A 106,948-nucleotide genomic window follows, 5' to 3' on the forward strand; every position below is an offset into this window, starting at 1 on the left:
TGTGTGTGTGTTGGAGGAGCATGAGGGCCTGGCTCAGCAGGACAATGTAAGGAAGCCCAGACTGGTGGAACAGGCAGACTCAGTGGTACCCCAGTACATCAGGTGGCACACGGGGAGGGGGAAATGGGTAAACCCATCAGAAGCTCAATACCCATCTTAACCATACTAACACACAAGTGAAACAGACTGGTTTCCAGAAATGAATTTGTCAGTGCTCTGCTGAGGCCTAAAGCCTTGGAAAGAGTTGGCACCTGGTCTGCCAGTGTCACAGGGATTTTCAAATCTGGCCCTAAAGTCCCATCTGCTATCCTAGAATTTGCTCATGAGGGCCCACAGAGATCCAGTTGTAAGCTCTAAAGGCTACTGTGACAATTTGGGGAGTCTATGTACAGTTTATGAATTGATATTGGGGACACTCCCTGTATCTAGGTCAGAGTGCAAACTTCATTTTTCTTGTCTTTGCTCCCTCCCCCGTTTCCTCCATATTGAGCTATAACTCACAAGAAGCAATAGAATACATTCATGCACCAGGCTAATAATAAAGAATTGTTAAACTTTGATCATTCATTTAAACTAAGCACCTTTGGACCAAGAAATGGCAGCTGCCCAGGCCAAATCTTTTTCAAGTCTAAACTCTAGGGTGGTAGTAACTTATTAAGCAATGAATCACCTGGCAAGGGATTTTCCCTACCTGATGAGGCTGATAATGAAGGCACCTGACACCAGGTGTTGAAGGTTATAAAATAAAGGGGTTCAACCCTTTCCCCCCATTGGGGGGGGGGTTGAGGAGGATGAGATTTGATGTGATATTTTGGATGAGAAGCCACATACAGTAAGAAAGGAGAGGAAGGATACCATCCTCCATAGAAGACTCTGACTATGCCTGAAAAATGCTCCAGAACCATGAGAAAATTGAGGCAAGGAAATACATACACCCATTTGCTTTGTATTGAACTGTACGTGTCTCTCATGGAATCTAAGTGTTGTAGGAACACCAGTAATCTGTATGCTATGTATAACCTCTTGGATCAAAAGGTCTGTTACACTTTCCTTCCCACTTGTGTCTCCTCTCCCGCTCTGAATACCTGTGGAGTGGCTTTCCCCCTCCCTCCTGGAATGCTTGTGAAATGGGCTGCTTGAACAGCTGGAAGATCGGAGGAACTCCCAGGTAGATAAGGTGTCTGGGACTCTAATTAGGCAGCACTCACACACCCAATGCATGGACACTGCATGGACACTGTCCGAGGTGGGGTGTGACCAACCAGATGCGCCCAAGTCATCTCTAGTCACAGGCCATGAGGAGCAGGTCCTTAAAAGGGGAAGGGGCCATGTGCTCAGGAGTGCACTCACAAGCTTGTACCTCCCGTAAAGGCCCTTCGCCGGGACCGCCTGCCTCGGGAAGACTTACCTTCATTGCACCGCCCATCGCTGCGCTGTGGGATACTTACCTTGAAGGATCCTGACATCTCCAATGCCGTGCCTGTCCTGGGAGAGTGAGTATGCGAGTGTGATACCCCCTCCCTTCTTTTGAGCTTAGCTATCAGTATAATAAATGTGCTGCTTTCTGCCAAACTCTGGTGGGTCATTAATCCTCCCTAAGCTTACTAGCTGGCCCAATTTGGGGTAACACTAAGTAAAGAGTAACTGTATTTAGAATCCTGAACAAAGTCTGTCTGTTGGCTTTACTATCCTGTGTTGATGACAGGGGAACTGTTACCTCAAGGGTTAGAGCTTTGGGAAAAGTTGTGCTTAAGCTACTAGGGAGTCTGAGGAGGGGTCAGCATTGGTCCTGGGGGCCAAAGGCAGCTGTGTTGTATGGTGCCTTTATAACAAAGGGGTAACAGAGAGAGAGAGTCTGTACCTAGGAAATATGCCAGACCGGCCTAGGGGCGAAACCGTGTTAGAGCCTACTTAAGCCCAGGGAAACTTAAAACACATTAGTCCAGTTTACCTGGTCCCAGCACCACAACATGGGGAGTGTCCAGCAGAGGGAGCTGTATGTGTGGTTGTAAGGTGGGGGTTGAGGGTGAGAGAGAGACTGACTGCTATCACAAGAAGAAAACCTTGAAATGTCTTTTGGTTTTTTAATGAGATTTCTTCCCCCCCCCCCCCCTTAGGGGGTTCCAAAGAAGATGGATTTATACTGTTCTCAGTGGTACCAGATGACAGAACAAGGACTAATGGTCTCAAGTTGCAGTGAGGGAGGTTTAGGTTGGATATTAGGAAAAACTTTTTCACTAAGAGGGTGGTAAAGCACTGGAATGGGTTACCTAGAGAGGTGGTGGAATCTCCTTCCTTAGAGGTTTTTAAGGTCAGGCTTGACAAAGCCCTGGCTGGGATGATTTAGTTGGGAATTGGTCCTGCTTTGAGCAGGGGGTTGGACTAGATGACCTCCTGAGGTCCCTTCCAACCCTGATATTCTATGATTTCATTTGTCCAGCCAAACAACAAGGGCTATTATACCTTGAATGATTTCTCATATGTTACTGGACTGAGCCATCAAGATTACACTATACTCCCCCAGCATCCACTTAAGTAGCTTCCTACAAAATGGCAACCTTTAAAAGCCATTATCTGAGACTACTTTGTTTTGTTTGTTTTGTTTTTCACTTGGATCAGTAATGTCTACCTTTGCACCTTAGGTCAGCAGATAACTGATCCTTTGCTATGTGGATCTGTATTTCATTTTATTTAAGTGTGAACTCATCTAAAGTCCAAAGGGTATATGCCAAAACAAAATGCCCAACAAATTAAGATAAATGTGCAAAGAAGGAAATAATCTATCCACCTGGATTTATTACTTCCCATCAACCCAAAGAACACACCCAGACAAAAATTTGTTGAGCATAGTCCACGTTTAAGCCCAAGGGAAGCAATGAAGCACTGAAAATGCCCTGCCTCCAGCTCCCTGCCAATTAAACCAGAGGGCTGTAAGTTTGAGCAGTGAGCACAAGCCTAATGAACAAAGCACTAAGTGGCTTAAAAGCAACACTTTAAATTGCACCTCAGTACAAATTGGGAGCCAGAGCAGATCATGGAACACAGGTTGAAAATGTGCTTTCTGTGAGACATTCCTCTCTACAAGCAAGCAGAGGCATTTTGCATTAGTTGTAGTTTCTGGGTGTGGATCTATATAGAGTGTATTGCAGTATTTCAACCTGTAGGCTCCAAAGGTATTGCATTACTATGTCAAAGTCTGCATCCAGGAGAAATCTTTACTTAGTGAGGTTGTGAAGTTGAGTTAAAACACTCCTAGCTACTGCTGCTCTGTGAGCTCCAGAAGCAGCTGACCTTCTAGATTAGTATTCTCACCTTTTATTACTCAGGTGCACAGAAGGAGGCAAGCTCATCTCTGCCATTTCTGTTAGTTGATTGTGGTGTATGGAAAATGGTCTTAAAATGATCTCTTGTCATTTTAAGTTGTAAGGGGCTTCCTGGTCATGCTTGCATGCTATTGGGCTCAGTAAGGAAATATGCAATCTGGGTCTTCAGCAGACACTTTGTAAAAGTAGGCAGTGTTGTTGTAGTGTTGGTCCCAGGATTTTAGAGACGAGGTGGATGAGAATATTTTTTATAGAACCAGCTTCTGTTGGTGAGAGAGACTAGCTTTTGAGCTTACACAGAGTTCTTCTTCAGGTCTGGGAAACTAACTCAAAGTATTACTGCTAAATACAATATTTGAACAGACTGTTTAGCATAAAGAGGTTGATTCCTTGAAATGTGTTACTCAAGATGAAGTGGCTCATTAACACCCCTCCAGTCATAAGGGGAAAGGAAAGGGTGGAGCAGGTGGGGGGCATTGTTTGTAATAAGCCATAAATCCAGTGTCTGTATTCAGTTCATGATTTTTAGTGTTTAGTAAAGTTATTAATTTAAGCTCCCAGCTCTTCTTTTGACAGTGTTGTGCAGGTTTGGTTTGAGGATGGGGACTGAGAGGTTGGATGTAGAGTGACTGCTTTGTGAAAAGTGTTCACCCACAGGTAATTTATTTTTTCATCATTTTCCTGTCTGAGCTCATTTAAGAGTGTTGTGATTGTCTGGTTTCACCCAACTAGTTGTTGGGGCATATAGTGCACTGAATGAGATATCACATGTTGTGATAGGCATGTGTAGGATCCATGATGGGGAGGGGGAAGGTGTCAATTACTGTAGCAGTGGAAATGTATCTGCAAGTTTTGCATCTGTCAAAGGTCTGCTTTAGACTTAACTACCTTGAGGAATTTTGTTTGTCTGCAAACATCACTATTTACACCCCCTTTCCCAGATCATTCATGAATATATTGAACAGCATAGGTCCTGGTAGAGATTCTTGGGGAGGAGGGGAGCCCTGCTATTTACCTCACTCTATTCTGAAAACTGACCATTTATTCCTACCCTTTGTTTCCTATGTTTTAACCAGTTACTGATGTATGAGAGGCCTTTTCTTCTCATCTCATAACTGCTTTCTTTGCTTAGGACCCTTTGGTGAGGGACCTTAGTAAGTCTTTCTGAAAGTCCAAGTATACTATATACACTGGATAACCCTTGTTCATGTGTTTGTTGACCCCCTCAAAGAATTCTAATAGACTGGTGAGGCATGCTTCACCACTTACAAAAGCTGTGTTGACTCTTCCCCAACTTTGTGTTTCATCGTTGCCTTCTGCTGGACTCTCTCCAATTTGTCCATGTCCCTTCTGTAGACAAATTAGAGAGAGTCCAGCGGAGGGCAACGAAAATGATTAGGGGGCTGAAGCACATGACTTATGAGGAGAGGTTGAGGGAACTGGGCTTATTTAGTCTGCAGAAGAGAAGAGTGAGGGGGGGATTTGATAGCAGCCTTCAACTACCTGAAAGGGGGTTCCAAAGAGGATGGAGCTAGGCTGTTCTCAGTGGTGGCAGATGGTAGAACAAGAAGCAATAGTCTCAAGTTGCAGTGGGCGAGGTCTAGGTTGGATATTAGGAAACACTATTTCACTAGGAGGGTGGTGAAGCACTGAAATGGGTTACTTAGGGAGGTGGTGGAATCTCCATCCTTAGAGGTTTTTAAAGCCCAGCTTTACAAAGCCCTGGCTGGGATGATTTAGTTGGTGTTGGTCCTGCTTTGAGCAGGGGATTGGACTAGATGATCTCCTGAGGTCTCTTCCAACCCTATGATTCTGTATGTCTGATAATTCTGTTCTTTACTATAGTTGCAACCAATTTACCTGGTACTGAAGTTAGTCTTACAGGCCTGTAATTGCCAGGATCACCTCTTGAGCCTTTTGAAAAACAAACAAACCAGCACTACATTATCTATCCTCCAGTCATCTCGTATACAGGCTAATTTAAGCAATTACATATCACAGTTGGTAGTTCTGCAATTTCCTATTTGAGTTCCTTCAGAACTGCTGGGTAAATACCGTCTGGTCCTGATGACTTCTTATTGTTTTATCAATTTGTTCCAAAACCTATTGTCATCTCAATCAGGGACAGTTTCTCAGATTTGTCATCTATAAAGAATGACTCAGGTGTGGGATTTTCCCTCACATCCTCTGCCGTGGAGACCAACACAAAGAATTCATTTAGCTTCTCTGCAATGGTCTTATTTTCCCTGAGTGCTCCTTTAGCATCTGTCATCCATGGCCCCACTGACTGTTTGGTAGGCTTCAGATGCACTTACAGTTTTTTGCTGTTTAGTTTGTTTTTTGCTAGTTGGTCTTCAAATTATTTTTGACCTGCCTGCCAGCTGTATGGAAACTACTTAAAAACACCATAATAGAGGCTCAAACTAAATGTATACCCCCAAATAAAAAAGTCATCATGGCTAAACAATAAAGTAAAAGGGATGGCTAGAGGCAAAAAGGCATTTCCAGCTCTGCCACTAGCCTGCTGGTTGACCTTTGGTAAGTTACTTAACCTCTTTGTGCCTGTTTCCCTATCTGTAAAATGGATAGAATGATCCTTAATTCCTTTTGTCAAGTGCTTTATGCAAGACTCTACATAAGAGCTATGGGTTATCATTATTCTCTCAAATCAAAGGTATTACAGACCAGGTGCTGATTTTCACAATGTTTCCAAGCAGGGACTATCACTACTTTGAGAGGATGGTATCCTTCCCTCTCAACATGAGGTAGATGAGCAGGATCTTGGCTAAGCTTTCACCCCATCCTTTTTGCTTTTTGCCTGCTATCCATACCTACCTGTCCCTCCATCTTTGAGTGCAAAGGAGAACAGTCATATAATTCACTATACCAATCCATTCCTTTACCCTCAGAGCTCTTATATTGCATTTTCCTTTAGAGGATCTCAAAGCACTTCACAAATTGTGCACTGCAAGTTTTCCTCTTATTACTATATAGCAGATTTTATAAGAATGTGAAAAACCCAGACCCCTGACTGATGTAGCTACGCCAACAAATCCCCTATTGTAGATGCAGCTATGCTGATGGAAGAGAGCTTCTATTAACATGGCTAACTTTGTTTGGGGAGGTTGTCCTACAGAGAGTAAAAACCCTTTCTGTCAGTGTATGTTGTCTATGTTATGGGGTTATGCCAGTATCGTCTCCATAGTACAGACATACCGTGTGTCCTAGGCTCCACTGCAATTCACAAAACTCCCACTCAGCTGCTGCACAACCCTGTAGGCTCTTAAACTCACTTGGCATTTAAATTTTAGAACCTAAGTTTTTGCCTCTCTGGGTATATGTCCTGCTGCCTCACTATAAGCATCTGGATGCATATCTCCTTCCTAAGCCCCAGTGAAATCCATGTACTGAGAGAAGGTAGGTGGAGGAGCAGCTATCTTCCCTGTGGTGTCTGATCCAGTAAGCCTACTGGATCAGATCCCGTTATAATCTGGCTGCTGGAGGAGGTGGTACCACCCACCTTCTAACTTTTAGCTCTGTGATTAGACCACTCACCCAGGACATGAGACCCAAGTTCAATTCTCCCCACTGCTTAATGGGGAAACATGAGAGACTGCTGTTAAGATCCTTTCTCAGGAGAGTGCCCTAACCACTGGGCTATGGGATATTCTGATGTGGGGCTCCCTCAGTCTCTCCTCTTGAATCTGTTCCATTGTGGATAAATAATGAAAGAATGATTGATTGATTGGAGCATGGGAACTAGACCCTGGGTATCCCATCTTCCCGCTGAGTGCCCTGACCACTGGACTGCGGAATCATTCTCACCTTTTCTCTGGCCCATTCACTTTCGTTATGTCTCCACAGTGGAACAGCTTCTTTAGGAGAGACTGAGGGACCCCCTACATCATAATATCCCATAGCTCAGTGGAACTCTGCTGAGAGGTGGGAGACCCAGTTCAAATCCTTTCTCACCATCAGGCAGATGAGGGAAACTGAACCTGGGTCTCCCATGTCCTGGATGAGTGCACTAAAAGTTATAGGATGGGTAGCCCCTTCCTCCCACTTAGCATGTAAGCCCCCTGACTCCAGGAGAGGGGTTCCCAGCTATGGATCACTGTCAGAGATAGGAACCTCCATGCAGTTCAGAGTTAGGTGCCCAACCCTGTGAGAGAGGTGGGGCTTAGGACACACTCCTCTCATCGTCTCCCATTGGCTAGTTTAGGCAGCTTCCTGCCTAGAGTGCTGGCTTTTATGGATCACATTAAGCTCCCTATACAACAAACAGGGGGAGAGAGGCACCTAATTCATGCTTTGTGGATCCCAGTGTTCTTCCTGGAATTTTTTTTCTTTTTTCTAGATACCTTAAAGTTACATGTTGCAACCCCTATGTCCTTTCATGGATCCAGGCCGAAATCATAGGCCGTGACTCCGTGGGTGAGAATAGTGGGTGTTGAGCACCCACTGGCAGCCAGCTCCTCCTTCTACCCACTGGTAGTCCCGCCAATCAGCGCCTCCCTCCTCCCTCCCAGGGCCTCCCGCTCGCCACGGATCAGCAGGATCAGCTGTTCTGTGGTGTGCAGGAAGCACTGGGGGAGAAGGGGAGGAGCAATGGCAGGGTGCCCTTGGGGGAGGAGGTGGAACGTGGCATGAAGAGGTGGAGCTGGGGTGGGAAGAGGCAGGGCGGGAGCTTGGGGGGGGGGGGGGGAGAGGTGGACTGGGGCAGGAAGAGGCGGAGTGGGGGCAGGGCCTAGAAGTCAGGATTCTTGGGTCACTGAGTTTTTATTAAATCACTTTGGGCCAGGTTTTCAAAGGTATTTATGTGCTTAAAGATGCAGATATGAATCTAGTGGTGAAAATCTGGCCTTTGCTCTTTCTATGCTTGTTTCTCCATCTATCAAATGTGGATAATACATGCCTAATTGGAAATTGTAAAGATTCTTTGAGAGCCTCAGAAGAAAAACACTAGCAGTGCAAAGTATTAGTTTCTTACTGTAACTTATTAATAAGTTCTTATGTTTTGTACAATGCCTGTTCTTAAAGCAATTCATGCTAAATGAATATATAAAGAACCATAATGTGTTCCTCTGAGCATCTAATAACCAGGATAATTGCAAAACCTGCACTTTGTTTTCACAGGATGTATTTGTTAATGGGCTCTGCTGTAATATGGCAAGGTTTGTCTTTCATATCCACCTTTCCCAGTGTATAAAATTATCCTATGTTGCCAAAATGTTAGACCTTTTCTTATTAGATTTACACTTCCCTCCTTATTACTAATCTATCCCAAATGTCCATTTATTGATTATATTATCTGTATGATCGTAGTGCTTAGATCTAGTCATGTACCAGGACTCCATTTCCATTCTAAATTATTTTATCATATGTGGTCTTTGGCTACATGACCTTGGGTTATGATCTCCTGAGATATTATAAACAAAATAGATTCAGAACAAGTCAGTAACACCCCAAATGCTGCAGGAAGTTGTGATGGGGGGATAGGCAACACTTTTCCCGCAATCAATAGTGAACCGTGGCACTATTCCTACATGTTGCTGGGAGCCCTTGATGAAATGTAGAACTGTGGTCTCCAAGCCCTGACCTCTCTTTTTGGGTCACTAAAACCCGTATGATGCTTTTTGTAAAAGTGAGTTAGTTTTGGTTTCCTGGATAAAATCCAGTTTGAGTAATTACATTCTGTTCTGTCTACTTGGCAGGATACTCTCTGACCACTAAAATATTACAAAATAAATCAGACTGGAATATTAACATGACAGAAGACATACTAAAACTGAGATCTTATTCAACCCTTATGCAGGCAAACTCCCATTGAATTTCATGAGTACAACATAGGTAAGGGTCTCTGGTTTTGACTCAATATAAATAGTACATACTTATTCAGCTGAGACTGTGCATTGATTAGTATCTTGAAGTAATTGGATCACAGCTTCATCAGGCTTAAGTTTCCAACTCCTCATAGATAATGAAGATTAGTGATTACTTTAGTCAAAAAGAGTAAGCCTGGATTCAGCCAGGTTCTACCAGAGCCATAAGACTGTTCATTTTAAGTCTTTGTTACATAAAGGACCTGATTCAGTAATGTTAAATCTTCCTTTTCATATTTCTTATGTCTTTTAAAATATTTTAATCTGGACCCAAACAGCCTGCCATATGAAACAATGACTCCCATTGAACTCTTGCTATACTCTGAATGAAAAACATATTTAGGCTGGCTATTGCTGCAGTTTTGTTTCCAGGATGAAGAGTGCACAGTGATCTGTGTCCTCATTTGACATATGAGCCCAAATTTGCAAAGATGCCCACTTTCATACCCTGGGAAGATGTATTTGGGAAAAGTATGAGATCCCCTGGGATTGATGAGGTTTGGGGAAATATTTTCTGGGATAACTTTTGTATTCTGCCTTTGCCTCAATGTTGGAATAATTATTAAATTATACAGCAATGTAAGCATGCAAGATCAAGTATACAGTTCTTGCCTCAACTTACAGTCTAAGACCCTGTTCCTACAATCCATACTCATGTGATCAATCCTATTGATTCCCCCTGTAAATGGGTTGCAGGCCTGATCCCCAAATATACACATGAATGCTGACAACAAAGGAAGGGCATGTGCTTGTGAGACTAGATGACCAGGATTTATAGTGGTTGTTCAGTTTAGCTATTCATCTCTCACTGGTTCATGTCAAACATATAAACTAAAGGCGTCATCCACTTATACCCTACTAAATTCAATTTTGATCAATTTCATGATCATAGGATTTTAAAAATAGTAAATTTCATGATTTCAGCTATTTAAATGTGACATTTCATGGTGTGGTAATATTAGGGGTCCTGACCCAAAAAAAGGAGTTGTGGGAGGGTCGCAAGGTTATTGTAGTGGGGGTTGCGGTGCAGTTACCTTTACTTCTGCGCTGCTGCTGGTGGCGGGCCTGCCTTCAGAACTGGGCAGCTGGAGAGCAGCAGCTGCTGGCCGGGAGCTACCACCAGCAGCAGCAGCGCAGAAATAAGAATGGCATGGTATGGTATTGCCACCCTTACTTCCGTGCTGCTGCTGGTGGGGCACTGCCTTCAGAGCTAGGTGCCTGGCTAAGAGCCACCGCTCTCCAGCCGCCCAGATCTGAAGACCGCACAGAAGAAAGGCAGTACTGTGATCCTCAACCCTCTTTTGGGTCAGGACCTCCAATTTGAGAAACACTGGTCTCCCCCTGTGAAATCTGTATAGTATAGGGTAAAAGCACACAAAATACCAGATTTCATGGACTGAAATCTGGTCTCCCCCCGGACTCATTTTTCATGGCCGTGAATTTGGTAGGGCCCTACTCATGGTTATAGGAACTATGCTTGGTAGTAACTATCACCCCCCTCAAGCATCATCCAATCAGGAGCTCCTCCTGGGTTGGGGTGGTTCTGTACTCAGGACTATCCTTAGAGGCATAAACTAACCCTAACCTCTGAGGAAAATGAGCAGGCAGATGGGAAAACCAAAATGATTCTCCTCTACAGTTTGATCCAAGACCTGTCTATTCACTTTCTTTCCTCAAGAAATATAACAAAAAAGACCCCAAGTATTAAACACCTTTCTCTGATATAAATACCATTGATACAAATATTACCTTTTCTCCCTGCTTGTCTGAATTAATTTGTGGTGAAAGTCTGTCATTCTTCAGTGATATTTGTAAAAGGTTTTCTTATTGTTTTAATCTCAGATCCACAATCAAGTAATTAAGAACATCCTAACTCTCTTCTGCTTAGTGATGATATAAAAAGGAATATATCCAGTACAAAGGCATGTACTGGATCCCTAGAGAGAGAGACTACACAAAATATTGTTCACATAAAATTGCTAGAGAATTGATCTTAAAAACTAACCATTTATACACTTAAAACTGTTGAGCACTAATGTGCACTGTACAAAGGTAGGAATGGTCAGGGCTGAGGGGTCTGTCTGGGTGGAAGGCAGGGAGTTTTCAATGCAGGAGGACAGTGGTGGGAGTGGGGTCTCAGAAGGAAGAGGGAGATAAGGAATGAGTAGATGTCTGTGTGGGGGGGAGCAGGAAGTGAGTGGTTGGGAGCGCTGCAGTGGGGGGAATAAGTGGCAGGGGGTGGGTTTTGGAAAGAATGAGGGGTGGGTTAGGAGGGGGGTCCCTGGGGTCAGGGAGCAGATAGCTCTGTCTCTAGGTGTGTGGGATGGACCAGGGTGAGAGGGAAGCACGGAGTGAGGTAGGGTGACCAGATATCCCAGTTTTATAGGGACAGGCTTTTTCTTATATAGGTGCCTATTATCCCCCCAGCCCTCCCTCCTGATTTTTCACATTTCTATCTGGTCCCCCTAGAGCGAGGGGTTGGGGGTTGGGGGGGGGGAACAGGTGCATGGGTAGCTGGGGGTGGAGAAGAGGCGGATGGGTCTCTTGGAGGTGTGAGGGGAGGGGTGTTCAGGGGCGGTGGCTGCAGCGAGGGCAGGGTGGAAAGACGGAGGCGCCCCAGCACCAGCAGAAGGCTGCGGGGCGGGGGGAGCCGGGGTGAAACGGAAGGAGAGACGCCTGCACGAGGCGGACAAGTCGGAGCGGGACGTTCGGGAGCGCGCACAGGGTCACTGCGCTGCAGTCACCTCGCCCCGCCCCAGAGTCCATCGGGGGCAGCGCAGGACAGCGAGCGCGTGCTCACGCCCTGGCTGTTACCTCCGACGGGTTGGGGGGCGGGCTACTATTTGCATATCCCCGCTGATTGGCTGGGGCTCCTGGTGCCATCCCAGCTGCTCCCCGCGGCTGTCGCCAGGGCCCTTTAAGTAACCGGCCGGCGAGCGCTGCCGGCTCCATCGTTTCTGTCGCCTCATCCGCCGCCGCGCGGCCACGAAAGCGGCCCCTCATTGTGACCGGGCAGCTGGGCCGCTGTCGAGTCCGCGCTCCAACCGCCCCCCCACCCCCTTCCTCGCGCGCAGGGATGTTTGACCGCGAGCGCGGCTGGAGCGTCTCCTTCGCCGGCTGCGGCTTCCTGGGCGTCTATCACATCGGGGCGGCCACCTGCCTGCAGGAGCGCGCCCCGCACCTCATCCGCGACGCCCGCAAGATCTTCGGCGCCTCGGCCGGGGCCCTCGCCGGCGCCGTCCTGGTCGGAGGCGGCTCTCTGGGTGCGTCACCCCGCCCCTCACCGTCCCCGGGATGGGGGGGGAGGGTGACGGGCTGGAGCGGGGGGCGGCGGATGCTGGGTCTGAGGATGGAGGCGGTGCTCTGCATCTGGGGCTCGGCGAGGGGGGGGGCGTGTGTGCAGGGGCTGGGGGGTCCGTGGCACTGTGGGGCTGAAGGGGGGTCTGTATCCGCGGGGGGGGGTCCCCAGGTGTTCGGGGCAGGCAGGAAGGTCTGAGCAGAGTCTGTCTGTGTCACTGACAGAACCACCATATCGTGTCAAAAGCGGTGTGTGTGTGTGTGTGTCTCTGTGTGTAAACTCTTGTGCCAAATTCGGCTGGTCAGCAAATTGTTTCAGAAAAAGTGGCCTGTCTGGACTAGATCTAGTACCTGTGTAAGGATCTGTCTGCGCAGGGAAAACTCTCCGGCATCATCCTCTGTAGATCAAGACTCCAGGAGTGTTGCTCTGAAGTTGTCTGTAGCATCGGTTGGAAGGGATGGAAACAGCTACAGGAGCTGCAGCTGTTCTTGTTCAGAATATCGCCAGGCTCAGTCATCGCTGAGGTTCCTGGTCTGTTATTGCTTTTCTCCGCCATTCTGAATTTATGAATGACAAAGCTTATATCCGTGTTATGCTGGGAGTCCGAGACAAATCAGCCAATCACCACCTTTACTCCACAGCACTTGCATCCAAAAATTTCACAGGTTGTATGCGGGAGACTGCACTGATGATAGATTACTTGATCCAACTGCCACCGGTACAAATAAACACAAATCTCCCAGCATAATGCTCCAGATGCAAATCAACACAAGCACAGCCACCCACACAATATAAGACACAGTAACCACAAACACATACACACCCTCAGGGCAGCACACATCCCTTATTCAGAGTCTTCACAAATCTAGGCAGATCTCCTCCCAGTTTAACTCAACCCATGTACAATAACCCCAAATTACACACATTTCAGCTTCAGAGTGATGAGTCCGTGTGAAGCGATGGAAACAGCTACAGGCATTGTTGAGAGTTGTTTTTGTTTAGAATATCACCATGTTGAATCATCACTGGGGTTTGTGGTCTGTCATCGTTCTGTTTTAAAGTTTTCAGCCATTTTTGCTTTTTTTAAAATTTTTTTTACTTATGACATTACAAATTACACCCTTGTGGGACAGCACTTGTTCTGGAGTAAGAGTGGGCATTTTTACAGTTTGTCACTTTGGAAGCAGTGTAACATAACTAAACTTGGAAAAGACACTCTTATTCCAGAATAAAAGCTATATGTTGTCATACTAGTATAACTAGATGTATAGTTATATCAGTATAATTATGCTGGTAAAATTTCCCATGTAGTTATCTCCTAAATATGTGTGTGTATGAATATAATACACACATATATATCTCCATTGGGAGAAACTTCTAAAAACCTGCTTTAAAATTAATCCTAAAGGAGAGGACTCTCCTTCTTGAATGAATGAGACCTGCAAGGATTTTAAAGTCTTCTAATATTTTTTCTCTTTAGGCGTTAGAGGAATTTAAAAAGTTTGAGTCCATATATGGTGCAGAGAGGAAAGTCAGCTGAAAAATAGGATATTTGTCAGAACCTAAAAGCCTCAGGGAATGTGCTCATATACTACTCTATATACACCATTCTGCAGTTGGGTATTTTCAATTGCTAAATATATTGTGACACAATAAGATGTGCTGTGAGTAGCACCTAAATACTGCAGTAACTGGTACCAAAAAAAGTGTGTGTGTGTGACTGACTTTCATGCATGTCTCCTTTCTAAGAGTTACTCTTGTTCCTCTTTGTGGCTTAATCCTATAGTTGTCATTGACTTCAATGACAAGACTGTCTTAGTGACTTCAGGGAGAACATATCTGGGCCAAAGGCTTTTACTCCTTAACCCCAAAATAATAAAAATAATAAAAAATAGAAAAACTGAATACTGTAGGAAGAGAAGGAGGTAGCTGAAACTCTAGTTCTGTTCCCTCCACCTTCCTCCCACCCACCCAGCTGTCAACCAAAGCAGAAATATTGAGCGTTTGAATTAATTCTCATTTGTTCCTTCTGTCTTAGGTAGAGGTGACTCTCACTTTTTCTATAATTCTCTTTGACTCTATGTAAGGGTTCAGTTAGCTTTAACGTGCTTTCTCTAAAGCTTCTCCATTCTTGGGGTAGGGTTTAGAGAGTTAAGATCAGAGCTTAGGCTAGCTTTAACGTGCTTTTCTGCCTTAGTCAGCTCTCAATGCTCAAATAGCGTTAGGCGCACGTGATTAGAAATCCTTTTTTTGTTGTTGTGTGTTTTTTAGTACCCCTCTACCCCGATATAACACTGTCCTCGGGAGCCAAAAAATCTTACCGCTTTATAGGTGAAACCGCGTTATATCGAACTTGCTTTGATCCGCCAGTTTGCACATCTCCGCCCCTCCCCCCCGAGCACTGCTTTACCGTGTTATATCCGAATTCGTGTTCTATCGGATCGCGTTATATTGGGGTAGAGGTGTATATGTCCAGTTCTAGGTTGAACATATCCACCGTGGCTTTAAGTATAACAATCAATTTTCTGAAAAAAATAAAGAATAAATAGATTTTTTAAATTTAAATTAAATACAGATTTGTCTTTAAGAACAAACCTATTTAAAGTTAAATTTGAAATTACAGCCTATGTTAAGGCCTTAACTTAATATAATCTATTAAATCATTTACTTTAATAAAAAATAGTAAGCAATACATGTTTGCTGAAATTTTAAAGAAAGTCAGGGCACTGAACTGATGGAAGTCACAGTCTAAGGCCTTGTCTACACTACGAGAGTAGTTCGATTTTACTTGCATCGAATTTTTGTAATCGATATTGCAAAGTCGAACGTGTGTGTCCACACTAAGGACAGTAATTCGACTTTGTGCGTCCACACTAACGGTGATAGCGTCGACATTCGAAGCGGTGCACTGTGGTCAGCTATCCCACAGTTCCCGCAGTCCCCTCTGCCCATTGGAATTCTGGGTGTAGCCGGCAATGCCTTCTGGGTAACAAAATGAGTCGAGGGTGCTTTTGGGAAACTGTCGTCATCCGTCCATCACTCCCGCCCTCCCTCCCTGAAAGCGCCGGCGGGAAAACAGTTCGCGCGCTTTTCCAGTCATTGACAGCGCGGACGCCACTGTACTCCGAGCATGGAGCCCGCTGCGACCATCGCTGCAGTTGTGGCCGCTCTCAACGTCTCGCAGCTTATCATAAAGGTTTCCCTGAGGCAGATGCAGAAAAGTCAGGCAAGGAGGCTACGGCACCGCGGTGATGTCCTGAAGTCTGAGAGTAGCACAGACCTGTCAGAAAGCAGGCGACCCAGCGCCGAGGACATCACAGTGGCAATGGGTCATGTTGATGCCGTGGAACGGCGATTCTGGGCACGGGAGACAAGCACTGAGTGGTGGGACCGCATAGTGCTGCAGGTCTGGGATGAATCCCAGTGGCTGCGAAACTTTCGCATGCGGAAGGGAACTTTCCTGGAACTTTGTGAGTTGCTGTCCCCTGCCCTGAAGCGCAGTGACACCCGGTTGCGAGCTGCACTGAGTGTACAGAAGCGAGTGGCCATAGCCCTGTGGAAGCTTGCAACGCCAGACAGCTACCGGTCAGTCGCGAACCAGTTTGGGGTGGGCAAATCTACCGTGGGGGTTGTTGTGATGCAAGTAGCGAAGGCAATCGTTGATGTACTGCTGCCAAAGGTAGTGACCCTGGGAAACGTGGAGGCGATCATAGATGGCTTCGCAGCGATGGGATTCCCAAACTGCGGTGGGGCCATAGATGGAACTCACATCCCTATCCTGGCACCGGACCACCAGGCCACCCAGTACATTAACCGAAAGGGATACTTTTCCATGGTGCTGCAAGCACTGGTGGACCACAGGGGACGTTTTACCAACATCTACGTGGGATGGCCGGGCAAGGTTCATGACGCTCGTGTTTTCAGGAACTCTGGTCTGTTTAGACGGCTGCAACAAGGTATTTACTTCCCGGACCACAAAATAACTGTTGGGGATGTGGAGATGCCTATAGTCATCCTCGGGGACCCAGCCTACCCGCTAATGCCCTGGCTCATGAAGCCCTATACTGGCGCCCTGGACACTGAAAAAGAACTCTTCAACTACCGGCTGAGCAAGTGCAGAATGGTGGTGGAGTGTGCTTTTGGCCGTCTCAAGGGGAGATGGAGAAGCTTACTGACTCGCTGTGATCTCAGCGAAACCAATATCCCCATTGTTATAGCAGCTTGCTGTGTGCTCCACAATCTCTGTGAGAGCAAGGGGGAGACCTTTATGGCGGGGTGGGAGGTTGACGAAAATAGCCTGGCTGGTGATTACTCACAGCCAGACAGCCGGGCGATTAGAAGAGACCAGCGGGAAGCGCTGTGCATCCGGGAGGCTTTGAAAGCAAAGTTCCTGAGTGAGCAGGGTAACCTGTGATTTTATAGTTTGTGTACTGAGAAGCTAAACCTGCCCCCGTTTCTTTACCCAGGTAATGTTGACTATCCTATCCAGTTACATACCCCCTTCACCCCCCCTCCAACACACGTGTCGAAATAAAAATAGTTCTACTTTGTTAAAGCACACCGTTTTCTTTAATACTGTTTTAGCGGGAATTTTTTAAAACTGGGACGCAGACTGTGGTGCGGGGCGGGTCTAGTGTTGTGATGCGAATGCAGCTTCTAAACTCAAGGATTGACAGGCTCCGCTGCGGTGGGATGCTTGTTTCAACGGAGCCTGTCACCCCTCCTGATCGGGACTGTGTGTATGGGAGGTCTATTTGACTTTGTGGCAGGGGGAGGACGGTTACAGATCCCATGCTGTGTGGCTCTGTGATCCTGTCTAAGGACCGGCGCTTAAGATCTGTAACTGCCCTCCCCCGCCACAAAGTCACAGAGCAACCCACCCCCCCCAACATTACATCAAAACAACCTCCCAGACTAACCGGGGCAACTAGTCACTGCATCACTGCACTGTGTATGTGCCCTGCTGCTGTGCCTGCCCCCGACTATGTACCCTGCCAAAGGAGACTGTCCTGTCCAATTTCCAACCCCCTTTCCCCTCCTCCTCCAAAAGAACATGATTGAAACAGTAGTTAACAGAAACGAATTTTTTATTATCAACTACACATGGCATTGGGAGGTGAAACTTGGACGTGGGCTTGTGTCAGGCGGGAAGGAAAGAACTTTTCAAATTTTGGGAAATGAGAGCCTTCTGCTACTAGAGCTCTCTGCAGGGGTGGAGTGAGAGTTAGCAGGGACTCTGCCGCCTCTCCTTCTTTGCACTTTGGGTGAGGTGGGTATGGGACTTGGTGGCGGGGGAGGGCGGTTAGAGATGGACTGCAGCGGGGCTCTGTCCTCCTGCCTCCGTTCCTGCAGAACATCCACAAGGCGCCGGAGCGTGTCCGTTTGCTCCCTCAGTAGTCCAAGCAGCGTTTGAGTCGCCTGCTGGTCTTCCTGCCGCCACCTCTCCTCCCGATCCATGTTGGCTTGGTGCATTCGGGTCAAGTTCTCCCGCCACTGGGTCTGCTGTGCTGCCTGGGCTTGGGAAGAGGCCATAAGCTCAGAGAACATGTCCTCCCGTGTCCTCTTCTTCCTACGCCTAATCCGCGCTAGCCTCTGGGAGTGTGATTCCAGGCTAGGTTGTGAGACAGTCGCAGACGGGGCTGTGGAAATGGGAAAAAGGGAGTGAATTCCTCTGAAAGATAAATGTAGTTGTGAACAAAGAACATAGTCTTTCTCTGTGAACAAGACCATGCACAGCACCTTTCACATGCGCACTCAGCACAAGGTCGAATTCTCGGCCTTCGCATTCTGTGCCTGGGGTCTTGAACAGCACATTTGAGAAGCGAGGCAGCACAACGGAATTTCTGTTGCAGGCAGACATGGTAAGCCGTACACTTGTGGCAGTTTAAAACTTTTATATTACCACTGGCCTCATTTCACATTTAAATCAATGTCAGTCCCTGCTGCCAGCAATCCGGCAAGCGGGAACTCTGCCCCTGTCCCACCCCCTCGCGGCTGTCCCCGGGAATGATCCCTTTCGGCTGCCCCTCTCCCGCCTCCACCGCGTGGCTGCAAACCAGCGGTGACAGTTCTGTAAAGGAACGGGAAAGCAGTCCCAACACTAACATTCCCCTACCTAATTAAAAGCAGGTCACCATGGCCGACATCACCCTGATGAGGATCTCCGAGAGCGACAAAGAGAGAATGCTCCGGGAAAGCCTCCAAAGACCAGGGCCGTATGCCGCCCTGCTGTGCAGAGCAATGATCCCCGAGTACCTGATAATCTCGTGGCGCGGCAACGTGTCGTACTTCGGAGGACCCAATAAGGCCGCTCTCCCCAAGAACCTCATGCAACGGCTTTCAAGTTACCTCCAGGAGAGCTTCATCGAGATGTCCCAGGAGGATTACTGCTCTATCCCCGCACATATAGACCGCATTTTACTGTAGCTGCAGTAGCAGGGAATACACAGTAGAGCGGCTTGTGCAGGACAATCACTGAAAACCGGACATTGCTAGATTTCTTTTCAAAACTTGCACTGCCCCTTACTAAACCGTTAAGCGCCTAGGGCACACTAATCATGAACAACCCATTCTTTTAATTGTTAATATTCCTGTTTTGTTAAAAATAAATGTTTAGATGTTTACAACACTTACTGGCTGATCCTTCACCAGATTCTGTGTCCGGGGTAATGGCTGGGGACGCTTCGTAGGGGATCTCTGTAAGGGTGATGAAGAGATCCTGGCTGTCGGGGAAATCAGCGTTGTGAGAGCTGCCAACTGCCTCGCCCTCCTCATCTCCTTCCTCATCTTCCCCGTCCCCTAACATGTCTGAGGAACCGGCCGTGGACAGTATCCCATCCTCAGAGTCCACGGTCACTGGTGGGGTAGTGGTGGCGGCAGCACCGAGGATGGAATGCAGTGCCTCGTAGAAACGGGATGTCTGGGGATGGGATCCGGAGCGTCCGTTTGCCTCTTTGGTCTTCTGGTAGCCTTGTCTCAGCTCCTTGATTTTCACGCGGCACTGCGTTGCATCCCGGCTGTATCCTCTCTCTGCCATGTCTTTAGAGATCTTCTCGTAGATCTTTGCATTCCTTCTTTTGGATCGCAGCTCGGAAAGCACGGACTCATCGCCCCACACAGCGATGAGATCCAAGACTTCACGATCAGTCCATGCTGGGGCTCTCTTTCTATTCCCAGACTGCACGGCCATCACTGCTGGAGAGCTCTGCATCGTTGCCAGTGCTGCTGTGCTCGCCACGATGTCCAGACAGGAAATGAGATTCAAACTGGCCAGACAGGAAAAGGAATTCAAATTCAAATTTTCCCGGGGCTTTTCCTGTGTGGCTGGTCAGAGCATCCGAGCTCGCACTGCTGTCCAGAGCGTCAACAGAGTGGTGCACTGTGGGATAGCTCCCGGAGCTATTAGCGTCGATTTCCATCCACACCTAGCCTAATTCGACATGGCCATGTCGAATTTAGCGCTACTCCCCTCGTCGGGGAGGAGTACAGAAGTCGAATTAAAGAGACCTCTATGTCGAACTAAATAGCATCGCAGTGTGGACGGGTGCAGGGTTAATTCGATTTAACGGCGCTAACTTCGACATAAACGCCTAGTGTAGACCAGGCCTAAGTGCCTGGACCCAGGGCTTGTTGAAGTGCTAAATCAACTTTTGGAGATCAGTAGCCTGTTCTGCAGTTGCAGAGAGACTAGTGTCTTCATTTCAGTTTATTCAACAACTTCAGTTCAATGATTAGCTCATTCAAAGTTGAGAACCAAATGGGAGTTGAAAAGCAGGAATGCTTGTTTTCCTCTTGTGGTCGGTGTGTAAAAGCTAGGTCTCTGATGATATCTTTTACTCCTAAAAATCTTGAAGGGGACTAGAAACAATCAATCCAATTAATTAATAAATTTAGTTTTATATGCAAAACATGCTTTGATAAACTTTTTATACTGTTTATGTATCCAGCACATTTAAGATAGTTTTAACTAATAAAAAAATGTAAATGTTGGTTTTGTTCATTTTTAATTGACTTCAAATTTCCATCCAAATATAGCTTGACACAAACCACAAGTGTGGGGGTGGGGGGGAAACCTTCTAGTGTATAAGAGAGGCATCAGTTGCCATTTTCCAACATAATAAAATCTGTAAAAATTAAGAATTGAATAATTGTAAACTAAGATATATAATTATTTAAATAAATAACATATTCTCCTGGATAGCAAAAAGAAGCACTAAATTTAGTGTAAAGGCTATATTTAGTTGCAAAGCAGCATTTTAATGGTTACCAACCAATGAGAATCATCCTTTCTTTAGGACAATAACTAAAAGTATAAATACAAAACAAGATTAAAATTGACTTAAATAATCAAGGTTTCCTGCTTGTGATTTAAATTGTTTGATTTAAATCAATCCATCCTGCTTAAAGCAGTCTAGGGAAATGGGTTGACTTTAGAAAAGGCTGTTGGCGTAGTTTATATAAAAAAGAAACTTGTACATTTTTTTTCCGTGTGTCAAAGTTCTGTCTTTCCCTGTGAAATAGAGTGCCAATTTCAGAATCCATTAGCTTTAACATGGTATATGCTATGATCACTTACTAAAATATTAGTTCTTGTATACAAATGCTTTTGATTATTCTGTTTGAAAAGTATGTTCTACACCTAGAAATGTTACTCATCATGAGCAGGGCTGACAAGGAGGGTGAGGGGGGGGGGGGGGAGAAAGCCGGTACAAATTACCAGGGACTGGTGGTCTGGAAGGGGGTCCGGGGCCCGACTATGTTGCATATGTTTTTGTCTACAAATCCCATGTAAAGATTTTTAGCTGATCCGCCCTTGCTGGGGGTCCTGAAAATTTTTTTCACTGGGGCCCAAACCTGTTCTTGGCGGCCCTGATCATGAGTAGGTGATAGATTTTTTTTTTTTTTTTTTTTTTTAGTCCCTTGTAGAACAATTAATAATTATTAGTCATTAAGATGAGGAGACACTTCTCTTATAAGCCCATATATTCAGGTGTCTATTTCTTTTTTGAAGCAGGAGGAAAATTATATTTCTCTGTGATTCTGCTTATTTTATTTTGCATTGTGTGTCCTTGTCCTTGTAAGACAAATGGTGTAATAATGGGACATCATCAGTCTTTTTGAAAAGAGAAAATAAGGGTCTTTAAAAATTGTACAGTTCATGGGCAATACTTGATTTCACACATTTAGTACAGTGAGGTGCTCCAAGGAAGTGCTTGCACAATTGTATATCAGTAGTACCACATAGATGCATTTCACTAAGTGGGGATTTACCTCACTAGTCCTTTTTGTGCCCACCATTTGGGAACCTTCCCATCTAGTTTCTCCCTTAATGGCAAAATATTTATTTATAGGTTTCCCAATGTTTACTATGTTTAAGTAGTGTGAACTTCTCATATATAAGTTGAGTAAACTTTTATTTGATTTAAATTTCTAGGTAAAATTGCATTCTGATGGGTAGTTTAACTTCCTTTCTGGAAGTGAAGCCAGGGAGAAGTGCAAATGTCTATCTGATATTGATGAATAGCAGCCCTAGTAAACTGTTGGTTTTCAGCCCTGTGATTGGATAAGAAGGATGAGTTGAGCCTCAGGTGACTTGTGGTATGACTGATTACTTGACACTAGAGACAAGGTTACTGCAGGTCATTGACCTGCTCAAATTTCTGCTCTACAGGGGCAAGGTGGGAGAGGAAACCCAGACCAAAGATGTTCGCAAAATATTTAAGAAGTGTGAGAATTTAAACAAAAAATTTAATGATGCTTTGGTTTTAGAATACTCCAGTAAGAGCAGAAATCCAAGTTTATATGTCTGTTTAGAAACTTTTAGTTTGTAAAGAAGTATTTATTTTTCCGATGTTGTTTTTCTCCCTGAAAGTGGAACTTTTTTGACAGCTATTTTTTGTGTGTATGGTGGGTTGTTAGTTTTTTGTACAACAGACTACAATGTTTAGTTAATATTAAGAATAATATTATTAGCAAACTGGTAATTAATTTGAGTCGCTCTACACTTAGGACAAAATTTTCAAAAGTGAGTAATGATTTTGGATCCTGGATCAATATCTTAAATGGGCCAGATTTTCAAAAAGTGCAAAAGACTCCAGGAAAACTCAGATATCTAATATTGGGTACACACAAATTGAGTTGCTTAAAATCACTAATTGCTTCTGATCATCGTGGTCATAGTGTGAATCTTACAGCTTGTCACTTTAAACAATTATGTTAAGTTCAACTTTTACTAATACTCAACATAAGCATTTGTGTGGGGTGATGTACATCTGCCCTTGAGTACAAGGCTGAAAGTCTGGAGATTTATGTTCTGCCATTTCTGTTGTGGGCTAGGCATGGTGGATTTGATCAGGAAGACTTGATTTAATCATGGATTTCTACATAAAAGTGCATTCTTGTTGGTTGTTATAACCTTAATACATATTCTTCACAACTCTGATATAGATGAAACCCAAACTGCTCTCTTTTACGGCCTGCTGCCATTACAGGTTTTTCCCTTCTAGTGAGAGAATGGTATGGTACATCTCAAATCAATGAAGGCTACACTCAGAAAGACCTCAAGACCAGGGCGGCTCTGGCTTTTTTGCCGCCCCAAGCAAAAAAGCCTCCCACCGCCGCCGCCCCCCCCCCCCCACCCCCCGTGCGGCAGGGGAGGGCGCCGAGCCTAGCCTCGGGCCCGCTCTCCCCGACCGGCCAGAGCGCTGGAGGGAGGGCGGCAAGCCCACCGTGGCTCTGCTGGCGGCCGGAGCCCCGGGAGGAGGGCGGCGAGCCCTGCCGGGGCTCCGCACTCCCCGGCGGCGAGCCCTGCCGGGGCTCCGCTCTCCCCGGCAGCCAGAGCGCCGGGGGGAGGGCGGCGAGCCCTGCCGGGGCTCCGTTCTCCCCGGTGGCCGGAGTCGGAGCGCCGCGCCGCCCCCCTCCAGGTGCCGCCCCAAGCACAAGCTTGGTGGGCTGGTGCCTGGAGCCAGCCCGGCTCAAGACTTCTGGAATATGCTTCTCTGTTTCACTTTTGTTTCAACTGCCTGTCCCTCCCTTCTCACATTTATCTCCAGACTTCTTCTCCTTGTCCAGATCTATTCTGCCCCCAACAATCTTCTATTCATTGAACTTTCTGAAACTTTGCATTTTTAGAGAGAGGTAAGGGACTAACTATGTGTACACAAATTTGCAGAGGGACAATAGGGTTGAAGTCTTATTTCTCACCTCTATATATTTTATTTATTTATTTAAAAACATTTTTCTGTTAACAAGTATGTTATCTCTGGAGACACAAATCCATAGTTTGAGAACTGCAAAACTAAGCATCTCTGATGGTATCTTCTAGACTGAGCACTGAGTCCCATTGGGTAGATAGAAAGATTAACCTAAATACTGGTAATCTATACAGAAGCCCCTGGAACCTCATAAGATTGGGTCCCTAATCCATGAACTATTGGAACTCATTTACAAAACTTTTCTTAAACATTACATGAATATATTGTCTCATACTATAGAATTTATAATCCCTATTCCATGATGAGATATATTTGAGCTATAATGTATCTTAATTAAAACTATCTTTAGATACGCTTTTTGAGGGAAAAAGCTTTTTATCAAAAAAATCCGATTTAAATAAAAACATCAGATTTTTTTTTTTTATTATTGATTTTTATGACCCCGGGGCTAGGTCACTTAGGACCTAATTTTCAGAGGTACTGAACACTACAAACTTCACAATTAAAAGTTTGAGTGCTCAGGACCTCTGAAAAATCAGACCTTAACCTTATTCTGTCTGCTGCCAGACTTGCAAAATAGTGTTTGCTTAGGTTGGATCCTGTAACTATATCTCTGTAGTTGGATCCCTGTGCACATAGGAAGCCCTGATAACTGCAGCACTTCTGAACACACATAATAAAATGTGCGCCCACACCTATTCAAGATGAATAGCATGCCATTAATGTGCTTTGAATTGACTGTGGTTTTGCTGTCTTTGTGATATGAAACTTCAGTCAAATATTTCATTACATTGTAGTATGAAATCCTCATGTTTTTAATGGACAAAACTGAGAATTATTTTATTTGCCAGGTTGTGAAATTTGTGTGTAGTGTAACAAGGAATATTTTTGTTCAATACATAAGCAGCCAGGAAATTTTCTAATTTGCTTAGAAGCCTGCAGTCTACAATTCTGAAGTAGCACACTATTTGACACATAATATACTTTCCACACTGGATAAAATAATTGTTGTTGGGCACACTTATATGCATGCGATATTTGAAAACTAAATCACTGAGCTACATAGATGCAACAAAAAATAGCATATCCTTCCTTAAAGCATGAAAAAGCACTTGTTTTTTTCCTCTTGCTTAGACAACGTCATAATTTTTATCTTTTTAAGAATAAATACATAAAGATGGAAACTTTAACTCTTCTGAAAAAGTGTTTTAAAATGAGTATCTCTGAAACATAGACTGCTACTGTATTGTCTAGCATCACTGACATGCTGTAATGATCAAAAAGGAATAATCTCTATTTTAGAATTTCTTTATGACTTTGTCATGAGAGAGTATTTACCTCCATAAGCAGTTCCTGGAAGCAATTGCAGTTGTGCTAAAAATCTTGAGTTTAAAAGACCACTAAACCATGTACTTCTAAGCACATCCAAGATTTATGTTTAGAGAGAAGAATAAAACAGGCTTAACTCATGAGTAGAAATTGGATTAATCAAGAACACTCAATCTGTAGGAGTGAGTGTTTCCAAAATGACTTGTTAGTATCAGGGTTGGCTTCATTGAGCCAGGAGTAAGTAAATTTCAAACTGCTGCACATCAGGTGCAAGAAGTGTAAGCAAAAAGTGGCTACTTTAGTAAATCAGCTGAGTCATCTGGGTAGAAGAGTAAATCTTGTTGAGAATTGAGGGCAGTCTGCACACACTCTTATTTCAGTAGGTCAATCCTTATATACTTTTGTTCCATAACTCACTTCTAAAATAGATAAGTTCTGAAAAACATTTTCAGATAACCTTGCAGCATGTCAATTTGGGGATAATAACCTGTTATTTGTGAACTTGTCATTACTTTTTTTTTTAAACCAAGCAAATCTGCCTGATAAGTACTGGGAAGCTCTTTAAACTATTTGTAAAGTACAGACAAAATACTTGGTATAAGAATTTAAATAAATATTTACACTGTTCTCTTATTTTAGTATCTGAATGAGCTGCTATCCTGGGTAACTTCTGACCAGTTTTGAAACTGTTGGGATGGTTTAAGTGTTTGAATATAGTCTTCCCTGACATGGTTTGATCTTCCTGGTGCAGCTAAATGTATTCCTATTTAGCTGTGGTATAAATGATTGGGTGCAGTGGCTGAAACTTCTGTGGAGGTGAAATGTATCATTTGGGGAGACAAACTAAAGTGAAAATTCAGGGAGTGGAAGTAACTGAATCTTTCTCTAAAACATTTGTCAAGCAGATCTACCATTGGCATGAAGATTCTAGAGAGAGGTAGTTCCCAAATAGGTCTGTGTACTGGCGGTTCTCCTATATAGATGCTGAACAAAACCGGTGGGAATTTTCCCCTAAAATTCCCTAAATATAGACAAGTCCTTAGTTAATGCATCTCTGAATGGTTCTAAGATGGTGTAAGACAAAGTTCAGGTACCAGTCTTGTGGATATGGTATAAGAGGAGTACTACTGCTTTGTGCTCTGATTGGGTACGGAAACAACATCATTGTCAGCAGGTTGTCTTTTGCTGGAGATGGGTTAAAAGTAAGGCTACGATTTAATTGTGGGTCTTTTTAGTAAAAGTCATGGACGGGTCACAGGCAAAAAATAAAAAATGACAGCCTGTGACCCGTCCATGACTTATACCATAAATACCCCTGATTGAATCTTGTACTGTAAGGGGGGGTGCTGTGGGTGGAGGGAGCCTGTGGCACCAGCTGTGCGGGGGAGCCCTACGGTCCTGCTGCCACTCCAGCTGCAGTGGGGGGAGGAGGGGGTGTGAAGCCCTGGTTGGCCAGTGGCAGCTCCAGCTGCTGCCAGCAGGGGGAGCCCCAGGAGGTCAGCCGCTGCTCTGGCCGCCCCAGGATCGCTGGCGGGAGCCCTTGAGCTGCGACTGCTGCTCCTGCTGTCCCCATGGCCAGCCCCATTGGCCGCTATCTTGAATCACAGATATTAACACAGCCCTCTACTCACTAAATGCAATATTCCAGAACTGGAGTGGGATGCAGCAATATGATTGCTTTGTGGTGGTAATTGCAGGGAGCATGTTGCACTTGTGTTTTGACTTAGTTAATTATTTCTGGGTATTGTTCAAGATATTGACTTTTTTATAAAACCATATGTGATTTAGGGCTTCTTAAGTAGCTACAAAAGGACCTCCTATCCCATGTGCTCTGGTTACAGTATTAGCTCGTTGGTGAACCCTAGGTTTTCTGGTATCTTAATTTACGTTGTGGAATAATCACTTTAAAATTTGTGTGCCATGTACATTATAAACTTTCATTGTCGTTTCTATAGTAGTATGCTTATGGAAAACTCTTATGTAGCAACCAGGAAAACAACAATAAAGTGCAGACTTCTGGAGCATAAACTCTACAATAGACTTGATAATGAAGCACATATGCTCTTGATGAAATTTTTTTGAAAAAAATGTGATTGATCTCTTGTATTACAATAAACAACATGCTTAAGTAATCTAGTGGCAGTGTTCAAAATACAAGTTTAGCAACTTGAACTTGAAAGTTTAGACTTGAACTAGATGAGTCATAAATAGTAATATCACTGTACTTTAAACAAAGTTTTTGTTTTAGTGCTGTGAGCTGGCATGAGAAAATCTAGAAGCTTGAGACTGTGTTACTGGGGAAATAATCTTAATACTTTTATCCTCTGTAGAAATTGCCTCCAGTCTCAAAGGAAACATATTCTGTTTTTCAGCTGAAGCTTGTGCAGATGTTCTGGGGTTAGCCAAAGAAGCCAGAAAGCGAAGTCTTGGTCCACTTCATCCTTCTTTTAATGTGATTAAGATAATAAGAGATGGACTATTCAAAAACCTACCAGAAAATACTCACCAGTTGTCAGCAGGCAAGCTGTGTATTTCCCTGACCAGAGTGTCAGATGGCAAAAATGTGTTAGTATCTAATTTTAACTCTAAAGAAGAAATTGTTCAGGTATGTGTTACTGGTCACCATTATGACAACTTTAAAAGTTGCCACAATTTAGCTTTCTAAGTTTTAAATCCAAGTGTAGATTGATCCTTGGAATTTCATTTTGCTTAATCCTTGAATAATCATGGAATAACCCCCTCAATAATGGAATGGTCACCTCAGATTTGTCATGATGTGTGTTCTTGAGGCAATGTTTATTGGGGAAACTAAACGTCAAAAATGATGCCATACATGTTCTATTATGAAAGTTTAAAATTGTAGAATGAACATTTGCTTGAAAATTCTGCATATCCAATTAAGGTGCAAACTGTTTTATTTGTAAAAGCTGAAAGGCAATTATTTGATGAGCAAAAATGACTGAGAACTAACTAAGAATACTGCTGCTGACTGTTTTGAGCTCTTTATCTTATCCATAATGAAAGAACAAGCATGCAAGGACTGTAGTCTTTTGGATTTGTATCTAATATTATACCTATTATACTCAGAGTATCTCTGTGGAGATGGAATGGTTAATTTTTTTGGCTTCTGATTTGTAAAGACCCCTTTAGATAAAACCCTTGTATCCCAATATTTATTAAGAGACCTACATTCATTTTACTTAGAGGGACACTGTAAAAAAAACAAAAAACAAAAAAAACACTTCTGTCTGGAAACTTTTCACCTCCTATTGTTAAAATAATACCTTTTCTCCCTAATTTCAATTATTTTCTTTTTTTAGTTTACTTTATGCATTTGACAACACTTCCTCTGTATAATCAGTCATTTCCTGTGGTGTTGTGGAATTTTCACAGAACAATAGGAGAGAAACCTTTTTTTAAAAAAGGAAAATGATTGATTGGAAAACTACAAATTGGCATAGGTACTCTGGAGAGTGGGAAGGGGCAGCCGTATATATTTAAACTAATTCAAAAAGTGAGTTTTTCAACTTTATTTCAAATAGATTTCTGTCCCTTTAATATTATCATAAACTTTAACATTAAATCGAGACACTAGTGTATCGTCATTTATATAGTAGTTTTCAGTACTAGAGAAATTGTTGTTTAACTTACTTATGTAATCTCATTTCTCCATAGGCTTTAATTTGTAGCTCGTTTGTCCCTATTTATTGTGGCCTAATTCCACCATCATTCAGAGGTGTGGTAAGTCTGCATTGTTTCCTGCTAAGTGCTAAATTTAGCTTGATAACCATGTAGGAAATTTTGAAAGATAATATATGAACATATTTTTGGTTACTCTACTGCAGGGGTCGGCAATGTTTGGCAGGCAGCTTGCCAGGGTAAGCACCCTGGCGGGCAGGGCTAGTTTATTTACCTGCTGACGCGGCAGGTTCAGCCGATTGCAGCCCCCACTGGCCACAGTTCGCCATCCTGGGCCAATGGGGGCGGCAGGAAGCCGCGGCCAGCACATCCCTCGCCCACGCTGCTTCCTGCTGCCCCCATTAGCCCAGGACGGAGAACCACGGCCAGTGGGGGCCGCGATCAGCCGAACCTGCTGCGTCAGCAGGTAAATAAACTGGCCCGGTCCGCCAGGGTGCTTACCCTGTTGAGCCGCGTGCCAAATGTTGCCGACCCCTGCTCTACTCTGTGCAAAAGTTAAAGCCAGATATAGCTTCAATACCATGAACTCTGAGTCAAGTACTCATTTTTAGTAAAGTAACATTACATATGTAAGAAGATACAAAAGGGAAGCTAATGGCCTTGTTTACAGCAGGTTTTTTTCCCCCCTTAAATTTCCATCTAAACAGAGTTAGGTGACACACTTGCTAAAAGACTGGCTTATTTAAATGAGCACTTAGCAACTGTAGGAAGGCTTAAGAAAAATGTGTAGTGTAGGCACAGCCAGTGAGATCATCCAGGTGAGTAAGGGTGCAGGGCTGGTCTCTTAAACGCTTGTCAGGAAAGAAGTATCCTAGTAACAGACCACATTGCACTTCTATATGTTTCGCGGCAGATCCACTTAATACACAGTAACATGAATGCAAATAAGCTATTTAGTGCAAATTTAAAGTTGCATTTTTAAACAGGATATAACTTAGTTTGAGTTTTCAATTTAACTTCAGTATGGGGAGATTGTTTTAAAGGTGAAGTGTTAATTGTTCTCTTTCAGCACAGCCCAAGAAATAATGGTTAAAAGGCCTCTTTTTTTTTTTTTAACGCAACATATTTCAAAGCCATCCTTAGAATTTTGAAATCTCCCATTAATGACTGTCTACACCAAATCATTGCAAGGTGCCAATGCTTGGAATGGCTCAAGTTTTCTTGCAACACACATACAACACCTACTCCCTGCTACACCTCAACTCCCCTCTTTTTTACTAAAAATGAGGGAAGTTAAAAGTCAAACAAGTTATTGCAACATTATGATTTAACACAAACAAGTCAGAGATGCATGTGCATTGTGGGAAAGTTAATCTTACTACCTTAACCTGTTTTGTGTTAAACCATAATGTTGCATCAACTTAATTGTTTTGCTTTCATCAGCCTTTTTTAGTAAAAACAGGAAGAAGGAAGAGGGTCAAGCGTTGAAAGAAAACTGAAGGCATTCCAAATAATGGTGAGGGTTGTAACATGGTCTTCATCCCTATGCACTGCAGAGGCAAGGACTTAATAATGGTTCATTGCAACATTTGGTTCAGATAGCCTTTATTGGGATATCTCTCATTTCTAAGAATGGCCTTGAAATATGTTGCTTTACAAACATTGTTTCTTGGGACTTGCTGAAAGATAACAACCATTAAAACTTCGCCCCCCCCCCTTCATATTTAAGTAACATCGGAGAGCAGCAATGTTCAAGTTGACTCAGAAGCATTTTCAAAAGCTGCCTTATGCATGTTTCTAAAGCTTTTCTATATCCCTACCTCTTTAAGCTGGGGCAAAGTGTTATGAAATAGGACATTGGACTGGATCCAAGGTTTAGGTGGATCCAGGCTAATCTGGCTATTCAGTTCTCGTTGGTTGGACAATAACGTTATCTAAAAGGGCTTAGTTCAAACTACAAAAACATACAAGTGTTGATTCTCTGAATATCCTCCCTGTATAAAAAGGTGACTGCCTTCTTTTGACCTATCCTGCCCAATAAAGATTCCATAACAGGCTCTTGAATTCTTGTTTGCAGGGAAATGGAAGTGAAAAATTAAATGTGTCTGTGTCAAGGTGGAAACTTTCTTGAGGACTCCAAATGTTTTGGAAATTGACTTTCCCATTCCATACATAGAGAAGAGAAATAGGAGCTCTGTTTCGGCCTTGAAGAGGAGACTTAGCTTGCTAATTTAGAGAGTCAGAGATTTTATAATTAAGGCCCCAATTCTGCAGCCACTTATGCATATACCTAAGTGTTTCCCAGTAGGGGGGGCCTGAGGTTGTAAGACTTGCTATTATAAGCCTCATTTAACACACCACCACCATACTGAAATTCCTCTCTGCTTGAAACTTTATGAATGTGCTCTCTTGTGGGAAGGTGATTGGTAATCAAGCAAGACCTCTTTCAGATATGAGAATTCTGGATAGATGTGGAGAGACTTTTCACATCTTGAAAAGCTGGATTTTTCTGGTAACATCCTATCAAATATGGGATATTGTAGAAATTCCAAAATTATACATTTTAGGAGTTCGTGCATAGAAGCCTTTTGAGAAGGCTTGGTGCTGAAATTTATAGCCATTTGCCTTGAATATTTTAACCTTGGAGTTGGGTGGTCTTGGTAGAGCTTTTAAACTTAATTCTTGTGGAGCTTAAACACAGCAGGCTGCCAGATCTGTAAAGTCCATAGACGTAGTCTGGCTCAGAAGAATTTAGCAGCATCACATACACCTGACATTCCAAACCAATAAACCGCATCTCTTAAAAATGTTCTCAGAATTTTTGTTTAATATTACAAAACTATTCACTAATCTGCAACAACATTAGTTATGTCTTCTAAAAATGTACACCCGGAAATATGAAGTTAAGGTTTTTATAGCAATGTTAGCTTGAATGTGTTTCATCCTTAGTAATATTAAGCTCTAAGATTAGAAAACATTACATATGTGGAACAGGGCTAAGTTAGAGGTGCAAGACAGTGATTTGTCAAAATACCAAAATTGGCTGTTGGACTTGGTGGGATGAGGTGTAGAACCTGAAACCACTTCTAAACTCACATTTTGAAAATGAATAGATGGTAAGATAGTATCATTTTTTAAAGGTTTCAAGAGTGTTAAGGTTTACTTGCAATTTTTTTCTTTCTAGTTGTTTGTGGAGCTTTTTTATAATAATAATCTGAAATAGTTTCTTCTGAAAGTCTTACATCTTTTATAGTTATTAAAGCAGTTACTTTATTGCCAAGGAACTCAACTTTAGCTTCCAATACTTAGAACTTCTTTTAAAGAGTTGATTTCATCTTGTGTTTTTCTTTTGTGGGAGAGCACTGTGGGCAATTCTGGGATTGTGTCCCGTTCTGGTGAAGGGGAGGCAGCTCCAACCTTGCCTGCTCTGTGCAGAGCAGAATTATGACCCAAAGAGTGAAGCAATTTCTTCTCTATTACAAAACTTCAAGCACATTTATTAACAATATTCTAGTTTTTCAGAGAATTAGGAAATATGTTGGCTTTAAAACTGCAATAAGGAAATATATTTTTATACAAAATCAAAAAAATTGGCCTCTGTGCATATGCAGAGACAAACTTCTGATTTTAAGTTCTATTTTAAAATTTTAGGTGCTATTTAACTAATACGGGAAGTTTGGTTTTATAGAAATTGTTTGTCTGGCATTAAACTCTCCCTTTTTTATTATTCTTTACAGCGTTATGTTGATGGTGGAATCAGTGACAACTTACCTCAGTATGAATCTAAGAATACCATCACGATTTCTCCTTTCTCTGGGGAGTGCGATATTTGCCCAAAGGGGAACTCTGCAAACTTCCATGAAATGAATGTTACTAATACCAGCATTCAGTTCAGCTTAGGGAACATTTACCGTCTAACACAAGCACTCTTTCCACCAGAACCCAAGGTAATACATGTCCTCTTACATGGTTCATAATAGAATGTTTTGCATTTAAAGGCCAAAATTGTTGCAGAAGCAATTTGAGCAGCAAGGATCTTAGTTTAACATCTAGCCAAATAAACTTTTCTGATGACATCTGGTGTTGCTGCTTTTCTTTCATCACTTCCATGAATACTTAATTCTTTTTATGTTTGTTTTGCTTTTCAAGACTAAAATAAAATATTTTTCTCTTGGATTCATAGATTCTAGGACTGGAAGGGACCTCGAGAGGTCATCGAGTCCAGTCCCCTGCCTGCATGGCAGGACCAAATACTGTCTAGACCATCCCTGATAGACATTTATCTAACCTACTCTTAAATATCTCCAGAGATGGAGATTCCACAACCTCCCTAGGCAATTTATTCCAGTGTTTAACCACCCTGACAGTTGGGAACTTTTTCCAAATGTCCAACCTAGACCTCCCTTGTTGCAGTTTAAGCCTATTGCTTCTTGTTCTATCCTTAGAGGCTAAGGTGAACAAGTTTTCTCCCTCCTCCTTATGACACCCTTTTAGATACCTGAAAACTGCTATCATGTCCCCTCTCAGTCTTCTCTTTTCCAAACTAAACAAACCCAATTCTTTCAGCCTTCCTTCATAGGTCATGTTCTCAAGACCTTTAATCATTCTTGTTGCTCTTCTCTAGACCCTTTCCAATTTCTCCACATCTTTCTTGAAATGCGGTGCTCAGAACTGGACACAATACTCCAGCTGAGGCCTAACCAGAGTAGAGCGGAAGAATGACTTCTCGTGTCTTGCTCACAACACACCTGTTAATACATCCCAGAATCATGTTTGCTTTTTTTGCAACAGCATCACACTGTTGACTCATATTTAGCTTGTGGTCCACTATAACCCTAGATCCCTTTCTGCCGTACTCCTTCCTAGACAGTCTCTTCCCATTCTGTATGTGTGAAACTGATTTTTTTCTTCCTAAGTGGAGCACTTTGCATTTGTCTTTGTTAAACTTCATCCTGTTTAACTCAGACCATTTCTCCAGTTTGTCCAGATCATTTTGAATTATGACCCTGTCCTCCAAAGCAGTTGCAATCCCTCCGAGTTTGGTATCATCCACAAACTTAATAAGCGTACTTTCTATGCCAATATCTAAGTCGTTAATGAAGATATTGAACAGAGCCAGTCCCAAAACAGACCCCTGCGGAACCCCACTCGTTATGCCTTTCCAGCAGGATTGGGAACCATTAATAACAACTCTCTGAGTACGGTTATCCAGCCAGTTATGCACCCACCTTATAGTAGCCCCATCTAAATTGTATTTGCCTAGTTTATCGATAAGAATATAATGCGAGACCGTATCAAATGCCTTACTAAAGTCTAGGTATACCACATCCACAGCTTCTCCCTTGTCCACAAGTCTCGTTATCCTATCAAAGAAAGCTATCAGATTGGTTTGACATGATTTGTTCTTTACAAATCCATGCTGGCTGTTCCCTATCACCTTACCACCTTCCAAGTGTTTGCAGATGATTTCCTTAATTACTTGCTCCATTATCTTCCCTGGCACAGAAACCTTGTTCCTGTGTTTACATTTCTAGCACTGCAAATTACTCTGTATAAGCAGTAGTGTACAAATCTAAAGTAGAGTGTGCAAGGTTATAGCCTGTTCATGTCCAGCCACCAACCAGCACAGGCTTTGAAACTGGTACAATTAAAGCTAAAGGTCTTCAAAAATCTGTTTGATACGTGCATGATGCAGCCAGAACAGCTCAAAAGTGGTTATTGACCACCACAGAACTTGTCCTCTTTCTGAATGGGGACTGCTGAAGGTGTCTGCGGATGGGAGGTACTAGAGCAAAAATACGGTGTTTTAATAATCAAATGCCTGATAACTTTGGATGCTTTAAAATCAATTTTTTTTTCTTTCTGGCTAGTTGCAAGCCAACACTCTTGTAGGTGATGAGTTTATCTATACTTTGTTCTTAAACTTTTCTGCTTACCTGGGCTTTAAACATTCTGTGTTTTTGTTTGTTTGTTTGTCTAGGACTTTGAAAATGTGCAATACCAGGTGAACCATCAGGCCACCTAGTAACACCGGTTATCGGGGAGACCCAAGTTTGGGATTAATCATGAAATTCAGCCTCCCTGGGAGAATTGCACAGTTGGCTGTCTTAGGTTTCAGAAGTGGCAAGGAGAGAAAGTTAAGGGGGGGGGGGTGATCTGTGTGTCTGATCAAAAAAAGCAACTTAGGGAGACAGTAAGGAAAGAAATTTTTTACAAGCTTAATATGTTAATTTGATGCTTTGGTACAACTGGAAAAGCACTATTAGAAGTTTAGCAATATCTTGATCAATGGCATATGTTTACAAGTTGAAAGATGACTTAATTTATGTATCGTCACAGCAGATGTGAATACGTCACTTTAAAACTTTTATTATAGTTTGACAGTCATGGAAATTGTCTTCCACATATGACTAGTGTAAGTGAATAAAGCAGCCATTCGCTCTGTGAACTGGTGGTTTTCACTTTGAATCTTCCTTCTGATGGCTGACTGACGTGCTGTGCCCTGTGTCTGCAGGTACTAGGAGAGATCTGTGAACAAGGATATTCAGATGCACTTAGATTTTTGAAAGAAAATGGTATGTTAAATTTGTTTGTCATTATCAATACTTAATGTGACTCTCTACTTATCTTTTTTTTGGGGGGGGATGGACAAGTTAAAACCTCCTTTGAGACAAAGTGAATGTCATCATGAAAAGATAACCAGTTTAGTTCAGCCATTCAGTAGGCAATAATCTTTTAATAGTAATAATTTACTTGAGCAATTTTATTAAGTTGGTGAAATTGCTGTCCTTATGCTGTTGTGTGAGGTCCTACCTTAAGTTTGATTTCCTACAGTCTGGTTCTCTACTGTTTTTCATGCCTGTGCAAAGAGGGGGGTGTTAAATGACACCAGTTAAGAGTGATAGACTGTTATACCCACTTTGCACAGATGTAAATGACTATTCAAAGACACAAATATTGTAGAAGTGGAGCAAAGGAATGGGCATACTATAGAGAAATATGAGAGCATGAAATTGGGAGGCGTTCATAATAAAGAGACTGATTGTCTTATAATTTCCCACTGAAGTTCAGATCTGTCTGCAAAGTCAGAGAAATAGAGCCTATAGTCCTGTTCATGGAATAAGAAAGCGTATCGACTGTAACATTCTTAAACCTATTTGTTGGGACTCACATTTCTCAGAGACAGACTAATATTTAACCTGAAAAAGTTTTTTGGGTTCTAGATAAAATACTCGGGGTTATGGTTGAACAGAAATAAGATAAGATACCAGTACCACTCAAAATCTTAACACAGAGTCAATAAGCCTCTGAAGTTTGTATAATTAATGTATTTCTAAATGTAGAGGTTGAGTGTTAAGATATGTTGATACAAGCAACACGTTCAGAATCTGACATTCTGTGTTCATAAAAAGATGGAAAATCTAGATTCTGGTAGGAGAGTTCCAAGATAAGTGGTGAATGAAGAGCTTCGGTCTGCGATGAGCTTTGACAACATCATTTCTGTAATATGTCTGATAAGAGAACTTATTAATTCACACTATTGCTCTTATAACTGTCTTCTGTAATGGCAAGTGATTGTCCCCCTTCCTTATGTAAGGCCTTCTCTGGACTAGCAAAACAGATGTGCCAGCCACTGTTTTGGCCACCATTGCTTCCCTGTAACATACCATGCATCCACAAACACAGTAGGTCCCAACAGTGCATAGTCAGTCATGCTACCACTTGGCTTACACTTGCAAATCACCAGCACATCATCTACTGTCATGTCAGTCTCCGTTGGTGCACTGTTGACGTATATATCAAATGCTAGTACAGCAACTGTATTTATGCAGTTGGCCCTCCCAGTGTATTCCCAGAATGCTTCTGCACACATGCAAAAATAGAAGAAATGTGAAATAGGATGCCTCATATGGATGCATTGCACTATGGCAACTTGCATCAATACAGCTGTGTAGTATAGGCATAGCCAAATACATTCATTCCCTTACTGTAACTGCTTTGTTATATGTAACAGTTCAAATTCCATGAAGAATTTTCTGCTTATGATCTTGGTGTTTTTGAAGTAAGTTAATTGGATCTTTAAGAAACAAACAAACAAAAAAAGGTTGGTTAACAATGGTCTGATACCATTAACAATTGATCAAAATAATAAGTATATATGGAACCAGAAGTCTTCCCATGAATTATCACAATAACTACTCTTCTTCTCCTCCCCCAAATCATTCCTCAATCATGATCTTCCTCCTGAAAATCTGCCTATAGTTGAAATTACTGAATGTTATCAAAATTGAATACCTTTTAGTAAACACTTTTCTATATATTTAGTTTCACTTCAGCTGAGAATTTGCACAAATCTACATTATATACTGTTGCTTTTGATTTTCCAGCAATACCTGTAAGTGCAATATGCATTATATTGTCACCTAATTAAGTTTTGCTGCTCTTGTATGCAGATAGAAATACTGCATGAACAGTGGCTTACTTTTGCTGCTGTTTTTTAGAAATTGAGAACTCAAAGAACATTTTTGGATACGTAATTTTGCACTCAATAGCTAGCACTATTTTCAGAAAGAACTTTGCTAGAGGTTTTGGCAGTAAGATATGGAAAGTATGCGTCTGTATGCACCTTATGTTGGGCACCCATCAGTTTCTCCGGATAAACAGTTGGGCTCAATCAATACTTGGATACACCTTGAAGGTGTTGTAGATACAATAGGTGGCACTAGTTCCTTGAGCTAATGTCCCAAAATATAATGTGCAGTGGCATTGACCTTCAGATGAGATGTAAAAGTGCTGGGTCACTTAAAAAACGTATGGCACATTTTGTACGCATAGACGGAAATAGTGTGCAGCAGACACCACCGATTTTGTTGACTTAATGTACCCCCTCTACACACATGCACATCATACATCATTTGAAAGCTTATTATGTCTACCTTTAAAATGAAAGATGATCTAGAGCTGATGTATACTGTGGTTTCTTTTTTGCATGCTCTTAACTCATGGATTCTTTCAGCTTGAGCTTCAAGTTGATGCCCTAGTCTAGCGTTGTCTGTCTGTCTCATTATTCTATCAGCATGGAAGGGGGACATAGGCACAGGTCCTGGTGGGTGACCTAAGAACACTTTGCCATTGATATATCATCACTGCATCTTGCTAAAGAAAGAGCTCTGTAGAAAATAATTTCTGTACTCCTAGCTGCTCTGATTGTTCCTACCTTGCCAGACTTAAATTTGGTCTTCTTGGCCATGTCAGCAAATGTTTTGATGCCAGATTTCTTGACTGGACTGATGAAGCTATGTGTACCATTGGAATCAAGTGCACTTCTTACAGATCTCTCCATTTGTACTTCACCAAGATCTGCTATTTTCGGTAGAGACTCTTGCACAACTGATGTTACATGCAGTCCAGTAACTATGTTGATGATCACCTCTTGATGTGATTCAGGTCAAATGGGTTTGTCATATTGTTGATGACATGGTTGGTGAGAGTTGTAACATGGTCTTCATCCCTTTGCACTGAAGAGGCAATGACTTATTTGCAGACTTTGTCTTCACTACTTCTTCTTAGCCCACTTCTTTCTCTCCTAGCTTTTGCAAAATCATAATATGAAACTTTGTATTGTCACCTCTAATGTGAACACTGACCTGTGCATAAGTGTCACAGAATTAAAAAGCTAGCTTCTAGAACATTTCAAAGGGTAATACTGCATGCATAGACAATTATATATTAAACCTTCTACCAGGCAGACTAATACTACATTAGGAATTCACATAAATTTATTATCTACCCACTATGCAGTACAAACAGTGGTCGCACAATTGATTGCTACTGCTGTACAACTTTCAGTGTGAGACTGATCTGGTCAGCAAATTTTACTTAAATATAGAGAAGAGTTATCACTTGTGACACTTTGACAGTTAAGAATACGCGATGTCAAAACATTTCATGTTTGTATACCGCACAGTGTTGTATTTGCCATTTTTGCACATGCTAAACAGCTCCATCATTCCTGGGGGGAGGGGGAAAAATTATCCAGGCAAAACCAATAAATACCCTTTAGTACATTGTTTGGTAGCTTTTACCAATAAACACCACACAAAGGAGTTGAACTTAACTGAAACCGTAAAAACTTTAGTCACAATGCAGTGTTTCTGGATTGCAAAAAATGGCATTTTCTCATTTTGGGTACCATTGTTTCACCTTGCCTGCCGGCTTATACTTGACAGCTCCACATCATGCCTCATTTAAATGGACATAAAATAAACTTGCAAATGATTTATGATGTGGGAGTGTGTTCTGTAGGTAGATTAAACTCCAAAAATAAGGCCCTTTTTTGCAGAATTGCCACATGCCTAAGGTGATCCCATGCCGTTGCCAGGTTATGACTTCAGTGATTGTATATATTCCTTATGTAGATTCAGTTGACAGCTTTCATTTTTTCTTCAGCTCCTATCCTAAAATGATACCTGGTCCTGCAAATGGTCTAAGGGTCTCACGTGAATAAGGATTTGCAAGATCAGGCCCATGCTTACTATCTTCTTTTAAAGTCCTGCTTTTCACCTCTGGTAGATGAAGTCTTGCCTGTTTGTAAAACAGTGGTTATCAACCAGGGGTCTGAGGCCCCCTGGGGGGCTGTGAGCAGGTTTCAGGGGAGCCGCCAAAATAAACCAGAGAGCAGGGTTGGCGTTAGTCAGTGGGCCCCAGGGAAGAAAGCCAAAGCCCGAGCTCCACTGCCTGGGGCTGAAGTTGAAGCCTGAACCCTGCCGCATGGGAATGAAACCAACTTAGCTTCACGGAGCTCCCCGTGGCATGGGGCCTCAGGCAGTTGCTCTGCATGCTATCCCTGAACACTGGCCCTGGCTTTTAATCTACTGGATATGCAGGAAAAGCACTTTTTGTGGCACAGGTAGGCCGTGGAGTTTTTATAGCATGTTGGGGGTGGGGCTCAGAAAGAAAAAGGTTGAGAACACCTGTTGTAAAGGATTCTGGGATCTTTTGAATGACAGCTGTCATAAATGTGAGTTCGTTCTTTCTCATTTCCCCAGATATTCTTAACGATTCAGTTTATGTCGACTTGTCCTTAAAGAAAAACCCTCAGGAACTCATAGAGGACACTGACTTTACAAACAAGAAAACTATTCCACAGAGGAAGGGCACAGAGGAGATGTTGAAGACAAAAATGCTTAATAACCAGCTAAAGCTAAACACATGGCCATTGGATGAAAGAATTTTTGAGCATCTACCTCCTAGACTTCGTAAAGGTATAGGCTTGAGAATATCTTCCAATAACTTTGAATGCCAGTACTGTTTTATAAATGACTTGAACTAGTTCTCATCTTGACAATATCTTCTGATAATAGAAAATACAAAACTATCTTGCATAAGATGATAATGTAAAATCTACTGTAGTTTTTAATTGATTAAAGTAACCCAGAGCAGTTCTTTAAATAGTTATAAGGTATGATCACATAAGAAAAATAAAGTTGTATTTGGCTTCAGAAATTGGCAAGATGGAAGCTAGTTTCACAAGTCACTTAACTGTAGTTTAGTAGAGCATAACTGAGGTGTAGTGCCATAAACTGGGTACTGATTAATTTTGTGGATATATTTATAATAACTTGGGCTGTCAAGTGATTAAAAAAATTGATTGCACAATTAAACAGTAATAGAATACCATTTATTTTTTGTTTTCTACATTTTCAAATATATTGATTTCAGTTATAACACAGAATATAAAGTGTACAGTGCTCACTTTATATTTATTTTTATTACAAATATTTGCACTGTAAAAATCAAAAGAAATAGTATTTTTCAATTCACTTAATACAAGTTCTGTAGTACAATCTCTTTATCATGAAAGTTGAACTTACAAATGTAGAATTATGTACAAAAAAAAATTAAAAATGTAAACCTTTAGAGTTGAAAAGTCCAATCAGTCTTACTGCTTATTCATCCAATCGCTAAAAGTTGGTTTACATTTGCAGGAGATAATGCTGCCCACTTCTTTTTTTACCGTGTCACCTGAAAATGAGAACAGGCGTTCAGATGGCACTGTTGTAGTCAGCGTCACAAGATATTTACGTGCCAAATGCCCTAAAAATTCATATGTTCCCTTCATGCTTCAACGACCATTCCAGAGGACATGCATCCATGCTGATGACCGGTTCTGCTCGATAACGATCCAAAGCAGTGCGGACTGATGCATGTTCATTTTCATCATCATGAGTCAGATGCCACCAGCAGAAGGTTGATTTTCTTTTTTGGTGGTTCACGTTCTGTAGTTTCCACATTGGAGTGTTGCTTGTTTAAGACTTCTGAAAGCATGTTCCCTTGTCCCTTTCAGATTCTGGAAGGCACTTCAGATTCTTAAACCTTGGATCAAGTGCTGTAGCTATCTTTAGAAATCTCACATTGATACTTTCTTTGTGTTTTGTCAAATCTGCTGTGAAAGTGTTCTTAAAACAAACATGTGCTGGGTCATCATCCGAGACTGCTATAACATGAAATATATGGCAGAATGCAGTTAAAACAGAGCAGGAGACATACAATTCTCCCCCAAGGAGTTCAGTCACAAATTTATTAAACACATTATTTTTTAATGAGTGTCATCAGCATGGAAGCATGTCCTCTGGAATGGTGGCTGTAGCATGAAGGGACATACGAATGTTTAGCATATCTGGCACGTAAATATCTTGTAGTGCTGGCTACAAAAGTGCCATGCGAACATGCCTGTTCTCACTTTCCAGGTGACATTGTAAATAATAAGCAGGCTGCATTATCTCCTGTAAATGCAAACAAACTTGTTTGTCTTTGATTGGCTGAACAAGAAGTAGGACTGAGTGGACCTGTAGGCTCTAAAGTTTTACATGGTTTTGTTTTAAAGTGCAGTTATGTAACAAAAAAAATCTACATTTGCACTTTCATGATAAAGAGATTGCACTACAGTACTTGTATGAGGTGAATTGAAAAATACTATTTCTTTTGTTTATCATTTTTAGAGTGCAAATATTAGTAATCAAAAATAATATAAAGTGAGCACTGTACAGTTTGTATTTTGTATTGTAATTGAAATCAATATATTTGAAAATGTAGAAAAAAATCCAAAAATATTTAATAAATTTCACTTGGTATTCTGTTGCTTAACAGTGTGATTAAAACTGTGATTAATCACGATTAATTTTTTTAAATTGCAATTATTTTGAGTTCATCGCATGAGTTAACTGCAATTAATCGATAGCCCAAATAATAACCACAATAACATGGTATGAACAATCCTATGTGAGAAGTATTTCAAATGCCTTACAAATTAAATCTTTAATCACTAATATTTTAATTATAATTCATTAACTAAAATTGGATAAATAAGAACTTGAAGTCATCATCAAAACTAATGACTAAATAAATTACTTTTCTTATGACTAAATAAAACCCTTATGTTTCAGAGAACAAAACTTAACAGGTATATACTAAACATTTCTGGATTACTGTCCCTAAATTTACCTTAGATTAGGTAGGTGCCTGTAGACCATGACCAGCAATTTAAAGCCTGAAATATGTGACTTATGATTTAGGAAAACAAGTACATTACATAAAGAAATATGAAAATTATGAAAGCAGAGTTGTTTGATGGACAAAACACAAAACTGGAATTTGGGGAAACCTGGGTGCTATTGCCAGCCTTATTATGAATGTTAGGTGACTTGTTATGTGAACATGGACCAATGTCCTTGATTTTTATCAGCCAGTAAAATAGGATGCTGACATTTACCCATCTTTGTAATGTTGTCTGAGGTCTATAGCTTAAAAGCAAATAGAAGCACTAAGTACTATTTTAACTTTCCTCTGTAGTGTGATGCATTTTAAATAGAAAAAGTTTGTTTTAGCACTAATATTTTGTGACATAGGGCTTGTCTAAATGAACATGTTAGTTCACAGTAAGCTGGGGTGTAAATGTATCCTGCACTAGTGTGCTGTGCTGCCCGCTAAATGTCTTTGTAGACCTTGTTGCCATGCTCTAAAAGCTCCCTAAAACAGGAGTAGATCAAAGCACATTAGAAAACTTTGTGTGTGGCAGCCAGGTCTACATAGACACTTCGTGCACAGCATGCAAGTGGGGGGTAGATTTACATCCTAGCTTGCCACAAACTAAGTGCTCATTTACTTAATGTTGCTTGTCAATTGTGCTTCAATATTAATCACCCTTCTAGAACACTAAAAGACATCACTACACCTAAAATAACTTGTTTGAACAGTAAATTTAAAACCAAAAATGTATTCTAAAAGCTGTTTTTTAAAAAATCCTTATTTTCCAGCATTACAAGAAGCTTGTAAAGAGAAGAGCGGGTTCTATGCCCAGCTCTCTAAACTCTTACCAATGCGAGTGATGTCTTATCTGATATTGCCATATACCCTGCCAGTGGAGTCTGCCTATTCTGTTGCTTTAAGGTGAGGTTCTATTTAAGAACTATTATAGAACCCATACTTCTGGCTCATTAAGATTTCTTTTATTCTTTTTCATTTATTATTTTTATAGTCATGACTAACAAGCTAACAGTGTATTAAGTGTTCTGAAACGCACTGAAGACTCGACTTTGAGTTCTAGAACTGTTTCTAGCATGTATGTAAATTGTAGCTTATGTTCCCTTCCCCATATTCAGGGCTGGCTCCAGGCACCAGCGAAGCACGTGCCTGGGGCGGCACATGCTGAAGGGCGGCATTCTGTCCATTCTTGGGGCGGCTCAGTCCGAGCGGCTTTTTTTTGCTTCGGCAGTTCGGGCGGCTTTTTTTTTTTTTTTCGTTTGGGGCGGCAAAAATGGTAGAGCCGGCCCTGCTCATATTGCTTCATCTTTCAGATGTTTTCTGTGCAGAGCGAACAGCCTTTAATAAAAGCTTGCTAACTGAAAGATGGCTAGAAAAGGGGAGATTTCTAGAATTCCATATGTATTTCGTCTTTTTAATATATGAAGTATCTTTTAATTGACTGATTTTAAAAAAAATTATAATAGCTAAGCCACGTCTAAAAAAGAGTTCTATATCTAAAAACTGTTTGTTTGAAAAATTAAGGATTTCTTTTGCCCACAAGTGTCTCCTCAACGGGGGGGGGAAACTGATTATATACAAAATAAATCAGAAAGGGTCAGGTTTCTTTGTTTGTTTTTTGTTTTGTTCATTTGCTAACTTTTTTCAGTTATAGTAATCCGCTATAGCAGGTACAATGCCTTCAGATGGATTCCCTTTTAATGTGCTGCTCATAGCAAAATATAACAATTTAATTTACACTGCTTCATTCTTTGGTGATAGTTAACCTGTATCCAGGTCTCACTTATGTTGTAATCACTTAAAAATCACATCAAAAATCTTTATAGTAATGCAGTCAGAGTTTCACTAAGGGTTTGTTTACATGATGCATGCCAGCTGGAGTGTAAATTCTAGTGGGCACACTAGCATGTCATGCACTAAAAGTTGTCTAGTGGACGTAGTCCTGTTTCAAAGAGTATTATGTCAATGCTCGCTAGGGAGTTTTCAGTGTGTACCAGCAGGTTCCTCCCTGACAGTTTCTTGTGCAACACACTGGTGTGCATTAGAATTTACACCCTGATCAGAGCATACTGTGTGGGCAAGCCCTTACATTTCATACAAACTTACTTATTGGGGCAGAATTCTGCCCTTGGAGTCAAAACATGTTCTACAACCCATAGCTTGTGTGTACCTCTGACATACAACAAAGAAATTAAGTTGTCCTGAGGTCCTAAACTCTGTACTAGGATGGAGGGCATCCCAGTGCAGAAACAGCATCACAATAACTCACTCTACAGAAAATACTGGAAGATTAGGATGAAAATTTACAGCCAAAAGTTCTTCTTTGAGTAATGGTCCCTATATGTATTCCACACATGGGTACGCATGCACACAGTGTGCCTGAGTCTGGAAATTCTTCAAAGCAGTCTCCATTGGCTTGCACATGCACAGTAGCTCTCCTAGTGCTCCTGGCTGTGAGTACAGGAGGCAGTGCAAGTAGACGCTTCCCCAGATCCTCCTTACTGCTGCATAGCCTGAGCCAGAATTGTGTCCTCCTTCATGTCGTTGCATTACCTATAAAGAAAAAAATTGTAAATAGTTATGTTCTTAGATTAATAGTTAGTCGTTAAAAAGTTCATAGTATAGAGTAGTTTGTTTTCCTGGTTGGGGAACCTCTCCCCAACTCCAGGACTATTTCAAGAAATGTGTCCCCTGCCCTCGATCCTTCTCTATCAGTGATGAACTTCAATGCTGCCTGTAGTGTCTAGGTGAGGCACATATCTCTGCAAAGTGTAGCATCTGTCACTCCTTCCCACCCAGAACTCAAGAAGCCCAGGAGTTTTGCTTATGGAAGTACTGGATGGAGAAGGCTGAGGCTGCTTTGTGACCTGGGGCAGGGAGATCCCTATGTATATCAGCCTCCGCTGCCTACCAGTGCCCCTCCAAGCACATGACTTGCAGCAGAGCCATCAACATGTAAGCCCAAGAACTCCTCTTTCAGGGCTCCCCATGAGTAAAGGGCACTGTCATGACAGACAGATCACCATTTAGGACTGTCCATAAGAAACATGTTTTTTCCCTGAGCCGGTCCAGATCAGATGAGACATCATGAATGGTACCTAAGGAGCCGGCTCCAATGAATGAATTCTGTTCAGTCAGTTTTCAATCTAAGACTTCTACATTAGGGGTCCGCGGCCATAGGTTGAATTTCCAAAGACATCTGCATCTCCATTCAAAAATGTTTAGGGGTCCACAAATGAAAAAAGATAGTATAGAGCAGTAGTTTTCATTCTCCTATCCATACAGACTTCAGATCTCTATTTGTTTGCTCTGAGTACACCTAACTGCAATTAATGCCTTTCTTCCTCTTGTGAAAGGACACTCTGTCTTTACTCACCCAACTACAGTACAATTCATGAAAGGCCTGATCAGGACCTTCCCAGCAGTGCTTAAACCAGGAGTGGGCAAACTACGGCCTGGGGGCCGCATCCGGCCCTCTAGACGTTTTAATCCGGCCCTTGAGCTCCCCTTGGGGAGCGGGGTCTGGGGCTTGCCCCACTCCGCATGGCTCCCAGAAGCAGCAGCATGTCCCCTTTCCAGTTCCTACACATAGGGGCAGCCAGGGGACTCTGCACACTGCCCCCACCCTAAGTGCTTCCCCTGCAGTGCTTCCTGGCTGGGAACTGCGGCCAATGGGAGCTGCAGAAGTGGCGCCTGCGGACAGGGCAGTGTGCAGAGCCGCCTGGCTGTGCCTCCGCGTAGGAGCTGGAGGGGGGACATGCCGCCGCTTCTGGGAGCTGCTTGAGGTAAGCAATGCCCGTATCCTGCACCCTTGACCCCTTCCTGCCCTCCGAACCCCTCCGTCCCAGCCCGGAGCAACCTCCTGCACCCCCCCCACCCCTCATTCCCAGCCCCACCCCTGAGCCCGCAACCCCATCTGGAGCCCTCCCCCTCCCCCCTGCACCTCAACCCCCTGTCTCAGCCCAGAGCCCCCTCCCACTCCCTGAACTCCTCATTTCTGGCCCCACCCCAGAGCCCACACCCCCAGCCAGAGCTCTCACCCCCTTCCACACCCCAACCCCCAATTTGTGAGCATTCATGGCCTGCCATACAATTTCCATACCCAGATGTGGCCCTCAGGCCAAAAAGTTTACCCACCCCTAGCCCTTAATGGGAGCTTAACGTTGTCCTGTCCAGACTCTGTAGTCTGCCTTTTGAATCCATGGCAACTTGTACCATGGCCCACCTGTCCAGGAAAGTGGTACTCTTAGTAGCTATTACCTCGGTTCTGAGCTCCCTGACCCTCTTAGCTATCACGGTTGACTCTCCTTGTATGGTGTTTCACAAAGAAAAGGTTTCTCTTTGATTATACCCCAAGTTTCTCCCCGAGATTGTTTGAGTTCCACATCTACGAAATGATAGTTACCTGTATTGTTCCTGAAATCCCACGCTTCCTCTGAAGGTAAGAGACTCCAATCTTTTGATGTCTGGCCTGCCCTGGCATTTTACCTGCAAAGAGCCAAACCATTTAGGAAATCACTGAGACTCTTTATCACCATACCAGAGAAGTCACGTGGGCAAGCCATATCATCCCAGAAGATTTTGAAATAGGTCTCGGGATATATCTTAGAATACTACAAGATAGCAAACATTCCTCCCCCTCGAGGTATCACACTTCACTCCACGCAAGCACAGGCTGCCTCCATGGCATCCCTATCATACATTCCACTGCAGGACATCTGCAGAGCAGGCACCTGTTCACAACACATTATGCCCTAGTTCATGCTTTGGCAGCAGTAGGATCGGCAATATTACATGCATCTTTGCTACCAATTTCCTTGCACCCACCTCCATGCTGAACACTGCTTCCCAATTACCCATGTGTGGAATACACCATAGGGGCCATCACAGTTACTTACTATAACTGGAGGCTTCTTCAAGATGTGTGGTCCCTATCTGCATTCCTTCATCCCCTCTGCTTCAGAGCCTGTTGGATTCGTGGTTAGAAAAGGAAGTGGAAAGGTGTTGAGCCCCCACTGCCTCTTAATACCTTCGGCTGGGAGCACTAGGAGAGCTACTCTGCATGTGCGGGTCAATGGACGCTGCTTTGAAGAATTTCCAGACTTGGGTGCATGGCACACATGTGGAATACAGATAGGGACCACACATTTCTAAGAGTCTCCAGTTACAGTAAGTAACCTCCACATTAGCAGGGTGTGTGCGCATGTGTGTTAAAGTTTGCATTCCAAACCTTCTATGAAACTTTCAACATAAATTCAGGTTTGCTGAAACATTTTATTTTTTGATGACTGCAGGTTAGTAGACTGGTTTCCCGATATCCCTGATGATTTTCAATGGATGCAGGGACAACTACGTCGGATTGTTAGTACAGTTTATTCTCGGGCAAGAAATAAGCTACTCAGTACATCCAGGTAAATCATTGTGCTGCTATGTGCAAACTTCTGCATCTGTCTTGCATTTATTTTGCCAGTCAAAACAAAACTTAGTGCAATTATTAATATTCTGTTGCAAACATTAGTTGATTATTTCAAGGATAAGTAGAAATTTTGTTTCACTTCTACCAAAGCCCTGTTCTCTCTATTACAGTATACTAAGGGGTTGTTTTCCTGCTCTCTTCATTAGACTTGAAGAGGTTTCTTCAGTAAATGGCTTCATGCTCTTTCCTCAGGACTGATAATAGCTGAGACAATTGATAGCTCATGGATAGCTTGCCTGTTGGTACTACCTCTCCAGTTTTTTTGTTTGTTTGTTTGTAGCAGACCACTGGATTTCCCACTCTGATGCACCTCAAATTTAGCCTTGTTATCTGAGGCTTATCTGATCATCCTACTGACTTTCTTCACACAACCCTTCCATACTTGAGTTGCATCACACTTCAAAACTATGCGGGCACCCCCAGTAAGATGTGCTCCATTGAAGTTCAGACCTTTGATGCCTTATTTTCTATTACCCCATTAAAAATAATATACTTAGAATCCACATTTATTTTCCCTGCGAGATGCTGTCATGTCATCTATGTTCCCCTTGTCTGTAGGAAGAACCCCTGTTCCATTATCCCTTGAGCTGAAACAGAAACCTTTTAAAATATTTCTAATAGATATTTGTTTTTGTTTCTCCCCTTCCCTCTCCCCCACCCCCCCACAGTAAAGAGAGCTATGCATCACTAAGAAAATGTCAGACTGTTCCACCTAATGTAGAGTTCCATTCTCCCTACTGCCATTCTAAAGTGCCACACTCGGCTGCGGACCTTGAAGGTTGGCTCTGGGATTTTCCATACTGCAGAGACTCAGCAGGGAAGGAAATTTCTGTTGGTATAAAGGGGCTCTCAGACTCTGATTCTCATCATATTTTCTTCATGAATTCTGAAGAATCTGGCTTGGAAACGGATTTTGACTCCTCCTCAGACAAGAGTTTCCAAACTACCTCAGAAGATTAATTTTGAAAGCTCTGAAATCTGTCTGACAGAGAAGCTTAAACCTTGTGAACCGAACTCATTCTTCCATCTTGCCAATAAGTATTGGAAGACTGTTTTGTTTACAGCTCAATGACAAATTGCCTTTGGGGCCTTTACAGTGCTAAGGATTATACAAAACAGTTGTCACTGTACTACGTAACAGTCACATTCTTGTTAATCTATTAAATCACCGGCTTCATTTCAGAATTACAATAGCACAATATCTGGAAAAAGATTTCACTCTAAGCTACCTGTAATTAAAAAGCTACATAAAATCAAACCCTATAAATTACTTGTTCTAGACTGAAACAAGCATTTATAGAAAAGTTGCATTTTAAAAGGCATGCTTTTAAATAATAAATGTGTATGGTGGTGTTAGATTAATTTTTAGCACTTGCATGAAATCAGGCAACTTGTACTTTATAAAGGGAAATGTACATAAGGAACTTTTTGAGGGCCTCCAATATCTGTGTATTTGCCTTTTGTTTAAATGTACTGTTTTGTGGAAAAAAGGCACCAACTTTGATTACATACTGTAACATACAATTCATAATGTAATCCAAGTTCACCATTCCCAATAAGTTTTACAATGTGCCTCTTTTCCTTAAGTATTGAGAAGGAAAAAAGTCACAAGAACTGGGCCACATTTAGCCGTAAGTGTTAAGGGGCACAACTCTATTGACTTCAGTGGAGTTGTGCATGCTTAGCAAGGCTTAATTTGAACTAATGTTTTTAAAGATATTTTAAAAAGAAAAATCTCTAGACCAGTGGTCTTTTGAAAAGACAGTATCATTGAGTGGAACTGTATAGAGCAACAATTAAGTTGTCAAAATACAACCATTGCAAAACATCTTTGTGACATTACATTATGACTGAACAGTGTCAGGCTTCCGCTCTGATTTGTGGATTATATACATCTTCTGTAAAATGGAAAAGGAGGCCGCCTTCTTTTTTTATTCCTTGGAGGAGCAGAAAGGGGATCCCAGTGATTCCATTCGGTTTGTTTAGCACTTCTTGTGCTAACTTATCTCAAGCAGTGTAGGAAAATTTACTAACATTTGTGCCCTTCTTGAGATCAGAATGAATAAGCGAAGTTCAAAACAAATGTGGTGATATTGTTACCCTTGTATTATACCATAAAGAGCTGCATGCAGGTCTAAATCAACTGTTTAAAAATAAAAAATAAAAAAATCCCTGTCCTCTTTCCCCAAAACATCAAGTCCTATCCATGCTGAAATTTGTAACAGTTTATAAAAATTATTCTCTATAAAGGTGCCATTGTGGTTTAAAATCTCAGTATAGACAGGCTTAAATTAAGTATTTATGAGCTCATCTGACAAAACTCTGATAGTTATGAAGATAATTATTAAACCACTGTTTTAATGATAAAATAAGTATATATGTTTTTTAGCAACATGTTTTGGGCTAATGGTGGTTTTGAAAAAAACCATAGGTGGAAGTAACCTCTTGTGGCTTGCTTGAAAAAGACTTGGCATTTAGGGGCCAAATGTTATTTCTAGTACAGTGGTGTAAACTTGGAGTAAATCAGCTGTACTCCAGGGAGAAGAGAGAACTCTCTCAAGCATTTATTGGGAGTGGCCTGTAAAGAAAACTGGCTGGAGATGGGAGGGACAAGAGAAGAAAAAATATTTTTTTTATAATATTATAGTGTAAATTTTGAATATCTCCAGGTCTTTAAGTTGTCAAAACCTTAACGTTCCCAACTTGGACTAAATGTTAAGCAGTTCTTTAGGTTTTCAAAGAAAATTCACAACTCAAAGTACTACATCTTAAGAATAAACTCTAATTAAAATGCTTTAAAAATATTGTTAAAATGTTGTAAAACTATAATGTATGTTCCCCCATAAAGTATTGAAGCATTTTTATATTCTACATAATTTTTATATCTTTGGTGCTATCTCACTTGAAAAAATGGTACTTGATTTTTGTTATTGGACTCTTTTATGTCTTTGATTCTGCATGGTGACTTGTTAAAAGAAAAATATTGGTATAACCACTAATTTTTATTTAAAAAAAAATAAAACACAAGCTGTGGTTCTATATAATCTCACTTGTAATGGTAAATTGATGTTATGGAGGCTTTTTTTTTTTTCTTGCCATGTTTTAGAAAATACTGTTTTGGTAAATTATTTTAATGTCCTCCTTATGAGATAATATTTAGGCCACAACTCTACTGACTTACAAACATACTTAATTTTACATCTATAAGAAGCCCCATTGCCTTCAATGGGACTAATATACATTCACAAGTCCTTTGCAGGATTGTGGCCTGCGTTTCCTGTAACACAATTCTCTTCCCCCCCCCACCCTTTGCTGCCATTTAATTTTTTTTTACAATTTTTCTGTTCAAAATCATAGTGGAATCTTCAAAATAGCAAGGAAATACATGGAAATCTACTGATATTCTTGGAAAGTATGGTTAACTACACAATTGTATCAAGTATTGTAGACCGCTTCATTTTTTGCAATCACGATAAGGCAAAGTGGCTAATAAGCAGGCTTGTTTCACACATTACAGGAAGATGCACTTTACTAGGGTTGATACTGTAAGTTTTCTAAGATAATTTTTAAAATCCTTGCTGTTCCTTTGCTATAGTCTTTTTCATTTCTTATAACTCTCTGTTGTTGAGATCTCTGAAATGCTGTTTTGCTAATCATGTATTGGACTGATTTTCCTATCACTACATGCACTTTTACACCTCTGTAAGCTTCATCATCCTTTTTAAAAATAAATAAATCATAAATTGGTTTTTAATTTGTAAGTGGAATTTGTGGTAGTGAAGAATGTTGGAATAACAAAACTTGACTCCATTTTTTAGCTTTGTAACAGATACAGCAAGGGTATCAACTGTGCAAGCTTCCTACCAGTAGCCTCTCTATATGCTTCCTGTCGGAGCTAAAGGATCTATTTGCTTTCAAGGAAATTAGTGCATTAATTAGCCTTGCTTCATACACTGTCTTAGGCTTCTCTGCTGAGACTACCAACTAAAGTGCCACATGTGATGTTTGTAACTTTGCATTTTAATATTTTTAAATTACCCTAGTGCTTTTCAAACCCTTTGTTGCTCTTTTTTCTCCATCCTATTTTTTTCTTCTTCCTAGTCTCTCTCTTCTTTCCTCTGCATTTCCTGTCCTGAAACTTGCAGTTCTCAACCCAGTGTCTGTTGCTTCCTCTCTGTCCCTCCGTTAAAATGATCAGTGCTTAAATAGATAAGGTTGACTCTGAAGAATCCTCATTTGACTTTAGAGCTGGCACCCTGTCAGAGGGGGCAAGGTGTTCACAGCTGAGTCTTGGTTCAAACTGCCTTAAGACTTGGACAGATGACACTGAATTACTCATAGTCTGTTCACATTATCTCTGCATCAGTGCAGGCTAGAAACTTTTTTTTTTTCTAATGATACCTTAGCTTCTGAATCAGAACATGTAAGGCAGGCCCCACAAGTACAGCATTGGGGCTATACTTTGGACACCATTGTGATAAAGGTTCATGAACACGACTGGGTACCTTTCTCCTTCCTATTTGAATGTATTGTTATTTGAGAGATATCTTATCCATCAGTTTACAAGGCTGAGACACTCCATGTTTTGAATTCACTTTCAAAAAGCACTTAAATATGCCAAGCTAACAAAGTGATCAATTAATGGATTGGGGTTTGGGGGAGAGGGAGGAGGAGGAGGGAGTGAAATGCTTTCTTACAGTCTTGGCAGGAGAATTGCATAAGGGTAAGATGGTTACTTTGATAAATACAAGAACACTCAGAATAAGACACACAAGGAAGTTGTATATAAACATTGATTCTCTAGGGTATTTATTTATCTCGGGAGAGGAAAACTAAATGAAGAATGTGTTTTTTATTTTGAACTGAAAAGAGAGCTCTGACCCACAGCCTCCAGAGCCAAACCCCCTGCCTTCCATAAGGACCAGTGTTGACCCATGCTTTGGGCTATTTCTATACTACAGAGCCTATGCCCGCATAGCCTCCTAGTAGAGATGCAGCCATCCACCAACATTTATTTATTTATTTATTTTTGCCAGAATAGGAACAAGAGAGCGGAAGTGGGTGAAGTAATATTATTTTATTAGACCAAATTCTGCTGGTGAGAGACAACTTGGAGTTTACACAGAGCTCTCTTCCACGAACGACATCACCAGAAACATGCTTCTGATGGCATAGCTGTGTTCTACACTGGGGTTTTTTACACCACCCTGCTGCCATAAATCTTAAGTGGAGAACCAGGCCTTGTGCTTCCTTCTTCCGTATATCAACTTAGTTGCCTTATATGTGGCCTGTAAACTTTTTGTTACATGTTTGTACAGCATCTAGCATACTGATTTTTGAATTTTTGTATTGGTGACCCCTTTCACATGGCAAGGCTGAGTGTGGCTCCATGGAGCTGGGCCCATGCTCAGAAAGGGCCCCGGCCTGCTCCGCTTGCACTGCACCCTGAGACCCCACTGGCTCCCCCCACCCACCATTTGCTCCTCTCAGCCTAACTGCTGGCTGGCCAAAGGCTCCTCTCCTCTCTCTGGCCCCACCCCCTGCTCCTTTCAGACCCCTGGCCGGACCCCAGTGCACCTCTGGCTCTTGGCACTCTCTGCTTCTCACCACTTGAGGGGCCCCACCTGTCTCCCCGGAGCTGAGCCACTTGGGACTGGTGCAGAAGCCTGGCCAGTCTCAACCAGGTGGAGGGGGAGAGAGTGCGGAGGGCTTGGCTGGGCCCCTCCAGAGAAGTGCATCTTGAGGGATCCTGGCCGGGGCAGGTCCTAGGGTTACCATACGTCCGGATTTTCCCGGACATGTCCGGCTTTTTGGGCTCCAAATCCCCGTCCGGGGGGAAAGCCCCCAAAGCCGGACATGTCCGGGAAAATCGGGACATGCTGGGCCGGCCGTGCGGGGGCTCGGGGGCCGGGCCGGCGGCTCGGGGGACGGGCCGGCAGTGCCGGGGGACGGGGGTGCTCGGCCAGGGGCCGGGCCCGGGCCCGGGCCCGGGCCGGCCTGGGCCGCGCCTCCTCCCCCCCACACTCCCTCTTACCTGCTTCAGGCTTCCCGCGACTCAAATGTTCGCGGGAAGCAGGGGAGGGGGCGGAGACTTTGGGGAGGGGGCGGAGTTGGGGAGGGGCTGGGGGAGGGGCCGGGGCCCGTGGAGTGTCCTCCTTTGGGAGGCACAAAATATGGTAACCCTAGCAGGTCCTGGCCTGGCTGATCGCGCCATTCCCAAGAGGCCAGAGCAATTCCCGGCCCTGGGACTGGCCTTGGCTGCGCTGCCAGCTCAGCCCGGCAGACAGTCACCTCCCAGCAGGGCTGGTGCGTGCGGCCAGGAGGTGGGGCTTGGGGGCAGAGGCGCCGACTCCTTGGGTGCTCTGGGGCTGGAGCACCCACGGGGAAAAAGCGATGGGTGCTTTGCACCCATGCGCAGCTCCCTGCCCCACCCCAGCTCACCTCTGCCTCTGCTCCCCCTCGCTCTGGGGACTGACCTCACCACGCCATGTTCCATTGCCTCCATGGGGGCCCACAAATATGTTTGGGGCCAGGCCCACAAAAGGTTAATCCGGCCCTGCCTAAAAGCCTTTTTACATTTTACTGGCACAAGGCAGCACCTCTATGATGCAGCGAGACTGAATGTGTGTGAGGGCCAGTGCGGCTACTGGTTTTGGCATTATGTTCCTCTGCTACTGAAGTCTGTTTTTCACATCAACTAGTGCAAGGCTCTCTACTATGCTGCTTGTGTCTTGCAAGGTGGAGGAGCAGGGGATGAGGTTAGCTAAGACCAGACTCCTCCCCCCACCTAGCAGTCACTTGCAAACAGACACCACCCTTGCAGCCCGGTGTTACTGACAGCAAACCCACAAAAGCTTATGCTCAAATAAATTTGTTAGTCTCTAAGGGGCCACAAGTACTCCTGTTCTTTTTGCAGATACAGACTAACACAGCTGCTACTCTGAAATCTGAAAGTTATCTTCTGCCTCCCTCGGTTGAAATGCTCTAGCCACCACCTCACCTTTTCTGCACGCTGCAGCCCTTGCCCTGCCTTGCTGGTGGTGCGCCATGTTTTAATTGACCAGTTTTAAATTCTGCCAAGCCCAGGCCACCAACTTCCACAGTAACTTAGCCTCCTGCCGCAGCTGCGGCTTTAGGGAAGCGGGGGAACAGCCCTCCACCCGGGCCTGCCACTTGGCCCATCCTGATCCTCCCCTCTCGCTTGCCTCCCCCCTCCCTTCGTGGGGCGGGGCTTCCTAGCTCCCACCCCATCCGGGAACTTCACTGCTTGCTCCGCCCCTTTCAGCTCTGCTGGCCAATAAGAGCCGGTGGGGGCGGAGCTCCCGGGTGTCATGGCTGCTTCCGTGCCGCGGTCTTTGCTGTGGGCCCGGTGCTGACCGCCGCGCGCTGCCCTCGCTGTGGGATCGCTGCTCTCCCCGCTCGGCGGCGGCGGCGCGGCCATGGGGACGGTGCACGCGCGGGTGAGATCCCTGCCGGCCCAGCTGGCGCGTAGGGCCCCGGGGCAGAGGAGGAGCCGCGCCCGCTGGCGCGACCTTCGGGAGCGGGGCCGGGCCCGGCCTGGCCGGGGGCCTCTGAGTAGCGGGGGGAGCCTTGGTCCCCGGGGGCCTCCCAACCCCTTCCCCGCGGGCTGTGGCTTTATCCCGGGAGGGGGAGGCTGCGCCGCCCCGCCTCGCCTCGCCTCGCCTCTAACAACGGGCCTGGGGCGGTTCCCTGTGAGCGTGTGCCCGGGGCGGCAGGGTTCTCCGTTCCCCGCGTGTCAATGACCGGCTGCAGCAGCAGCAGGGACCCCTGCCCGGCGTGGAGTCACTGCCCGGTGGGCAGTGGCGGTTTAATGACTTTGCCGTCCCAGGCCCCCTATAAACGTGTTTTAGTTTTTTTACAAATTCGTTTGAACTAAAATGAATCTAAATATCATTAAAGTAATTGAACATTTACAAGTTTTATTATAAATAAAATTACAAGTACAGTGGACCTTCACTTGAACGCCTGTCCGTATAGCGCAATTTTGCTTATAGCGTGGGACTGCGCGTGGATCCAAAACCCCGTCTTTAAGCGGGGGTCCGGTGCAGTTTAGGATTCTCGCGAGTATGTTTCCAAAATGGCATTGCACCATCATTGATGGCTTCAATACGCGCGATGATTGGTAGAATTGCAGCGTTACTGATGCCGCAATTACAAAAATGCTGCTATTATAAATTTGCCCCCCCCCCCCCCCTGCGAATTTGTTGGCCTAGGCAATAATACACTGCTGCCGGGGGAAGGCAAACTGCGCAGCAGGCGAGTTAACCTGAAATATTTCACATACGCTCCATGAGGGTCTGCAGGTGGGATGTAGGCCCGTGGGGCGGGGGGTGTCAGATGCACTAGCTCTGGATGGCAGGCCCTTTTGCAGAACTGCTGACATTTGGCTGTGCTAGGAGGAGGGAGGGACTCATATGGTGAGCGCCCCCGCCCAGGGTTTGGCTTTGCTCTCCACACTGATTTCCTCAGGAAGAGTTTAACTCTCTGTCCAGGTCCTTTCTTCCTTCTCTGAAGTGCCTGTGATTAGGGTCTGCTGTCGCACACCTTTTGGCTGTTTTCAAAGGACCACCTGTCTTTCTGTAATCTAAAACTGGGAACTGGTGACATAATAATAATAATAATTAATAAATCTGAAGGACCGAGATCATAGAAGAATGGGGATGGGGGCTGCGGCTTTTATGCAAAGTGGTTCCCGCCTCCCCCATGGCAGTCTCATATATTTGCACTGGTGTCCCCAAAACTATAAAAGTCATTAAAATATTTGGCTTTTCTGAATAACATTTGGAAGTTTTAGATAATATATTAGATAATGGCATAGAGAGTACACTTGTAAAGTTTGCAGACGATACCAAGCTGGGAGGGGTTGCAAGTGCTTTGGAGAATAGGATTAAAATTCAAAATGATCTGGAGAAATGGTCTGAAGTAAATAGGATGAAATTCAAGGAGGACTAATGCAAAGTACACCTCTACCTGGATATAACACTGTCCTCAGGAGCCAAAAAAATCTTACCGCGTTTTAGGTGAAATGGCGTTATATTGAACTTGCTTTGATCCACCGGAGTGCGCAGCCCTGCCCCCCCCGGAGCACTGCTTTACCGCGTTATATCCAAATTCGTGTTATATTAGGTCACATTATATTGAGGTAGCAGTGTACTCCATTTAGGAAGGAACAATCAATTGCGCACCTACAAAATGGGAAATGACTATCTAGGAAGTAGTACTACAGAAAGGAATCTGGGGGTCATAGTGGACCATAAGCTAAATATGAGTCACCAGTATGACACCGTTACAAAAAAAGTGAACATTATTTTGGGATCTATTAGCAGGAGTGTTGTAAGCAAGACATGAGAAGTAATTCTTCCGCTGTAGTCCATGCTGATTAGGCCTCAACTGGAGTATTGTGTCCTGTTCTGGGCGCCACATTTCAGGAAAGATATGGACAAATTGGAGAACGTCCAGAGAAGAGCAACAAAAATTATTAAAGGTCTAGAAAACATGACCTATGAGGGAAGATTTAAAAAATTGGGTTTGTTTAGTCTGGAAAAGAGAAGATTGAGAGGGGACATAAGATTTCAAGTACATAAAAGGTTGTTACTAGGAGGAGGGAGAAAAATGGTTCTTCTTAACCTCTGAGGATAGGACAAGAGGCAGTGGGCTTAAATTGCAGCAAGAGAGATTTAGGTGTCGGAGAAAATCCCCTTCACATCCCTGTCAGTTCTTTCGCTACTTCCACATAGGTTTGACATTAGGAAAAATGTCCTAACTGTCGGGGTGGTTAAGCACTGGAATAAATTGCTTAGGAGGTTGTGGAATCGCTGTCCTTAGAGATTTTTAAGAACAGGTTGGACAAACACCTGTCGGGGTGGTCTAGATAATACTTAGTCCTGCCATGAGTGCAATGACCTCTCGAGGCCCCCTTCAGTTCTATGATTCTAAGTCAAGAAACTCGGAGTTAAGGTACCATACCTAGATTCAAGTTACCTAATATGCACAAAAACAGAGCCGTCGGCTTACATATTGCATAAGTCATAGAATAGTATAATTTCAGCATATGTTGCCTTAGCTCGTATTTTTCATTCTGGTTCCAGAACCCCAACGTAATAATCAGTGAAATGAAAATATGATAAATTTTAAATTGATAAAGGCATGTCTTTTCACACAATATGTAATTAGGCAGTGGAATTTATTGTTACAGGAAGTTACTGAGACTAAGAACTTAGTAAGATTCTAAAAATGATTGGACATTTATATGGATATCAAGAATATCCAGAGTTGTCATAATTAATTATACAATTTTTGAAGGGGGTATTAAGATTTAAGCAAATCTCTGGTAGAGATCAGAATAAGACCTAAGGTGGGGGCAGATTATCCCACATCTCCCTACTTCAGTCTTCTGAAACCTCCCTCTGACTCAACTGGTACTGGTTGTTGTTAGAGACAGGATACTGAACTAGTTGGACCTTGGGTCTGATGCAGTATAGCATTTACTGTGTTGCAAAAGAATAGCTTCTCCCTGAAGCGATGCAGTGTATACTCTGCTGGTGACCTTGCCATAGAGATTGTTGCTGAAGTCTGATAGCAGCAGTAGTGTAAGAGGGTACTCCATGACTTTGTGAAGTTTTTATTGTTCTTATTTCATAATGCTGTAAGTTATAGCAAACAAACCCATTTTTAGTTGGAAAACTGAATGAACTGACTTACCTTTTCATCTTAAAAGCAGACTCCAACATTGGTGAGTCATGTTCTTAGAATGATGTTCGGAGGACTGGTGATAGGAAGAAAACCTTGTGTTCGCAAATCTAAAAAGATTTAAGCCACACAACAAAGTAACATGCTGAAAAACCTGTGTTTCTCTGGACATTTGGCACCTAAACCAAATGTTCTGATATCTTTCATTTTGCTTATCACTTCACATGGTGAAAGTATGCCTTAAAAATAAGACAACTGACTGAAGTGTAGATGCCTATTAAAAATTGAATTATACAAGTATTTTTGAAGGGCTGGTAAATAATATCAGAAAAGTTAAATATTTGAAATTTTACAAAGGAAAGGAACTTGTTCTCCTGCAAAACCGTGTAGAGATAAAGAAGCATACTGTACTTTCTAAGCAGACATAACTTACTGTATATCGTATCTTACTAAAGAAAACACTCTCAACATGGAAATTATTCAATCTATAGTAAAACTTTCAGCAAATATATACTGTACAAATACATAAATGTGATGCCCAGTATTTTCTCTCTTCTATTTATGGTACACCTCTATCCCAATATAACGTGACCCGATATAACACGAATTCTGATATAATACAGTAAAGCGGTGCTCTGGGGGGGCAGGGCTGCGCACTCCGGCGGATCAAAGCAAGTTCGATATAATGCGGTTTCACCTATAATGTGGTAAGATATTTTGGCTCCGGAGGACAGCGTTATATCGAGGTAGAGGTGTATTGTCATTCCTTATAATATGATGGGCAGAATGTTGAGAATTTTCCTCACAAGAAAAAAACTCTTAGATGTGGTACAAAATGTTTAATTTATTAAATAGAAAATACAGATTATTTTGTGTATATATTTTATTCAGAGTCTGGAGCCTCTTCCAGTGAGTGGGTCTGACTTTGGTGCTTTAGGAGATGAACCTGAACTAGTTGAAGTTGAACCTGAAGCCAAGCAGGAAGTCCTTGAAAACAAAGATGTGAGTTCCTAATCAATGGGTGTGAATGTGTTTTTTGTTTTTGTTTTTATTTAAATCTTTTATTTGTAGGGAATATCCCAAACCAGTATTTGAGATATAAGAGAAGAGAATGAATCCAGTAATGTCTGGCTTCCTTTGTTATTACTGTATATACTCGATCATAAGCCGGTTCATTTATAAGCTGACCACCCCTCCCCCCCCCCAAGATGGATAAGTAAAAAATGGAAATTTTTCATGACCCATTCATAAGCCGACCCTATAATTCAGGGGTCAGCAAAGTTTGGCTCCCGGGCCATCATGGTGGGCCGAGATGGTTTGTTTACCTCAAGCGTCTGCAGGCACGGAGGTAAACCTAAGTAAACAAAGTGTCCCGGCGTGCCAACTGCTTACCCTGATGGGCCGGGACAGCAACTGGTGGGGAAACGTTTTTTTGGGGGGGGGGGGGGGAGAGGAGAGAAGCTGGGGGTCAAGGGAGTGACCACCCTCCACATGACCCCACCCCTAGCCCAGGTCCCCCACACTCTCCCCATCCTATCCCTTCCCACCTTATCTGGGGAGGGCCAGGGGTGGATGTCTCTGGCCTGGCTGGAGCTGCTCCGGCAGGCTGGGCGGTGCGGCCGCAGCCTACTCTGGCGGGCCAGACCGGTCGGCGTGGCCTCAGCATGTTCCAGCGGGCTGGGCCGGGTGTCATGGCCGAAGTGTACTCCGGCGGGCCGGGCAGCGTGGCCACAGCCTGCTCTGGGGGATGGGGCCAATCGGCACAGCTGCAGCCTGCCAGTCCCAGAGCTGCAGCTGCTTCAGAGGCTGCAGGAAGAGCAGCGTGGCCAGAAGCGGAGAGACTTTGGCCCCGCCTCTTCCCTTTTGTCTCTGCTGGCTGTGCTGCCTCTCCTTGCTCCCTCTGTTGGGGGAGGGGCTGTGTCCCACCTCTCCCCTCTCTATACCTGTTCATAAGCCGACCCCCTTCTCTGGTGCTTCCCGTTTTTACTAAAAAAAATTAGGCTTATGAACGAGTGATTTAAATAGGCAAACAGTGATTAAAGTGATTTAAATAATAGATTTTAATCATGTTCTGCATTTGTACTTTTTTGTTCTTTTCCTAATAAAAAGTTGATTCCTAATGGTTAAGTATTAAAACATGCTGAATTGCAACTAAATATAGCTTTCATGCTGAATTTGGTGCTGCTTTTTGCTAACCAGGAGGCTGCACTGTCTGTACACATTTATTTAAACAATTATATAACTTAACCTACATTTATTCAGATTCTTAACTTTTATATTATATTGTTAAAATGTTGAATTATGCATTTCTTATTTACTAGATGGTTAATTTTTTACTTGTGATTTGTGTCAAGCTCTATTTAGATGGAAATTCAATTAAATGCACAAACAGATTTTTTTTTTAAATAAAAGTGCTTGTTACATAAGAAATTTATCAAAGTTTAGCAAAACATATTTTACATTTAAAACTCCTATATTAAACAAAATATTATCTGTAAGGCTAAGATTTTGTCATGGATATTTCCAGTAAAAGTCAGGGACAGGTCACAGGCAATAAAGAAAAATTCACAGAAGCCATGACCTGTCCGTGACTTTTACTAAAAATATGTGTGACAAAATGGGGATCTGCAGGTCCCCACACCGCCTACAGCAAGGGTCCCCACACCGCCTACTGTGGGTTGTGTGTTGGAGCCCCATGGTCCCCCACCGCCCATGGCTGGAAGCAGTGGGGGGCTGCAGGGTACCCTTGCCACCTGCAGCTCTGGGGGTCCGCCCACAGGGGCCAGGAGCTGCAGGGTGCCCCTGCTGTCTGGGGGGGCTGCCTGCTGTAGCCGGGAGCTGTGGGGGTTCCCCAGCTGTGGCCCGGAGGTTGGTGGTTCCCCCACTGTCTGCATCTTCAGGGCTGCTGCCTCAGCCAGGAACTCAGGGGTTCCTTGGAACTCTGGGGGCCTCCAGAGGCGGCAGGGGTACCCTGCAGTTCCCTCCCCCTGCGGGCAGCAGGGGACCCTGCAGCTCCTGAGCCCTGCAGGCTGAAGTCATGGAATCCGTGACTTCCGTGATCTCTGTGACTAAATCATAGCCTTAATTATCTGTAGTTAGTGAATTGAACTAATTGTTTCTGGCAACCATGTTCTTCAAGATTTTGGAACTAGCAGATTTCATCCTCTCACACCTAGCTTTATTCATAGATTGGATGAGGAAAACAAGCTTTCCTTCTTTTTCAGCTCCCAGTTGGTTTCTTATCTTTGAATGAACTAGTTGTTCAACTAAACTAGTTGAATAAACTGAAATGAAAAAAATATTCTCTCCACATGCAGTAGAGGCTACTGTGGTCAAAAGTTGATTCAGCACATCAATAAACTCTGGTTCCAGGTGCTTAGCCAGTGACATCCAGCAGTTCAGTGTCTGACTTTCTTTAAAACTTAGCAAGCAAATCTACTGTTTAATTTAAGGCGTTAACAAGGTTTGGAGGTGTTAGATTTTTATTGGCAAATGTTGATGAACATCGATTTCACCATACACACACAATCCAACAAGAAATATTTCCATCTGTGATGATAAATGTGCAGGTAGGCATAGTAAGAAAAATGTTGCTTGGGAACTTAATAGAGTTTGATTTAAGGATATTTACTTTGTATATATCGATGTGATGTTGACAATTTGTGTTTGAACAGTTCTAAAACTTTAACTTTTTAGAATCTCAGCATCTACTGTCATTAAATAATTGTCTTGCCCTCCATAATTTCCTGCAACCATAAGCATTTAAATTGACAAAAATATTTTAAAAACTTAAAAATAAGCAAGATACTATCCATTGAAATTATTTTAAAAAAATCAAATTCTGCCAAGGCTAGCCTTAATGTAGCTTGTCAGTTTCATACTTAATTTTAAATAGGTTTATTTAAAAAAAGCCTGTTCAATTTAAATAAAATCCAATTAAAATAAAAAGATAATCATTTTTTATCAGCCCTGTTTTTCCTACAAAAGATGTTGTTAAATACATTTAATATGTTTAACAATACAGCAAAGAAGAGACATCTCATAATGCTCTAATTTTTAAAGATGTTTCCTTTTCTTGACTTTGTTCACAGTCACTCCCACTGGAAGCTTGGTAATGAAGTCTCTTTCCTTAATAAAAAAAAGTTTTAATTCTATTACATGTGCACACCAATTTATTATTGTCGCGTTGCTAGTGCAGGTTGCAACTGTCTTCTATTTTATTAGAAAAAGGAGGTTATTTGGGAGGTTGTTTTTGTTTTGGGGGTTGGGTTTTTGTTTTTGTTTTGGTTTTGGTTTTTTTGGCAGTGAGTAATATGTCCCAAAGTTATGTGTACTGAAAAGGTTGGAGAAAATAAGGCAGATTTAATCAATATAGTGCATTAAATAAACTAGCTACAGTTTATATGGACAAACAAGAATTTGAGTTTAAAAAAAATCATTTAGTATTTTGTAGTATTGTAGACCTTGCTATGTGTTTTAGTTTATAATGTTCAGATGGTGATGGAATGTTTAATATTTACTCCAGTATCTGAGACTTATTTTTGACTGTATAGTTAAACTCTGCTTATGTGTAAATGGTGAAGGAAATACACAGAGAACTATATGTTTAGGACTTGTGTTCAAGTTCATATAGTTTTAGCCAATGACTGACTTGTGCATAAAGATCTGTGAGGAAAATCCTAGTAGCTATGGACTCTTAGTGTCTTTTCCAGTAATTAGTTCTTGATTTTGAGTTAGGAAACCTGTTTTTCAACATAATTCTTGTTAATGGAAATAATTAACTACAATCCAGGATTGATGATTGTATTGCTCCCTGATATTATAAATTTATACTAATTCACAAGTGAATCCTATATTCTTGTACCTTCAGTCAGACTACAGTATTATTTGTGTCTAGGTGGTTTTAATTTTGTGTTGTTAATAGTCATCTTATGTTTAGGTGGTGGTCCAACATGTACACTTTGATGGACTTGGAAGGACTAAAGATGACATTATCATGTACGAAATTGGTGACCTTTTCAAGGCTAAAAACCTCATTGATGTAAGTATTGTAGTGAGTTGCATCTGCTCTGCAAAACACTCCAGACTTGAAAAATTTACCAAGCACTTACAGGTACTAATTAGATGAGTAAACCTACAAGCCAAAAGTAGTTTAAAAAAAAAAATAGGCGATAGTTAGGAGTATCCCATCAGCCCAGCTTCTTGTCACTTGTGCTACTAGTCTGTACTAGTCTGCAATGTCTTTGCTACCACTGATGATTCCCAAGAAAGAAAAACCCAGTTTGACTTTTAGACCAGGTTAAATTGAAGAACTGATTGAAAAATTATTTTGTTTTCTTATAAATTTAGATGATACCATACACCAGGGGTGGGCAAACTTTTTGGCCCAAGGGCTACATCTGGGAATAGAAATTGTATGGTGGGCCATGAATGCTCACAAAATTGGGGTTGGGGTGCAGGAGGGGGTGTGGGCTCTGGGGTGGGACCAGAAATGAGGAGTTCAAGGTGCAGGAGGGGGCTCTGGGCTGGAGCAGGGGGGTGAGGTGCGGGGGGAGGGCTCTGGGGATGAGGAGTTTGGGGTATTGGAGGGTGCTCTGGGCTGGGACTATGGGGTTTGGAGGGCGGGAGGGGGATCAGGGCTGGGGTGGGGGTTTGGGGCGTGGGGAGAGGCTCGGGGGGGGCAGGCTACCTCAGGTGGCTCCTGGAAGCAGCAGCCATGTCCCTTCTCTGTTGGAGCACTGGAGGGGGCCATTGGAGCACATAGGAGCCGGAGGGGGCCATGCCGCTGCTTCCAGGAGCCGCGTGGAGCGGCCAACAACCTTGCTCCCCAGCTGGAGCGAGGCAAACCCCAGAGCCTGCTCCCCAGTGGAACCTCAAGGGCCAGCTTAAAGCTGCTGGCGGGCTGGATTTGGCCTGCGGGCCATAGTTTGCCCACCCCTGCCATACACAGAACACCATGATGTTTTTTCAGTCCCTTTTCAGAGTGGAATCACACTTTATTATGTACTTATGTTATGTAGTTGTATTCAGTTCTTTAAAAAGAAAAGACATCAGCTATCAGAGTAACCCCTTTGTGGCATTGTCATCTGGGATTGAAGTCTGAATCCGTATGGATATTCTCTCACTCTTGAGTAGACGTCTGTCTAGAATAAGGTTGGCAGGACAATGTGGGGAAGCTTTCATTGCTGCTGCCCGCCTTTATATTGCTAGAGTTCTGCTGAGGTAATTCCTTTTTTTGTACCAGCTTCTGTTGGTGAAAGAGGCAAGCTTTCGAGTGTACACAGAGCTTTTCTTCAGGTCCTGTAAGCTCGAAAGCTTGTCTCAGTCACCAAGAGAATTAGTCCAATAAAAGATATTACATCACCCACCTGGTGTCTCTAATTTCCTGGTACCGACACTGCTACAACATTGTATATAACAGTCCTGCTGATCAGTTTCCTTTTGTAGAAAAGCCCTTATTTGTTCTTTATAGCTAGCTCCTTCTGTAAGTACTCAATTCAATAATTAACACATGAAAGATTTTTATCTACACTTTTGAGTTTGTTAATGTATAGTCAGTTGATAAACATAAGGAATCCAAATGAGACATTAAGATCTTAGTTTGTCAACTCTGATATGGTTCAGAAGGGTTTTTTCCTTTTTTAAAAATGTTTTAAAGAAAATTGATATGCAAGGATGTTTCAGTATTATAAAGCTGCAAGTTAACAAAACCGGCAAATTGAGGTGGATGCTCTGTTTAACTTATCTTCTTGCATCTGGGTATTGAAGTAGATCCTGAATCGATTTATGTTGTAATGTATATAGAAGCCCTTCAAAATCTATGAATGACGTGTGAATCTCCTTGTGCTATTTAGCCATTGTACCAGTGATTCCTTGGTAAGGTGCAATCCAAATTTCTTCTCTCATTCTATAGGTAATGAGAAAATCACATGAAGCTCGTGAAAAGTTGCTCCGTCTAGGAATTTTTAGGCAGGTGGAAGTTCTGATTGATACATGTCAAGGTAAGAATTGGATTCTATTCCTCCGTGTGCCCCAGAGTTCCTGTAAAATGCCAGGCAAAGCACTTAAACCAGGATCTTCACAGGTGATCATTAATTATGTGTTCCTCATTTTCTGACTGCCTATTGTGAAACACCTGGGGCCAGATTTGCCAAAGTGTTCAGAACTGCAGCTGAAATGGGTGGAACAGTGATTTGAACATATAAAGGGCTGTACTCTGAAAAATCAGGCCCTAGATTTCTCAAGTAGGGCATCCAAAATTAGTGAACGCTTGACAGTTTTGTCCTTTATCTCTGTACCGCAGTTCTCCAGATAATGAAGATATTAGTACCACTTAATGTCATGGACAGATTGTGAAGATGAATATATTCATGCTTGAAATATTCTGATATAGTGAGATCACCATAGAAATGCCTACGAGAAAATTAATAATTTTGTATTTAGTGCAGGTTTTGGTGTGTTTATGTCCACACATTGAACGAGAGTACTAATAAGAAATAATGAGCAACTACTTTTTCATTGAAGAAGGCAGGGGTTCTCTGGAAAAATATAGTATGTGATCATGTAATTAAAGGCAGTATCATAATTCATATGCAGAAGGGGGGGCTGAATTAAGATTGCACAGGCAATTTCTTAACTGTCGAGAGCATGATTTTGCAACCGTAACATTTTTTTTTACCATATTTTTTTTTTGTAAATATGCATGCTGTCTGACTGACTTGTTTGATACAGTATCAGTTTTGCATTGTTTTCAGTTACTCTCCTTAACATCACTTCAGAATGTCCAGTAAAGAGTTGTATTATGTCATTTTAATTTCAACTTTTATTTTGAATTGATCAAATGTGTTAACATGACCATGGGAAAAAAAAAATCTTTAAATGACCATGTGTCAACATCTTCTGTTTTATAGCTTGTATCTGATCTACAGAACTGTACATACAAGTTAATCTCTTTGAAATCAATGTTTTACTTTGCTCTTTCAAAGCTAACTTTCATTCATAGTTCTGATAAGGTATCATAAATCCATAATTTAGCCTTTTTTGTATTTGTATACACCATCTAGCTCCTTGAAAGTCTGTATGCTAATGACTTTTCTAATTTGAAGGACACTATTGTTTTATCCAGTTTCAAACTATGAAACAGTTTGACAAAAACACTTGCTATTGGGGAGGAGACAGCTTTCCATGGTGAGCCTCCCACTTACCATCCGATGTTGTAGTAGTTAGGCTTATTTTTAAAGTTTCCAAGCCTTAGGGTAAACTAAGACAACTTACCAAATATGACAGATGCAGAGGTGCCTACCTTAGATTGCAGACAGCTTTACATGAGAGAGATGTGAACTGCCAAAGGCCAGAATCCTTGCCTCTGTGGTAGGAAGGAATCTTTCTCTTCTACATTTGTCCCCAAGTTACACTTAAGCAGTAGCTTGCACTGCCACACACACGTAATGTGCTAAATGAATCCATTTCTATCTGGATCCACATTTCCAAATCTGTTACATAGCAGCATGCTGGGAGCTCGCATGGTGCTAAGAGCCTTGGTGCACAGATGGGGTGTACATAGCCTACCTGCATGGGATACACATTAGTTTTGCAAGTACATGGTTATAGATAGGGCCCTACCAAATTCATTAAAAACGTGTCACAGACCGTGAAATCTGGTCTCCCAGCCAGCAGCTGCTGCTCTCTGGCTGCCCAGCTCCGACAGCAACGCTGCCACCAGCATCAGCACAGAAATAAGGATAGTAGTATCGCAACACCCCCTACAATAAACTTGAGACACACCCCCCCACCCCCCCCAAAAAAACCCTTCCTTTTTGGATCAGGACCCCTACAGTTACAACACTGTGAAACTTGAGATTTAAATATCTGAAATCATGAAATTTATGATTTTTTAAAAATCCTATGAACGTGAAATTGACCAAAATGGACTGTGAATTTGGTAGGGCCATAGTTACAGAGTCAGGGTCTAGTATTCATCCTAGAGATGTGTGGACTACCACCATCAATCACAAAGGGGGTGTTAACTTTGAAACTTCCCTCTGTTACCCCTTCAAAATTGTTATATGCCTGAAACTTCAGGAAAGCTATAGCTATTTGCCAACCCAACACTAACAGCAAATAGGATAAATCCAATGACACAGTTGTGTCTTTGTATAATCTTTTAAAGCTAGACTTCAGTTTTCAACCTTTAGTTGAAGGGTTTGTGTTTTAATGCAGGGTGTTCTCATCCATATGAAAGAACTAAAGGTAAAATAAAGTTGTTTAAGAATACTGAGTATTTCTATATATTTTGAAAATGCAATATAAGAAGTAGTATTGTCACTAAATGACAAGTTTCAGAGTAGCAGCCGTGTTAGTCTGTATCCGCAAAAAGAACAGGAGTACTTGTGGCACCTAATTTGTTCGTCTCTAAGGTGCCACAAGTACTCCTGTTCTTATTGTCACTAAACTAACTTCTGGCCCAAACTAGATAGATGGTAGGATGAAAGTGTAGGACTGGAGGTGAAAGGTTAGGATTATAACCATCTCTAATAACTAGATTCATACAGTCAGATAGCTGGGTGGCGTAAATGAAATGGTATAGTTGTGATGGTGTTAATGGACAAGTGTCCATATAATAGTTTTTTTCACATTGTAAGTGGTTGCCCTCAATCGGTAGCAACGCCTGAAATTAGTTTGGAATGTTGAAAGGGTCCCTCGCTTCTAGCAACCACAGTTGATCACCATTTTAGTTCTCTTGCGGTCAGCATCATGTCCAAGCTCTCCAACCAGGTCACCTTTCAATACAGTCCCCTTCCAGGATAACCAAAAGAAAATAAGTCCAAATGAAAACCCAAAATCCTAATGGCCACATAGCAGGCTTGTAGTCCTTGTCCCTTTCCAGAGACTTACACCATCCCTCTTGCAAAGTTGTAATAGAAGATGCCAGGCTCACCTTCTCTGGTTCCAGCCCAGGGCCCTTGTAATAAGAAGTGAGGGTCTGTTTCTTATGATTCTTCCCTGATCTCCTGAGCTGTTCCCTACCTTTGCCTGCATGCAGGTGTCTGCTCTGGAGCTGCACCCTCTAGTCCTCTCTCCTTGGAGTTTCATCTGACCGTGTAGCTTTTCCAAGTCTGTATTTAAGGCGTTTTCTCAGGGTGTCACTTATCTTGTCTGCCAGGTGCCTGGAACCCCATCACCCCTGCAGCCCTCTCCCTTCAGGGTCAGTCCTGGGGTATCAGCCCCCTACTGCAGCTCTGCTGTCTCAGTCCTCTTCTATTGGCTCTGCAGTCCTTCCTTTATAGGTGCTGCTCCGCTTGGTTCTCCCGAATTGGGTCTAATCCTTAATTACTTGTGGCCCCCCAGGTGCCCGAGAATGGGCTAATTGGGCTCTCAGATTCCCTATTAATCCATAATGTGTCAGTGTGGGGCATGTGCCCCGTCATATACATGCTTACCACTTCTCATCCCAGGATCTCAAAATGCTTTATAAAGGTTGGTATTTTACTTATCTGAGAAGGAAACTGAGGCACATAGAAATCAAGTAGTTTCCACAGCAAGTCTGTGACAGTCTGGCCTTCTGACTCCCATCCTTGACTCTAACTACTACTTCACACTACTTTTAAATCAAAACAAATCTTGTAGTTTCAACGGGGCTAAAGATTAAATAGGCATACAGAATGAACTACCCTTTCACTCTTAGTGGTATCCTCTACAGGTCAGTACTGAGACCTATAGTCAAGGCAGAGTGGAGAAACTTGTGTGCTATACCTGTTCTGTGACTAAATAGAGGAATTCATTTCCTGGTGCTGTCAGTCAGTATTAGCATCTCTCAGAAGTATAAAAAAATCTCAGTTATTTGTCCTTTTCTTTTTTTAAAGTGTACATTTAGTGATATGGTAGAAATAAAAATAATGAATAATCTGAGAATTTTAATGCAGTTGTACATTTCATGCTTTTGCTGCAATATGTGTTGGTAGGAAGACTCTGAATTTCCTCTTCTTATCAGAATAGTGCTTCTGTTGAAATGGCTTACTATTGTCAAGAGACTGTTTGTTTTAATTTGGGAAATATTGTGTTACTGAAAACGAAAGGTTTGTGTTCCATAAAAGCGTACTGCTTAGAGCAAAGGCAGATGCCCTCTACCATCACATTTTAGAGCAGTTGAGTTAAGACAATTGGGCCAGAAATTATTTTTATTTTTTAAGAGAGGAAAAAAATGCTTCCATTGCATAGTACTTTCCCATGGAGATTGGGAACACTGTTTCCAGTGACTATTTGATAGCGCTACCTCCTTCTAACATAAAATCTGAGTAAATCTATATTTTCATAGGGTAGGTTACCAAACATATGTTAAAGTAGTTCATAACCCTAAAGGACTGATGGTGAAGAAGCCAAATGTATGACAGAATCAAACTCCTATATGCAAATTCTCAGATTCTAATTAGGACTTCTAATTTTGTGAGATTATTTTTCTGTATAATTTAGCCATTCATGAAGATTTGAGCCAACCAATTTTTGATTTATAAAAGAATGTTTTACAAAAGTTAAGTTGCCTTTTATACAGATATAAAGCAATATTGAACTGATTACTTTTAAGAAATGTATTAAATGTACAGTGTTCACTAATAAATGTATGTGTTTATTTAGGAGATGATGCCCTTCCAAATGGTTTAGATGTAACATTTGAAGTGACAGAACTGAGAAGACTAACTGGAAGCTATAACACTATGGTTGGCAATAATGAAGGCAGTATGGTATGGCTGGTTTTTAAGTGTTACAAATTTCATTTGTTGTGGTGTAATTTATTTAATTTTTTTAATCTGAGAATGAATTTCATGCTCATGTGAAGACCTGATCCTCACAAACTTACTTCCACAATATAGGTTTGCCAAAAGACCTTCATCCTGACCTACAGATATCCCCATTGTTTTCATTCTATGATTGTATGTGGCACATCTGACAGGTTTTCCTCTAATGAGCGTATTTTTGTTGTGCCCAAATGGGTACTAGGCTGAGATCATAACTCACTTTCACTTGTAATTTATGCCTGTAGCTAGATTTTCAGAAGTCCATCTAGGATGCTAAGGCCCTAATCCAGGAAAACACTTAAACGTGCTTAAGGTGCTGTGTTTTGAATTTGGGCCTAATACACAGTGACCCTAGCCCAATAATTTGTTTTTTATAATTTACAAATGAGTCACAAATATATAATGTAAATATAAAATTCACAAATGTGTTGAATGTTGTTTGAGATGTTTTATGTGCTTAATGTTGAAAAGCATATGAGTAACTTGGTCTCTGGCAGATCAGTTCATACTAGGCTTTTCTTGAAGTAGTATGAGGTGTTTAACCACCAAATCACATTTATTTCATTCCTATAGTTTTGAAGACCAATCCCGACTGTTCTGGGCTGAAATCTATAGGACTTTTCAGGGCCTCAAATATTATAGAACATATTTGCATTACATTCACCTTTTATTAAGTATGTTTAAAGATACATATCAACTTAAATTATAATCTTGTCTGAAAACGATTTACCTACTGGTGTTATAAGTCACACAGTTATAGCTGAATGAAATGATGGGGAAAAAAACTGTTTCAGTTCTAGTGCATTTGACAAAACTCTATTTCCCATCTTGTCTCCATTTTCCCTCTTGTAGTCCGCTTCCCTTCTGTTTGTTTGCATTTCACACAAAGCAGTGGAGGAGAGGAACATATTAAATAGTAGGAAAATGTGACATGTAAATGGAGTCCTGTGCGGATACAAATTTATATCCACAGATGCAGATATCCGTGGACGTAAATCGGTATCTGCAGAACCGCAGCAGTGAAAGGAACAGAACATGGGGCCGCCACTCCCAGGAGCCAGCGCGTTGTGCCGGCAGCTCTTCTGACACAGCTGTACCACTGCCAGTCATGCCCCTGTCCCTTCCACGAGCTGTCTGCGTCTCCTGTCTGGGGGCGTGTGTGCTGCTTGAACACATGAGCGCAACCAGGGACAGTTGCCAGTGAGCCTGGTGCCTGTCACAGTGGGCGGGGCTGAGGAGGTACAGCTGCACCAGAGGAGCTGCTGGGCCAGGGTACTCGCTCTTGGGAGCGGCGGCCCCACGTTCTGCTCCTTTCACCGCTGCAGTTCCCAGGAGAGCCCTGCAGTTCCATGGATACCAATTTATATCCGCATCCGTGGATATAAATTTATATCCGCGCAGGGCTCTACTTGTAAACACACAAATTGACTGTGGGACTAAAATCACTCTTAAGTCTTCTTAAGAATTATCTAGATTTCAGGTTGATTCTTTCCTCTTAAATTTGTTTGAAATATATAGAACTAGAAATTTGTCCTGATATCCTTTTATATTAGTATTTTATAGTTACTTGGAAAATCCTCTAGATAGTAATCTTAATCACAAAAGATAAACTGCAAGTCTGGTAGGGTTGGCAACTTTCTAATCGCACAAAACCGAACAGCCCTGCAGTGCTGACCGGAGCCGCCAGTGTCCCTTTTCGACTACGCGTTCTGGTTGAAAACTGGACATCTGGCATCCCTAAAGTGTTGTGGCTCTCATCTTCACACTTTCCCAACGGCTGTGAGACCAAGGCAAGCTGGATCTGGTACATCTGTGGATCTCTAGATCATGTCTTTCAGCAGCTTTGTACTCCTAAAAAAAAAAGGGGGGGGTGGAGACCCTCCTAAGCACACCTCATTGAAACATAAGTGATGATAGCTCTGGCTGAGAAAGACCTACTTCATTTTCGCAGCCAAAGGAGTGGCACTATCATGAAAAGGATGCAGCTAGCGTACAAGGAGGCAGGTGAAGTTAACTGTAATACTTGAAATGTAGCAAAATATTGTACTCTAACTTTGCAACAGAGGAGGGCATTAGTGTAATGCGTTAGTGATGAAAATTTAACTTTTAAAATGATTTTATTATGAGAAATACCTTAAATCTTTCATGTTGCTACATTGCCAGTTTGTATAGGCTGTAAACTTTATGGACTTTTTAAACAGAACAAAGGACGTTATCAACTCAAATTAGACGTGCAATTTACATGTTATAAAAGCAAATAATATAGTGATGTTTTTATTGGAATTTTGAACCAAATATTTTTAAACAGTCAAAAATGAAAAGCATCTATTACAGTACTAAGAACCAGAGAGTGATACTGGCTATAAACAAAAGTAAAATTGAGGTAATTAATTTTCATTGTCAGTGCTGTGAGAAATGCAAAAAAATATGACGAGCATAGATAGTGATGAATAAATTGGCTTTTTAAAATGCTTCCATGTCTAATCCCGGACATTATTAGTACTATAAATACATTTTTCTACAACATATAATTGTTTGCTAATTTTTTTTAATTATTCTAGCAAAATCAATAGTAGCAAATGTTTTTTTTTTTTCCATTTCTCCTAGGTTCTTGGGCTCAAACTCCCTAATCTCTTTGGTCGTGCTGAGAAGGTGACCTTCCAGTTTTCCTATGGAACAAAGGAAACTTCATATGGCCTATCATTCTTCAAACCACAGCCTGGAAACTTTGAAAGAAAGTAGGAAACAGACACCATTTCTGAATACGCTAATATTTCTTCATAATGACAGAAATATTTTAAAGTGAGGTTATTCTCTGAAAAATAACAAAAATGGCGTAATGGGTGCCCACATTTTATTTTTCAATGGCCCAAGTTCACTTTGTGAAAGTGATATGAGTTGTTTGAAGTTAATGAAGTAGTGTTTGCTTATGCCAAGGTGAATTGGGCCCATTGTCTTAATTTCCATGTGTAAAGATGTTTTTCTTAACACCAGCACTGTGAAGTTCATTTGGGATCTGAAGCTGAGTTCTTTATGGCTAATGCTTAATTACCAGCTTCACATCTTAATCTTTTGCTTCCCATGCTTGTGATGTGATTAGCTGTGAGAGACATGGCAAATTAATTTATAAGTAATACAATGGTGGTAACATGATAGTTTTGTTTTGTTTTTGAAATGTTTGCCAGTACATATATCCAAAATATGATTTAATTAGTAAAATCTCCAAGGGGATATTTTTCACTATCATGCATGGAAAACTAATAGAATGCAATTCACACTCTTACTTACTCTGATACATTGAGCAGTGAAAATTGACCACCTTCTTCGAGTGATTGCTCATGTGTATTCCACAATAGGTGTGTGTGCTCACCATGTGCACCGGTTCCGGAAGTTTTTCCCCTAGCAGTATTCGTAGGGGAGCGCCCCTAGCGACCTCTGGAGTGGTGCCTCGAAGGCCCGGTATAAGGGGCGTTGCGTGCTCGCCCGACCCTCAGTTCCTTCTTGCCGCCAGTGAAGGTGCATCGGAACTGCTCTGCTCCAGCTGGTCTGCAGCTTTCCTCTTGAACTCTTGTTGGCACCCTGGTCCAGAAGCAAGCCACCGCTTGGATCTCCGCAGTTGCCGCCTGGTCAGTACCGTTCGTGGTCGAGGGAATGTTCCCGACGCCATTCGCCGCTTAGCGACCATCCCATGCGTAGTCCACGCCGGTCCCCATCGACCTCCACGAGGTTGTTTGGCTGGGTTCCGAGTGACAGGGGTTCCAGGCATCGCTCCACTTCGAGGGACCGTAGACCTTGCGAAGGGAGCGGGCCCCGTCGAGACTGAGACACATGGCACCGGAGGTCCTCGTCTCAGAGAGGCTACCGTAGCCCATCGCAATAGGGGCGTTGATGCCGTTCCCGTTCTTAGTTTTGCTCCAGGACCCCACCGCGGCACCGCTCCTGCAGTCCTGGGCGTCGATCGCTGGCACCTTGCCATCGCGGATCCGCCTGCCGGAGCTGATCATGAAGCAGCTGCTACCGGCGCCACCGTTCCTCCAGGTCAAGGGACAGTGGCAAGTCGTACGACAGCGCGACCTCCCTTCGTAGTAGTCAGTTGATGGGACAGGCTAGTCAGGATGAATAGTCTGCTCCGCCGGTGCCACAGAAGGTTCAATGGCACCAGGCTCCTTGGCCGGCACTGTGGTACCAATGGGCCCTTTGGCCCCTGACGCAGCCCCCAGTGGGGGCTCGCTCGGTGGCTGGAGTCTTGGAATGACCGTTGGCCTCCCTTTCCTAGCCTCCCAGAAAGAGTTGGTGGGGTGTGCATCTTTGTCTCCGTGCCCAGAGGGCGACCAAGTGGTGGAACCTCCGGTACCAGTGGGTACGCAGGGTACTGCGCCCGCATCCTCACCCTCCCTCTGTTCGGCAGGAGGACTCTTAAGGCCCACCAGGAACTATTGAAAAGGGTGGCATCAAGCCTCAACCTTCAGGCCGAGGAGGTGGAGGAACCCTCGGACTCCCTCTTCAACATCCTATAGGCCTCGGTACCGGGCAGGGTGGCCCTCCCACTCCACAGGGAGAGACAGGGCCAACCAGCCCCTACTCCAAAAAATAAAGACTCAAGGAGGCTGGACTTATTTGGGGAAGAGGTTTATTGTCCTCGAGTTTCCAATTAAGGGTGGCGAACCACTGGGCTCTCCTGGGTCAGTATGAGTTCAGTTTGTGGGGCTCTCTACCCAAATTGGAGGATTCCCTCCAGGAGCGCGACAAGAAGGAGTTCAAGGCTGTGGTGGAGGAGGGTACAGCGGCTACCAGGGCAATCCTGCAGGCAGCGTTGGATGCTGTGGATACGGCTGCAAGGTCCATGGCCTCTGTGGAGTCCATGAGAAGGGCGTCATGGCTCCCACTCTCTGGGCTGTCCAGTGAGGCGCAGACCCCCCTGCAGGGCCTCCCGTTCAACGTTCCTGTTTGCGGAACAGACAGACGTGAAGTTGCACAGCCTGAAAGATTCTCGCACTACTCTTAAGACACTTGGCCTCTATGTCCCAGCTCCGGCTAGGCCCAAGTTTAAGCCTCAGCAGGCTCCCACCCAGGCCACCCACTTTAAATATGAGCCCCCTTATAAAAAGTCACAGGACTATAAGAAACGCCCCCAGCCTGGGTCCTCCAAGAGCAAACAGGCAGGGAAATCTCAGTTTTGACGGGACGTCCGGGGGCGACCTACAAGTTCACACCAGGGATCCACCCGCAATAAAGCTTCCCTTCTCCAACAGTTGTGTGCTTTTCTCCCAGAGTGAGATCACTGTCTCGCAGGGCTGCAACCTCCAGTTTACCTCTTCTCTGCCCCGTCCCCCATGGGGGGACCCCTCTCACGAGGCCCTGCCGGAGCAGAGGTGGGGTGGCTCCTTGGCTTAGGAGCGGTGGAAGTGGTGCCAGTGGAGTTCAAACGTAAGAGGTACTACTCCTGCTATTTCCTTATCCCAAAGGCCAAAGGGGCGCTCAGGCCCATCCTGGACCTGTGAGGCCTGAACCAGTACATGGTAAAGCTCAAGTTTCGCATGGTCTCTCCGGCCTCCGTCATCCCCTCCCTCGATCCCGGGGACTGGTACGCCGCCTTCAATCTGCAGGACGCGTACTTCCACATTCATATATTCGAGAGACACAGGCGCTTCCTCTGTTTCACGGTTGGGCAGGAGCACTATCAGTTTACGGTCCTCCCGTTTGGCCTGTCCCCTGCTCCCAGGGTATTCACAAAGTGCATGTCTGTGGCGGCGGCCTACCTCAGACGTCGTGGGGTCCAGATCTTCCCCTATCTGGACAACTGTCTGGTCAAGGGCAGCTCCCGGTCGCAGGTGCGGGATCACGTGGCGCTCCTCCTGCCCACGTGCGCCACCCTGGGCCTATTGGTGAACGACACCAAATCCACATTAAACTCTGTGCTGTACCAGGACTATCGGGGCAGTCCTGGACATGACATCGGCCAGGGCCTCCCTCCCACCGGACAGATTCGAGACCCTGAAAGGGCACGTCGACACAGTCACAAGGTTCCCCGTGACGACAGCCAGAGTGTGTCTCCAGCTCCTGGGTCACATGTTGGCGTGCACATATGTGGTTCACCACGCCAGACTCAGGATGAGGCCCCTCCAGGTCTGGTCGGCCTCAGTGTTCTCCCAGGCCAGAGACAGGATGGACAAGGTCCTCACTGTGCCCGAGCCGGTGATCACCTCCCTACAATGGTGGTCCTCCCTGGGGAACATGCTCCACGGGGTCCTGTTCAGGAGCAGGCCCCCGTCAGTGGAGCTGGTGTCCGACACATCGGATCTGGGGTGGGGAGTGCATGTGCAGGATGTTCAGACCCAAGGTCTGTGGTCTGCGCAGGACCTTGCCCTGCATATAAATGTTAAGAAGCTCAGGGTGGTTCGGCTGGCATGCACAGCCTTCCACTCCCACCTGGAGGGCATAGTGGTCAGGGTTCTCGATGTTTTACATCAACCGGCAAGGCGGGGCCTACTCCTCTGCCAGGAAGCCCTCAGGCTGTGGGACTTCTGTATAGCCCACGACATTTGCCTACAGGCCTACCACCTACCGGGTGCCCGGAACTCGCGGGCAGATCGCCTGAGCCGAGACTTCTCCTTTCAGCACGAGTGGTCTCTACACCAAGAGGTGGTGCTCAGACTTTTCCAAGAGTGGGGAACTCCTCAGCTGGACCTGTTCATGACCTGGTAGAACCGACGGTGTCCCCAGTTCTGCTCTGGGGGGCGGAGAGGGGGAGGACAGGAATGGGTGCTTTCTCTGATGCCTTCCTCCTATCCTGGTCAGGCTAGCTTCTCGATGTCTTCCACCTGATCCCGCTGATTGGAAAAGATAAAGACGGACAAGGGCCCGGGTCCTTCAGCGTGGCCCAGGCAACATTGGTACGGGACCCTCACGAGCCGGCAGTTGCCCCACCGTGGCTGTTGCCTTCCTGCCCGGACCTGCTCTCCCAGGACCAGGGCCGCCTCCTCCACCCCAACCTGCTCAATGGTTAGGCTGGGAGGAAAGGGCATCCTCGGAAGGGCTTCAGCGTGTCCTCTTGGAAAGCAGGCGACCCTCCATGCGTCGAGCCTACTTGGCAAAGCGGTCTCAGTTTTCACAGTGGGTGGCTGAGTGGGGCGTTTCTCCCGTGGCTGCGCCAATCCAACTCATTTTAGACTACCTCCTTCACCTTAGAGCCCAGGGCCTGACGTCCTTGTCTATCAAGGTGCACTTGGCTGCCATATCAGCCTTTCACCTGCCAGAGCAGGGGCACATGGTATTTTCCCATGCTATGACTGGCCAATTCCTTAAGGAGCTGGATCGTCTCTTCCCGTACGTTAGGCCCCCAGTCCCACAGTGGAACCTGAACTTGGTTGATGGGTCCCCCCCTTTGAGCCGCTAGCTACATGCTTCTGGTTGCACCTCCCATGGAAGGTAACCTTCCTGGTGGCGATCACGTCAGCTCGACGGGTCTTGGAACTCAGGGCCCTGACCTCTGAGCCCCCATACATGGTGTTCCATAAGGCTAAGGTTCAGCTCCGCCCACCTTCTTCGTTCCTCCCAAAGGTGGTCTCCGCCTATGATATGGGTCATTTTCCTGCCGGTCCTCTGCCCCAAGCTCCGTGCGTCCAGTGAGGAGCGCCACCTCCACACACTGGATGTGAGAAGGGCTCTGGCCTAAGCCGTTCAGAAAGTCTTTGCAGCTGTTCATCGCCTTGGCCGAACACATGAGGGTCAGCCGATCTCCACTCAGCGACTCTCCAACTGGATCACCTCGTGCTTCTGTACCTGGTGGGAATCCCCCTGCCGTCAATTGTGAGAGCACACTCGACTAAGGTGCAGGCCTCGTCGGCTGCCTTTTTATCCCACGTCCCCATTCAGGACATTTGCAGGGCTGCCACATGGTCTTCCGTTCACATGTTCACCTCACATTATGCGATCGTCTCCCAGACCAGGGAAGACGCCGGGTTCGGCAGGGCTATGCTCCGTCCCGAGAGTTTGTGAACTCCTACCCACCTCCAACAAATATAGCTTGGAATCACCTGTTGTGGAATGCACATGAGCAATCACTCGAAGAAGAAAAGACAGTTACCTTTTCCGTAACTGGTGTTCTTTGAGATGTGTTGCTCATGTCTATTTCACATCCTGCCCTCCTGCCCCTCTTTCAGAGTAGTCTGGCAAGAAGGAACTGAGGGTGGAGGGTGGGCACAGCGTCTCTTATACCGCGCCATAGAGGCGCCACTTCAGAGGTCGCTAGGTGTGCTCCCCTACTGGTACTGCTAGGGGGAAAACTTCCGGCACCGGTGTATGTGGCGAGTACGCACGCCTATTGTGGAATAGACATGAGCAACATATCTTGAAGAACACCAGTTACGGAAAAGGTAACTGTCTTTTCTATTTCAGTGGCTCTCAACCAGGGGTACACGTACCCTTGAGGGTACGCAGAGGTCTTCCAGGGGGTATCAACTCATCTTGATATTTGTCTAGTTTTACAGTAGGCTACATAAAAAACAGTAGTGAAGTCCATACAAACTAACATTTCATATAGACAATGACTTGTTTGTACTGCTCTATATACTATACACTGAAATGTAAGTACAATATTTATATTCCAGTTGATTTATTTTATAATTATATGGTAAAAATGAGGACATAAGCTATTTCTCTGAAATAGTGTGCTGTGACACTTCTGTATTTTATGTCTGATTTTGTAAGCAAGTAGCTTTTAAGTGAGGTGAAACTTGGGGTACGCAAGACAAATCAGAATCCTGAAAGGGATACAGTAGTTTGGAAAGTTTACAAGCCACTGTACTATTTCATGTGTCTATAACAGGGCAACAGCTTCCACCAGTTTCCTGCAAACAGGAGGACCTCTCACTTGAAAGGACAACTTGTTCTAAATGAATATATTAGTCACTGTTTACTATAGCTTGTTTTGTTTCTAACAAATAAGATTCTAAATTGAGCCACAATTCTAACTCAACTCAGATTTCTTTGATATAGACAGCTGCCTGCCAAAGCCTTAAGGGAAGGTGGGGATGTGAAATTTCCAATAAGAGTTGGCTTGAGAGCTAGAATAAATGACTCAGTTTCTTTCACTTTTGATAAGTAAATAAAACAGTTAATATCTCTTATAATACAGATTGACTGTTTAAATCTGCTTTTACGATTTGTGCCAATATCAAGGGCCACCTCCTGCTCTGTTATGTTAACATCACATAGATGGTTCCCGAAACGCACCTTTAGTTTTAAACTTTTATACGTTCTAACAATTTTGACTTCAAATCACCATGTACTTTTTTTTATTTTAGCTTTTCAGTTAACCTGTATAAAGTAACTGGACAGTTCCCTTGGAGCTCCCTTCGTGAGACTGACAGGGGAATATCGACAGAATTAAATGTAAGCACAGTAGCACCTCCCTTTGCCTGTTTCACTGCAAGAACTTGTGGAGTTGAAACATCCTTTAGATGTACACAGTTCAAGGCGTATTTGTATAGCTTTTATTTTTTTTCGGTAGATTTCTAAAATACATATGACCGTGATCATTTTGCCTTAACATGAACGATGACAACAATACTTTTTAATCCTTTTGATAGATTGTATTACTTGGAATTGAATCTCACTTCACCTGTAGCAAAAACAAATTAAGTTTTTCATCTTACAAAACTGTTAGCGCTAAAGAGAGGTGTCTACCTGCTTTTCTGCGGCACTGGATCCGCATAATTCAAAATGTCTTTCATTTGGGAGAAGATTCAGTAATGTTTGTCCATTCATAAAGAGATGAATTCTCTTGGCTTATAGAATTACATACTTTTCCACATCCAGTACAGCAACTTGCAAAGGGTAAACATACCCATCTCCTCCACATAGAAATGAGGCATTAGAAATGAAAAATTGTGAGGAAAATATTATATTTGTACCTTGTAATATGTGTGCTCCTGTATTGTTCAAATGTCTTTATTTGTAGTTTCCCATATGGAAGACCAATCACACACTGAAATGGGAAGGTGTTTGGAGAGAGCTTGGCTCTCTTGCAAGAACAGCCTCCTTTTCTGTTCGAGAAGAAAGTGGACACTCTCTTAAATCTTCTCTCTCAGTAAGGATTTTTCATATGGTATATGCATGCTTTTGAATGCTATAGGAATTGTGAATGTTGCCTAAAGAGCGCTCTCTGCTGCTGATGCCTGAAACATTAATAATCATTGCAGGCCGTGTGTTTTGGTGCTCCTATACCTACTGCATAGTGTGACTCCTCTCAACACATCGCCCAGCAGGTCACTAAACAAAGTACTTCTCCTCAGTGACCACTGGTATTTGCATGGCTGGAGGGAAGGTTGGCTCCCTCCTCCTCATCCTGCTGAGCTCCATGGGGGAGATTCCTTTCCCTTCTTCCCACATCTTTTTCTGAAAAGCTGCTGAACACAGTAGAAAAGAGGTTCCTCCCTCCGTCCTACAGAGCTCCCCGCCTAGCGAGGCAGAGCTCCTGTGTTGCTTGTAAGCATTGTATCACCGCAGCAATTTGCAGTCTTTGATTTTAACTCACAAAATGCAGAACCGTGAGTGGATTTGGAAAGGGTTGCCATATGACCGAGTAATTTCTGCTGGGGTACTGTAGCCACTACATTTCTGGGGCCTACCACAGCCAACAGAGCAGATGCATCTTTGATGCAGCCTGTTAAGACAGAATTGGTTTATCCTGTAGGCACATGGTCCTCTCTTGGCTCTCAAATCCATGTAGATTTGATAGATGTTTTAGCCTTAGCCTGAGAGTGCTACTTGTCTCCAGCGTGTGCCCAGTTGCTGATGGCAAATAACTCCTCCTTTGCTTAAAATATATCTAGCTTCTTGTACCAGTTAAATAACTCTGTGTCTTTTTAGCACGCCATGGTAATCGATTCTCGGAACTCTTCAATCTTGCCTAGACGAGGTGCTTTGCTGAAAATTAATCAGGTAGTGTTGACTCCAGTAATAAGTGTGTGCAGCAGGTGTTTGTTTTTCTGGTTGATATTGCTCATTTCTGAGTTTATATATTTTTAAGCAAGAATAAATTGAATATAAGAAAATCCATTCAAAATAGTTGTGTTCACTTTTTGGCACCAGTGCATATTTTTAAAATACTAATTCTCTTTATAGAGGCAGATATAAATATGAAAATAAACAATATTATTGCAAAACAGTCTTCACCTATTGGCATTAAATTATTTGGTTAAAAAATACTATCACATGCCAAAACTCTATCTGGGAAAATAGACATTGAGACAACATTTTGTATCATCGCATCCTAATGTTGCTAGGCTATGGAGCTATTCATGAGTTTTAAAGTTCATTGTACTAAGTTATTTTTATAAAAATAACTTTCAGGATATATGCATGTTTAGAAAATGGCTTCCACTATCCACTTGCCTTTCAGATATCTTAAAACAATTAGCTGTATCAGATGTATGCATTAACAATTTGATCATACGGTGGCTCAAAATGTCATCCTCCCTTCCAGCAAAGTCTGGAAGTGCTACAGCAGCAACTTGGATCAAATAAGAGCAAGACTGAACAACTTCCTGCTTATTCCTCTTAAGCAAAGATGGTGGCTGTGATTTGGGGCCTTAATAAGGAAAGAAGTGGAGCGTGTACAGTGGGGGAAATGGGGATTCTTTCAAGGATACATACGTGATAAAGTGCACACTGTGAACAAGATTACTAAACTTTTGATTATTGCCAATTGTTTGTTAAATGTTCAAAACAAAATATCTTGTTTTGCTGCTTCTATTCTATACTCTTACCCATATTTTAGTATAATGCAACTTGACTTTTTTATAGCCTTCAGTTAGATTTTACTAACCGAAATGTTACCATCTCATGGAAAAAGCTTCATCTGTTTGATATTAGGTGTCTGTTGCCCCATTCCACCAAGCTCTTGTTGACAACAAGTGGTGTAGAAAGGGTTAGCCAGATTTAACATCTGAGGTAAAAAAGTGTGATTGACCTTTCATTTCTCTAGGGCTCAGTTGTGCTTTTTCACAGGTGTTGAATTCAGTTGCCCAACCATGCCAATGTGAAAACTGCTGTTGCCTACATAGAGAATACTGCTGATGATGATACAGCCTTAGATGAATTATGTTAGGAAGAGGGGGGTCTCGAAAATATGCGTGTTTGTGGTGTCTTAAAAGTTTGGTTTTTTTCCAGGAGCTAGCTGGCTACTCAGGTGGAGATGTGGCCTTTCTAAAAGAGGACTTCGAGCTTCAGCTGAATAAGCAGCTTTTATGGGATTCAGTAAGTATTTAAACACTTTCAGTTCACTCGCTAACGTAACTTATGGAGTGATTTGAATGTTTCTCATGATCCTTTTTCATCATACCTTCAAAAAGGTTTTATTGACTAAAACTAAGATGTGTCGATACTTTGATTTGCCTTAGAATTAATATATATTATTTTCTCATTGGATGAATCTCCTCTTTTTATGTGACACTTCTGCATCTGTCATAGAAATTTTGAAGGTGGACTTTTTGAAGAGAAGGGATAACTCAAACAATTAGGTGTGAGAAATGTTTTCCCTTAAAAAGGAATTCAGTTTGACTTATGTGGATCTTCTGTCCATTGATACTGGCTGGTTGCTGTTACTAGCTTTCTCATTGATGGTTGGACCCCTTAGCTCATATTTCTTCTTCTTTCCTTGATTATAAATCATCTTGTCAGTCTTGCCTGCCTAGATTTTAGTTATACACTGTTTTTTGTTTGATTATAATAGTGCTATGAATTCATGATTATATACCTGTTATCACCATTATTATCTTCATGTTTGTGTTATCTTCTATATAAAACTATTGATGGTGAACTGGAAAGCTAACCTCAAAAATGTGCTAAAACATTATATGTTGAAGCCCCCACATACCAACCTGTGGAGAGCATTAAGCACATGAATATATTTGAATTTATCTGTTTAAAAACCTCTCTTTAGGATCTCTAGTTCTGTTCTCTTGGGTCCCCTGCAGATATCCCGGAATGATGGATAGATACCAGAAGTTTCATGCATACACTGATTATTCTTACATCTAACACCTTGGAATTTGTCAGTGTGGTATCTTTAATGGATAAATTTGAATGTAGTTGTCCATGGCCCCTTATTTTTAATAACTTTAGCACAATATTTTGCTCTAAAGCTTTTTTTCATACTTTCACTCGTATGATAGAAATGAAGAATTTTTAAGGTGAAACACTTAAACATTTGAATACCTGAGGGCAATGGTAGCAGAAAGGCAGTACGCTCTCAGCCTGTGAGTAGAGGACAGCTCATTACATCGTTCTCCACTGACCCACTGGTTGTCTTAAATGGAGCAATGTTTCCAAAGGTCCCTCTTTGGTTAAAAGAAATCTCTGTGGTCAGGCACGTTAGGGTGGGAAGGAGATAATATACCATGAAAAACAAATGAAGGCATCTTCTATGCTTCAAACATGAGTCAGTACAAGAGAGGGCCCTCGCTTTGGGGAAGCAAGATGAACTTTTTGAGATAACACAAGTTTCAATCAAAAAAGCTTTCAGGAAACCATTAATGTGCTATCAGATGATGATTTTTAGGAGATTCAATTAAATCACATGCTGTTTTGATTGTGATAGAGCACTATTGGAGTTACTTTAGTAGTGCTGCTATATAATCAGCTTGCTTGTGTGTATCAAGGTGTGACTGAAAACAGATGGGCAGTGGAAGGCAAATAGTACTGTTTGGGGGCTTTCAAGGCAGTATGTTCAGTTTTTAATCCTGTATCTCCCATTAAATAAGAAATTAAAAGGCAATGTATAAGAAATGGAAAAAAGGGGAAATAGAGAGCAATTAGAATACATTACAAGTTGTGAACTGCAGAAAATAGATAAGGGAAGCTTAACACACCAATGGGTGACAGGGCTCAGGACAATAAGGGAAGAGGTTTTAAGTATATTAGGAACAGAAGAAACCTAGCAATGGTGAAGGCTCACTACTAGATGGAGATGGTAGAATTGTTAATAATAGTGAGGATAAGGCAGAAGTGCTCAGTAAATATTTTTTCTGTACTTGGAAAAAATGAGGATGATATACTTGTATCATATGAGAATGAAGTACTTTTCAATTCATTATATTTAACATCCTCTTTAATTACTAATCTACTAGGGATAAATATTTTTAAATTAGCTGGCCTGGATAACTTGCATCCAGTAGTCCTAAAAAAAATTGACTGAGCAGATCTCTGAACCACTGATGTTAATTTTTAATAAATCGTGAATACCAGAGGCATTTCAGATGACGGGAACAATGCTAATGTTGTGCCAATATTTAAAAAAAAAAAAAGGCAAGCAGGATGACCCAGGTAACTATAGGCCAATTAACCTTAAATCAGTCGTAGGCAAAATAATGGAATAACTGATCATGGAATTAACTGATAAAGAATTAAAGGATAGAATATAATGAATGCCAGTCAGCATGGCTTTATGGAAAAAAAGGTATTGTCAGACAAACCTGATTTCATTCTTTGTTGAGATGACAAGTTACTTTTAACAGCAAAACTGCATAGATGTAATATACTTAGACTGTTGTAACATGTTTGACTTAGCATCACATGATATTCTGGTTTAAAAAATTAGCATTATGTAGTATGATTAAAAAATTAACATTACACAGTATTAATAGACCCCTTATTAAATGGATTCAAAACTGGATGGTTCACAGATTTCAAACCGTCATTGTCAAAGGGGAATCATAATTGAATAGGGGAGTTTCTACTAGGGGTGTTCCTTAGAGATCAGTACTAAGCCTGACAGTATTCAACCCTTTCATCAATTATCTGGAAATGTAAATTTGAAATCACTGCTGATATAATTTATGGATGACACACAGATTGACTCAGTGGTAAATAATGATGGGAGCAATGCAATCATACAGAGCAACCTGTTTTGCTTGGTAAACTAGGACAATTCAAAGAAAATCCATTTCAATATGGTCTACTGCAAAGTTCTACATCTAGAAACTAGGAATGCAGTCCATACTTACAGAATGGGGGACTATGTCCTGAAAAGGAGTAACTCTGAAAAGGATTTATGGGTCATAGTGGTCATGCTCCCAGTGCAATGTTGCGGCAAAAAGGGCAAATGTGATCTTTGGATATGTAAACAGGAGAGTAGTGAATAAGAATAGGGAGGAGATTTTATCTCTGTAAATGGTATTAGTGAAATCAATACTAGAATACTCCATGCAGTGCTGGTGTCCATATTTTAAAAAAACATGTTGAAAAATTGGAGAGTGTGCAGAAAAGAACCACAAGAATTATTAGAGGGCTGGAGAAAATAACTTAGGCTAGGTCTACACTGCCCACCTGAATCGGCGGGTAGAAATCGATCTCTCGGGGATCGAATTATCGCGTCTCGTCGGGACAACACAATCGATCCCCGAATCGACGCTCTTACTACATCAGCGGAGGTGGGAGTAAGCGCCGTCGACGGGGAGCCGCGGAGGTCGATTTTGCCGCGTCCTCACAGCGGGGTAAGTCGGCTCCGATAGGTCGAATTCAGCTACGCTATTCGCGTAGCTGAATTTGCGTATATTAAATTGACACCCCCACTCACCCACCCCCCGTAGTGAAGACCTGCCCTTAGAATGAGAGACATAAAGAGCTCAATTTGTTTACCTTATCAAAAAGAAGATTGAGCGGTAACTTGATTATAGAGTATAAGTACTTTATGGGGATGAAATACCAGGTACTAAAGGGCTCTTTAATCTAGCAGAGAAAGACAACAAGAACCCGTGGCTGGAAGTGGAAACCAGACAAATTCAAATTAAAAATAAGGCATAGATTTTTAAAATTTGGTGTGAACAGCTACTGGGAGAAACTACCAAGGGAAATGGTGGATTCTTTATTTCTTGATGTCTTCAAATCAAAACTGAATGCCTTTCTGGAAGATATGCTTTAATCATACAGAAGTTGTAGAGATTTAACACTGCTTCTTTGTTGCTGTTGCTTGCTACATTCAACTAGTCCGTTGACTTACAGGAAGTTAAACTTTTGAGTAGGTTTAACATAAAATGCATTACAGCAGTGCACACATGGCTCTGAATTGCTGTCTCCATTAATAATTCTGGGCCAGATTCTGTCACCCATACTCATTCAGAATAGTAATTCGCAAGTAGTGCCACTGTAGAAATGGTTAAAGGATTCTTCATTGTGAGCGAGTGTGTAAGAATTTGGCCTTCTGTGTTTAGGTTGTGTATACTGAGAGTCTGTATCTTCAGTAAAACTATAGCTTTTTTTTTTAGTTGACTGACTATAGATTTTTATAGTCTTTTGGGACACCCAGCAGCCCAACAGTATTTTCCTTCTATTTTGTGCACACAGTGCAGGCTACTAATACAGTTTATTATGATTTGGTTACCAGTAAATTTACCCAATATGTTATGCTATGTAGGCTAGTAGATAGGGTTTTTTTTAAATTACAGGGGCCTTATAGCTTCCATTCTTAATAGGCGTTCTCTAGGGATAACGTGTGTTCTAATGTTGAAATCACAGAGAGCAACTGATGTCAAAATGATGGTTTATTTTATTTTGGGGAAAAGCATAAAAGAGTCAGGATATGAAAACTGCTGAGCAAGTGGGAGCCAGACTTTCGACTTTCAAATTGAAAAATAGCACGATACTTTAACAATTCTTTTGATAATGTAACACTACATACTTTAGAAAGAGGGCAGCAGTGGCCAACAGTTCTTCTGAAAATACATGTGTTAGAGATTAGATACTACATACAAGCATATTCTGATCTTGCGTAGCTCCTAGTAAAGCCAGTGGGAGCTCTGCATGGGACTTGAATGGCAGAATTTGACCAACACTGTTATACAGTGTCTGAATAATACACAATTTTAAAAAACAAATTTGCTTTTTTCCTAAGGTTTTTTCAGCAACTCTCTGGGGTGGAATGTTGGTTCCTATTGGAGATAAGCCCTCCAGTATTGCTGATAGGCAAGTAATGCATTTAATTCTCATTGTCCTGTTTGACACTCTCTTCATTGTTTTCTGTAAACGCAGACAATATGCTGTGAAAACTCCATAGTTGCTGTTTCTTTTGCATTAAGAAGGGTAGGGAGGTTTGTTTATTTAGTTTTAGTTATGGGTACTAAACCGGGCAAGATCTCATTTAATTTGAGCACCACGTTAACATGTCAAGCATACCTCATATTTATCATTTCCATAATAAAGGTTGTTATATAAACTTGCAGTGGTTGCCATTAAATAGCAAATATGTGTCACCTTCAGTAGTTAAATTTACCATATTTGCAGAATTACCCACTGTAAATTTAGAAAATATTGCAGAGAAGGTAAATACCAGCAAGTGGTAAGCCCATCTTGTAATGGTGGTGTATTCTAGCTTGGGCTTTAAAATACAAACATTTGTTAAAGATCTGTAACAGTAAATATTTAGACTTTGATATTTGTAAATAATATTCCTGTGAACTGCTTTAACTTTAAGCAATATTTAGATATTGTGTTATAGGTACAGGTAGAAAATATTAAGAGAGTTGGAACTTACTGAGAACTGAGTTCAGGATTCTGCATTTCTCTTCCAATGGGGTGGGTACCACCAGCACCAAACCCTGTAAAGGAACTGAATTTCTTACACTGATTGTGACATCAGGAATAGCAAAGGAAATGCAGACTCCTGTACTTTGGTCTTGGTAAGTAAAGATTTTTTTTTTCCCCAAATAAGTTTAAAATGCTTTTATTTTTTAATTTAAGAAAGCCTAAATATGTTGTCCTATTGATTTGAGTTGTTTACAGCTCTTGTAACTTTTTTAAAGCATTTCACTCGTAAAAAGGTTTCCTGTAATTCTGAATATAAATGTCAAAGAATTGATAAGTGTATATTTTACAATTTAACTAGAACACTTTTACTAAGGATTATTTATTTGATTAAAAATGACTTTGTTCATTAGGTTTTACCTTGGTGGACCAACGAGCGTGCGTGGATTCAGTATGTACAGCATTGGACCCCAAAGCGAAGGTCTGAGACTCTTAAATCCCAATCTGATATCAACACAATAATAATAATCGTTTTTAAGGCTAGGGTTTGTATCTTTGTTACACTTAAGATTTCAAATAACTGGAAACAGTTTTGCCTCTGGCATTCTCTCTCAGAACCGGTGGGTATAATCCCAAGGGTCTGAGAAGTTTTAGGTGTCTTTGATCTCCTATTATGTTACTAGTTCACCATGGAACAAAGACAGTAACCCTCAGTTATATTTCTTCTAAACTGACTCTGCGTGTAGGCTTGATTAGGCTATTGTACCTTTACTCCTTACACATTCTTCTCTAAGCTTTCTCCTTTTTAAAGGAATATTTAAAACTTCCCAATGTCCTTCAAAGGGTATTAAGATATTGTGTATGTATGGCTAGTACTAAAACTAGTTGAGGGTGAGGCAGAGTTAATACTGCTTCAGTAGCCCTGCTTCTTTCAGGTATCATTGCAAGAGACAGGGCTAACAAAATGTCTTTGACCTTCAAGAATCTCATCTGAATTTACTGATCTTTGTTTACAGAAGTGACCTAGATTTCAGTCTCCAGTGAGTCACCTTGATTTTTTGCAAACTACCTTCTAAGATTTAAAAAACAAAATGTGGTTATAGTCGTGATCATACTGAATCTATATTTGGAGCAGCATATGCTCATGTAGTTTATATATAAAACAATGGGGTTTTGTATAGGAGAGAGAGTGTAAGCTGAGACGGGGATTTGGGAGCCAGGGGCTACCTCAGTTCTAATCCTCGCTCTACTACTGACTTCATGTGACTCTAAGTTAGTCACTCAATCCTATCATTTCCCTTTCTTTAAAACGAGGATATCTGTTTCAGAGGTGTACAGTAGGTGGCAATGCTGAACACCTATCGGGTCCCTGCTTCAAATAGTTAGTCTAAAGGCAGAGAGAAAAAAGGAAGAGCATTGAGGAGAATTAGAGTGTTAGTTAAGTGTTAATTTATCCTTGTTGGAGGTGGGGATGGGGAGAGTTGGAAACCTCGGGTAAGTGGGTTGAAGCTATATAAAGCAATTTAGGAAGTTCCTCCGGTATTGTATGTAGAAAAGTTTCCTTTTGGTATATTCCATGGTAAATGCTGTTTTTGCAATGTTTTCCTCGTGTAGGTGATTACCTTGGAGGAGAAGCCTATTGGGCTGGGGGCCTGCACTTGTACACACCTCTCCCTTTTCGGCCAGGTCGTGGGGGATTTGGAGACCTCTTTAGAACACACTTCTTTCTCAATGCTGGAAACCTCTGCAATCTTAACTATGGTAAGAAGATACTTATAAACCATTGCAACCTGATGCTCCAAGTCCAAAGAGCATAATAAAGTTGTTAGATATTTGTTTACTCAAAGCTATTGATTTATAGCATATAATTTAGTGGGCCAATAAAAAGCAACTTTTGGTAGCCCGCATATTTGACAGATGGTCAGGTAGAAGTTTACTAAAGTTACCGTTCTATCTACAGCACTTGGTTTTAAAGCCTGGTGGGCCAGGAACTTTTCAATTTGCAGAAGCAGTGGGTGGAAGTCTAATTGTGGTATTTCCATATATTTATTTGTTCACCTTCTGGTGTGCTTGCTTAGGGCTGGTCTACACTATGCAGTTAAGTTGACATAAGGCAGCTTATGTCGACCTAATATTATGTCAGTGTCTACACTACCGTGTTCATTCTGTCGCTATAAGTGCCCTACTGCACCGACATACTAACTCCATGTCCACGAGAGGTGTAGAGCTTCTGTCAGTGTAATTAGGGCAACACAGTGTCTGTGTAGACACTGCTTTGCTTAGATCGCTGTTGGCTGTCTTGTCAGTTTCTGGGCAGGAGCTGTGAAATTGACAAGGCTGCCCAGCTCCTGGCAGGGATTGGAGGGGCTTGAGAAACAGGGGCAGGTGGATCCCGTTCCCCGGCACGAGAAGCCCCAGGTGGCTTCCCCCCACTCCTGGAGAGGAACTAGGAGCAGAGCGGGGTTGGCAGCCCACTGGGAGCCTGTGGAGCAGCCAGGCGCCCAGCAGGAAGCTGCCATCCGAGCTGAGAGACTGGACTCTCCACTCCCCACGTTGCACCTCTTAAGTTGGTGGAAGCACTCCTGGTGAGGATGTGCACCACTGATCCAGGGAGGGTAATGTGGGCACGCACCAATGCAGTAATGACAGCAGTGACTGTAATAGGTCGACTACCTTTCTAGTGTAGATTTAGCCATACTGCCCACTATTCCAGGCAGACTACTCTGAAGAGGGTTTGCAGGCAAACAGAAGAATCAAACTAGAATTCTATGCTCAGATTAATTAAAAAGTAGTAGTACCGTAACATGTCCAAGGGTGCAAGAACTAGTTCGATCCACCCCACACACAGCACGCCCCCCACCCCCTTTACTCCTTCAGCTTCCTTTTCTTCCAAAGTCTGAAGATAGTGGGTGAGCAGCTAATATTATAGTGACATTTGTTACCTATGTAGCTTGAAGGAAGAGGTGAACCAACTCATGCAGTGAAGGTGCATTTTGTATACAATTGAGCAGCATAGGAATCTGATTTAAATTTAGTAGAAACTTATTGAAGATGCTAAATGCTCTCTTTAATACTGGGTACCATAACCGTGGAGATTAGAAAGTGGCTCTTAAACACCAGAAAGGAAGTACACAGAGTACTGATTCCTGAATCTGAGATGGATCTGAGATGCTGAGAATCCATGGGAGTTGTAGACATTTTGTACGTAGCGTGGTTAGATTGTTTGTTTATAGTGGATGTTCTAAAGTGCTAGGTATACTGGCCCTGAAAATGTAGTTGACCCTTGAACATCTTGATGGTGTGGTTTGAGTCCCAGTCTCCAAATGTTTTTCACTTCTCAGGTGACGGTCCCAAAGCCCATCTCCGGAAGCTGGCTGAGTTCATCCGATGGTCTTACGGTGCTGGAATAGTGCTCAGACTTGGAAACATTGCTAGATTAGAACTTAACTACTGTATCCCTATGGGAGTACAAAGTAGTGACAGGTTTGTGTTTTTATAGTTTATTTTAGAATACTGATTAATTTTTAAGAGTACCTAGAATCTTATTCATCTGCTTCAGTGAGAATTTTAGTCTTTGTTTGTTCTTTATCTATTTATTCCTTGGAGATTTCTCAGCACTGAAGCACTTTTCTTTTAGCCAACTTTTTCCACATTGGTTTCAGAAGTACTTCTCAAATTTAGAACCATTTATATCTCAGGTTTCGAAGTTCACTGTACTTTGAGTTCAACTGTTGAAATTGTATGAATAAAAGTGTGGCAGCTTCTATTTCTTTACAATAAGGAAATACAGACTCAAACAGCTGATGTTTTTCCTTATCCATCCAAAAAATTTTAAAGGTTACCAAACATGGAATTTCACACCTGGAAAAAAGAGAGCTTTTTAGAAAGTTAAGCATTAATAATGGGAGGGTGGGATTATATTGCATTTTGCAGCCAGCTATGATTTTATCTATAAAGTGAATGGTATAATACACAATCGGAAAGCTTCAGTGGGAATACAGTTTCAGATTTTGCAAATAGACTTTTGCTGACCTCAGGTTTTATTTTCTGAGTTGTTGACATAGTTAAGATAGATCCTTAGTTTTATAGTGCCAAATTCTGTTACTTCATTGGGGCTAGAGATGGTGTGAGAGTGCAGAATTTGGCCTGTAATCTTCCATCACCAATAGGCCAAAAAGCATGGAAAATTTTTAGCATAGCTTTTTTCTCAAAATATATTTGAATTGTAATTTTCCAAGGATTAAAAATAGTGAAAATCGGGGGTGGGAGGTAGGAGGGAACTGTCCAAAGAGAAACAAATACCTTATATATCATGCTAATACAAATGTGTTACCTTTTTCTTTCAGGATATGTGATGGTGTCCAGTTTGGAGCTGGAATAAGATTCCTGTAATATTACAGAAACACTTCATGCTTCTGTCAAAAAAGAGAGCACTTGAATAAAATATGGCTCAGTGATTCCAGGTTTTTTTTCCCCCTTGAAGTATAAATATGCCTTTGAGTGATTAACCTCTCAGACTTCACAGGAAACTACATTAAAGAATTATGCTGGAAAGGTGCACTGTACCTCTGCTTTTTATCAAAGGCAGGCGTACTCTTTCATGGGATTTTAAAACTATAACTTTTACTGAGGCTGTTGATACTTTAAATGAAAAAAATAGGTATATTGGAAACCAGTGCTGGGATAATGCCACAGTATTATAATTCTCAGTGGTCTGCTTGTTTCATAAAACTCTAACCCTTTCAATTGCAAGCCAAACAGATGTTTAGGATGGCCCTACTATCTATCTATCTACATACATACACACACACCATTTAAATGTTAATACAGTGGGATATTCTTTGTCTGTACTTACATTATGCCAAGTTGGATGAATAGGGAGGATGCTGTGAAAAATTCCAGTATCAAGCACTGTGTAACAAGCATAATGGTTATACCTGCAGGAAAGTACTCTGATAAAAATACTGTTTTTGAATGTTGTAGAATGAGCTGCAAATTGAACCTTAAAAACTTTGCCTGCCCTTTTCAAAAATTTGAACCCAACTGTCCTGAATGAATAGTAAAATTCAAAGAATAATTAGTAGACATTCTTGATTCAGAAACAGCTGATTCGTCAGACTCTCAGTGAAGCAGGCAGTTAAAATACTTTGTCATATTGTACTGTAGACAAGTCTTGCAGTGCCAGGCTTAAAAGCTGCATTTTGTACTTTAATACTTTCTGTAGCAGTTGACAATGATTTTTTTTTTGGCAACGTCTATATTTGAGATCTGATACCTCTATCATATTACTTGGTTGTATATCAAAAGCCAGTTTTGACTTTTTTTAAATATCCATTTCACTTTTAAATTGCACTCTGCTATAATGGCTAAGCATATTTTTGAGTTTTAAAAGCATTCTTATAAGATGCTAGTGTAAGTCACTTGCCCTGTTAAATTGTCATTGAAATGTACCAGCACAGGCATAAAATTTGCTTGCCTTGCATCAAAATCTACTCTCTTGTTAGTCGTTGTAGAAATTAAAAATAAGTAATAAAATGACTCGTCCTGGAGAAGTAGAGTCTTGCCTGCCAATTAATACAGCATAACTATCTTACTTTGTTCAGTTGGTTTTCCTGGTTTCTAAGTCCTTTTGAGCCATTGACCAGTACTGATCCTAGACTAGAAAATAGTCAAGGGACTGCTTGATCACTGGGCATGAACACGTTCTCTTGACTCGCTTTGTACTGCTGAAGACTCAGGTTTATCACACTTGCAAAATACTGACTTTAGTGGCTAAAGCTATAAAGCCCAGGAGTGAAATCTTGGTCCCACTGAACTTAATGGCAAAACTCCCCGTTGACTTTAATGAGGCCAAGATTTCACCCCCAGTTGTTTTGGTGTTGGTGAAAGTTGCTGCTCTACTCATAGTGATAACCCACTTAATAATGGTATTGATTTGCTTTCCCAAACATCTGTCTGTTTTAAAACACTGCATCAACAGGATAGCGAACTTGAAATGGGGTGCATAGATTGTCAGTAAAAGGATAGTTTAAGAACCTTTATCTGATTGAATCATTAGCAGTGTATTGAAAAGCAAATGCAATTTAGTTCTTGAAATTAAAATTGACCACAAATTAATATTTAACAAAGCAGTTATGAGGGACAGCTTTTTTACTAAGTCAAGTCTTATTCCATTAAGGGGCTCAACAAATGAGTGTTTCCCTGTAGTGTTGTTTAAGCATTTTGACATAAAACTCCTTTTTAGTACGAGTGGGAATGTTTACATAATAAAGGGTAACATAAGCATTGTTTCATGGCAGCTAAAAGTATAATTTGTCCAAGTTGTTCAAGCTTCTAAATTAGATGAATTTCTACAAGCTTTATCACTCTCTCCAGAGATATGAAAAGCTCCTTATGTACACATGAGGCTTGTTGCCAGATGGAAAAACAGGTCAATTAAAATCTTGTACTTTCCAGGGCTAGAGAATACCAAGACCACAACCATCAGTCATTTTAAAAGGCAAGGTGACATGCCTGAATTGAATCCTAAACATCTATAAAAATTGCTTCAGTCTTCACACTAAGAAATTACAGTTAATCACAACTGTAATTTCCAGAAATCTGATCTGATATTGAACTGTTGAAGGATAATGAAAGAGTTGTTTTTTGGCGTATATTGCCTTTATAAGAGTTGATGTGATACGTGTAGAAGTATTTCCTTGAAGCAATCATATAAATCAAACATTGTTATTGCGCAGGATGGCTCCAGGCTAGCAAGGTTGTAGTTGACATACCTCCAATTGAAGCTTATTGCTGCAGCCTCTGTGGCTATGTCTACACTGCAATACAAGTTGAGAATTAATGGGACTTGAGTCATCTGACCCTGTGTTAGAGAACCCAGGGCTTGAGCGTCTACACTGATTGTCAACCATAGGTTAATAATTTTCTAACCTAGATTTGAACCCAGAACTGCACACTGCAGCACACAGACCAGAGTCAACCATATCCCAGACTCCTTATCGCCCTCCCAAAATGTGGGCACTCTAGCTCTTTGGCTGTGGTGTACTGGGAGAAAACTTGACTGTCCACCCTGCACACTACTGCAAGTTCGAACCGCTACCAACCCCAACACATCCTGCTGAGCAGTCATTTTGATCTGAGTGCTCCACAGCAGCTGAAGTGAGCAACATGAGGGAGGCGCCTTTGGAAGAGCTACACTTCCACTCCTGTGTCAGAAATGGGCAGAGCTTCCATGAGACACTGGTGGACATTTCAGCTGCATTTTCTGATCCACTGAAGGCACCTGATAGTTATGATGGGCGGGGGGGAGAGACAGACATGGCAGAGTCAAACTGGCCGATTCTGCTCATGACACTCAGGACAGATGCTGATGCCCCTGACTTAGAGTGGCATTTCTGGAGCAGAGTGGTCAGACCACATTGTCATGCAGACCTGAGGTGATCCACAGTTGGTCCAGAACTTTTCCTAAAGAAAACTACATTTCTGGAACTTTGTGAGCAGCTGGCGCCAACCCTTCAGCACAAAGACACACATGCGGGCAGCCCTGCTCGTCCAGAAGCAAGTTGCTATAAATATCTGGAAGATGGCCATCCCAGATTGCTACAGGTCCATTGCCAGCATAGGTGCAGACTCCATGGGTGCTGCGGGGCTGGAGCACCCATGGGGGAAAATTAGTGGGTGCTCTGCACCCACTGGCAGCTACGCTTCCCCCCTTCTCACCCTCCCCCGAACATGTCACATCCCTGCTCCTCCCCCTCAGCACTCCCCTCCCCCCCCCCCCGCCTAATTGCTGTTTGGTGACACTTAGGACTTTCTGGGAGGGAGGGGGAGGAGCAGGGATGTGGTATGCTCAAGGGTGGAGGCAGGGCAGGGGTGGGGACTTGGAGGAACGGGGTCAAAGGCGGGGGGGGGGGGTCAAGCACCCACCGGGCAGAGGAGAAGTTGGGGCCTATGGTTGCCAGCCAGTTTGGTGCTGGAAAGTCAATTGTGGGTAAAGTGGCAGTGAAGGTTTCTGAGGCAGTCAGGCATGTAGTTTACCCCAAAGTGGTGTTCATAAAAGGTATGCCTGAGGTAATTGCTGGCTTTGAGGCAATGGAGTTTCCAAATTTTGATGGGACTCATGCCCATGGTTTGCCCTCCTCGAGCACAAATACACGGCTACCTCGATATAACGCGAGCCGATATTACACAAATTCAGATATATTATAATGCGGTAAAGCAGTGCTCGGGGGGGGGGGGGGGGTAGAGCTGCGCACTCCGGTGGATCAAAGCAAGTTCAATGTAACGCGGTTTCACCTATAACGCGGTAAGATTTTTTGGCTCCTGAGGACAGCGTTATATCGAGGTAGAGGTGTACATAAATTGCAAAATTATGCAGGTCCTTGTGAACTACAGAGGTCATTCTATGAATGTCAATGTGGGTCACACTGGAAAAGTTCATGATTTTTTTAATTGATCAGGATTTTTTAATTTAATCTACATTCATGGACAGGCTTGGGACACTGTTCCCACCAAATGGCATAGTCACAAACAGTTACTATCCCCATTGTTACTCTGGGGGATCCTGCGTACCTCTTGCCTTCACTTATGAAGCCATACCCTGATATCAGAGGTCCTGGCAAAAGATGACAGTTTAATTACACTCAGCAGGGGTAGAATGGTTGTTGAATGTGCATTTGACAGATTGAAATCCTGTTGGAGATGGGTTTCGACTGCTTGCAAACAAGCAGAACTCCACGACCATCCTCCTAACACCCTCTCTCTCTCCAGCATGTTTCTGGGCAAAATTCAAACCAGTCTTGTTTTGGGGCACATGACTCATCTGTGGACTGTATTTAACTAAAAGTTACTCAATTTGTAAATGGAACACAGTTCCACCTCTCCTCCCCCTCCCCCACTTCATTGCTTTCAGATAGTTTGTTAGACCATTGTGTGGTCACAGAGCAGTGTACTTACAACAGCGGCAACGTAAAGTTATTTTGAACAAACAGGAATGCCCTAGCAAAAATCTGCACCTTTCAAGTAAAAAGTTGGTTTCAGATTTTACTGTTAAAGGTTCCTGATTGCCAATTTGAACTGCATGTGCTAGAGATAGGAGGTGGGGGTGAGCAAAGGCACTGGCGTACAATCTGCTATTAGTGGATACATTTTGCATTTGGTTCGTAGAACAGAAGAACAGAAGAGTGACCATACTGGGTTAGATCAAAGATCCGTCAGCCCAGTATCCTGTCTTCCGACCGTGGTCAATGCTTGGTGCTTCAGAGGGAATGAAGAGAACAGGTAATCAAGTGATCCATCCCCTGGTGCTCATTCCCAGCTTCAGGCACACAGAGGCTAGGGACACCATCCTTGCCCTTGATAAATAAATTCATGGAGGATAGGTTCTTTTTTTAACCCTGTTATAGTCTTGGCCTTAACATCTTCTGGCAGAGTTCCACAGGTTGATTTTGCACTGTATGAAGAAATACTTCTTTTATTTGTTTTAAACCTGCTGCCTATTAATTTCATTTGGTGAGTCCTAGTTCTTGTACTATGAGAAGGAGTAAATAACACTTCCTTATTTACTTTCTCCACACCAGTCATGATTTTAGACACCTATCGTATCCCTGCCTCCTTTCCAAGCTGAAAAGTCCCAGTTTTATTAATCTCTCCTCATTAATCTCCCATTCCCCTATTAATAAACATTAAAATAGAGACAAACTTTACAGGCCTTGGAGTGGCTTCTGTCTGTTCCCTGTCTTCTGCAGGCTCCATAATGGGCTGTTCTCTGGTGGAGGGCATCAAAAAGCTTCTTTGAGTATAGACCCAGGATGTGCAGTTGCTGCTCCTGCGGCAATGCCGTCTCTGGGACTGGTTTCAGTAACAGTCATTCTTCTATCGAGTGTTTGCTCATGTAGATTCTATTCTAGGTGTGCACGTGCCCATGTGTGTGGTCGTCAGAGATTTGTGTCTTAGTGGTACCTGTCGGGCCAGCTGTGGCGTCTTCTGGAGTGCCACGTTCATGCCACGGGTATATCAGGTGCCACTGGCCCTACGCCCCTCAGTTCATTCTTACCGCCTGTGGTGGTCAGTCGGAAGGGCCTTTGTACATAGTTTGCCTATAGTAGTGGTAAGTAGTTGGAAGGTCTCCTCCTTGGTCACTATAACTTCGGCCTGTAGGGTGTCAGATCAGGGTGCTCACTTCAGCACTACCCTTATATGGTCTTCTATAAGAACAAGGTCCAGCTGCGTCCACACCTGGCTTTTCTGGTCAAGACATATACTTACAGTCTTTGGTCCAAAGCCTCATGCGATGGATGAGGAACGCAAGCTGCATCCATGGATGTCAGGCAAGCGCTGGCCTTCTACATAGATAGAACCAAGCCGTCCTGTAAGTCAACACTGTTTGTTGCTGTGGCAGACAGGATGAAGGGTTGCCCAGTGTCTGCCCAGAGAATCTCATCTTAGATCACAGCGTGCATCTGCTACTGTTATGAGCTGGCAAAGATGCCCCCGCTGGCGATCATGATGGCTCACTCAACTAAGGCACAGATGTCATCGGCGGCCTTCCTGGTGCAGGTGCTGATCCAAGAAATCTGTCTGGCTACCACCTGGTCATCCATCCACACGTTCGCATCTCATTACGCGCTTACCCAGCAAGCGTGTAATGAGATGACGCTGCCTTTGGCAGAGCAATGCTGCAAGACTGAACTCCGAGCCCACCTCCGAGGATATTGCTTGAGTTACCTACAATGGAATCGACATGAGCAAGCACTCGAAGAAGAACGGTTATCTACCTTTTCGTAACTGTTCTTCAAGGTGTGTTGCTCATGTCCATTTCATTACCCGCCCTCCTGCCCCTCTGTTGGAGTTGTCGACAAGAAGGAACTGAGAGGGTGTGGGGCCGGCAGCACCTGATATACCGCGACATGAGTGTGGCACTCGAGAGGGCGCCACAGCCGACCCTACGGCTACCACTAACAGGGCTGTCTCCAGCTTTTTTGCCACCCCAAGCAGCGAAGGAGAAAAACCCGATTGAGCTGTCGCAGAAGTGCTGCCGAAGAGGAAGAGAGAGAGTGAAGGACCCACCACCCAATTGCCACCGAAGACTAAAGCGCGGCTCTTGAGCTGCCGCTGAAAGTGCCGCCAAAGACCCGAACATCCCGCCCCAATAACGGACGGAGTGCTGCCCCTTTCTCTTGGCCACCCCAGGCATCTGCTTCCTTCGCTGATGCCGGCCCTGACCACTAAGGCAAAAATCTCTGACTGCGCATGTGGGCGTGCACACACCTAGAATGGAAAGGACATGAGCAACACATCTCAAAGAACAACAGTTACGAAAAGGTAGGTAACTAACGGTTTTGTTTTTTGCTGGCCTCTCTCAGCACCAGCTGCTGGCTCCATCAGTCTCCATGCTGGATTCTGGAGCTAGCAGAGCGCCATCCTGGCTGACCATATCAGCGTGCACCGCCATTGGATTTGTGCTCGGTGCAGTACCCAGCATCCAGTCAAACTCCTCACAAAATGGCTATGATGTCTGCAAGTTGCCCAAGGTACAGTTCTGGTCCCTGGTTTTCTGGTACTCTGTCTTCAGCTGCTTAATCTGCTCCCTGCACTGGTGACTGGTCCAGTAAATTTGCAGTTCTGCTAGTTTTTTGCCTATTTGCTGATATGCCAGGTCATTCCTGGTACTCTTGCTAAAATGCTGTTGTGCTGACCTCGCACCAGAGATTCCCCAAACGCTGACTGTGCTCCCACAACCATGAAGCAAATTACTTCTTCTGGTCAGTCTCCATTGGAAACAGAAGGTTCTCTGAAAGGGTTTGCTCAGTGATCAGAAAACAATGGAAGGGTTAATGCTCACTCACTGAACAATGAGGAAGCATTTTTGTAGCCCTTAAACTGGTGATTTATACATCTCTTCAGCTGGAGGTAGGTTGAGATGCTTTTACTTTTTAACCCTGCCCAACAATTTACAACAGGAATTGAAAAACATCTAATTATTCAAATTTCAATTGGACCAAGATACTTAATTTTTTGGGAAAATCCCTTGGGCTCATTATTAGCTGTAGGCGATCAGGATCCATGTTGCATATATTATCTGAAAGTTGGTATCCTCAGCCGCGTTGTCCCCTCACATCATGGTAGGGCAGTAGTATGGCTGGTCAGCGGTAATGCAGGAGGAATAGTATCACCTTATAAACCACCACCCCTGCTTCCTCTAGCAGTGAGATCTCTCTTTAAACTGTTCTGTCCAAGTGAAAAGCTACTCCCCTACTTTTACACTTGTGACAGCTGGCAGGATCATAGCACAATATCTGACAAAAGAATAAACTGGCAGGGTGATTCTTCTATAAAAAATTTTATTTCACAGTTGGAAACAGGTTTACTATGACATTATTAATAAAGGTAATTGCTTTGCAGTTTTAAAAAATCCCCAAGTTTTAAAATTAGATGCTTCTAAACAGGAGAACATTACTGGGGCAAATGAGTTTTAATAAAAGCCACTACATTTTAATTATTATCCAGGCCTCTGCTTAATGTCAATGGAAGTACATAGGGGGCCGAGGCTAATACTATGGCACTTATTACTACACTGCTACCTCAATATAACATGACCCGATATAACACGAATTCAGATATAAATGCAGTAAAGCAGTGCTCTGGAGGGCTGCGCACTCTAGTGGATCAAAGCAAGTTCAATATAACGCGGTAAGATTTTTTGGCTCCCGAGGACAGCGTTATATCGGGATAGAGGTGTATGTGTGAGACAATGCCTGACAAATGAACTATCAGCAATAATTTGTTCTGAAACATTGATGAGAGAATGCCCATGGGATGGGCAATGTTTGATGAAGGGGATGTTACGACAGCACCCACTATGAGCTTATAGAATCAAAACTGTCTTGGGTGTAATAAACCTGGCGGAGTACAAAGGTGGACTACGTGTTAGATTATGCCACCTTGGCTCACATGTTGTTGCTCACCCAACCAGTTCCATTGAAGTCAATGAAACTCCCCATGCAAACAATTGCTTGCCATTCTGAATAAGGAAGTCACACTTGGGCTCCATCTCAATGAAGGAAAATAGTAATACCAAGCGCTTATAATGCTTTCCATCCACCAATCTCAAGGGTGGGATTCACAAAGGTACATTGGCATAAAAATCCTGTGTTTAGGTCCTATTGCGATCTGCAAGACTCCTGCTCAGCTGTTTCCCTAAGTGCTTATGTTTCTGCCTTTGAGCATGTGCACTGCTGCTTCACATTCTGTAGGGATGCCCATCTCCTACTTAAGCCTTATAGCAGGGTTTTTCAACCTGTGGGTCAGGACCCAAAACTGGGTTACCAGAATGTTTCGAAGGGTTGTGTAGCAGCTCCTTGTGGCTCCTGTCCCATGGGGCTGGCTGGGCTTGCCTTTCCTTTCCTTTCTGCGCCAGACACTGCAACCTCTGAGGTACTAGCACCATTCAAGTTTAAAGCCAAGCTGTCATGATAATGGGGGTCCAGGTAGCCCAAATGTGGCTGAGTGGCACTGCAACCCATGAGCCAAGTCACAACTCCACTCTCCCAAATTTGACCCCAGGGAGGGGCAAACCTGAGCAATGCCACAACCCCAAAGGCTGCAATGCCTGGAGTGGAGAGCCAGCCCCACAGCATGGGAGCTGCCACTGTGTGGGGAGTGCTGGGCAGAACTCTGCCTCTCTCCTTGTTCAGATCCAACCAAAACCGCTTCAGGGCCTCCACCCCTAGATTATTTACTAGGCCACGACAGGCCATAAACATTTACAAGTGGGGCCTGAGCCGGAAACGGTTGAGAACCACTTCCTTAGAGAAATTCACTAACCAGGAGAAGATATGCAGAGAAGTGCTTAAGTCATGTGCAGGGCTTGGTCCACTAAGCATGCTCAGAGGCCACTTAACTCCACACAAAACAGTTTGGGGGAGGGAGGAGAGCCTCCCTTATAACTGTTTGCCCAGTGGTTAGAGCACTCAGCTGGGATGTGGGAGACCATGGGTTCAAGCCCTACCCCTGCCTGATGAGAAGGGATTCAAAAGAGATCTGCTATCTCTCAGGAAAGTGCTCTAACCACTGAGCTATGTTATATTCCAATGTGGGGCTCCCTCAGTCTCTCCAGCTGAAGTTCTATTTCAATTGGATCATTAAGTATTAATTGGGAATGGGCCCTGTCATAGGTTTCACCCCCATTCTGGACTTTAGAGTAAGATAGGGGGACCTGCATGTGAACCCCTAAACTGAATTACCAGCTTACATCTGGTTTTGCTGCCACCACTCCCAAGTACTAACTCCTGAGTAGCCTTGAGAGACTTCTTCACCAATTTCCTGGTGAACACCGATCCAAAACCTTGGATCTTAAATACAAGGAGAATTTAACCATCCCCCCTTCTTTCCCCACCAATTCCTGGTGAGTCCAGATCCAATCCCCTTGGATCTTAACACAAGGGGGAGGGGGGAAGGAAATCAATCAGGTTCTTAAAAATAAGACTTTTAATTAAAAGACAAGAAAGGTAAAAGAAAACCCTCTGGGAGATAGCATACAAGCTGATCTCACAGACAACAGATTCAAAACATAGGATGTTCCCCTGGGCACAAACTTAGTTACACAAAAATTACCCAATTTGATTATTCCCTAATGCCCAAGACAAGTTACAAAGAAAATAAACATAAACCTATTTATTCCCTTCACTAGTACTCACTACTTGATAAGAGGCTGATTTCTGGAGCTTTCCCACACCGGTCAAAACTGAAAGTGACCCAGACAAAGGGAACTTCCCTCCTTCCTTTTGAACATTTTGTCCCCCCATTGGCTCCTCTGGTCAGATGTCAGCTAGGCTAGGTGAACTTCTTAACCCTTTACAGGTAAAAGAGGCATTAACCCTTAACTATCTGTTTATGACAGGCCCCCAAAACAGTAAATCATCCAGTGGTCAGGGCACCTCCCTGCAACCCCAAGTTAGGTGCTAAACTTGGTGAGAGGGGCAGGGCTTAGGACACACCCCTCTGGTCAACATCTCCCATTGGCTACCATAGGCAGCTCCCCAACTAGCATGCTGGCTTTGTGGATCACATTCTAAGGCACCTATCACTGCCCTTGTCATATAGGCACCTAACTCAGGAGCATTGTGTTGTTCCTGTGATTGTCTAGGCCCCTAAAAGCTAGGCGCCATGATGCTCAGCATCGCTACTCTTAAATCCCTTTGTGAATCTAGCCCAAAGGTCAGTATTGTCATCCCAAAATAAACACTTAAAATGACCAGCAGTTGCTTCATACCTTTCAGTACCCTGAGTTTCATAGAGGACAACGTGCAGGACTAACTGCCTAAAATGGGTAAGATTCAGAATGTGTATGATTTTAAACCTGCTCTACAAGCCTGCTCTTCACACAGGTTAACTGTGTGGGTAGCTATTGCTAGTAGGGTTTTAGCAGCATGAGGAGTCTTTTTTCTTAAAACTGTGCAGCCAAATCTAGAACAGTTTTACAACACTGTCCGGAGCGGTTCATGCTAGAACCCTATTAGCTACCACTGTGCTTACAGCAATGTTTCACCCATGCTGAGAACGGCCCTATTGTACTGAATGGATACTGTGCCAGTCAGATTAGTGTAAGTTAAACAATGTCCCAGGTGTATGGCGGGGGGGAGGGAAGTCAGCCTACAGCCAGTGAATTTTGCATATATACAAATAAAATAATCTTTACTACTTTGCATAAGCTAGTCTTCAATTCAGTAAAATACACTATCTGTCCTTTAAACTATTCTGAAGCAAGTTAGTTAACTAGCACAGTCCTAACTCAATAAAACCTGTCACTCACTTGGTATAACAGAAAAAAGTATTGTAACTGTAATATTGTCAACTGCAGTGGCTCTCAACCTTTCCAGACAACTGTACCCCTTTCAGGAGTCTGATTTGTCTTGCGTACCCCCAAGTTCCACCTCACTTAAAAAGTGCTTGCTTACACAATCAGACATTAAAAAAAAAGTCACAGCACACTGTTAATGAGAATAGCAGCAATTTTTCAGTTTTACCATAGAATAAATAAAATAAATCAATTGGAATATAATTTCAAACACCATTCCATTGACACTCAATTATAATGACCGCTTCACATACTTTAAAATATTGAACTAAGTACAAAACTTTGCATGCAACTTAAAATAGAGGCAAATGGAAAAACCATGAGGAAAGAACTTGGGCAACATTCAAATGACTCCGCATTGTTAAAGGTACATCCTTTACTTAACATATGCTGAAATCAAAGGCAGGTCCTGCACCAAGTTCCAAATATAATCCTGTATTCCTAATAGGACATATTATATATATTGGACCAACTTCTTTTGATGAAAGAGACAAGCTTTCAGGCTCCACAGAGCTCTTCAGACATGCTCTGTCAGATTTCCTAATGAATACTCAGTCAAAGGAATTGCATGGCCGGTATGCAAGGCAACATTGGAGATGTGATTTTTCTTGGATAGATAATACTGGTGTATCATTCAGTCTGGAAGGTGATTAGAAGACTAATGCAGTTTGCCTTCCTGGTGCTCTTGCATCCTTTTCTTAGGGTATGTCTACACTACGGGATTAATCCGAATTTATATAATTCGAATTTGGGAAACAGATTGTATAAAGTCGAAATGTATGCGGCCACACTAAGCACATTAATTCGGTGGTGTGCGTCCAAGTACCGGGGCTAGCGTCGATTTCTGCAGCGTTGCACTCTGGGTAGCTATCCCATAGCTATCCCATAGTTCCCGCAGTCTCCCGCGCCCATTGGAATTCTGGGTTGAGATCCCAGTGCCTGATGGGACAAAAAACATCGTCGCAGGTGGTTCTGGGTACAGCCTCACCTCCTCCCTCCCTGCATGAAAGCAACGGACGGCAGACAACCATTTCGCGCCTTTTTTCCTGGGTGAACACTGCAGACTCCATACCACGGCAAGCATGGAGCCCGCTCAGCTCAAGACAGCAGTCATGAACATTGTAAACACCTCGCGCGTTCTCGTGGAGTTTATGCTGAGCCAGGACCAGAAAAACGGGGCGAGGAGGCAGCAGCGGCGGCAGCGCAGCGACAAGCATGATGAGGACATGGACATGGACACGGACACAGAATTCTGTGAAACCACGGGCCCCAGTGCTTTGGAGATCATGTTGTTAATGGGGCAGATTCTAGCCATGGAACGCCAATTCTGGGCAAGGGAAACAAGCACAGACTGGTGGGACCGCATAGTGTTGCAGGTCTGGGACGATTCCCAGTGGCTGCGGAACTTTCGCATGCGTAAGGGCACTTTCATGGAACTTTGTGACTTGCTGTCCCCTGCCCTGAAACGCCAGAATACCAAGATGAGAGCAGCCCTCACAGTTGAGAAGCGAGTGGCGATAGCCCTGTGGAAGCTTGCAACGCCAGACAGCTACCGGTCAGTCGGGAATCAGTTTGGAGTGGGCAAATCTACGGTGGGGGCTGCTGTGATGCAAGTAGCCAAAGCAATCACTCAGGTGCTGCTACGAAAGTTAGTGACTCTGGGAAATGTGCAGGCCATAATGGATGGCTTTGCTGCAATGGGATTCCCTAACTGTGGTGGGGCGATAGATGGAACCCATATCCCTATCTTGGCACCGGAGCACCAAGCCACCGAGTACATAAACCGCAAGGGGTACTTTTCCATGGTGCTGCAAGCACTTGTGGATCACAAGGGACGTTTCACCAACATCAACGCGGGCTGGGCGGGAAGGGTTCATGACGCTCGCGTCTTCAGGAACACTACTCTGTTTAAAGGGCTGCAGCAAGGGACTTACTTTCCAGACCAGAAAATAACCGTTGGGGATGTTGAAATGCCAATAGTTATTCTTGGGGACCCAGCCTACCCCTTAATGCCATGGCTCATGAAGCCATACACAGGCAGCCTGGACAGGAGTCAGGAGCTGTTCAACTACAGGCTGAGCAAGTGCAGAATGGTGGTAGAATGTGCATTTGGCCGTTTAAAAGGTCGCTGGTGTTCATTATTGACTCGCTCTGACCTCAGCCAAAGAAATCTCCCCATTGTTATTTCTGCTTGCTGCATGCTCCACAATCTCTGTGAAAGTAAGGGGGAGACCTTTATGGCGGGGTGGGAGGCTGAGGCAAATCGCCTGGCTGCTGATTACGCGCAGCCAGACACCAGGGCGATTAGAAGAGCACACCAGGAAGCGCTGAGCATCAGAGAAGCTTTGAAAATCAGTTTCATGACTGGCCAGGCTACAGTGTGAAATATCTGTTTGTTTCTCCTTCATGAATACCTGCCTCCTTTATTGACTCATTTTCTGTAAGGAACCCACCCTCCCCCTTCCCCCAGCTTGCTTTCAAACCAAATAAAGTCACTATCATTTAAAAATCATTTATTCTTTATTAATAGATTAGAAAAAGAGAGAGGGAACCCGGGTGGGATTTGGGAGGAGGATCGGTGGGAAGGAAAAGGCCACTAAAAAAAGGTTAAAAAAATGACAGACTTTTGCTTGGGCTGTCCACTGGGGTGGAATGGGAAGGTGTACGGAGCCTCCCCCCCGCGTTCTTACACGTCTGGGTGAGGAGGATACGGAGAGGGGGGAGGGGGGTACAGGGGCTGTAGCGGCAGTCTGTTTTCCTGCAGCCGTTCCTGAAGCTCCACCAGACGCCGGAGCATGTCTGTTTGCTCACGCAGCAGCCCCAGCGTTGCATCCTGCCTCCTCTGATCTTCCTGCCGCCACCTCTCATCTCGAGCGTCTCTCCTGTCCTCACGTTGGTCCCTCCTGTCCTCACATTGGTCCCTCCTGTCCTCACGTTCACTGGCTTCTTTCCTATACTTTGCAACCGTTTCCTTCCACTCATTCAGATGAGCTCTGTCACTGCGGCTGGATTCCATAATTTCGGAAAACATCTCGTCTCGCGTCTTCTTCTTACGATGCCTTATCTGTGATAGCCTTCAGGATGGAGGAGGGAGGCTTGAGGAATTTGCAGCTGCTGTAGGGAGGAAAAAGAAGAGAGAATTGTTTAAAAAGATACATTTTGCAGAACAATGCTTATACTCTTTCACGGTGACCAACACTATTCACATTACATAGCACATGTGATTTCTGTGCAAGGTCGCATTTTGCCTCTTAATACTGAGTGCCTGTGCCTGTGGCTTTGCTGCTAGAGATCACAGGTCCGGGCAACAGAATTCGGCTTGCATGCGGCCATGGTAAGCCATTGTCTTACAGCTTCTGCGCCCT

At 42.9% G+C, this 106,948-nt stretch overlaps 3 protein-coding genes across 4 annotated transcripts; 2 read left to right on the forward strand and 1 right to left on the reverse strand.

Annotated features, from left to right (window-relative positions):
• Positions 1-1,339: 1,339 nt before the first annotated feature.
• On the forward strand, positions 1,340-50,751 carry LOC101936184 (1-acylglycerol-3-phosphate O-acyltransferase Pnpla3-like). Of its 2 annotated transcripts, none has more exons than XM_065569792.1 (9): positions 1,340-1,493; positions 27,418-27,650; positions 28,721-28,786; positions 32,422-32,631; positions 35,199-35,259; positions 39,733-39,948; positions 43,000-43,132; positions 47,521-47,637; positions 48,371-50,751. In XM_065569792.1, the coding sequence occupies exons 1-9, from the start codon at positions 1,472-1,474 to the stop codon at positions 48,660-48,662; spliced, it is 1,350 nt and encodes a 449-aa protein (XP_065425864.1). In that variant the 5' UTR covers positions 1,340-1,471; the 3' UTR covers positions 48,663-50,751. The 2 variants fall into 2 exon arrangements, with proteins under 2 accessions (XP_065425864.1, XP_005296779.2); XM_005296722.4 differs by lacking the exon at positions 1,340-1,493 and adding an exon at positions 12,078-12,468.
• LOC135975934 (uncharacterized) lies at positions 17,576-20,115 on the reverse strand. Its single transcript, XM_065569816.1, has 2 exons — positions 19,137-20,115; positions 17,576-18,142 (listed from the first exon to the last, which is right to left on the reverse strand). Exons 1-2 carry the CDS (start codon positions 19,711-19,713, stop codon positions 17,667-17,669), a joined length of 1,053 nt encoding a protein of 350 aa, XP_065425888.1. The 5' UTR covers positions 19,714-20,115; the 3' UTR covers positions 17,576-17,666.
• A 4,237-nt stretch (positions 50,752-54,988) lies between the features above and the next one.
• On the forward strand, positions 54,989-92,184 carry SAMM50 (SAMM50 sorting and assembly machinery component). Its single transcript, XM_008165975.4, has 15 exons — positions 54,989-55,162; positions 59,304-59,414; positions 63,352-63,453; positions 65,326-65,413; positions 70,044-70,150; positions 72,812-72,942; positions 79,510-79,597; positions 80,166-80,294; positions 81,077-81,148; positions 82,379-82,465; positions 87,099-87,169; positions 88,141-88,208; positions 89,342-89,488; positions 91,069-91,210; positions 92,074-92,184. The coding sequence occupies exons 1-15, from the start codon at positions 55,142-55,144 to the stop codon at positions 92,117-92,119; spliced, it is 1,410 nt and encodes a 469-aa protein (XP_008164197.1). The 5' UTR covers positions 54,989-55,141; the 3' UTR covers positions 92,120-92,184.
• Positions 92,185-106,948: the final 14,764 nt, after the last annotated feature.

The sequence above is a fragment of the Chrysemys picta genome, chromosome 1, assembly GCF_011386835.1.
Source record: "Chrysemys picta bellii isolate R12L10 chromosome 1, ASM1138683v2, whole genome shotgun sequence".
In the NCBI taxonomy this organism is placed as follows: domain Eukaryota; kingdom Metazoa; phylum Chordata; order Testudines; family Emydidae; genus Chrysemys; species Chrysemys picta.

Bases quoted from the DNA above. Each gene is read 5' to 3' on its own strand.
- LOC101936184 (XM_005296722.4), top strand. From the start codon at position 12,282: ATGTTTGACCGCGAGCGCGGCTGGAGCGTCTCCTTCGCCGGCTGCGGC. The intron at 28,787-32,421 runs GTAAGTCTGCAT...TATTCTTTACAG, and splicing joins CACCATCATTCAGAGGTGTG to CGTTATGTTGATGGTGGAAT. The intron at 43,133-47,520 runs GTGAGGTTCTAT...TGATGACTGCAG, and splicing joins GCCTATTCTGTTGCTTTAAG to GTTAGTAGACTGGTTTCCCG.
- LOC135975934 (XM_065569816.1), bottom strand. From the start codon at position 19,713: ATGCAGAGCTCTCCAGCAGTGATGGCCGTGCAGTCTGGGAATAGAAAG. The intron at 18,143-19,136 runs GTAAGTGTTGTA...CCATTTCCACAG, and splicing joins ATCTGGTGAAGGATCAGCCA to CCCCGTCTGCGACTGTCTCA.
- SAMM50 (XM_008165975.4), top strand. From the start codon at position 55,142: ATGGGGACGGTGCACGCGCGG. The intron at 59,415-63,351 runs GTGAGTTCCTAA...TCTTATGTTTAG, and splicing joins AAGTCCTTGAAAACAAAGAT to GTGGTGGTCCAACATGTACA. The intron at 65,414-70,043 runs GTAAGAATTGGA...GTGTTTATTTAG, and splicing joins TCTGATTGATACATGTCAAG to GAGATGATGCCCTTCCAAAT.